The sequence below is a fragment of the Prionailurus viverrinus genome, chromosome D3, assembly GCF_022837055.1.
Source record: "Prionailurus viverrinus isolate Anna chromosome D3, UM_Priviv_1.0, whole genome shotgun sequence".
Classification (NCBI taxonomy): domain Eukaryota; kingdom Metazoa; phylum Chordata; class Mammalia; order Carnivora; family Felidae; genus Prionailurus; species Prionailurus viverrinus.
This window is the reverse complement of record NC_062572.1, coordinates 19,322,293-19,460,799: the sequence shown is the minus strand read 5'-3', so window position 1 is coordinate 19,460,799 and position 138,507 is coordinate 19,322,293. Positions and strand designations below refer to the sequence as shown.

The 138,507-nt window shown below is 49.2% G+C and overlaps 7 protein-coding genes and 1 pseudogene across 15 annotated transcripts; 5 read left to right on the top strand and 3 right to left on the bottom strand.

The window, feature by feature from the left end:
* Positions 1–514: 514 nt before the first annotated feature.
* On the bottom strand, positions 515–5,578 carry LOC125148818 (EF-hand calcium-binding domain-containing protein 10-like). Its single transcript, XM_047827122.1, has 3 exons — positions 5,544–5,578; positions 5,290–5,400; positions 515–779 (listed from the first exon to the last, which is right to left on the bottom strand). Exon 3 carries the CDS (start codon positions 769–771, stop codon positions 538–540), a length of 234 nt encoding a protein of 77 aa, XP_047683078.1. The 5' UTR covers positions 772–779; positions 5,290–5,400; positions 5,544–5,578; the 3' UTR covers positions 515–537.
* Positions 650–29,209, bottom strand: GUCD1 (guanylyl cyclase domain containing 1). Of its 7 annotated transcripts, none has more exons than XR_007145704.1 (7): positions 28,297–28,533; positions 23,229–23,313; positions 22,282–22,447; positions 21,015–21,106; positions 18,711–18,952; positions 5,544–5,700; positions 650–779 (listed from the first exon to the last, which is right to left on the bottom strand). XR_007145704.1 is itself a non-coding variant. In XM_047827119.1 (7 exons), exons 1-7 carry the CDS (start codon positions 28,337–28,339, stop codon positions 17,913–17,915), a joined length of 819 nt encoding a protein of 272 aa, XP_047683075.1. In that variant the 5' UTR covers positions 28,340–28,533; the 3' UTR covers positions 15,527–17,912. The 7 variants fall into 7 exon arrangements, 6 of the variants coding, with proteins under 6 accessions (XP_047683073.1, XP_047683071.1, XP_047683074.1 ...); XM_047827119.1 differs by lacking the exons at positions 650–779; positions 5,544–5,700 and adding exons at positions 15,527–18,007; positions 18,096–18,191; XM_047827117.1 differs by lacking the exons at positions 650–779; positions 28,297–28,533 and adding an exon at positions 29,037–29,209 and having other exon boundaries at positions 5,504–5,700.
* A 128-nt stretch (positions 29,210–29,337) lies between these two features.
* SNRPD3 (small nuclear ribonucleoprotein D3 polypeptide) lies at positions 29,338–44,565 on the top strand. 2 transcript variants are annotated; one of them, XM_047827120.1, is made up of 4 exons: positions 29,338–29,493; positions 30,887–31,030; positions 42,292–42,484; positions 44,347–44,565. In XM_047827120.1, the coding sequence occupies exons 2-4, from the start codon at positions 30,905–30,907 to the stop codon at positions 44,406–44,408; spliced, it is 381 nt and encodes a 126-aa protein (XP_047683076.1). In that variant the 5' UTR covers positions 29,338–29,493; positions 30,887–30,904; the 3' UTR covers positions 44,409–44,565. The 2 variants fall into 2 exon arrangements, with proteins under 2 accessions (XP_047683076.1, XP_047683077.1); XM_047827121.1 differs by having other exon boundaries at positions 29,372–29,469.
* Positions 44,566–51,836: 7,271 nt separating this feature from the next.
* LOC125148819 (small integral membrane protein 15-like) lies at positions 51,837–53,714 on the top strand. Its single transcript, XM_047827123.1, has one exon. The coding sequence runs from the start codon at positions 52,598–52,600 to the stop codon at positions 52,811–52,813; it is 216 nt and encodes a 71-aa protein (XP_047683079.1). The 5' UTR covers positions 51,837–52,597; the 3' UTR covers positions 52,814–53,714.
* A 7,872-nt stretch (positions 53,715–61,586) lies between these two features.
* Positions 61,587–68,351, bottom strand: LRRC75B (leucine rich repeat containing 75B). 2 transcript variants are annotated; one of them, XM_047828786.1, is made up of 4 exons: positions 68,157–68,351; positions 65,431–65,559; positions 63,870–63,985; positions 61,587–62,356 (listed from the first exon to the last, which is right to left on the bottom strand). In XM_047828786.1, the coding sequence occupies exons 1-4, from the start codon at positions 68,331–68,333 to the stop codon at positions 61,831–61,833; spliced, it is 948 nt and encodes a 315-aa protein (XP_047684742.1). In that variant the 5' UTR covers positions 68,334–68,351; the 3' UTR covers positions 61,587–61,830. The 2 variants fall into 2 exon arrangements, with proteins under 2 accessions (XP_047684742.1, XP_047684743.1); XM_047828787.1 differs by lacking the exon at positions 65,431–65,559.
* Positions 68,352–75,648: 7,297 nt separating this feature from the next.
* On the top strand, positions 75,649–93,299 carry GGT1 (gamma-glutamyltransferase 1). Its single transcript, XM_047828768.1, has 14 exons — positions 75,649–76,060; positions 81,413–81,587; positions 82,562–82,736; positions 83,338–83,468; positions 83,624–83,710; positions 86,529–86,721; positions 87,058–87,215; positions 88,235–88,384; positions 88,757–88,893; positions 91,713–91,900; positions 92,118–92,245; positions 92,342–92,454; positions 92,535–92,648; positions 92,980–93,299. The coding sequence occupies exons 3-14, from the start codon at positions 82,576–82,578 to the stop codon at positions 93,124–93,126; spliced, it is 1,707 nt and encodes a 568-aa protein (XP_047684724.1). The 5' UTR covers positions 75,649–76,060; positions 81,413–81,587; positions 82,562–82,575; the 3' UTR covers positions 93,127–93,299.
* Positions 93,300–96,027: 2,728 nt separating this feature from the next.
* GGT5 (gamma-glutamyltransferase 5) lies at positions 96,028–126,527 on the top strand. The gene is made up of 13 exons (XM_047828267.1): positions 96,028–96,134; positions 96,355–96,531; positions 117,748–117,878; positions 118,786–118,881; positions 119,397–119,592; positions 120,190–120,347; positions 120,886–121,032; positions 121,925–122,061; positions 122,442–122,632; positions 123,037–123,143; positions 123,338–123,456; positions 123,565–123,675; positions 126,065–126,527. Exons 2-13 carry the CDS (start codon positions 96,359–96,361, stop codon positions 126,209–126,211), a joined length of 1,713 nt encoding a protein of 570 aa, XP_047684223.1. The 5' UTR covers positions 96,028–96,134; positions 96,355–96,358; the 3' UTR covers positions 126,212–126,527.
* Positions 99,773–101,577, top strand: LOC125149294 (cystatin-B-like; annotated as a pseudogene).
* Positions 126,528–138,507: the final 11,980 nt, after the last annotated feature.

The window sequence follows — 138,507 nt, the reverse complement described above, 5'->3', positions numbered from 1 at the left end:
ACCCAATGGATCAAAAAAAATCACAAAGGAAATTAGGAAATGTTTTGAAACAAATGAAAACAAAACCAAAACACCAAAACTTATAGTATGCAATGAAAGCAGGGCAACAGGGAAATTTATAGCTGTAAACACTTACATTAAAAGAGAAGGGGGGTGCCTGTCTGGCTCAGTCCGTAGAGCATGTGACTCTTGATCTCAGGGTTGTGAGTTCAAGCACCACATTGGGCATAGAGTTTACTTTAAAAAAAATAAAATAGGGGCACCTGGGTGGTTCAGTTGGTTAAGTGTCTGACTCTTGATTACAGCTCAGGTCATGATCTCACAGTTTGTGAGTTTGAGCCCTCATTGAGCTCTGTGCTGATGGTGTGGAGCCTGTTTGGGATTCTCTTTCTCTCCCTCTGTCTGTCCCTCTCTCTGCTCTCTCTCTCTCTCTCTCTCTCTCTCTCTCTCTCTCTCTCTCTCAAAATAAATAAACTTAAAAAAAATTTTTTTTAAAAACTTTATGGAATCATTTATTATCTTGGACTGATGGCATTATTAAAACGCTGCCCATATTTCCTCCATCCTCTTGTTCACTTCACGTCTGAATTTATCCAGAGTTACTGCATGTCCATCATCTTTTAAAACTTCATCTGCAGTCAACAGACCCAGGGTTTTTAAGGCTGGCCAGAAAAAGAGCAGGGTGCTGGTGAGATAGTTCAGCAACTCCATAATCCGATGTTTTTCCAAATAATCCCTGGCCTCCTGCTCTCTGCTGCCGCGGGCCTGCATGGTTCTGCCTTAAAAATTTTTTTAAATAAATAAATAAAATAAAAATTAAGAAGAGGATTTCAAATCAACAACCGAATTTTATACCTTAAGGAACTAGAAAAAGAAGAGCAAACTAAACCCAAGATAACCATAGAGAAGGAATATTTAAGATTAGAGCAGAGAGAAATAAAATAGAGAATAGAAAAAACAATAGAGACTACCAATGAAGCCAAAAGTTGATTCTTGAAAAGAATCAACAAAACTGACAAAGCCTTAGATTGATTGACTAAGAAAAAAAGAGAAGACTCAACTTACTAAAATCAGAAATGAAAGTGGGGACATTACTACTGATTGTACAGAAATAAAAAGGGTTATAAGAGAGTACTATGAACAGTTTGTTAGAGGAGGTCATCAAGAGCATATGACTGCTGGTTGACTCATGGACTGGACCCAGGCAATCAGAGGCCCCTTCCCCTCCTCTGCCCACTAGAATGTACATTCTGCCCACTCTTAGCTCCACACTAGGAGCTACTTCAATGACACAGCTTGAGAGAGTAATTTTTTTTTCTAGTCAATTGGCAAATATTTATTAAGATTCTAACATTGTAAAACGAACTAATATGACCCACAGACAAAGATGAACAAGATGGGCAAGATACCTATTCTTGTGGAGCTTTCTTTCTTTTTTAATGAGTCATGCATAATTTATTTATTTGGGGGGAGGGGGTTGGAATGTTTATTTAAAAATATTTTATTTATTTATTTATTTATTTATTTACTTATTTAAATTTACATCCAAGGTAGTTAGCATATAGTGCAATAACGGTTTCAGGAGTAGAATCCAGTGATTCATCCCTTATATAGAACAGCCAGTGCTCATCCCAACAAGTGTCCTTCTTAATGCCCATCACCCATTTAGCCCATCCCCCCACCCTCCCCTCCAGCAATGCTTGGTTTGTTCTCTGTATTTAAGAGTCTTTTATGTTTTGTCCCCTCTCTGTTTTTATATTATTTTTGCTTCCCTTTATGTTCATCTGTTTTGTATCTTAAATTCCATATATGAGTGAAGTCATATGATATTTGTCTTTCTCTAATTTTGCTTAGCATAATACACTCTAGTTCCATCCACGCTGTTGCCAATGGCAAGATTTCATTCTTTTTGATTGCCGAGTATTATATATATATATATACCATCTCTTCATTGTATGTATATATATATATATATATATATATATATATATATACCATCTCTTCTTTATCCATTCATCAGTCAATGGACATTTGGGCTCTTTCCATACTTTGGCTATTGTCAATAGTGCTGCTATAAACACTGGGGTGCATGTGCCCCTTCTAAACAGCATACCTGTATTGCATCCCTTGGATAAATACCTAGTAGTGCAATTTCTGGGGCATATGGTAGTTCTATTTTTCATTTTTTGAGGAACCTCCATACTGTTTTCCAGAGTGGCTGCACCTGTTTGCATTCCCACCAGCAGTGCAAAATTGTTCCTCTTTCTCCGCACCCTTGCCAACGTCTGTTGTTGCCTGAGTTGTTAATGTTAGCCATTCTGACAGGTGTGAGGTGGTATCTCATTGTGGTTTTGATTTGTATTTCCCTGATGATGAGTGACGTTGAGCATTTTTTCATGTGTCTGTTAGCCATCTGGATGTCTTCTTTGGAAAAGTGTCTATTCATGTCTTTTGCCCATTTCTTCACTGGATTATTTGTGTTTTGGGTGTGGAGTTTGATAAGTTCTTTATAGATTTTTGAACCCTAACCCTTTATCTAATATGTCATTTGCAAATATCTTCTCCCATTCTGTCAGTTGCCTTTTAGTTTTGCTGATTGTTTCCTTCGCTGTGCAGAAACTTTTTATTTTGATGAGATCCTAATAGTTCACATTTGCTTTTGTTTCCCTTGCCTCAAGAGACGTGTTGAGTAAGAAGTTGCTGCAGCCAAGGTCAAAGAAGTTTTTACCTGCTCTCTCCTCTAGAATTTTGATGGCTTCTTGTCTTATGTTTAGGTCTTTCATCCATTTTGAGTTTATTTTTGATTATGGTGTAAGAAAGTGGTCCAGGTTCATTCTTCTGCATGTCTCTGTCTATTTTTCCCAACACCATTTGCTGAAGAGATTGTCTTTTTTCCATTGGATATTATTTCCTACTTTGTCAAATATTAGTTGGTCATACGTTTGTGGGCCCATTTCTGGGTTCTCTATTCTGTTCCATTGATCTATGTGTGTCTGTTTGTGTGCCAGTACCACACTGTCTGGATGATTACAATTTTGTAATACATCTCAAAGTCCAGAATTCTGATGCCTCAAGCTTTGTTTTTCTTTTTCAGGATTGCTCTGACTATTCAGGGTCTTTTCTGGTTCCATACAAATTTTAGGATTGTTTGTTCCAGCTCTGTGAAGAATGCTGGTGTTGTTCTGATAGGGATTGCACCGAATGTGTTGATTGGTTTGGGTAGTATCGACATTTTAACAATATTTGTTTTTCCAACCCATGAGCATGGAATATTTTTCCATTTTTTGTGTGTCTTCTTCAATTTCTTTCATAAGTTTTCTATAGTTTTCAATGTATAGATTTTTTACCTCTTTGTTTAGGTTTATTCCTAGGTATTTTATGGGTTTTGGTACAGTTGTAAATGGGATCAATTCCTTAATTTCTCTTTCTTCTGCTTCATTATTGGTGTATAGAAATGCAACTGATTTCTGTGCATTGATTTTATATCCTGTGACTTTGCTGAATTCATGGATCAGTTCTAGCAGTTTTTTGGTGGAATCTTTTAGGTTTTCCATATACAGTATTGTGTCATCTGCAAAAAGTGAAGGTTTGATTTCTTCCTTACTGATTTGGATGCCTTTTATTTCTTTGTGTTGTCTGATTGCTGAGGCTAGGACTTGCAACACTATGTTGAATAACAGTGGTGAGAGTGGACATCCTTGTTGTGTTCCTGACCTTAGGGGGAAAGCTCTCAGTTTTTCCCCATTGAGGATGATATTAGCTGTGGGTCTTTCATATACAGATTTTATGATCTTGAGATATGATCCTTCTACCCCTATTTTCTTGAAAGCATTTTGTCAATGCTTTCTCTGCATCTATTGAGAGGATAATGTGATTCTTATAATTTCTTTTATTAATGTGATGAATCACATTGATTGATTTGTGGATATTGAACCAGCCCTGCATCCCAGGTATAAATCCCACTTGATCACAGTGAATAATTCTTTTAATGTATTGTTGGATCCAGTTGGCTAGCATCTTGCTGAGAATTTTTGTATACGTGTTCATTAGGGAAATTGGTCTGTAGTTCTCCTGGTCTGTAGCCCCCTGTAGCATTCAGGTGATTATGCAGTGGCAGCAGTTCAGAGATTATGGCAAATCACAACACACAGCCTGCTCCAGGTTTCACCACACCCTGGCATCTCTTTGTTCCAACACCAGCAAATGCGGCTGTTCTCTGGGTCTGGTGGGACCTTTGCATCCTCTACCAAACACCCTCCAAGCAGGGGAACTTCTTCTCCCTGTGTGGCCCATGGACCCCTCAGACCTCTCTGCCTGCTCCTGGGGATTCGCCCTTCCTCCCCACCAGAGCACCACCAGGTATTGAGTTCTGGAATTCTGACTCTGCACTCTCCTGTTTATAGAGACCTAATAGTATTGAAACTCTCTCCTTTTTCCCTGTCAATGGTTTTGGGGAACAGTTTTCTTGTTCAGTCCCTTGTGTTTCCTCTCTTTCTCTTTCTCTCCAGCTACTTTTCCTGCACTCTTCACCCTTTCTCTGTCCTCTCTCTGCAAAAACAGCCTCCTACCCTCCGTGGCTTCTCTCTCCCCCAGTTCACCTCTCCACACTGTGTACCTGCCAAGTTCTAGGGCTCAAGTTATGCAGATTGTTGTGTTAATCCTCAGGTCAGTTTTCTAGGTGTGCAAAATGGCTTGGTGCTGATCTAGCTGCATTTCAGGGCAGAGAGAAGCCAAGAACTTCCATGCTGCTTAGCCATCTTGGCCCTCGAGAAAGTAATGTATTATTAAGGCCATCTGAGCAGCCTATGTGACTGAACCCCATTAAGGTCTCTATGTAAACCCCATTAAGGTCTCTATGTAAACCTATGTAAGGTCTCTATGTAAACCTATGTAAGGTCTCTATGTAAGGTCTCTATATGCCACTCTTAAGATTCTGGTGGGCATATGCAGAGATCTACTTGTCTTGCGACCACTTGACATGAACCTCGTATGTAAGTGGCCTTGCTTTAAAACTGCCACCTACCTCACGGCTCCTGGGTGGCTCAGTCAATTAGGAATCTGACTTCATCTCAGGTTATGATCTCATGGTTTGTGAGTTCAAGTCCTGCATCAGGAGATCTCGAGCGCTGCTTCAGGTAAACACAAGCCCCACTTTGGGTGAGCCCTGATTCTCTCTCTCTCTGCCCTTCATGGGATTCTCTCTCTCTCTCTGCCCCTCACTCACTTGTGCCCTCTCTCTCTCTCTCTCTCTCAAAAAAAGAACAAAAACAAAAAAACCCTACTACCTACCAATCTGGAGAGGTCTGCGTCTTTCTTTGTTCTCTCCTTGCCTTCCACTTATGGGGGCCAGTTTCAGATTTCACCCAGGGAGTTGCCACATTTGCAAACCAACACAATTGTCTGCCAACAAATTGGACAACCTAGATGAAATGGACAAATTCCTAGAAACACAAAACTACCAACACTAAATCATGAAGAAATAAAAAATCCAGATAGACCTGTAACTAGTAAGGAGATTTAATGAGGAATCAAAGCATTCCTACCAAAGGAAGGCACTGGTCCTGGTGGCTTCACTGGTGAATTCTACCAAACATTTAAAGAAGAACTAACATCGAGGCACCTGGCTGGCTCCATTGGAAGAATATGCAACTCTTGATCTCGGGGTCATGAGTTCCAGCCCCACATTGAGTGTAGAGATTACTAAGACAAACAAACAAACAAACTTTTAAAAAATTAAATAAATGAAAATAAAGAAGAACCAACACCAATCCTTCTCAAGTTCTTCCAAAAAACTGAAGAGGAAGCAATGCTTCCTCTTTTTTTTATTTTTTTATTTTTTTAAATTTACATCCAAGTTAGCATATAGTGCGACAATGATTTCAGGAGTAGATTCCTTAATTCCCCTTACCCATTTAGCCCATCCTCCCTCCCATGATCCCTCCAGCAACCCTCTATTTGTTCTCCATATTTAAGAGTCTCTTATGTTTTGTCCCTCTCCCTGTTTTTATATTATTTTTGCTTCCTTTCCCTTGTGTTCATCTGTTCTGTGTATTAAAGTCCTCATATGAGTGAAGTCATATGATATTTGTCTTTCTCTGACTAATTCCACTTAGCATAATACCCTCTAGTTGCATCCATAGTTGCAAATGTCAAGATTTCATTCTTTTTGATTGCTGAGTAATACTCCATTGTGTGTGTGTGTGTGTGTGTGTATATACGTATATATATATATATATATATACACATATATATATATATATAATACCACGTCTTCTTTATCTGCTTCTTTTTTTTTTAGTATTTATTTTTTTATTTTTGAGAGACGGGGGGGGGGGTGGTGGGAGGGGCAGAGAGAGAGGGAGAGAAAGAATCCCAGTCTTCATACCATTAGCACAGAGCCAACGTGGGGCTCAAACCCACAAACCACGAGATCATGACCTGAGCTGAAACCAAGAGTCAGGCGTTCAGCTGACTGAGCCACCCAGGCGCCACTGAAGGAAGCACTTCTTAACTCATTGACGCCAACATTATGTTGACATCAAAGCCAAAAAAAGACACTACAAGAAAACAAAACTACAGAGGAATATCCTCTATGCATACTGATGCAAAAATCCTCAACAAAGTACAGTTGACCCTTGAATAATGCAAGGGTTAAGGGTGCTGACCCCCTACACACTCAAAAATCCGAGGCATAACCTTTGACTCCCCAAAATTAATAGCCTACTGTTACCAGAAGCCTTACCAATAACATAAATGGACTAACACGTATATCGTATGTTACATGTGTTATATACCATATTCTTACACTAAAGTGAGCTAGGGAAAAGAAAATATTATATTTTTTAATTTTTTTATTAAAAAATTTTTTAATGTTTATTTTTGTGAGAGAGGAGAGAGAGAGAAAGAGAGAGAACATGAGTAAGGGAGGGGCAGAGAGAGGGGGAGACACAGAATCTGAAGCAGGCTCCAGGCTCTGAGCTGTCAGCACAGAGCCCGATGCAGGGCTCAAACTCACAGACTGTGACATCCTGACCTGAGCTGAAGTCCGATACTTAACCAACTGACCACCCAGGCACCCCAGGAAAAGAAGATGTCATTAAGAAAATCAGCAGGAAAATACATGCACAATACTGTACTATATCCAAAAAAAATCCAAACATAAGTGGGCCTGTGTAGTTTAAACCTGTGTTGTTCAAGGGCCAACTGTACTAGAAAATTGAATCCAACAGCATATTAATGGCTAAATTAGTCTTATTTCTATTGTTTCCTTTAGGATAGGTTAAAGAAACATGAACATCTTGTCAAGAACTGGGAAGAATCTGCGCTCTTACCCTGTTTGGAAGCTGACAACTTAGCCAACCTCAGTCTCTTGGATGCTAGCGGAAGACACAGCACTCCTCAGAGGCAAAGGAGTTTTTAGTACAGCAGTAGCAGCAGCCAGAGTACCAGCACTGTGTTATGGCAGTTCCCCGAGCCCCAGTTCCCCCAGGACGAGACAAAAGAGGGCCAAGCAATCCCTGCACATGCAGTGGGTTGCATTAAGAAGAGAAAGGGAAAGAGGGAGAAGAGCTTAAAAAATTCTAATCTTTTTTAATGGAAGGTAAAATATGCCTGCCCCTTGTTCTAAAGGCAGACACTATCTCTGTCTACCAAGGTTGCAAGAACACCTGCATTTTGCTTCAGAGGGAGACTTAGCTCTATCTGCTAAGGCTGTTGGCTCTACTAGTGTCCTTGAAAACACAGTCCAGGAAAACACAGTCCAAGACAAAGGCGTTCATGGTTTTAGCTCATGAGTCTTGCAAAAATTTGAGAAAAGTGAGAGACCTACAGCAATAACTTCTAGCAATGTCCATTTCTCATTTCTGCATCATCTTGACTTCTGGCAGTTTCCCCATGAGTGTACTACTCTATCAGTCACTCTGATTAATTTGGCCGACAGAGGCTGGACCATATCAGTTCCATTTGTCTCATAGGATTTCATTAATTTTATCCATAGAACTCCAAGGAGAATGAGCCCAACCTGCAAATTAACCTTAGTCCTACCTCCCAGGGTCCTCAACCCAACAGCCTGGACAAATCGCATGAACCATGAAGGTCTACCTTAGAAAGCCAAGTGGCTTTCTCAAATATTGACCTTTCCACTTGGCTTAGGTCATTAATCCAGGTATGGCAGGATATATTAGATACTGTCCAATCTCCACCCTGGCCCACAGGAAGAAATGTAGGCAAGATTATTATCTATACCAACCTAGCCAGTGACCTAATACTGAGCTGAAATGCCCTCCTGGGCCAAGGTGGTAACAGTGATCACTTCTTCTAAAATCAAGGATAAATGTTGCATCACTTTTTCTAATCAAATGACTACCATCATGGGGATATCTGCCCACAGAGTGCACATAAATAACGAGTCAGTTACTGGTCCAGGAAGCTCCCCTGAGTAATTGAGGCTAGCCTCATTTTAGTGAGATCTTCACAGTTGTCTGTGGGCTACCCAATCTATTCATTGTATTTGCTTAAACAATTGAACAGATCAAAGATCTAAATGTAACAGCTAACCCTATAAAATTCTTAAAAGAAAACACAGGAAGAAACCTTCATGACACTGGACTTGGCAGTGATTTCATGGATTATGGCCCATGACCAGCATGAAGATGCAAGACACCATTTTTGGGGAAGTTGGCAAGTTAATGCCTGGCTTCCATACAAGTACAGTCATCAGAGCTCCTGTGGTGTCCCTGGAAAGAAAGTGTTCTCCACAAGTTTTGAGGTCCCCCAAGCAGGACCTACATCAGTCAAGGCGCAAGTTGATACCTCTCCTTGTGGCATCCTGACCAGTTGGTAGGCCTTCGGTTTCCCAGTTAGCTTGAGTAATTGAATCTAATCCTTGTATTTGAAAGGACTGTCTGAGGGTAGTCAGTCCAATCTCTCCTGTTTGCCCATGCCACCAGCTGGGTGACACTTGTCTTCTCCATAGAATGGCTGAATGAGATCTATGGAGACAGCAGTTGGGAAGACATCTGGTGGCATTGCAGTTGTTTCCCCTGGGAGATTGCAAGAGCCAGGGCTATATCCCCTGTGTTGTGTTTCCAACGGCCTTCTGGTAAGGTTAATAGGAATGGTGATCAAACTGTGGTCAAAGCCATCTGGTTGGGAAGAAGGCAAATCCCTGCAATCGGTTATGTTTAACATGCTTGCAAAAGTTTGGGAATGTTACACCGGGGCATACATATTTCATAACGAAGTTTCTGGAGGCAATTATGAAAGACAAGGATCATTAATGATTAATGCTTCTCCCTCCCTAGCTTGTAAAATCTAAGCTCTTTCCTATCTAGGTGCCAAAGTTGCCATTCCTCCTCCAAAGTCAGTATAAATTCCAATAGCTAAAACATCACCTTTTTTTCCCCAGTGACCCCTTTCTCAAACCCCTAGCCTTTGTTTGGAAGGGTCAGGTGCAAGAGGAACAAGAACATTTTTATTAAAAGCACAGAGACCTGTTATTTTCCCAACTTCAACCCACCATAGGGGGTCTTGGCAGGCAATGTACTCACCCAAGTGGTCATTGTCCTTATGATCTCTGACCATGTCAGTCCAACAGGAGAATCCAAGCGGCTAAACCAGAATCAAGTTTGAATTCCTAGGCCTCCCTTCAACTGGGCTGTCACTTTAGAACACATGCCAAACAAGCTGGCCTGGAGTTGTTCTTAGGAAAAAGAAAGAAGCAACATGCCCAGGAATCATCAAGTTTAAATCCCCCAATCCAGGGTGCATGGGTGGCTCAGTTGGTTAAGCGTCCAGCTTCAGCTTGAGTCATGATCTTGCGGTTTGTGGGTTTGAGACCCGCATCTGGCTCTGTGCTGACAGCTCAGAGCCTGGAGCCTGCTTCAGATTCTGTGTCTCCCCCTCTCTCTGCCCATCCCCTTCTCATGCTCTCTGTCTCTCAAAAATAAATAAACATTAAAACAATTTTTTTTAAATTAATCCCCCAATCCAAACTGCTTTATGAGAGAGAGTGGACCAGGAGGGAGTGAGGGAGATAGACTCAGAAACACACACACACACACACACACACACACACACACACACATACATATATTTTGTTTAACATGTTTATTAACATATATATGTTTATTTTCGAGAGAGACAGCAAGAGTGAGAGCGAGAGTGGGGGAGTGGCAAAGAGAGAGGAAGACACAGAATCCAAACAGGTTCCAGGACCCTCACTTTGAGTGCCTAGCCCAATGTGGGGCTCGAACTCACAAACTGTGAGATCATGACGTGAGCCAAAGTTGGACGCTCAACCAACAGAGCCACCCAGGTGCCCCAAACCCCTTTTTTAAAGTTTATTTATTTATTTGGAGAGAGAGAGCTTAAGGGAGGGGCAGAGAGAGAAGGAAAGAGAGAATCCCAAGTAGGCTCAAAGCTGTCAGCATAGAACCTGACTTGGGGCTCGATCCCACAAACCGTGATATCATAACCTGATTCGAAATCAATTAAGTCAGGCACTTAACTGACTGAGCAGCCTGAGTGCCCTTACTCAGAAACCTTTCTGGGTTGATTCTTTCGGCATTCCAGCATTGGATGGGTTTATCATTCTTGTCAGCTACCTTCATCTGCATTGCAAACCCAACTGGAGGCAGTAAGAGCCCGCATACTTGGCAGTACTTCTTCTATGGCTTTCTGTAGGAATTTGTCTCATGGGACTCTCTCTGAGAGGGCCAAAGCTTTTTTTCGGCAGGCAGAACCTACTGCAAGAAAATCTCTGGGAACTTTTACCATGGTCTCCTAGTGTGGTTAAGGCTGGCATGAGAGAATGCAGGAAGGGCTGAGCGGATAGAGGGCCCAACTGTGCCACTCCTCCTTGGCAAGCACTATGTGCTCCAATCCCTCATTGCTCAAGCAAACCAGCCAAGGTTCCAATGATCCACCTGCTTTCTTCCCACAGCTGTTTTGAATTCCCTATCCTCTAGTCTCTGTGTAGATGTGCATCTCTATAACGGTTGTTTGAAAGGAATCACAACCGGGGTGCCTGGGTGGCTTAGTTGGTTGAGCGTCTAACTCTTGATTTCAGCTCAGGTCATGCATGATCTTGTGGTTCGTGAGTTTGAGCCCTACATCAGACTGTGCGCTGACAGCACGGAGCCTGCCCGGGGTTCTCTCTCTCCCTCTCTGTTCCTCCCCCAATCACATGTGCTCGCTTGCTCTTTCTCTCTCTCTTGCGCGCACAAAATAAGTAAACTTAAAAAAAAAGGAAGGGGTCACAACCATCTGCGCACCCACAAGAGGACTTACTACTAGTTGTTACAACCACCAGATAATGCAGGATGCCTCCTGCCCACGGAGAGTTAACAATGACCAGTGCACCATCCAGGTAACTGTCTTGAACTTACTTGCAGGGACTAAGCCTACAGGCCCCTCTCCAATTCTTCTTCATTAACAGGCAATAGAGTGAAGGACTATTAATCACCTGATCACCATACAAGTTGGTCAATAAGTTTTGCTACTGATTCTCATGGCTTCCCATTAATGCCCTCATTCTTTCTCTTCCAGAAAACCACGTCTTTGTGAGCATCCCCTTGTTGCCAGGACTTTTAAGAACAATGAAGGGCCTTATTTTCAAATTGGCCTGTCACAGTTTCATGGATGCTAGTAGAAGAGAACACTCCTGGATCGGAGCAAAGTTTATTACAGCAATAGCAGTGGCCAGACTACCAGCATTTTCTTGTAGATTTTCCAAGCCCCAGGGCCAGGGACTCTTGCACTTTCAGTGGGTTCTGTTACAGGAGAGGAACTCTGAGTTTGAAGAACCCAAATCTTTTATAATAGGCGATATATCTGCCTGTCTTTGGCTTGAAGGGAGATACTATCATGTCTTCCAAGGCTACTAGCTATATGAACATTCCTGAAAAGGTAGTTTAGAATGAAGGTAGCCAAGGCCTCTGCTCATGAGACATGCAAAAATGCTCCCACTCATCCTTGTAGGAGAGAGTGTCTCCTGAATTCTGCAGGACATCAAGGTTCAAATGCAACCTCTCTCTAAATGATGACCTCTGGCTCTGACAAATACAGGAAAGCCACTAAAACAGGTATTGTTAAAGATCTGCTGCTGACCATTCATTCACACACTTTGTCAAGGACATACTAGGTGTTAAGGGCTGGGAGCTACAGTAGAGGAGACAGGTAGACAGGATGATGTGGTTGGGGGGTGCAGGGAAAGGTACTCCTTTAAAAGTGGTGACACTGAGCAGAGCCTTAAGGGAAGAAAGGAGTTTGGCATGTGGGAGACACAGAGAGGAGGCCAACTTGGCCGCCTCATGGGTCTGTTGTGAGATGCAAACATTAAACCCTTGTAAATCAAGGGGCTCTGAACAGCTTGGGGAGACTAGCTTACCAGATCTCCCAGGGCTGGGGGAGATTCTCAGGAAGCAGTATTCAGGATGCATGTTGAGGCAGATGGCCAGGGAGAGACAAAGAGGAGGAAGTCCAGAGGTGGAGGGGAGAAGAGGATGGAGAAACCACTGGAGAGGCCACTGCACTGGGCCCGTGGGAGTCTCAGCCTCCATTTCCTGGCACTGAGGTTTTCCCATGAACACTTAAGTCCATGCTGGTCCCATGACTTGGCCCCTGGGACCAGCAGCACAGCAGGATGATGTCTCAGTATCTTCCTGGCTTTCTCAATTCTGTTCTGACGCTAGAGGATGGGCGCAAGTCCGTGATGTGTGTCCCTGGATACTGAGCTAGAGGCAAGTCATCAAGGAGAGCAGAATCTGCGCTCTTTCAGAGTATTGGGGCCACATGCCAGGTTTTCTAGCTGGAGGCAGAACCCCAAGGGCCTGTGGCAGCCCATCTCTAGCCCCAGAACTCAGAATTCACTTCCTGGCTCTTCTGGCATTGGCTTCCCCCCTCCCAGGGTCACCAGGGTTTGCTTCTGACTATGGTCTGGGAAAGCAGCAGTGGTGGGTTTGGGTCTAGCTCTGTCTATAGCTTGTTGAGTGATGACTTTGGACCAGTTGCTCCCTTCGCTGGGCTGCACTCTCCCCCTCAGACTGGACCAACGGTTACTCAAGTGTCAGCATGCTTCACGGGATACTAGTGTTACACAAGAACAACTGTGGCTAATTGGGGGAAAACCTAAATAAAGGGAGTCCCCTTGCTGCAGGATTATACAGAGCCTTTTCTGTACATCCTAGATCTCCCAGAGGGGACTGTAGGTAGCATGCAGTGTTTGCCAAGCTGACCTGACCAGGGTACCCTGTTATACAGAGCTTCTCACCACTGATATATTCTGAAGGGCATGCCTCAGGATGTGCTAAACCAGAGGTCTCCAGGGGTATTCCTAGCTCTGTTATGAGATTTAAAAAATGTAACCACCAGAACTCCCGTGATCCTTGCCTCCTGTATCCTAGCCCTGTGTAATCCCCAGTGTATACTGGATTTACTGGTGCACTTCTAACAAACAGAGTCCTGCAGAAATGATAGGATGTAACTTTTTTTTTACATTTATTTTTGAGAGAGAGAGAGAGAATGTGTGAGCAGGGGGAAGGGCAGAGAGAGAAGAGAGAATTTCAAGCAGTCTCTGCATGCTGTCAGCAAAAAGCCCAATGTGGGGCTTGAACCCACTAACCATGAGATCATGACCTGAGCTGAAAGCTGAAATCAAGCGTCGGACACTTAACCAACTGAGCCACCCAGGTGCCCCATTTTTAAAAATATGTAGTTATTTATTTTTGAGAGAGGGAGAGAGAAAGAGCAGGTGAGGGAGGGGCAGAGAGAGATAGGGAGACACAGAATCTGAAGCAGGTTCCAGGCTCTGAACTGTCAGTGCAGAACCCAACATGGGGCTCGAACCCACAACTGTGAGATCATGACCTGAGCTAAAGTCGGATGCTCAACCGACTGAGCCACCCAGGCGCCCCTAGGATGTCACTTTTGAGATTAGGTTATTAAAAGGCTGTGGCTTGGGGCACCTGGGTGGCTCAGTTGGTTAAGCATCCAACTTCAGCTCAGGTCATAATCTCACGGTCTGTGGGTTTGAGCCCTGTATTGGGCTCTGTGCTGACAGCTCAGAGCCTGGAGCCTGCTTCAGATTCTGTGTCTCCCTCTCTCTCAGCCCCTCCCCCACTCATGTTCTCTCTCTCTCTCTCTCTCTCTCTCTGTCAAAAATGAATAAAAGTTAAAATTTTTTTTTTAAAAAGGCTGTGGCTTCCATACTGGGTGCTCATTCTCTCTCTCTCTCTCTCTCCACCCCCTCCCCCAACTTTATGTCATTACCACTTGCCATATGATGAGGACACCCAGGCAGTCTGTGGTCAACAGCCCTATTCGTGAGCCTGGAAGCAGATGCCCCAGGATGTCAAACCTTGAGGTGACTGCAGCCCTGGCCAACAGCTTAAAAGGCCCCAGGCCAAAGGCACCAGTTCGGCTGCACCCAGCTCTCTGTTCTGTCCGGGCCCCTTGGCTCCGGTGGGGCCCCTCCCAGGAATCCTCAGCCTGTCCCCCTCTTATCCTCATCTGCATGCTCTGAGCAGCCAGCTCTACCCAGTTCTTGTTACCTTATCCACATTTGTCCTGGTTCAACACCTCCTTCATCGTCATTTTTCTCCCATAATTGTATTCAATGGTCACTCAGAGGCCCCAAGCCAGTCTTTCCCATGCCTGTCCCAACCATGATATGTGCATTCAGGATGGGGCCCCTTCCCCTAGGATGGGAAGAAGGCTCCTGCTGAAGCACAGAAAGGGGCCAGTGTTGTCGGTTACACATGCAGAATACGTGCTGTGCCGCCTGGCATACTCTAGCAGGGCACCCCGTCCTCGGCTGGTCAACTCCCTGATTGAAAGTATGTCTACAGGGCTGCTCTCCAGTTTGGAGAAGGGTCCAAGACCTCAGTCAGAACTCCTAATACATCCCCTCAATGTGGGGCTTGGGGAGGGGCAGAGCAGCAGTCAGTCAGGATGAGGTCCCAGCTGGAGACTGGGACCCTACCCAAGAGGCCTGCTCTGGCTCTTTCAGCTCTCTGTGAGACCTGGGGCAGGTCCGAGGCTGCCAGATACTGCAGGATTTACACACATGTCCTTTTTTTCAGAAATAGAATCCTTATCAAATGTAACACTAGAAGACCCCAATAGCTACCAAGTGAGGGGAGCTGCTGAGTGGGGTGGATGGTGCAGGGAACGCCGGAGTCCTGCCCACAGGACTCCCCCCATCTATTGCCTCCTATGGGCCCCACCGTCTCCCTCATTTGATTCCACCACCCCCCAGACCCTCCTCCTGCCCAAAGCTGTGTGCCCTCCATGCCCTCTTCAAGAACCACAGCCAAGCTCAGCTCTGACGCCCTTCTGTTTCTAGCATTGCCTACCTAATCCTTATATGAGCATCAGGAGGGAGGCAGAACCGAAAAGCAGTTAAACACGATTCTAGTCTGAGCTACAACCTGGTATGGCAGGCCAAGGACCTGGATTCACATGTGCTCATGCTGAGAATTTAGGAGGGAAACAAGAATTCACAAAGGTGGGCCATAAACTGCCATCATTTTGCAGTGAGAATAATGTTTATTGAGAATGGCTCATTACAAACAAAATATATATATGTAGAAAATCTCTGCAATGCAAAAGATCCCTTTTGTCCCTGTGTGGCTGGAGTGAACAAAACCAACCGTCCAGTGTGGCTTCGCTGGGCCCCTAGCAAGTGGACAGGGTTCATGGGTGCCACATGCTATGGGCAGAAGTTCCTGAAGTCTGGGCTCTCTCCAGCCTTGTTTTCATGACATGTGCAAGAACATAACGTAGTGTGGTTTGCATCCTACCCCCATGACCCTCCCCGGGCAGATGGCACCGTCTCAGGCACAGGTAGCTTTCTTGTTAATCTGCCAGATGACCTCTGGCAGGTGACCAGGTGACCTCTAACTTGTGGCCTGCCCAGGGACTGAGTGTTTCTAAATGTCACACGATGGACTGAGGTGCTGTGACCACTCTCCGTGGAGGCCGCTTTCCATGACAGCCCCACCAGTCATCCACAGCTTCGCTTCCTCATTGCCTTCCTTGATGCATCTATTCTTACCACAATTTTAGCCAGACCCTTCCTGAGGACGCCCAAACCTCAGCTGCCACACATGGTACTCCTGGGCGTGAAACCAGAGTTCCCTGGGATCTTGGGCCACCCAGCATTAAGGCAAAAGAGACGAGACCAGTCTGAAGGCAATGCTAGTCTCTGAAACCAGGGTGGCTGACCTGTTAGCTAACCAGCTAATAGCGCCTCCGTCGCGGCCAAAGGCTGCATCTGGTGCCGAGGAGCGATTTGGCTGGGTGGTCTGACAGCCCTCATAAACAGAGCCCACCTCTGCCCCTCAGAGCAGCCATGGTGGGGAGATGCCAGCCGGCTGGTGGGAGCAGATGCTGAGCATGGTTTGCGGTCCAGAAGGATGGCAGCTGCCATGTGGCTCTTGGGGTAGCCTTGCTCCCTTGCCAATGACCGCTCATGAGGGGTGGGTGTCCTCAGCCCCTTTGGGAATGATCCATTTCCCTTAGTTTTTAGGTGCAGATCTGCATTCAAGACCCAGGCCCACCACTGTCCTGGACATACTGTCCCCAGACTGATGGCCGGATTTTGTCTATAAAGTGAAGGGTCCTGGCACTCAGCCCACCAGCTGTGAGTCCCTTTCTCTTTGAAAGAGAACTTGGGCTGGCTTATCTGCCCTATGAAGAGAGGTGTCAGTGGTTCTGAAGTACCTGAATCTCACTATTATTGTCTTACTTGAGGGTGACTCTCACTCCCCACAAGTGAAAGCTTAAATCTCAACAAAACAAAACAAAACAAAACAAATAGTCCATGCTACGTGCAGTGCTATGTGATCCTGGGCAGGTACCACCTTTCTCTGTCAAGAAAAAAAGAGACCCAACTTTCTGTGCAAAATGTCCTGGCATGAACACTGGGGTGGGTGGGAGGCCACAGGCTATCCCCCGCCACTGCCTCAGCAGTGCAGGCCCTAGCACCCCAGCACCTCCAGCACTGTGAGGCTTGGGGCTCCCCATACCCAGAGAATGGGCCCCACTGTCAGGGCTTAGGCTAGTGTCAGGAGGCCTCATGGGTTGGGGGGGGGGGAATCTTTGGGACTCAAGTGGCTGTTCTTGGCCCTCAGGGTCAGGCATTCTCAGAGTACATTCAGCCAGCAAGAGCCAGGGCCCTGTCTACTCCCCTCAGGGCCCTCCACCCTACAATGCTATAGTACCTGGAGGGTGCAGGGTGAGGGGTGGGGTTCAGGGTCCTTTTGGCCTGAGGCCCAGCCCTCCTCAGGGCCCAGAGGTCTGACAACCAGCCACAGGAACTTGGGTCCACGGGGAGGCGTGAGAGAGTGGCGGCATTCACCAAAGGGCACAGGGAGGTCTATAGCACTTCTGGGGGGACAGGGGGGAGGGCAGTTCCCAGCAAGGCCTGGAGCAGTCCGCACCCCTGGGAGCTGGGGTTGGCTACATGGTCTCCAAACACACAGATGCCATCCTGACAAGCGGCATCTCCAGGGCTCAGCCCCCAGGTCTGTGGGGAGACGAGCTCAGCCTTCTCCACCTGGGTCTGGTTTGCAGGCAACAAAGGCACCCACGGGGCTGGAAGTCCCCTGGGCGTGGTTGGAGTCGGGCCTGGGGTCCCAGGGGAGGCTCTACTCAGATGCTCTGTGGAGGCCTCCAGCAACCAGCAGGTGTGCAGGGTAAGTGGCATGATGACACGCGCAACGCTGATGGACAAAGCAGGCACGCCTTCGGCTCCAAGAATTCCCTGGGGCTTTGTCACATGGGCCAAGGTTGGACGCAGTTCTGCATCCAAGCCCTAGCAGCTCGGGGCCTGTGCCAAGGCCTCCTAAGTGGGCCTGACTGGGGTGTGGCAGGGTGGGGTGTGAGGGCCTGGGCACACCAGGCTCCCGCCGTCAGCTGTCCAAGTAGACAAAGAGGATGTCCTCATCTGTGCCATAACTGGTTCTGGCCTCCTCGAAGTTACTGATGCTGGTGCTGCACATTCCTGCTGAGGGCAGGAAGGGCAGAGTGGGGTCAGCAGGTAGAGGGGGGTGTACCTGCCTCACTGGCGCCCAGGGAACTGGAGGACATCTCACCATGGCTCACTCGTCTGGCCACCCTTTGCCACTCGTCTTCCGTCCCCAGGAAGCCTTCCTTGCCTATTTCAGGCTTCATGAGCTCATTCTCTGACCCTTCCCCAGTTTCGAAGATGGAGAAGGTGAGGCCCAGAGAGGGGAAGAAACATGTTTGAGGACACATGGGGTAAGTGTGCTAGAGTGAGGACAGTCCTTCCCATTCCCCAGGACAGTGGGGAGCCCTTGCTGGATCTGGAGCAAGAGCTGGAACTGGGCAGACCTTCCTCTCTGACAAGTATGCTTGCTAGCTGTCCTGGGAGGGCTGGAATGAGGGAGATGGCAGGGACCAGGGTGGGGGGACAGCAGAGTAAGGGTGAGGCAGGGCCCTGGGCAGCGGTGTGGGAGGGAGATGGCCTGGCCTGGTGTAGCAATGACCAGGGTGTGGAGGCTGGCAGGGCCTCGGGTTTGTGGCTGCTCTGCATAGGCCAAAGAAGCAGCGCAGATGACAGGAGCTCAGGAGGAGCAAAAGTTTGGGGAGAAGGCAGTGAGGGAGGTCTTGAATGAGAAGGAATCATGGGGACTGGACTGTGAATGCAGCCTGCCCCACCCACTCTCCCCAGCCTGCCCAGCACTCACGGTCAGCATAGGCTGGGTTGTTGTAGAAGATGCAGCCAGTGGCCCGGTTGTAGCCACGCAGAACAATGAAGTGGCCCTGGTAGTCAGGGGTCCGGCAGAAGCAGCGGTGGCCGCTGGGGGCGAAGCAGCAGTACTTGACAGGACTGGAGCAGAGGTCGCAGTGCAACACCCCAGAGTTCACCAGCACAATGGCCACGTGGCCCTGTGCCAGGTGCTCCTGGATATCCTGCACACTCACTGTGCTGTGGGCGGGAGGAGAGTCAGCTGGCACCATCGGGTCCCATTCCCCATCTCTCAAGTGGACCCCTGCCTGGATCACAAAGCTTGGGGACATGGCTGACTTCCCTCCCTCCTGAGCTCTTTGCAGATAGGAACATCCTGCCTTGTCACTATGGCCCAAGCTCAGCCCAGGATTCAGCATGGGTTCAGTGCAGGATTCAGCATGGGACCAGTGCAGGGGGTGGCACATCAGCTCCAGATGAGACCCTGTCAAGGGCCACTGGATCAATACATGGGACCCCACCTCCCACCCTGGCTAGTGAAGTTTTTTTTGCTGAGCACCCTCCTTGATCATTTACCCTAAATCACATGCAGTTTACATTGGAAGCTATCGGTTCAACTTAATTCCCAAAATCTGAGCCAAGCATGGCTTCATCAGTTTTAAAACCACATGCTTCTCGGGGCGCCTGGGTGGCTCAGTAGGTTAAGTGTCTGACTCTTGGTTTTGGTTTAGGTCATGATCTCACGGTTCGTGGGTTTGAGTCACGACACTGTGCTGACATTGCGGAGCCAGCTTGGGATTCTCTCCCTCTTTCTCTGCCCCTTCCCCACTCGTGTTCTCTATCTCAAAATAAATAAATAAGAACTTAAAAAAAAAACTTAAATAAAATAAAGCCACATGCTTCTCTGAAAGGACTATTTTTCTTTTTGTTTTTTCTTTTCTCTAAGGTTCCTTGTGGCAGAAGGGGCTGCCCACGAAGGGCTGGTCAGCAGTGTTTCCAGGGGACCCCCCAGTTCAGCTGAGCCAGCTGCTCCCTGAGGCAGACTATCAGGCACTGCCCCATTCAATGCCCCACAAAAAGCAGCAAATCCAGAAGGGGAGAGGGGCTGTGGAGTGGTGGTTCCCTAGGCTATGGGGGCCTCCTTCCTCAGCAGTCTCCTCAGGAGTGGCAACGTTAGCACTACGTGGCCTGACCCAACTCCAGCCCATGGCTAAGTCACAAGGCGCTTTGCTTTGGTTGCCTCAGCCTGGAGAAAGATGCCATTTTTCCATTTGGTCTTTGAAATGAAATAGCTGGCTGAGTTCCCGATGGTACGTACAAGAATGGGATTTCAACTACAGAGAAAAAGCGGGGGCTGCGCTGGAACAAATGCATCGTGCTTCACGGAATAATTGGGTGTGGAAGAGCCAGGTTTGGATCACAGCATGGCCGAGTTGCTGAAGGTGACCATGGGCAGCTCACACTATTTTTCCCATCCTCAGTTTCCTCACCTGAGGAATGGGGACAGCACCAGCTTCCCACTCAACAAGATAGCATGTCAGGTGCCACTAAATAAACATTTGTTCTTTTCCTTCCAATGTGTGCTCACGTGGCTGAAGGATGTGTGGAGACTTTTCCCATTTTCCCAATTACCTATCATGCAGTAACATTATGTTAACAATGAAAACATAGGTCTGTAAAGAACAGGAAGACCTGAGAAGAGTGGTCTAGGGGAGCCCAACCAGGATCAAAGCTAACATGCCTGAGCTTGGAGAAGAAAGTCATTAGATTCTGAGGAAGTTACTTCCAGGATCTGCCCGAATCGTGTTCCTCACGTATAGCTGAGAAGGGGGAGACCCACATAAGGTCATAGCAGTCTGTGGAGATCTGAGAGCCAGGCCTCCCTAGAGACCCTACACACTGGGCTGTCCCGTTACTCTCCATCACCATGCCAGCATATTCCTTAGGCTGTCACCCCTTCATTAAGGGTTCCTGTGTTCTGTCTCATGCTACCATCTGTGAGCAGACTGAGGGCAGGCTGGAGTCTGTCTTGCTCACTTGTTCCTCCAGCCCCTGCTCGTGATCCATCTGAGGCCAGAGTTTTGTGTAGCCACATGTCCCCATTTTATGGATGGAAACAGTAAGGCCTAGGAGCCCAAGTCTGTGTGCCCTTAGCCTCAGAATTGGCCAAGATTCTGGGTAGGAAAGCCCAGTTCTGCCTGACTGCCAAGTCCCTAGCCTTTCCTGTACATCATCCCAAGGCCTCCCCCATAGTAAATATGTGGGTGAGTAGGTGCACAAGGAAGAGTGAGGGGAGGCTCACCATTTTTCCACCAGCACCTTGCAGGCCTTGGCTTGTGCAAACAGCTGGTTCACCCGGGTCTCCTCTGTGTCAAAGTGCTTTCTGTAGAAGGACTGAAGAGGGAAGAGCAGGCTGGAGGGGATGCCTGTCCTGGCTGTCCTCACCCCATTTGGATGAAGTAAAGAGCATGTTATGGAGTTAAAGATGGTGAAAGAGGGGACAAGCCCGGCCTGCTAGGGGAGATGCAGCACACCCGGGCAGAAAGCTGCGTCTGTCTCAAGCCGGCAGGATGGCTGGCCAGAATGCACAGGACCACACAGAGGCATGAGGAGGACGCTCAGGAGACAGGTAGGCAGTTGAGCTCAGGCAGCCTAGCTCCCCCAGCAAGGCTAGTCATCCCTGGGCTTGTGAACCCCAAGGACATCAGTGGGAGTCTGTGGTAAATGAGCAAAAGGGGTGGCTGAGCCCACCCAGATGCTCCTCCACTGCTTGGCTTAGCAAGATGAGATTCATGGGACATACTTTATTTGGCATAGGGGACTTAAGGGGGCTAAAGCCCTCAGGGCAGAGGCAGGAGAGACCCTGTTCTTGGGTTCTTTTCTCTGCCTTGCAGCCACAGTGATCAAGCCAGATCCATTAGCGTTCTTCCCCTGGCCTGGAAGGTTCAAAGGAGAGTTAGGTTGACTGGCACTGGCCACCATGTGACAACCCTCTTGCCAGCGAGGCCAGGAGAGACTGTGTTCTGCCAAGTTTTGGAGCCTGGGCCGACATGTGCCTCTGCAGCAGGCAAGACTGGCTCTAACTACACGGGTTGGGGGGTGGGGGTGCACTGGTATAATGGCGAGGCTATGTTGACATTCTATTTCAAAAAGAAAAAAATAGGAAAGGTGGCATTTTAGTTTTTCTTCCTGAATAGCAATTACCCAGATTGGAGCCGGCTGTCCCTGTGACAAGGAAGAAAATGGGCAAGTGGCAGCAGGGTGAGGTCAGAGTGACATGCTCAAAGGCCCTGGACAACAGGAAGGAGGGACACAGAAGGCGGCCTGAGATGCTCCCCTGCACATCGTCAAGTGCTCTTGAAGGTAGGCAGCTCTCACTGCTTAGATGCTTTGGGCAGGCTGGACCTCAAGGTCACCCGGTCTGACTGCTTCGAATGTCCTGCCCACTGGACATTTGCTGCTGTTCCCCAGTCTCTGTGCACCTGTGTGCCCACTTGGGTGTCCAGGCCTTGACCATACCCTTTTTCAATTATTGGGCCTGGGTGATGGCCTGGCAGTTGAGTGCTCACCTGATTCTTATAGCCCTTGTCAACGCCCAGGGTCTGTGTGCAGAAACGGTGCCTCACGCCAAAGTGGCGCATTAGGTAAGCCAGGTCAATGGTCCAGATGCTCCTGGTTAGTCGCAGCTCCTGCAGGGCACTCTCAAACTCATTGTCGTCCAGCTGGCCCAGGTACCTGTGGGCAGACAGGCTGCTGAGGTTGGCTTGCCAAGCTGGCTGGGGTCATCCTCCTCCCAAGGGCCCACCAGCCACTATCAGAAGACTCCATCCTTTGTCATGATCCTACATCTTGTCTACTTCTTGGGCACAGCGTGAGGCTGCCTGGGGCACTGTGTTGGCCCCAGAGTCGAGGATTCTGCTTCTTGAGTCTCTTGCAGGTTGTGTGACTTTGGGTAAGTTGCCAACCACTCTGGCCTCATCTCTAGGATGAGATGCTTGGACCACATCAGTGGTTTTCTAAGTTTCAGACACAGAACCCTTTTGTTGAACACTGTCTTTCCTGGAATTCCAAGATATAAAACAGGTATGGGAGAGGTTGCTCTGAGGTTCCTGGCAGCTGCCTGAAAAATCTCCTACAAGGAGATCACTATGGTCCCTCTATGTTCTGATGCCTAAGGTTCCTGTGATATTCATTCACATAGCCTTAGTTCAACAGTCGGCTCCCTAGTGACACAGTTACTAGGGAGCCTGAGGTTGGAAGGTCCCATGTCCCTGTCATGGGGTCACTCTGTGGGCCAGGACTGGGCACCTGGGTCTTCCTTGGCTATCCCCCGAGCCTAGTCCACCCTTTGCTTGCTTTTGCAGATGGAACCAAGCCTGGATGGAAGCTGGGCCTCCTGTAAACCCTAACCATGAATAGCCATATGGATGATGAATCCCACCCAGGTCTCGCCCTGTTTCTCCTTCCAGCCAGAGCAGATGGTGTGGATGGGGAGAGTCTAGGCCTGAGCACTCACCGCAGCACCATTTTGGAGCAGGCCAGGCCGCAGTCCCAGTGGTAGAGCTGCTGGATGATGGGCACGGGCAGCTGCACAAAGTCTCCTGTGTGGAAACACAAGGGAGTCACAGACCTTTGGCATTGTGCCTGTCACTGCCACCCCCATTGGAGCCACCATCATTGGCTTCTGCCCAGATCCGGTAAGGGCTGTTCAGAAGCTGGTAAACAGCCTTTCAGGTGCCCCAATCCATTCTCCTTACAACAGCAGTAATCTCCCCAAAACAATCAGTCAGAGTAGGCCAGCCCTGCACAAAACCCTGCAATGGGTTGGTTCCTGCATCTCTTAGGACAATGCCTTCATGGCTGCTGCCCCAGCAGCCTTCTTGCCTCTGCCTTCTTGCCTCCCTCATCCTCATTGGGCCTACCTCTAGGCAGAACATTCACCTGCTGTGATCCCTTATGCTCCAGGGCCTTTGCACACCTCTTCCCCCTGCCTGAACTCTCCTGGCCTCCCAGGTGCCTGACCTAACTCCTGCCTTTGGGTATCACTTCTCCACGATGTTGCCTCCATCATGCATAGCCCCCCGCTACATGCACTCACAGACCCACAGGCCTCTCTTTTAGAGCACTCTTTTTGGTGGGACCTCTGAGGAGGCTGGGACAGGGCAGGCACATGGGAGATGCTCAGCAGATATTCAAGTCTGAATTCATGAGGCCCCTCGTGGTCTACCTAACTCCAAAGCCCCCCAGGGCCACCAAAGTGTGAAGTCCATGGGTAGAAGGAAGGGATAGTGTCATGTAATCTGTGTATGTGCAACGCTACCCTAGGTGACCTCTCAGTCTATTCTTGCCATACAGTGTGGAACAGCAGAAAGTACCCAACCTAAGCATTTTAGCCCCAGCTCTGTCACAGGCTGGCTGTGGGCTGAGCAACTGACTTCCTCTTGCTGGACTGAGTTTGGCTATCTCTAAAGTGGGGGACTTTGGTCTGATTCTGTCATTCAATCAACAAATATTTCCCAAGAGCCTAGCACCTGGATGTGAACAGGAGATGTGGTGGTAAGTGACATAAACAGATCCCTGTCCTGGTGGTCAGCAACAACAAGCAAGTGTAAGAGAAAATCAGAGGGCTAGTCTGGGGAAATGGTGGGGGTATGTCTTAGAGAGTGACAGTGAGGAAAAGGAAGACAGGGGGGAACAACATGCACTGAAGTGCTAAGGCAGGGGCCAGCTGGCATGTGGCCTATTGGAACCTCCTACTCTGGGATCCCACAATCTGGACAAAGTTCAGAGTCTAGAGAAATGGGAGGGACTTCACTTCAGCCATCACTACTCACTGTTCATTCATGACACCCACTCAGCATGTGAAAACCCAGCCCATGTTGTTTCCTCATCTTGGGAGTCTCTGGGGTCTCTTCTGAACCCATGACCTGTCTGTGCAGAGCTGCGCCAGAAGCTGGCTTGCTATGCCAGCCCTGGCTCCCGCATGTAGCAACCAGAAGGGCCCTGATGTCTCTCCTGGCTTTTCAACCTGCTGGCCTTGTCTGGGCAGTGTCTTGCCTGGAGTGAGTCCCAAGCTCCTATGCTCCTATGTCTAAACTCTCCCCAGCCTGCAAGGTCTGGCGCAGATGCCAGGTGCCTTCTCTGATCCTAAGCTGGCCATGCCTTTTCCCTCATCTGCACTCTGTTAGGCCAGAGTTCACGCTTTGGCTCACAGGACCCTTGCATTGAACTTGTTTGTGCCCTGCTGAGCTGTTGTACATTCCCAGGAGGCAGGGACCTGTGACTGCTCCTTCACTGCCTTATACTTGGCCTTTCTCCCCCCATTCCTCACCTCCAAGGGCAAGCAGCAGGGTGTACAGATGGCAGGATGGTGTGGGCGAGTACAGGCCTCTTGTTGGCTGAGTCACTTGAGAAGAGGCATTTGGCCTCTCTGTGCCTACTTCTTCCTCTATGAAATGGACCGCCACAGATGCCAGTCTGCAGAGTGCTACGAGCACTCAGGGCAAGAGCATGTGTAAAGCTCTTTGCAGGTGCTGACGTGAATGCTGCCCTCCATCCAGGGTGGGCCTGGTACACTGAGCCCAACTGGGCTGAGGTTTTTGTTCCCTCCTTCCCCTGACCCCTGATGCCTCTAAAAGGAACCCAGGCCATCATTGAAGGCCTCCCACATTTGCCTCTTCCCACTGCCACAGATTTAGTTCTGAGGGCTCAGTGCAGCCTGACTTCTGCCTATCCTCTGTTCCAAATTCTACCTCCAGCTCCTCCTCCATCTGTACACAGTAGCCAGAGGGATCCCATCCACAGGCTCCCATTACTCTTAGAATAAAGTTGTCACCCCATTCCATGGCCCGCAGGGCCCAGCCCAATCTGGGCCCCACCAGCCTCACCTTGGCCCTGACACCTCATGAACCCAGTTCCACCCAGTGACCCTGGGAACCCATCAAGCTTCATTCCACCCCTCTGCAAATGCAGCAGTCTCTGTCTGGGACTTTCCTCTGCAGTTCTCGAGGCTGCCCCTTTTTGTCATTCAGGTCCCAGCTCAAATGCTCCTCCTCTGAGAGGATTTTTCTGACCATGCCTTCAGGGGAGAAGGACCCCCTTCCCAGCATCCTGTTTGTTTCCTTCATAGTACTTAGCAAAATTAATAAGAAAAATAAAAATAAAATAGAGCTACTCCATCTCCCCACAAGACTGTAAGCTTCCTGATGACAGAGTTTGCTAATCTTGTTGACTGTTATTCCCAATGCCTAGTGTCTGATGCTTAGCAGTAACTCAACAAACATTTGTTGGAAGAAATGAACTTACTAAGCAATCAATGTGTGCTATGATTTGAGAACACTAACTAAATCCCAAGTCCTGCTCTCCAGATCATATTCTTAAAAATTCCCTGCAATGGGGGATGCCTGGGTGGCTTAGTTGGTTGAGCGTCCGACTTTGGCTCTGGTCATGATCTCATGGTTTGTGGGTACGAGCCCCATGTCAGGCTCTGTGCTGACAGCTCGGGAGCCTGGAGCCTGCTTCGGATTCTGTGTCTCCCACTCTCTTTCTCTCTCTCTCTCTGCCCCTGCTTCGGATTCTGTGTCTCCCTCTCTCTCTCTCTCTGTCTCTCCTCCACTTGTGCTCTGTCTCTCTCTCAAAAATAAATAAAATGTAAAAAAAAAAAAAAAAAAATCCCTGCAACGGGTTGAGTGGAGAGAGAGCAGGGTGCTGTTCTCTCGTGGTGGAATGTGTCGCTTTTCAAGAATCCTTCACTGTGGCAATAACCCACCTTTTTGTTTCTCTCTACATAGGCTGTTTACTCCCCAGCCTTTGCTCTTGCAAATCCCTTGTCTGGAATGTTGTCTCCCATCTCTGAACATCCAAATGCTCTGGTCTCTTTCCCTCTCTGAGCCCTTCAATATGGAGTATTTGATGTGATCATGCCTGCCTTCCCCACTGGACAGACTGAGAATACCTCAGTGGCAGGCAGGGACAGGGTTGCATTTGCCTCTTCCCAGCCCTTCGACACTCATACATGCTTGATGAATGGAAGGTGTTTTTCCAAAAAGGCCTTATCTCTTGAGATGCCTAGGCCTACTTGTCATGGCAATGCCCCAACCCCCTCTTTAACCCCCACCCTGGCTTCCAGACTACGGCCCTCTGTTCACGGCTCCCTCCTCACTCTGTGGCCCAGGCTCTGGCACTGGCTAGCTGGGTCATCTCTGGCCAGGCTTTGACTCTGTCTGTGCCTTCCCCTATTCTCAGCTATAAATGTGGCACAGGACAGCTGCTCCCTAGGGCCCTTGTGTGCTCTTCCTCTTCTTGCCCTGGTCCCTAGACCCCTTGATTCTGAGGCCTCACAAGGCTAAACACTTCCACATGGCCATCTCCAGTCTTGGCATGGGCAAGTTAGCCCACAGGGATCCAGAGCTACTGCTCTGGGAGAGATAAGGGGAGGCAAGGCCTTCTAAGTCCAGAACTGCTGCCAGATGTTGATGCTTGGAGCCAAGGCTTTGTCTCACCTGAAAATAAGGTTTGCCTGTTAGGCCCTGGCCTGGCTTCAGTTGGCAGCTGTTGCCAAAGAAGGTAGGTAGCTCATTGGTCCTGAATACTTACCTCCTTTCAGCTCTATCTGTTTGTGTGCAAAAGTGCAAGTAACAATGGTAACCTACTTTACAGGGTCCTTATGAGGATTAATAAGGCACTGCATGTAAACAACTTAGCACAGTGCCTGCTCAGAGAAAGCTCCCTATGAATGTGAGCTATTACTTCACTGAGACTCAGGAAACCAAGTGTCTGATCCAAGATCACAGAGTTAGATAACTGCAAGAGTAGGGATGCAAAAATCAGGACGGCATCAGACCCTATGCTCTGCTGCATTCACAAAAGAGACCCCTCTCTGGTTGTGACACCAAGCTCCCTGATGTCTTAGGGTTGGGTCACACATGCTCTTGACCTCTCCCTTGAGTTCGCACCTCACCTCAGAGTTTACTAGCACTTTCTCTTTCTAATCAACCCTGAGAACAGGAATCTTTGCCTTTCCCCTCCCCCACTCAGGAAAGCAAACTGAAGCCCAAGGCACTAAATTTCAGTCTTGGTTTCTGCCCCAAAGGAACTCAGGCCACCTGAGGGCAGAAGGAACCAGAGAGTCAAGAACTACTGCAAGACAAAACGCTGACCCTGGGAGGCCAGGGTAAGGGGCACACCCATTGCTCTGTGCTCTGGGCCAGGTCCCTGCCCTTCTAGGCCTCAGTTACCCCAGAGTTCCGGGAGGGGACGGGATCTCCTAAGGCGGCTCCAGCAGGACTTTTCGCTTCTGGGCAAGGTGCCGCCCTTGCCTCGAAACCAGGACCCTCCCACCATGACCGCTTTCAGAGCTGACTGGGGTCCCAGCCCTAAGAGTATTAGGAAATCCCAAGTGACCCGGGCTGGGGATAAGCGGCCAAGGCGGGAGTGTACACACCTGGCCAGGTGTCGCTCAAAGCCCTACAGCCCGGCCCGTGGCGGCGGTCGGCCCAAGGTCGCGCGGCCGGACCCTGCCCGCTCTAGGGCGGAGTCCCCCTCGTTCCCCGGGGTGAGGGCTGGGCCCTCGGGGAGGCACTGACCGGGCTCGAGCGGCGGCCCCGCTGCCTCCGCCTCCGTCCTCATGACCCGGGCCGCGCGGGGCGCCCATGGCCCCCGCCCGGCGCCGGCTGCAGCTTCGGCTTCGACTGGGGCGGGAGTGGGGCCGGTGCGTGTCAGGTTCCTCAGCCGCCGCTGCCGCCGCCACTGCCACCGCCACCGCGGTGGGGAGAAGAGGAGGCGGTGGCAGGGCCGCCCCAAGCCCCGCCCCGCCCCTTCCAGGCTTCGGGTCAGGCCCCGCCCCTTTCCTAAACCCCACCCCTTCCCTGCCTCAAGGAGGCCCCTCTCCTTCTTTTCCCCTCCCCCGACTTCTATTCCTAGAGGCCCCCGGCCTCAGGATCTAAGCGGGTCCTGGCTAATGACAATGTCAGCTCCCTGTGACCCCGCCCCTTTCCCCTCCACCACGCACAGGCGCGCAGGCCCTTCCCTGCCTCCGTTCCCCGGAAGGTCCGCCCTTTTTCTTGAGCACGGCCCCGAAGCCCTATCTTTCCACGAGCCTTGGTTCCCCAGAGACTCTTCATCTTCGCAAACTCTGTCTCTTCTCAGAGGCAGTTTCTTTGCTAGCCTAAGGCCAGGTCTTACCCGTACACCGCGGGGTTCAAGAAGACCTAACACTACTGCGACTCGCTGAGGGCCGGCTCTGGGTCGGCCCCAGCTGTACTCTCTATACCTGTTTCTCTACTCGTACGGTGAGATACCTCGCCTTACTGAGGGCTCCCCTTACCTGGCAGTGCCGGTTCCAAAGGTTAAATTGTGAGGGGAGGTCCTGGCCCTCGGCCCCTCCACCTGTTGCCCCCGATCCGAGAGCCCAGGTCCCGGATCCCCGTCTCACAGTCCATCCTGTCCCTGGTGTGAGGTGTTTGGAAACGCGAGTTCCCCACCCCCCCTTGCCGCCCCAGGATCAGTGTTTCCGGCGACACCTGGGCGCCGTCACCAGCCCTCTCTTCCGGGGCCGGAACTATCGTACCAGAGTCCACGTTTCCCGGTCGGTAGGGTGAGGAGGAAGCAGAGGCAGGACCGCGCTCACCACTACGAAAAGGAAGGGGGCGGGCTCTGCGCGCAGCATTTTGGGAACGCGTGGTATTCTGGGAGCGCGGGACCCGCCATTCCTTGGCTCACACCTTCGCAGTTGCTCGAGTTGCTGCCGCACGGGAAAGGAAGAGTAGGCCGGAGCCGGTGAGGTGAGGCTTGGGGCAGGCGAGGGTAGACCGAAGCACTTGTGAGGGTTCTGGGGCTGGAGAAGCACGCGCCGCCGAGGAGCTCTGGGAGGCTCGGGTAGAGAGAAGAGCGGGAAGCCCGGGTCACTCAAACATCAGCGTTGCCTCGCTAGCGCCTGGAAGTTCGTTCGCTTTTCCCCAAAGTACATGCCCTTCGCGTTCTGTACTTCTCCAGGCCATGTTTTTTCCCGAACATACAAGCAGTAGTGTTGAAATCATTTCTGGCAGACTTCCTTCGCCCAAGTCCCATCTGGGTAATATTTTTCAAAGTTGTTTGCATCTCTGCCTCCATCCCCTTTTCAGGCACTTATCCTCTCAATATTTTCCATATTGTTACAGAAGTTTTATCAAGTTTCCTTGCTCCTAAACTGTGTTTGAAAAAAATAAGCTGTGTTTGATCCATTTTGTAAGTGCTTCTGCCTTTATATTGGGTCATTCCTTACCTATAATCCTGCAGTAGTTCCCCACTGTTTCAGCATAAACTCAGACTCCTGAGGCTCCTCACCAAGGGTGACTGTCTTTCCTACCCTCATGTTCCCTCTCCTCTCTTGAACACACATGATGTATTTTAACCTTCGGTACTTGCTCATCTGGGAATACGAAATCTGCTTCTCTCTGAGTTGTATCAAGTCAGGTGATTGCCCTGATTATGTTTCTCCTCCAAGCATTTCCTGCTTATGGCTGTTGTCTCTTTGTGAACACTTTTGCTTTTAACCTTGATGACGTAAGTGGAGGGTCAAAGAGTACTTAATGGGTTGAATTAAATGCACAGCCCCTTCTAGATTTGCCTGGGTCCTTTTGTCTTTACTGCGCTGCCCAGTACTGTAAGCACTAGCCACATGTGACCATTGACCACTTGAAATGTGGCTAATGTGACTGAGGGAGTAAATGTTTCGTTTTCATTTTATTTCACTTTAAGTTTAGTTTAAATAGCTACATGTGGACCGTGGCTACTGTATTGGCTAGGTCTACATCATGGGTTCTCAAAGTGGTGTCATCCACATCTCTGGGTTGCCAAAAACATTGTATGGCATTTACATCTCAGCTCCCTGATGTACTGTGTACACACACAGTATTGGTTACTGATTATCTGATAAAGGGGCATATGGTAGCATGGAGGGAGATGGAAGGTACTGTCTTCTCATCCCATTAGCCTTCCCTCTCTCCAGCCCCCCATCCTTCCCCATCCCACATAAGTTCTTCAAGCTAGGAGTTAAGCATTTTTTCTGTACAAAATGGCAGCTTTGGCATTCTTACTAAGTTTGATGGAGTGTCAGGCCTTAAGGGAGGCATGATATGTGCCACATGACTTCTCAGGCTCTGAAAGATGAACTAACTGGTGTCTCTCTCACTGTAGAACTCTTTTCCTGCCAAGATGTCTATTGGTGTGCCAATTAAAGTCCTACACGAGGCTGAGGGTCACATCGTGACATGTGAGACAAACACCGGCGAGGTGTATCGTGGGAAGCTCATTGAGGCGGAGGACAACATGAACTGCCAGGTATCCTGCTTTCCACATGAGGTTATGGGGGAAGCTTGGGCCTCTCTATTGGAGCACAGAAAGATAGTGGTTGGAGGTCTTTTTGAAGTCCTTCTTGTCGAACAGTTATTTATGGAGTGCCTGGTGTGTGCCAGGCACTGTTCTAGGTGTAGTGACATGAGCATAAATAAGAGCCATTTGGAATATTTAACTTTGCCCTTTGTTTTCTCCATCCTATAATCATTTCCCATATTTTGAGGACTTGTTTAAGAGAAGTAGCACTACTTCCTTTGGTAGAATTCATCAGATTCAGGGCCATTTTCCTTTTGCCCCCACATGCTTGCATAATGCTTTGCAGTTAGCAGAAGCTTCCACTCTTTCTTGGAGGAGGAGTCTCATTTGATTATAGTAACTATCTTGTGAGGTAAGCAAGTTCAGTGATAGTTTTGTCATCCATAAAATAGGATAATATTAAAAGACTCATCTATTGAATGTCCTTCTGCTAATAAATGTTGGAGCAGCTTCCTGATACCATGCTCTTCCCGTGGCACCACTTTGCATTTTGCTAATAATCACATGAATTTCTATAGCATTACTTTTGCAAGGTATATCAGCACACTTTCTCCTTCATTCTTTAAACCATCAGTTCAGAACTTTGGTTTTGGAATCAGAGGTGTAGGGTTGGATCCTAAATATCTGACTTTAATCATGCTAATTGCCTCAGTTTCCTCATCTGTGAAATGGGACATAGATACCAAGACAGAATTAGTTGTGTGAGAGATTTATTGGGGGAAATGACAATGAAGGATAAAGGAGAGGGAGTAGGAGTAGGCAGGAGAGCTTTCAATCTATACTGGTCTGGTGCTGGGGAAAGGGAGAGGGAAAAGATAAGATTGAGTGGGAAGAGGCTTAGACGGTAGCATATCTCTGAAGAAGTCTCAGCCAACAAAGTTTGCTCATTAGAAGAAGTCTAAGCCTAAGAATTCTAGCATGGGGTAGAAACGGCCTGGCTCTAGGATGCCCACCGTGACCAGTCATTGGCTGGCAGTCTGGGGAGACTGACTTCAGGGCGAAAGCTGTGATTGATCCTACAGGTGGAAGCTGGAGGCTTTCAGCTCCCTCCATGCCTCATAGCCTGACAACCCTTGAGGGGAGATCTGAGCAGTCCATTCTGAAGACTGCCACAGGGATAACACACCCTGGGGCCATTCTAGAAATCAAATGAGTTGTGTGTGTGCAGCAGCTAGTTCTTTGCCATGCACATTATACATATCCACGTATGGTTCCTGTTAATGTTTTTGATGTGAGAAAACTGAAGGTCGGAAAGAGAAAGTGACTTACCCAAGGTCACTGCAGATCAGGCCTACTAACTGTCATTGCTTCACAGGGTTCATTCATTTATTTGTGATCTCATCGTAGCTTTGAGCATCATCTTCCTGCCACCTTGACCAGCAAGTGGGGCCATTTCCCTGGTATTCAGGGAGATAGACACCTAGTGATTGCAGGTTTCTCTATTCAATGTTTTTGTTTGTTTTAATGTTTATTTTTTGAGGGAGAGAGTGGTGGAGGAGAGGGGCAGAGAGAGAATCCCAGGCAGGCTCCGTGCTGTCATGCCCATGCAGGGTTCAATTTTATGAACAATGAGATCATGACCTGAGCCAAAATCAAGAGTTGGATGCTTAACTTAACCACCTGAGCCACCCAGGCGCCCCTCTCTCTTCAGTGTTGATGCCATATGGGTAGATGATGTCGACTCTCTAAAGGTCCTGTGGGGCCTTGCCTACCTTGTCTTTGTGAGATACCCCTGGTTTAGTCCTCTGGTGAGATAGTCCTCTGGTTTAAGCCATTCCCATCCATTTTAAGATACTTTATTTTGGTGAGTTAGAATGCAAGACCGGGGGTAGGGAATCTTAATGTGTTTATCCAGCTGCTTATTTGGACAACTCCTGAGCTTCCAGGGCCTCAGACTTCCCATTTGTAACATGAGGATGTCTGACCAGATCACCTTGGTGATCTCTCACATGTGGACAGTGTGATATAAAACATAGAGCCAGGTGATAGATCTCAAAATCAGGTTGCAGCTTGCTATCTTATGTGACTTGGGGCGAGCTGTGCACCTCTCACCCTCTATTCCCTCCTTTCGAAATCAGGGATAAAAATAGCACCTCAGCCTCAGCATTATAGTGCAGAATAAATGAGTGAATGCATGTCAGATGGTGGGAGCCAGCCACTTGCTTCCCACCTATGTTAATCTGCTAGGGCTGTCATAACAAAGTTTCACACTGGGTGGCTTAAACCAGCACATTTATTCCCTTAGGGTTCTGGAAGCTAGAAGTTAGAGACCATGATGTCACATGGTTGGTTCTTCTGAGGGCCATGAAGGAAGGCTCTGTTCCAGGCCTCTCTCTCCTTGGCTTATAGATGCTTCTCTTCTTCATGTATCTTCACGTGGTTTTCCTTTTGTGTCTGTTTCCTGTGTTGCATCTTATGAGGACACAAGTCACATTGAATTAGGGCCCAGTTACCTCTGTAAGGATCCAGTCTCTAAATATGGTCACATTCTAAGATCCTGGGGGGTTAAGACTTTAACATATGAATCAGGCGTGGCTAGGATTCAGCCCATAACACCACCCGTGCCCAGATGCCGAGGCTTCACTGAGTTTACCTAAGCCTGGCTCACTGAATAAAACCAGTAGGCTATGGCATAGCTAAATATACCATAGTAAACAGCACAGTTCATTCACACATTCCCGGGATGTGTAAGCCAGTGGCTCCTGCAGTACCCGCTGCTTTCCTTCCTTCCTGGCCCCAGTTAGTCTGCCCTTTGAGGGTGAGAGCATCCCCTTAGCACTTGCTACCCTTTGCTAGAGGGCAACTGGAGTTTAGTGTTTGCCATTTGATGTTGGGTTTTAATAGCATTTTTTATTGTAAAAGTGTGGTGGGTCACACACTACAAAGATTTGGAAACCAAATGAGAGAATCTCCCCACAACCACAATTGGCATGGACTTTTTTCACCCTAGGGATGTGTCTTGGGTTTCTAGTATGTATTTTTTACTCTGCTTTCAAAAGAAATTAGAGGTGGTTCACAAAAAAACTATATGGTAACGTAAAAATGGACAGATAGGTCAAGGTGCAGGTAACCTGGGGTAGACTGTAAAATGAAGCCAGCCAGGCAGTTAGTACCCAGAAATGTAAATGTGAGTCCCTGTACATTTAATAAAGGTACATTCTGTTCTAAGCTACTTAAGAGTCCTGACAGAGGGAAATCAGCAGTTCTGAAATGCATGGTGTCCTTAAGATAAAATACCAGTTGTGCGGTTTTCCCTGGCGCTTTTCCCTGTGCGGTTTCCCCCTGGGCCTTAATGAAAGAGATATGGTCTTATACCATTATATAATGTTGTCAACAACGTCTCCAGACAAAATACACCTTGGGGCGCCTGGGTGGCTTAGTCAATTAGGCATCTGACTCTTGATTTCGGCTCAGGCCATGATCTTACAGTTCATGAGATAGAGCCCTGTATTGGGCTCTGTGCTGATAGCACGGAGCCTGCTTGGGATTCATTCTCTCTCTCTCTCTCTCTCTCTCTCTCTCTCAAAATAAATAAATAAACATTAAAAAACAAAATAAAATGGGGCGCCTTGGTGGCTCAGTCAGTTGAGTGTCCGACTTCAGCTCAGGTCATGATCTCACGGCTCGTCAGTTCGAGCCCCACGTCGAGCTCTGTACTGGGCTCTGTACTGACGATTCGGAGCCTGGAGCCTGCTTTGGATTCTGTGTCTCCCTCTCTCTCTGCTCTCCTCCACTCACTCTGTCTCTCTCTCTCTCAAAAATAAATAAGCATTTAAGACAAAACAAAATAAAATACACCTTCTTTTTGGGTTCCTTGTGTATTTTTAATGTAGCCTGTTACCACAGCCCTTATTTGACATTGAAAATGTAACGTATGCAAGCATTAATCCTATGATGAGCTCCCTGAGATGGTGCTCATAGGGTCAGAGGGTGTAGATGCTTCTTGGCATTTGAGGTTTGGCTGGAAAGGCTGGGAGCCTTGTCCTTCTCTTCTGTACCCCACAGCTGCAGGGCAGGCATGATCGTCTAGCCAGTGCTGTAGAATGTGGCATCATTATGGGTGACAGAGCCCTGCACGTGCTGCTGCGAGCATCTTCTATTGGCCCTGTGTGTATGGGGTGAGAAAGGCCTCTGTGGCTCTCCATGTAGTCTTGAGCTGATTTTTGTTTGTAGCAGAGATGGGACCTGATCCTGTCTCTTGCTCAGCCTGGTGATTTAATGCCAGAGGCCCCCAAATGGGAAAGTTTCTGTTTTTGGTTATGTGTACTTAACCGTGGTTTTGAAGCATCCTGTCTTTATTAAATGTTAAGGAGGGAACAAGGGGATTTTTCTTCAAAGTAAAAAAATATATATTTCTTAAGAAATAACCTTTCTAGTTAGATACTTGGTAAAATATTAAAAACAAAAAATGAGTTTAAGGTGAGGAATTATGAGTTGAAATAAGCACATCATTTTGATTTTATAGACTATATTTATGTAACTTTTGGGGGGCAAGTTTTATGGCTGGATTTTGTTAGGTATCCAGTGTGAGGCGTCCCTAGAGGTTCTTTTGTAGAGTCTTAGTGAATGCTAGACAGGTTCTCCCAGCTCGGCAACAGTCCGTATTCAGACATTTAGTGCATCTCATAATTTTTTTATGATGGAAGTTTATATTTAAACATACAAATAGCTTTTACAGTAGAAATGTTAATTTTCCAATTAAAAGTGGATGACCCAAGTCAAAAAACGGCTAATTAACAGAAGAAAATATGTGAAGTGGACATTTGACATCTAAAAATAATGGTCTTATTATCAGACACGCAAATTGGGGAACAATAAGAATTTCTAAACTTAAAAGATGGCAAAATAAAATGAATAATTCTACCAAGGGTTCCTTACTAGTTTGCCAGTAGAAGTATAGATATGTTAAATGTTTAACATACGTCAATATAGAAGCAATAAGCACCTTTGGTGCTTTAATTCTGCTTCTAAAAATGAATCAAAAATTGTGGACAGGGGTTTATATTGCAGTGCTGTTTTTGATGATGGAAACCTGAAAACAGACATTTCCTTTTTTTTTTTTTTTAATGTGTTACTTATTTTTGAGAGAGAGACAGAGCACGAGTTGGGGAGGGGGGCAGAGAGAGAGGGAGACACAGAATCCGAAGCAGGTTCCAGGCTTTCAGCTGTCAGCACAGAGCCCCATGTGGGGCTTGAACCCACGAAGTATGAGATCATGACCTGAGCTGAAGTTCACGCTTAACCACCTGAGCCACCCAGACTCCCCAGCAACAGACATTTCTAATGAGTTAAATAATTTATGGTAAACAAATTAGGGGATGTTACAAAGAATATTATGCATCCAGTCAAAGAACATAGAAGAATATTTAACATCATGGGAAAATGCTGTTGACATAAGCGGGGAAAACAAATCTCCACAATGTGTTCCCAGTTTTATGAATATAAAAGCCAGATTATAAGTGATACATAAAAATGCATTAAGTTTTTGAGGAAAACCAAAGTGAGTAGTTCTCTTTTGGTGGGAATTAAATGTGATTAAAAAATTTTTTTTAGCGGCTCAGTCTGTTGAGCATCTGACTCTTAATTTCGGCTCAGGTCATGATCTCAGGGTCGTGGAATGGAGCCCTGTCCCATGTTGGGCTCCAGCAGAGCCTGCTTAAGATTCTCTCTCCCACTTCCCCTCTTCCCAGTTTGTGTGCACATGTGTACGTTCTCTCTCTCTAATGTGAAAATTTTTTTGAAAGTTAAAAAAAAATGTTTTTGGTGTTTGGAGTGTTTGGGTGGCTCAGTTAAGCGCCTCTTGATTTTGGCTCAGGTCATGATCTTAGGGTTGTGAGATTGAGGCCCGCGTCCATACTGCACTGGGCTGCTTCAGATTCTCTCCCTCTGCCCCTCCCTGCCTCACTTGGTTGTGCTTGCTCGCTCTCTAAACACAAAATTTTAAAGGTCTTATTTATTTTTTAGTAATCTCTGTACCAACAAAGGGCTTGAACTTATGACCCCCAGATCAAGAGTCACATGCTCTTCGAACTGAACCAGCCCTATATGGGATTAAAATTTTTTTAAAAATTTCTTTTCATTTAAAAAAATGACAAGTATGAGTTAAGTTTATGATCATAAAGCACAGTAAATATTATTTAAAAAGAAGAATGTAGGGACACTTCGGTGGCTCAGTCAGTTTAACATCAGACTCTTGATTTCGGCTCAGATCATGATCTCGTGGTTCATGAGTTTGAACCCCTCATCAGGCTCTGTGCTCTCCCCTTCCTGTCTTCTCTACCCCTCCCCTGCTCACTCTTTCTCAGTAAATAAATAAAAAAATAATATTAAATAAAAATAAGAGGGTATGCAGTTAGTAGATAAATAAATCCTGGCATTCTAATATACAGTATAATGATTATAGGCAGCAAAACTGTAGTATAAACATTAAATTTGCTAAGGTACTAGATCTTACTTGTTTTCATCTGTAGAAGAAATGATAATTATGTGACATGATAGAGATGTTAGTTAATGCTACCATAGCAGGCATACTGCAATATAAATGTTATCAAATCAGTGTACTGTGTATCTTAAACTTTGGTAATGCTATATATAAATTATATCTTGATAAAATAAAAGGACCAAAACCAAAAATAGGAGGGTAACGGTCAAACCCAAAATTTCACTCTTCTTTTTTTTTTTTTTTTAATGTTTATTTTTGACAGAGAGAGAGAGAGAGAGAGAGAGAGAGAGAGAGAGAGAGAGAGACAGAGCATGAGTGGGGGAGGGGCAGAGAGAGAGGGAGACACAGAATCTGAAACAGGCTCCAGGTTCTGGGCTGTCAGCACAGAGCCCGATGCAGGGCTTGAATTCACGGACTGCGAGATTATGACCTGAGCCAAAGTTGGTCGCTTAACCAACTGAGCCACCCAGGAGCTTCTTCACTGTTCTTAAAGTAACATAATTCCTGGAAATCTTGGTGAGAGAAGGTGATAGAGTTCAGAGACTGCAGGAGCTGAAATAATGCTTTGGGGACTTTGGCATGACCACCCCATCACTGACTGGACTGTTCAACTCCCCCCTCCCCCACCCTCCCCACACTATGGCATAATGGTCTGTAGGATAATGGTCTGTGCATGAGTTCTTCGTGTAAAAATGATAACCTGAAAGAAGCCCTCACATGATTGTCATTAGCCAACTGCCTAGAGTTAATATCAGGAAGTTCTTGAAATTTCTGAATGCAGTGTGTTTGGGAATTTCTTCAGATACCTAGTTGTCTAACTAGAAGGAAAAACTATTTATCTAGATGTAATCTGTACATACAGTATTTTCCTCTGTGTACTGTTAAGTTCAGGATTACATACTGCGCTTAGTTATCAGCTTGCTTTGTGCTTCTTTTGTCTGGGACAGTTCCTCTGCTTTTGCTTTTCACAGCATTGATGTTTTTGAAGAATAGGGCCAGTTACTTGTTTTAGAATGTCTTTTAATTGGAGTTTCTCTGGTGTTTTCTCATGATTACATTTGGGGGTTTTTTTGTTTGTTTGTTTGTTTTGGCTGTTACTGTGTAAGTGATTTCTCCTTCTCAGGGTGTCACTTGGAGGCCCAAACACCTGTTTGCCCTTTATTGGTGATGTTAACCTTGATCATTTGGGTGAGGTGTCTTGTGGTCTCTCCACTGTATATTCTTTTTTCGTTTTGCAACTAATGAGAATTTTGTGGGGGAGATTCTTTAAATAAATATCATGTGTATTCGGTTTCTCATTGCCACCTCCACCACCCCCCATTTAGCACTCAGTGAGGATTCTTGAATGAAGATGCTTGAATCTTTTTACTATGATGGTTGCAAAAGAATGGTTTTTGTTTTTAACTCCATCATTCTTTATTTACTAGGTCTACTGTATGGAAGAGCCTTTCCTTATCCCCCGTTTATCCATTTATTATCAGTTTCTGTTTATGGGTTTCTGTTTCATTAAATGGATTATAATCTGTTACTGTCATTGCTTTGCTTGAATTATCCCAAATTGGTCCAGAAGCTGGCTCCTTTTAGTGTGTCCTGGCCATTTTGGGAGAGCATGTACTTAACCTTCCAGAACAAGATGTATGTTACAGGCTCATCTTTTACTTCCCTATCCCAACTCTTAATCATCCAGTTCTTCAGGTAGCTTTGGTTTCTTTTTGGTTGGGAGTAAAATTTAAAAACCAAGATCTGGGTACTATTAAATATTTTAAAAGTCAGTTTAACTTGTCAAGCTCGGACCTGTCTCCAGAAGGCTGTGTGCTTAATAGTACCAGAAGCTTCCATTCATTTATTCTATACCAGGTGCTATGGTAGTGTTTTTATGTGCAATAGATCTTTCGCAGGACTTCTCTGAGGACAAGCTTCCAGATGCCCAGGGTGACCAAACATGGAAGAAGCAGATCTAAACCTGTACCTCTGAGCCCCAGATCTCTGGTCTTAACCACAGTTTCTGAAGATGAGGAGTAGAGTAAACCTGCTAGAGCCTGTTGCCTCTAGGAGTGTCAGATTTCAGGCAGGAAGTTGAGTAGAAGGGATCAGAACAAAAGAGGGAGGCTCTGCTATTAATGGTAGGGGAGGGGAGAGTGGAGGAGGGGACCAGACACTTGTTGAGTGCTTGCTATGTGTCCCACAACAGGGATATTGTGATCGATGACCCCGAGGTACCCCAACATTGCTTTCCTCTTGGACCTGGATGTGTGAGGAAATTCCCACAATTTTGACTGTACTAAGATCTCTCTCCCAAGATGTCATTTCAGTTAGGCACCTGGTTTATGCTACCTGTGTTTCATTGTGGCTGTTTGGGAAAGTTGAGTAAGGTAGGTGTTTCTGCCTGACTTTCACTGAAACCTAGTTCACTCAAGTTGTTGCCTTTGGCTTGTGATGCCAACATAGCTCAGGCTTATTAACAAGCTGTGTGGGTGGGCGAGACTGTGGGGCTTTATAACAGTGCAGCCATTTCTTTGTGGGTGCTGCAGGGGGGTGCATGAGAGCAGTAGCCGACCTGGTCATTATTAGGGTTGTCATAGGAGTCAGTTGATGCTGGACCCTTTCCTGCTTCAGCCAGGACAGTTTGTCTTGTTGGTCTTACAGAACACCCTCTGTCGGGGATTTTCAAAGTGGGTTGAGGAGGTTTTGACAAAGGAATGGGTGAGATGTACTGGGATGTGCTGGAGAAGTAGCTTAGCAATAGCACAGCCTCCAAAATAGATGTCTTAACTGTCATTTAGATTCATTATTTACTGAGTTTCTAATATATACTAGGTAATAGGGACATCATTTAGACATATTTGTCTCATTTGACTTGTTCCTTAATTATTGGAGGAAGTAAGTGGTGATCTGATGTATCGTTGAAGAGTGTGAGTTTAGAGTTAGATAGACCTGAATTCAGGTCCTGTCCAGGCCACACAGGGGCAGTGTGACCTTAGGCAGGAGAATAGAGTGGGTAAAGGTGTGGCCTCTGGGGACAGACCTGCCTCTGGTAGCTGTGCTGCTTCATCTCTCTAGTGGAGATGATGATGGTATCCATCTTGTAGAATTGTGTGATTTATTTGAGTTATGATGTGAAATTGCCTGGGACACTAATAAGTGCTCCATAAAAGTTGGCTTTGTTATGTTGTATTTCCCTCCCTTTGTGGATGAGGGAACTGAACCTGGAGACTTACCCAGAGTAACATTTTTAACAAACGGTAGGGCCAGTTCTCAAATATAGGTTCTCAGTCCTATTCTGTCTGCTCCAGAGTCATGGGCGTGTCTGGTATTTGTGAGCCTGGGTCAGACCCAGGTTTCTCAAGTAGTTTAACCATCCCTGGTGTTCATTTGTGACATCAGAGGTTATGGTATTCTTCAAGGCAAGAACAGGATGGCAAGGATTTAGAACCTGTGTGGGAATTTGTTAAGAAACTGGGGATGTTGAGCCTGGAAAAGAAGATTTATGGGAAACTTGAGACCTGTTACCCCTGAGGATGGAACAGGGGCAGTGGGTTGAAGTTCTGTAAACTGTTCCACTGCACAGATTTAGCAGGATGGCCCTAGAGTGTTGTTACTCTTTTTTCATCCTGGATGTTCTTGCAGAGCTGGGTGGCCAGTTAGCACTTGAAAAGGAATGTAAAGGTGGCAACAAACCAGTCAGAAATCTGGGAGACAGCATCTCTCTTTACACTGTGGGCTTTGACCTATACTGAATAAATTATAATACTCTTCGATCCAAAAGATTCAAAATAAGCTACTTTTTGTGGGAAACATTGTATCTGTTAAGGTTGGCACTGGCAGGTTTGTGGCACCCTTCTATGCCAAGCCAGTCTGCCATGTGGTTTCCCCTCTAGGGTCCCTGTCTCTCCATCCCATAGCTTATGCATGTTGGCATATTGATCTTTCCAATGTGCTGCCTTAACCCTGTCCACCCTCCCTCTTTCCACAAACTTGAGTGACCCCCATAGTCTCCATGGTGATGACTCTGTCTCCTGTCCCCTTGCTCTGCTCCAGTTCTTGTGTCCTATGGGTTGGTGCCCAAGTGTTGTGTCTCTCAGTGCAGACTCTTGCCTCACACCTTCCCCATTATTCTGGACCCTTCATACAGGCATCGCCACCTATACTTCTCCATTCCTAGTCACTGAAGCTAAAGAGGCTCTATTTTGCCTTCTTGAATATGCAGTCTGGGAGGGTAAGAGCTGCCTCTGGTGCACACTCATGACCTTCATGGTCCCTTTGCAATCTGTGTGCCGGACAGATGCAAGAGAGGACACAGTTTGGACAGGCAGTTCAGAGCTGTTTAAATTATAGTTTTTTTTTTTACCATTGAGAGCCCTTCACATGCTGGCAGGGGAGGCAGTATAGCAGAGTTAGGGCTCTGGAGTCAGGCCAACTGGGTTTGAGTCTGGATCCTTTCATTCTGGCTATTGGACTTTAGACAAGTGCTTTAAGTTTTGTGTGTGTTTTTGGGTTTTTTTTGTTTTGTTTTGTTTTTTTAATCTGTAAAATTGGGAATACTCCTACCTATCCTGGAGGTGCCATGAGGATCATATATGTGAAGTTCTTTGCACAGTCCCTCGCACACGTCATAGGTCCTCCTATTTCCCTGGCTTTGCCTGGCTCCTTCATTTCATGATGTTAGTTTGTGCATTTCTGGACTTGCCCTCCCACCACCCAAGGCTCCCCCTCTTTGTGTGTCCTTGTTCTCTGCTCATGCTGTTGGCCCTTACTGATTCCCTTCCAGATGTCCAACATCACAGTCACATACAGAGACGGCCGAGTGGCACAGCTGGAGCAGGTGTACATCCGTGGCAGCAAGATCCGCTTTCTCATTTTGCCTGACATGCTGAAAAATGCGCCCATGTTAAAGAGCATGAAAAATAAAAACCAAGGCTCAGGGGCTGGCCGGGGAAAAGCTGCTATTCTGAAGGCCCAAGGTATGTGCTCCTCATGCACTGGTTTTAACCTATGTGTTTGTCATGTATCTTTTAGGAAAGGGCCCTGTTAATTGCCTGGGCATAGGGTGGACTTCGACTTCAGCCATGTCTACATCTGTCACCCTGCAGGCTTGGGGCCCACACCTGTGAAAATCTGGGGACCTTATCTCGCCTTCTCTGTCTTGCCTCACCTGATCACATTCTTAAGGCTTATTCAAAATCCAAAGTGCCTCCTTAGAAAAAGGAAGGGGACTCCTATCTTAAATGAGAGAGTAGATAAGTCTCCTATAATGAATTTCTGGGAGGCCCTTTGTTTCCAGAAATTCTGTCCAAAGAGTTTGGGGGAAGCTTGCTCTTACCTAGTTTGCTGAGCAGGGGCACTAAAGTTTGGATTAGCTGGCTCCTGAAGCAGTGGGGCAACAGTTCCCAGAGAAGCTGGGGGTGTTTGTTGACACCCAGTATGCATGGGGGGGAATGCTGATGATAGGGATCCATTTTCATATAAGAAATAAGCAGTTTTAAGCCATCTTTACCTATTAAAGGGACTGAACTTCTGTTTTCGAATATTCTTGTATTTGAAAATAAATCCTTCCTTTCAGCATGTCCTCAGTGACCCAGTGACCTTCCTTAGTCTGGCCTTTCTTTTAGGTCAGCCTAGTCAGAGGTTTTATGTTTGGGTCCATGAAAAGCTCTGCCATGATGATTATCTAGAAAGCAAGTGTATTCGTTAGAAAATGTATGTCAGTAGAAAGATATATAGTGCAGGAAAGTCACTGGATTCTCCATCAGTGCTTTTGTTGCTTTGCATATTTTATATATGAGGTAGCTTTTGAGTTTAAAGATGTAAGAGTAATCCTTTAAAATGTCCTTCAAAGAAGCTGATCAGAGAATCTCCTTGCCCTTCCTAGATAAGGGCATTTGTGGGCAGGTAGAACCAGAAGCCCTGAACCTTTGTCCTGGTGAAGGAATGGTTTTGAGGAATACTGGCTTTCTTACTAGAACTGCTTTTCTCTCTGCTTTCTCAGGGAGGGCTGCCCTCATTGTCACTGTATAACTACACCACCTTCTCTAACAAAAGGTTCAGCCCAGTAGTTGTGCACTAGAAGGCACGTGGCAGTGAATTTACCCAGGCCCATTGGCCTCTGCCTGGGTCATCTGTGCTGCCAGTCCCTTGCTGTAGTCCCATCAGCTTGTCGCTGGGTTCTTGGGTGACTTCCTTCCCTCTTCAGGTCGGCTCCAGGCTCTATAAATGGGAAGAGGGGTGAGACTCCGATTAGCAGCCATCAGAATATTTTCACTTGTCCTTCAAAGCCACTGGTTCTCTCCTAGAACTCTTGGGGTCATAGACAACAGGAGCTTATTATGTCTATGTCCGTCGTGTGGCGTGTGGTTTTGCTTTGCTATTATGAAACATTTTATATTTCAGGGTAGCTCAAAAAAAAAGAAACCTGCCACCCAGATTTAACAGATGTTTAGCATTTGTTTCAGAATTTTAAGTGTGAATTAAATTCATCTGTCATGTGTTATTACCTCACCCTAGGCCAGCTCTGGGAATTCATCTTTTCTTTGGTTCTCACACTTGCTTCCCAAACCACCTTAGCTTTCAACACACTGACTCCTGGCCTCTTGTTGAGAGCAGGACTGGATTGGAAGGCAGGAGTTTGGTGCCCCCTCCAGCTCTGATGCCAGGCGTCAGTCCCCAGGCAATGGGGAAATGACATGTGGTGGGCATGGTATTGGACTAGGTGGCCTTCCAGGCCCTTTCCTGTGCCAGTGTCCAAGGAAGGGCTCTGGCTGTTCTGTGGCATGAGCACTCACTGACTTCACTGACCTGGCCTTTTCCTTTCTTTCCTACCTTTCAGTGGCTGCAAGAGGAAGAGGACGTGGAATGGGGCGTGGAAACATCTTCCAGAAGCGAAGATAAATTTATCTGTTGAACTGAACTTTGTCGTTATTTTTTCCCTTAGGTTGTCTGGGTTCAGGGGGGTATATGCTTATGTATATGTTCTAGGTTTTCTTTTGACATCTTTCTCTTTAGAGCAGAGGAAATGTTAAACTAAATAAATATGGTGGTGATTGTTTGTTTTGTTTTCTTTTTGAAAAAATAAGGACTGTGTGTTCATTTTGGAGTTTGTATTCTGTTTGCTTTGGCAGCAAGTTAAATTTTGACACCCTGGAAGGTGTCCTGGGAGAATGCTAGTACTTTGAAATCACATAGTTGTTGATAAGAGTTTAAGCTGCTGTTCCAGGCCAGTTGCCGGTTAAACCCATGGAAAAACTCCAAGAACACACAGACGGTCTTGTTGGTGTTTAGGCACAGGCACTTGTACGGTGCTTTGTTCAGGTAACCTTTGTGGAGATGTCATCAGCTCAGCTTGAACAACACAGCATGGGTGGTCCTGGGCAAAGAAAAAGTCCACCATTCTGATCTTTGTAGGCTGGAAACCCTAGTGGTTCAGCATTTGTCAAATGTAATCTCAACTTAAAAGATAATTCGGGGAGTCCTAGTGGCCAACATTGATGACTACTACACTGGCTTCATAACCAGTTTTGTGATGATTTGCGGGGACAGATTCTTATGCATTTATCAGAGCATCTTAGCATGCATTAGCACAGCCATAGTTTTTAATGTAGCAGAGGTAGAAAGGACAAGGTATGCAAAGCAAATAACTGACAAAAACACAGAAATTGGAAGTCAAATGCTGAAAAGAGGTCTTGTCAGGGGTTCAGTATAGGATGAGCTTCAGCAAAAGCTACTAAGAGGAAAAGGGACTGATTGCCCTTGCAGTGCACATTGCTCATGGACACATCGTTTGGGTAATAAAAGAGGAAGAAGAAAATCCAGCACATCTGTTGACCAGGCATCAAGTAAGGATTTCCTTTTTCTTCTTTTTTTTTAAAGTTTGTGAGAGAGAGAGCGAGGGAGGAGCAGAGAGGGAGAATCCCAAGCAGGCTTCACACTGTCAGCACAGAGCCTGATGGCGGGGCTCAATCCCATGAATCGTGAGATCACAACGTGAGTTGAAATCAAGAGTCGGTTGCTTAACCGAGTCACCCAGGCACCCCTCAAGTAGGGATTTTCTAACAAGCCTTGTCTTATAATTGTGGCACTACCATGATGTAACAGACCTTGTGTTATTCCTGTAATAAAAGAACTCCTAAGGAACAAGATTCAGATTGTCGGTTAAATACTGCAGGTGCATAAATAAGGTTTCAGAGACCCATCCCCCAGAGCAGCCCCTGTGCCTCTTGCTTCAGCACCCCCAGCTCTTGTGACACATTTGGATGAAGTGTGCTGGTGGCCCTGTAGGCTGTGCTGCCTCAGCAGAGGGGCTCCTAGACTGGGGGCCATTTCAAATGAACTTAATGTGAATAGAGTTTAGAGTTCATTTGTTTTAGATTTGACCAAAAGTTAATGTGTCGTTTCTGGTAAGGAAAGAAACTCATATGTGGAGTTGCATGTGGATAGAGCAGAATTTCTCTGAAGTGTTTGTAAGTGGAATTCTAGACATTGTGATATCTACTACCCTGTATAAATTCCCTCTTCCCTGCTCGTGACCTTGGTTTGCAGGCATTGATTTATTGGCTTATTATTAATGACCCTATTGAATTATTAATATAGTGAGTAAGAGCTATAGATTTCATTATCAGTTTAGGGATCTTGTTAGGAAGATTCCAAGGCCCCACCCTTAGAGATTGCTGGCGAATTAGTCTGGAATAGGGCCCAGGAATCTGCATATTAAGCAATGCCCTTGCCAGGTAAATATGTTTCAGTAGATCTGAGACCACATTTTGATACCCTCGACTGGAATAGGTCAGTACGGTCACTATTTAAATTATACTTTTATAGGAAGACTTCAGTAACACATTATACTTAATTAATTAACACTAATGAATTGCATCCTGGATCTGAAAAGCTGAGTGGATGTGGTTTACATTGGAAACCATGGAGGAATACCAGTGTTGCATGATTCTACATAGTAAAAACTAGCTGAAGTTCTGTCTAGATCCTGAAAAAGTAAGGCAGTTCCATTTGTGGCTTTTTTTTTTTTTTTTTTTTTTTTTTTGAGAGAGAGTGAGCATCCCAAGCAGGCTCTGTACTGTCAGCATGGAGCGCCATGCAGGGCTTAAACCCACGAACTGCAAGATCATGACCTGAGCCAAAATCTAGTCAGACAACCCAACTGAGCTACCCAGGTTCCCCTGTGGTTTTGTTTTCACAATAAATCTGAAAAAAATACGTTAACAAAATATGTTTGTAAAACAGCTTTGTATTCCTGCATTTTAGGAAGAATATCAATTGTTTTGCATTGAAAGAGCAAAAAGTTTTGTGAGGTTTATTATGAAAAACAGCAGCCCTCTTATCCTATCTGCTCTTCCCCATTTTCCCTGCTTCACAGTATCTCCTTCAGCTGTTGGCTGATAAGTTTGTATTTGCCTCCATATCTCAAATATAAACATGTGCTTGGCTATTTACTGATGTTTCCATTTTAGGCATTATCTTTTGACTTCTTTCTCCCTCTTGCCCGCCATGCATGTACTCCCCATCATCCATCTCCCTGATAGAATTCTAGTTCAATCATATTAATTATTTGCATTATGACTGGGTATTTAAATTTTTTTTTTTTAACGTTTTATTTATTTTTGAGACAGAGACAGAGCATGAATGGGGGAGGGGCAGAGAGAGAGGGAGACACAGAATCGGAAACAGGCTCCAGGCTCTGAGCCATCAGCCCAGAGCCCAACACGGGGCTTGAACTCACGGACCGCGAGATCGTGACCTGAGTCAAAGTCGGACGCTTAACCGACTGAGTCACCCAGGCGCCCCGCGACTGGGTATTTAAATCACAGCTGAGCTACATAGTGAACTAGGTTACCTTCCTGCAGAACTTTCTTTTCCCTAGAATTAATAATCCTCTTGGATTTTTATTAGTTATTAGCTTAGTTTTCTGTCCACTTGTCACTAATTCAACCCCAGAGTTCTCTAAAGGCGTAACACATCATCTATTTTATCAATTTCTTGACCTGGTCCAATCTGAACTGGTTCTCCCTTGTGCCTAATATATTGCTGTCATTGTGAGCTCTCTCCTGCTGAATCCCGTTTTCTGTGTAACCTCTTCCCCTTGGTTTAATAACCCATTTTGACAGAGTGCTTGCAGTAAAAGGGGTGCATGGGAAGTAGTTTGAAAGAATTGCATGTCTGAAAATGTCTCGTTCTCATACTTGATCAGGTGTGAAGTTCTAGTTTGGAATATATTTTCGTTTAGAATTTTGAAGGCATTATTACTTTTCACCTAGTGTTGCTGTTAGAAGAATCTGAAGCCATTCTGAGTTCTGAGAGTCTTTGTATATGACTCCTTCTCCCTTTTGTCGCCAGGGTTCTGAAATTTCATTGACAGGCCTTGGCAGAGGTCTGTTTTCATGCACTTGCCAGGCTGTTGTTGAGCCTTTCAGAATGGACTCTTAACCCTCACTCCTGGCATTACTAGGAAACTTTCTTGAATTATTTGTTAATGATTTCCTTTCCTTATTCTTTTGGTTTTTCTTTCTGGAATTCCTGTTCTTCAGGTATTGGATCTGGACCTATCTCTGTTTTTCTTATTTTTTCTGTCCTTACCACCCTCATTTTCTTGTCTTTTGATCTCCCCTAATGGAAGATTTCCAAGTTGATTCTCTGTTCCTTTTTTTTTTTTTTAATTAAGACCACATTCCATGGTTGCAGTATCTTATCTCTAAGGATTTTAATATACTTTGTTGAAGCTTTCATCGCCCTGCATGATGTTTTCTTCCCCCTTTTATTTTAAAATGTTTTATTTTTTGAGAAATAGAGCAAGCAGGGGAGTGGCAGAGAGAGGGCACAGAGGATCTGAAGCAGGCTCTGCGCTGATAGGACGACAGCAGCAAGCCCGATGTGGGTTCAGATGTGGGGCTCAAATCCACGAACTGCAAGATCATGACCTGAGCTGAAGTCAAGACGCTCAACTCACTGAAACACCCAGGTGCCCCCTTTTTAAAACTTTTTGTCCTCTTTTTGTTTTGCTTTTAGTCTTTCGTGTTACAGACTTTCATTAGCTTCCTGGCAATCATTGGTAGTCTGCTTATATTTACAGGTGGGATAGTAAGAAGATGTGCTTGTAAGGTGAGCTGATGGAATTTTTGGTAAATCCCCAGCCAGTGTCCGTCTTTAGGACTTTCCTCTTGGGCTCTGGTCAGGTTCCCCGGAGGAAACTTCCAGTCTCTTGTCAGGAGGCTTTACCTTGAACTGCTGACCTTGTGGGAGCTCAGTGAAGAGGGCTGGGGAGCTTCCGCATTCTAGTATGCCCAGAATTGGCATCCAGGTCAAGACTATTGTCTTCCAGATCTCTGGACAGGCTTCCTAGTCCAGAAATTTACACCCTCTAGAGAAAAAACTTCCAACTTTTTGCCAAGCTTGGGGAGGGACAGTCTCAAGATTGTGTGATGTCTGGATATTTAAGCACATTCTCTCTTAAAAAACATGTTTTGTTTTGTTTTTTTTTTTTTTGAAAATATGTTACTCTAAAAGGGGAAACTTGGCAAGAGAAAGAAGATGCAGAACAAAAAATGATGTCAGAAAACTAGATCAAGATTTAAGGAATGGATTCTGGTTCTGACTACCTCCACTACCACTTCTCTCCAAGCCTCTGGTTTGTTATCTGTGCGAGGGGGAGGGTTTAAGATTCACTTGGTGCATTGATAGTATCTCAGCTTCTGTGTTCACCTGCTGGGTATTCCATAAGCTTAAAAAAATAAATAAACATGCAGTAATTTTTTTTTCTGTCTCTGGCCAAATGGAGGTTAGTACCTGGATTTAGTCTTATGCCTGAAAATTAAACAAAACTCAAATACCAAAGGAAAGCAATCCCTAAGAGAGGAAAAAAAGATGGGCTTACAGCCTTGTGGGAGTTTCTGGGCACTGGAATAGAGAAGGGGAACTGAAGTGGACCCTGCTACCTGGGTTGAGGAATCTGAGCTAAGAGTTCAGAGAGGTTGAGGCAACTCACGTTCATGAGACAGAACACCAGAGAGAAGAAAGCTGTACAGAGAACCCAGGAGATCTGTAGAAGGGCTCTTTAGAGTACTCAGAATACTGATCAGCATGAGAATAGGAGGAAAGTAACCAAGGCCAGGGAAAGAACCATCAAAAAGGATTATAACAGTGCCAGGCATTACACAAGGCTGAGAATTGTTCCTGTTCCCATCGACCAGATAAAAAATTCACAGAATATTGGGTAGACCATTGTTTGAAAATGTACCAAGGATTTTGTTTTAATCAGGTACAGTAAAGTGACAGACATGGAGATAACTGCCTTCAAAGAAGTTGATTACAATTCCCAAGAGAAGGGAGAGTGCCATGCCATTCAGGATCACATGAAGAAACCTCAGGGTGGGTCAGAGGGGCAGTAGGAGTGAGGGGAGAGCATGCCTCAGACCATTTATTGTGGTTTCCATGGGGCAAGGCAAGGTAGACAAGTTTGAGTAAGCTTAGAATCTGTTAATTCAAATAAAGTCAGAGGGTTCTTGGCTATAGGAACGGTCTCTAGTTGTCCATAACCTGGCCCTGGTGTGATTTAGGATGGGAAATACTGGTTTGGTGTGTGATAATTAGGTAAAAGGTGTTTGGAGTTGATTAGTAAATTTGTATACGAAAGGCATGCTCTGCAGGTAAATTGTTTACTGTCTAGGACCTAACCGACTCTGGGAGGGCAGTCTCTAGGATTAGTAAGGCCCCAAGAGTCAAAGGATCATAAAAACAAACTTAAAAGCATTAAAAAAAAATGTTTAAACAAAATTAGAGGCACCTGGGTGGCTCAGTTGGCTAAGCGTCCAACTCTTGGTTTTGGCTCAGGTCATGATCTCACAGCTTGTGAGTTTGAGGCCCGCATCTGGCTCTGCACTGACCACCCAGAGCCTGGAGCCTACTTCAAATACTGTGTCTCCCACTTTCTCTGCCCCTCACCTGCTCCTGCTCTGTCTCTCTCAAAAATAAATAATTAAAAAAAAAAAAAAAGATGTTTTCAGACCTACAAAGGCTGGGAACAAAATTCATCACGAGGAGACCTACTATACAAAATGTTAAAGGACATCCTTTGGGCATTAGGAAAATTATACCAGATGGAAATCTGTATCTACACAAAGGAGTAAAGATTGTGTTAATGGGGTTTGTAACATATGTAAAAGTAAAATTCATGACAATATTGGCAAAAAGGCCAAGAGGGGAGAAAGGAAAGCATACTATTGTAAGATTTTGTATATTAGAAGTGGTTTATTACTTGAAGGTACACTGATAATTTAAAGATATATAAACTTCAAGCAACTCTGAAAACAAAACAACACTCAAATGTCCATCAGCTGATGAACAGATAAACAAAATGGTACATCCATACAATGGAATATTATTTAACCATAAAAAGAAATGAATTACTCATACATGCTACAACATGGATGCATTTTGCAAACATGCAGAGTGAAAGAAGCCAGGCAAAAAAGGCCATGTATGATTTCATACATATGAAATTCAGTCCGGAATAGGCAAATTCATAGAGACAAAGCAGATCAGTGGTGCCAGAGACTGGGGAAGGGAGAATAGGGAGTGCCTGCTTAATGGCTATGGGGTTTCTTTTGGGGGGTAATGAAAACATTCTGCAATTAGTGACGATGGTTTCACAACATGGAGAATGTACTAAAAGCCACTGAATTGTACATTTTAAAATGGTGCGGCACCTGACTGGCTCAGTTGGTAGAGCATGCAACTCTTTATCTTGGGGTTGTGAGTTTGAGCCCCATGTTGGGTGTAGAGATTACTTAAAAATAAAATTTAAAAAAAAAAATGGTTAAAATGGTTAATTTTATTTTATGTGAATGTTACCTCAATAAAAAAAAAAAAAAAGGGATGCCTGGGTGGCTCAGTCCGTTAAGCATTCTGACTCTTGATTTTGGCTCATGTCATCTCATGGTTTGTGAGCTCAAGCCCCAGTCTCAGCCCAGAGCCTGCTGGGGATTCTCTCTCCCTCTCTCTCTACCCCCCCCCCCCCCCCATTCACGTGCATGTGTGCTCGATCTCAAAAAAATAAACTTAAAAAATAAAAGAGTTAATCCAGTAGAGATGATGGATTCATAAGTATTCTTTAAAAAAAGCCAGAAAGGGGTGCCTGGGTGGCGCAGTCGGTTAAGCATCCGACTTCAGCCAGGTCACGATCTCGCGGTCCGTGAGTTCAAGCCCCGCGTCAGGCTCTGGGCTGATGGCTCAGAGCCTGGAGCCTGTTTCCGATTCTGTGTCTCCCTCTCTCTCTGCCCCTCCCCCGTTCATGCTCTGTCTCTCTCTGTCTCAAAAATAAATAAACGTTAAAAAAAAAAAAAAAAGCCAGAAAAAGAGGAAGTGAGGAAAAAAGAACAGATGGGACAAATAGAAAATAAATAGCAAGATGATAGGCCATCAGTAATGGCCTACTGAGGGTTCCGAGCCCATGGTCCCGGCTGTGATGTAGGGGAGAGGCTGGTGGCAGCCACCACGGTGGTTTTGCCCTGTCCCCTGAAGAGGCAGCCATGGTTTGGGTGGACCAAGGTGTGGTGGAGGCTGGGGGGCAGGTGAACTTGGCCCCCGAGGCTGGTGGGGCCGGTAGGGAAGGATGAATGAGCAAGGGGAAAAACAAGGATGGAGGAGACATGCTGATGGTGGTGAAATACCATTTGGAGCTGCGTGCATTTGGAGATTAAGGCTGGTGGACCCTTTACAGAAGGAAGAAGATACAGAATTTTTAAACCTTGTCTCACAAGTGTATGGTAGAGCTAAAGAAGACAAACAAGCAAGGGTCATCTGAAATTGAAATCAGCTCACTAATAATCTCAGAGTTGGAGATCACTACTCAAGCACAAGACCTTTACAAAGATGGTTGGGGCACCTGGGTGTCTCAGTAGGTTAAACATCTGACTTTTGATTTCAGCTCAGGTCATGATCTCAAGGTTCATGGGTTGGAAATCTAAGCATGGAAGCTGCTTGAGATTCTCTCTCCCTCTCTCCCTGCTCCTCCCCTGCTTGTGCACATTCTCTCTCTCTCTCAACATAAAGAAATAAACTTCAAACAAACAAAAACTATGAAGATGGTTGATATAAAGTCCTGGGCTGAGTATGTTGTGGATTGGGCTGCAAAGGACCCATATGGCTTCCTTACAACAGTTATTTTGGCCGTTACACCATTGTTTCTAGTAAATGCCATAGTGTCCCGGAAATTGGTCAAGATGATTGAGGCCAGGGAAAAGGACCAAAAGAAGAAACAAAAATGTCAAGAAAATATTGCAAAAGCTAAATAACTGAATAAGCACTTAAGGAATGAACAGGCTGTACAACCAGAGGTAAATCGTTTGGAAAATTATGCAGTTTTGGAAGGACCCACTAAGGTTTCTTTTCTGTTTTTCATGACAGTAATTTGTAGTAAAGTCTGAGCACATGGAAGAATCATGTTAGTTATGACTTCTACTGCAGCAACTTTTAGGCTTTGGTGTAGAAGTCTGTTGGTGGTTATTGTAAATTGGCATTTATTATGCTATAAATTCTTTATAACTGACTTAGTCATTTGCCATTTTGCAGTTTATGTACTGTAATGAAAGCATCCTGTGGAAAATGACCCTACATTATGAACTCTATTCAAATAATGGCTTAGAACAGGGTCCTGTTGTGGACGAAGGAAATTAAGAACTTAAAAATCAGAATTATACTGATGTAGAAAGTGTGCTTTGGCTTTTAAGCCTTTTAAGACACATAGTATATTAATTATTATATCCTTTATCATTATCGCTTATTTCTTGGAATAGAATCATTTCTGGCTTTTTCAAAGCCAAATATTAACCAATGACTATTTCTGTGTTCTGCATTTTTCTCATTTTAGCCTTAGAGATAATTATCAGATATTCTGCATTTCTTAAAATCTAATTTTATAAAGAATTCTCATATTGACTATGAAGAAAACCACCTACCAGATATAACCATGTTTGTACTTATGAACACTGCCATTTTCTTAGAGATGTCTTGTTGAGTAGAATAACACTATGACTTAAACGCTTGCAGTAAAAATGCCAAACCTTGTGGTACCTTGGAACCAGTTTATTCTTTCTTGTGCTAAGTAGAAATGTGAAGTAGTTAAAATGTCTTATCAGATAATTTGCTGATTAAATAAATGCCACATTTGTGTTTTTTCTATTCTTTGTATTACCTTATTTAGTAGTGATGTTCTATACTTTTTGATCCAATAGATTCATGGTAAAAATTAAAATTTCAAATTTCTTGTATGGAAGTCTTAAAAAGTAATAAGTCATATTTCATAAGTGGTAAAGAAAGGTTTAACATTTGGAAAAACTTTGTTCATCATACTAGTAATTGGGTGAAAAAGGTAAATTACATCAAAATGAGAATGTGTTAAAATTAGCAATAAAGAGCTAAAGAATATTTCCTTCAGGTAACTGGAACTTTTACTATTACACGTGGCTTTTATAAGTGCATAATCTAAGAATTTTATTTGCTGTCAGTATATAATAGCTTATTCACATTTTCCTCACCTCTGATAATGAATTATAAGTTACAAAAAAATTGTCCAACAGCTTTAATTTAAAAATAAAACTAGGGGCGCCTGGGTGGCGCAGTCGGTTAAGCGTCCGACTTCAGCCAGGTCACGATCTCACGGTCCGTGAGTTCGAGCCCCGCGTCGGGCTCTGGCCTGATGGCTCAGAGCCTGGAGCCTGTTTCTGATTCTGTGTCTCCCTCTCTCTCTGCCCCTCTCCCGTTCATGCTCTGTCTCTCTCTGTCCCAAAAATAAATAAACGTTGAAAAAAAAATTAAAAAAAATAAAACTAGATATTGAAATAAATTTGATACTTTTTCATAAAGAGAAAAAAATAATGGCCTATCAATAACCACACTAACCATATCAATAATCACATTAATGTAATTAGTAATCACATTTAGTAATCACATTAAATGTAAATGGTATAAACATTCCCATTTAAAAGCAGAGATTGTCAGATTTGATTTAAAATAGCAGTACCCAGGATGCCTGTGTGGCTCAGTTGGTTGAGCGTCTGACTCTTGATTTCAGCTCAGGTCATGATTCCCAGGGTCATGGGATCAAGCCCTGGGTCAGACTCTGCACTGAGCATGCAGCCTGCTTAAGATTCTCTCTCTTTATCTCTCTCTCTTTCTCTCTCTCCCCAGCTCATGCTCTCTCTAAAAAATAAAAATAAAATAAAAATCTATGTATATAAAAAAATAAACAAATTTTAAAAAGCAAGACCCAACTGCGTGTACCTGTAAGAAACACACTTTATTTTTTTTTTTTTGAAACACACTTTAAATATAAAGACACAAATGGTTAAAAGTAAAAGGATGGGAAAAGATAATACCCTTTCATACCCTAATAACTAATCAAAGGAAAGCTGGAGTAGCTATATCTATACTAATATTAGACAAATCGGTTTCAAAGCAAGAAATATGGGGGATAATGGTTATTTCACAATGATAATAAGGTCAGTTAGTCAAGGAACCATAATAATCTTAAACATTTATGCACCTAATAAAGCTTCAAAATACATGATGCAAAAAATTCAACAAGAAATAGACACATACAATTACAGTCAGGGGTTTTAATTCCCCTCTCAATAGTTGATAGCTGAAGTAGACAGAAAACCAGCAAGGATATAGTAGTCAACTTGATTTTGATTAATGTTTATTTTTTAATTTTTTAAATGTTTTTTTTATTTATTTTGAGGAGAGAGTATGAATGAGGGAGGGGCGAGAGAGAGGGAGAGATAATCCCACACTCAGCTCAGAGCTTGATTTGGGGCTCAATCCCACGACTGCAAGACCATGACCCCAGCCAATATCAAGAGTCGGATGCTTGGGGCGCCTGGGTGGCTCAGTTGGTTAAGCGGCCGACTTCAGCTCAGGTACGATCTCACGGTCCATGAGTTCGAGCCCCGCGTCGGGCTCTGGGCTGATGGCTCAGAGCCTGGAGCCTGCTTCCGATTCTGTGTCTCCCTCTCTCTCTGCCCCCTCCCCCGTTCATGCTCTGTCTCTCTCTGTCTCAAAAAAAAAAAAAAAAAAAAAAAAAAAAAGTCGGATGCTTAACCCACTGAGCCACCCAACACCACTGTTGGGTTAATCACCCCCTGATTAACACTTAACAGAACCACCCAACAAAAGTAGAATTCTCAAGTGCGCATTCTTCTCAAGTGCACACAGAACATTTACCAGAATTCAAAAGTCTTCAAAACCATGCTAACTACATTGTTTGACCACAACGAAATTAAATTAGAAATTATTAACAGAAAGATCCTTGGAAAAATCTCTAAATATTTGAAAACAAAATAACACACAACCATGGATCAAAGAAGAAACCAAAAGAGAAATTAGTATTTTGAACTGACTTTTAAATGGAAACACTGAACATATCAAAAATTGTGGGATGCCACAAAAACAGAACTTGGTGGCAGGGGGAGGGGTGTGATTTATAGCATTAAACATCTATAGTAGAAAAAAAGAGGGCATCTGGGTGGCTTGGTTGAATGTCTGATTTCAGTTTGGGTCACGATCTCATGGTTCACGGGTTCAAGCCCACATCGGGCTTGCTGATGTCATGCAGAGCCTGCTTTGGATCTTCTGTCCCCTCTCTATGCCCCTCTCCACTTGCTCTCTCTCTCTCTCAGAAAAATAAATAAATAAAACATTTTTAAAAAAGGTCTCAGGTCAATTATCTTAGCTATATTAATACCAGACAAGAAGATTCATTTAAGAATCTAGAAAAGGAAGAGCCAATAAAACCTAAAGGAAGCATAAGAAAGGAAATAAAGATCAAAATGGATGTCAGTGAAACAGAAAACAGAAAAAAACCATAGAGAAAAATCAATATAACCAAAAGATGATTCTTTAACAAGATCAATAAAATTGATAAACCTGTAGCCAGACTGATTAGGAAAGAAAAACAATAACAACAAAAAGACATGGGGGCGCCTGGGTGGCTCAGTCGGTTAAGCGTCTGACTTCAGCTCAGGTCATGATCTCGTGGTTCGTGAGTTCGAGTCCTGCATCGGGCTCTGTGCTGACAGCTCAGAGTCTGGAGCCTGCTTCAGATTCTGTGCCTCTCTCTCTGCCCCCCTCCCCTGCTTGTGCTCTGTCTCTCTCTGTCTCTCAAAAATAAACATTTACCAATCTCAGGAATGAGAGAGGTGACTACTGCAGATTCCACAGATATTGAAAGGAAATATTATGAAAACTTTTATGCCAACAAATTTAACAACTTGGATGAAATGGACAAATTCCTTAAAAGACCCAACATACTAATGCTTACTCAAGATGTAACTAATTTGAATAGTCCTATTTCGGTTAAGGAAACTGGTATTGTAACTGGAAACCTTCTACAAAAAAACCTCAGGCCCATGTCCCTTCACTGAGGAATTCTACCAAATATGTAAGAAAGAAATAATATCAATTCTCCACAAACTCTTCCTAAAAAAGTAGAGAAGGGAATAGTTTCTCAATTCATTCTATGAGCAGGGTACCAACATTACCCTAATAAGGAAAACCAGGCAGGCAATCATATTACAAGAAAAGAAAACCACACTGAGATACCACTACACAAGAGAAAAGGAAATATATGTTCATGCAAAACCTTGTACATGAATATTCATAGCAGCTTCATTTGTTAGAGCTAAAAACTGGAAGCCCAAATATCCATCGACAGGGAAATGAATGGTGGTACGTGCATCCAGTAAAATACTACTCAACAATTAGGAGGAACTACTGATGTAGGCAACATCATGGAAGTCTCAAAATAATTATGCTTAGTGAAAGAAGTCATATAAAAAAGAATACACCCCATATTCTTCCATATATCTAAAACTGTAGGGGTACCTGGCTCAGTTGGAAGAGCAGTTGACTTTTGATCTCACGGTCATGAGTTCGAGCCCCATGTTGGGTGTAGAGATTACTAAAAGAATACATAAACTTAAAAAAAAAAAAAACTCTAGAAAATGCAAACTAATGTGAAAGGACAGCAAGCAGGTCAAGGCCCCCCCTGCTTAGGGAAGGGGGTGGACAAGGAGGGGCAGGAGGGATACATTACCAAGGGGCAAGGAAACTTTTGGAAATGACAGATATCTTTACTGTCTTGATTGTGGTGGTGGTTTCATGAAGTCAAAATATACTATAGTGTACACTATAAATTGTAACATTTGTTATGTCTATTATATTTCAATGGTACTACAATGAAGAATTATTTTTAGGGACGCCTGGGTGGCGCAGTCGGTTAAGCGTCCGACTTCAGCCAGGTCACGATCTCGCGGTCCGTGAGTTCGAGCCCCGCGTCGGGCTCTGGCCTGATGGCTCAGAGCCTGGAGCCTGTTTCCGATTCTGTGTCTCCCTCTCTCTCTGCCCCTCCCCCGTTCATGCTCTGTGTCTCTCTGTCCGAAAAATAAATAAACGTTGAAAAAAAAAATAAAAAAAAAAAAGAATTATTTTTAAAAATGATACAATTTATTTTTTATTTTTAATTTTTTTTAAAGTTTATTCATTTTGAGAGAGGGAGAGTGGGGAAGGGGCAGAGAGAGAGGGAAAGAGAGAATCCCAAGCAAGCTCCTCACTGTTAGTGCCTTGCCCGATGCAGGGCTTGAACTCACAAACAATGAGATCATGACCCGAGCCGACATCAAGAGCCGGACACTTAACTGACTGAGCCACCCAGGTGCTCCAAAAATCATACAATTTTTAAAAATTAAGGGGCGCCTGGGTGGCTCAGTCGGTTGGACGTCCAACTTCAGCTCAGGTCCTGATCTCGTGGTCCGTGTGTTCGAGCCCTATGTCGGGCTCTGTGCTGACAGCTCAGAGCTTGGAGCCTGCTTCAGGTTCTGTGTTTCCCTTTCTCTCTGCCCTTCCCCACTTGCACTCTGTCTCTTTCAAAAATAAACATTTAAAAAAATTGAAGGTGTGCCTGGTGGCTCAGTCAGTTAAGCGTCCAACTCTTGATTTCAGCTCAGGTCATGATCTCATAGTTTTTGAGTTCAAGCCCTGCACAGGTATCTTTTCTACATGTTTCCTTTTGATTTTCTTAACATCCTAGCAAGGCAGGTTTAGGTTTGAGGAGGCTGATGCCCAGAGAGGTGAAGGCAGCTGGAGTTGTCCCAGACTGTCTGATGTGGGCATGGATCCCGCACCCCTGAATATGAGGCTGGGCTTCACTTGGTCTGATGAGTACTTCTGAACCCACTCCCCATTTGTCCCTTTCAGTCCTGGAAGAGGGCAAAGCCTAGATCCTCACTGTTCCCCTCCCCCCTCCTCAATTTTGTATACGAGGCAACAGGCCCAGAGAGGTCCTGATTGGTCCTGCTTTAGGGGCAATGTGGCTGAGGGTCCCTCCCGCAGCAGGACGTCTGCCATCAGAGCGCTGTGATGGTCTCCTGTATCGAATGGTGTCTTTGGCAGAGGCTTGCTCAAGAGTTCCAGTGAATCCTCAGCCCCCAGGCTGGCTGTGGGATAGGCAGCATCAGGCAGGGGGTAGCATCACAGACAATGTGGGCCTCCCCCTCACATCCCGGCTCCTCCAGTTTCTAGCTCTTTGACTTTGGACAGATCACTTAACCTGTCCCTGTATCAGTTTACTCACTCATAAGTATGAAGAGCATTAACGAAACATAAAGCCATCAGAACAATACTTTGCCAACAGAAAGGCTACAGAAGTGCCCTCCAAATAAATGCATGGCTTTGGCTTTAGTCCCAAAGGTTTGGGCTCCTGCCATTTCCATTCTGAGAGCCCTGGGTGGAGGCCCCACTGACGCTGAAGAGTGCCTGCCCTGTGCCCCCCACGTAGCAGGCACTTTCCAAACCTTATATCATGCTCTCTCCAACAGGGCAAGGGGAGACTTGATATACCTGGTTCCCAAGATGAAGGAACGGACCCTGAGAGGATACCACCAGTGGGTGACAGAGCCAGAACCAGGCTGAGTCTGTCTGCCTCCAAGACTGGGGCTGGGCAAGGCCTACCTGCTTCCTCTTGGGTCTGGAACTCGGGCTGGAGCCCACCTGGCACGTCCTCTCTGCCCACCAAGCTTTGAGAGACACAAGCCCCCTCCTCTTGGAGTGTACCTGCCTGTAGAGTAGCCTCAATGGTGGCCGTGAGGCCCTGACATGAGGGCACGTGAAGGGGTTGTGGACACCTGCCTGGCAACAAAGCCAACCCTCTTCTCTTGAGCTGTTTTGTGCTCTAGCTCAGCTATTGCATTGCATGCCTCCGTCTGAGAGGCGGGGAGATTGAGACCAGCTGCTGCTGCCTGAATTCTCTCAGAGCTCGCCTAGTGACACCCGGCTCAGGTCCTCACACCATCCCGGTAGGAGTCTCTCCCAGCGGCAACGTTCAAGGTTTGTGGGCTGGATTTGGGCCAGTGGTGGGCAGGGAGTGAGGGGGGCAGGAGGGCCAGAGAGCTTGGCATTTCTCCAGCAAGGAGTCACAGGAGAACACTGCTGCCTGCCTGTGACGGACTTACAAGCCTGCCCAGTGCAAGGCTGGCTTCCCTATCCTTCTCCAAGCTGGCCCCTTTCATCTCCCACCCCACTTTGCCTTGCTCTGGGGAGCCTGAGCCCCCTGTTCCAGAGTAAGAGCACAATGGGCAAGCCCATGTCTTTAAAACAAGGAGGACTGACAGGGCCAGGACCCCAGGCTGGAGGGTTGAGAGCTGGAAGGTACTATGGACAGGCAGTCCTATTTACTCAAGGCAGGGAGAGAGGAGGCCCTGGCCAGGTCCCAACAGTAAGTCAGGAGCAGAGCTGGGCTGAACCTGGTGTTCTCCACACCCTTCTCACCACCTCCGGATAAAGGTTTCTCCAAAAGCAGCCAGACTGGCAGGGGCCTGCCCTTGGGGTGGGCAGGCAGCAGTAGAGAGGGAGCTCCTTTTCCTCCCCACCTCCTTCCTGGTCCTGGAACTCAGCACCTCCCTGTCCTCGCCCTTCTTGGTCATCTCCTTTCTCACTCAAGGGGCTGTTGCGCATCTAGCCAGCCTGGAATCCGTGCTGACTCATGGTACCCTGTGGGCCCCACTGTGGAGGAGGGTTAGCTGGTGGGCCCGGGAGAGTCCTACCTTCTCTTTGGCCCAGAGGGCTTTTCTCTGCCTCCAGGTCTCTCCTCATCTGTGAGGATCCCCACTGCCCCAGACCTGACCTGGCTCTGCATGGGAGACTTAGGCTGCTGTCTTCCCCACTCTGGGCCTCAGTTTTCCCCCCCAAACATGTTCAAATTCCTTCCTTGTCTTTGCCCTGTCCAACTCCTAGTTGGGCTGTACTCCAGCTCTCCGCACAAGGCTGTGAGGCTGACCATAGCTTTAGGCTTCTGATCCAGAGCCTGCCCTGATGGTGCTTGTGGGGAGGGAAGATAGCCCCTTTCTGGGAGCAGACTACCCCTGGGAAGCCCTCAGAATGCTCCACCCCAAGTCCCCTGCTGCTGGATGTACCCACCCCCACGTTCTGCATGCTTTCTTGGAGTCCCCCAGAGGGGAGGACTGTGCACACGGGCCTCCAGGGCCTGGAGGGAACACACAAGCCCTTTGTCTCTGGTCTAAGGTATCTCCTAACCCCATGGAGTTCCCCACTGACTCAGTACAGGGAGCCTAGGGGGGGTGGGTCCTAGGGGTGGTGGGCAGCACTTGTCCATCTGTGGGAGATGAACCTTGCCTCCTGTCAGCACAGTCTTGTCCTCAGCCCAAGGGGCCCTCCCTGGTGGAGAGGTCAGCATCCTGGGCTCAGGCCCAAGATTGCTGTGGGGCTCCATTCTGAGCTTTGCCCCTCTGTGCCCTCCCAACTGCTCCTCTCCAAGCCCCACCCAGATGTGAAGGCGAGGTCCCTGGAGGCCTCCCCTAACTCCCCAGTTCACAGATGGACCTGACCCCTACACCTTGGTGTCTTCCCAGGGAGTAATACTGGGGTAAGTCAGTGAGAGCTTGGTCCCTCCCTTTCAGGTGTGCAGTGTCCCTGAGTCTTTGGCCACCCCTTTCCCCACCCCAGAAGCAAGCTGGCACTCAGTGGCCCTGAGGTCCATGGTGCAGAAAGGCTGAGGCAGAGGGGGGCATCTCTGTTTACTGTGGGATCGGCACAGCAGGTTCTGGGCCCTCCTGCTGAGGGAAGTCTGAGACTCCATCCTGGGCTGACCATCTAGCCTCTAGTGAACCCATTCTCCTTCCATCCCCTTAATCCCAGGCTGAGTATTTACACTGGATTTCTGGGGACCTAGAAGGCCTCCATCATCCCCCATCCCATGTGCCACTGGCAGTCAGGTAGCAGCAGCCAGGGTGGTGGCAGGTCACCTCGTGCAGCAGGCCTGGGGCTCCGACCCTGGCTCGGCAGCTGCAGAGCCCCAGGTGGAGGCAGCAGAGGTGGCCCTGGCTTCACTACCCTCAGGCTTGAGGTCCAGGCCCTCATAGATGGTGGGGAGTGAGGTGCGCTGGCTCAGCCGCCGGCGTAGGCCGACCACCAGGGGCTGGGGCAAGGAGGCCACGTCCACATTGTTGCCCAGGTCTACCCAGGCCAGCGCAGGGAACTTGGTGGAGTCCTTGACGGCCTCAGTGAGCTCACGGGCAGTGGCCCTCGTCAGCCTGTTGCCGTTGAGCAGGAGCTGGGTGAGGCGGGGCAGCGTCCAGATGCTGGGTAGCAGCAGGCGCAGAAGCTCATCGCTGAGCCCCGTGAAGCTCAGGTCCAGCACCGTGAGCCCGGCTCCCTGGTTTCCCAGGTAGCGCACAATGTGCTGCACATCCCGCGCCGACAGTGGAATCCCCGACAGGTTCACGGTCTCCCCAGCCAGCTGAGTCACCTGGAGGCTGCTCTTGAGGCTGTGGAAAGGTTGCAGGCAAAGATGGACTGAGCAAGGGTCCATGGCCAAGGCAGGTCCCTACTGGCTGTAGACAATGACCCATTGGGGCAGCCCTCAGTGGTGGCAGGGCCTGGGCCCTACAATCAGGCCAAGCTGGGATCAAACTGCTACTTTCTACGTGGGTGGCCATGGGCAATTCTTGGAACCTCTCTGAGCCTCAGTTTCTCCTTTGGTGACAAGAGGGCCTGGCTGTTGTGAGGAATAAATATACATGTTAAGGTTCCATGAGCTATTATTATTATAAAAACCTCCTGTGTGCCTGCATCACCACACCTGTTGTACCTATTGTCTCACTTATTTTTATGCCAACCTAATTGAGTAAGAATGATTATCCCATTCTGCAGAGGAGCAAATGATGCTCATAGAGGTGATAGGACTCTTTTATGCTCGCACACCACTAAGAGGGTACTGGGTCTTCAAATTAAGGTGCTCTGACTCATGCCCTCACCTTTTTTCCCATGCCTGCTCTAAGGTCAATCCTTAGAGGGGTAAAGATAGACATTCCTATGAGGGTGATAGGGTATCCGGCTGTCCCCCCAGTCTTGAGGGCTAGAGAGGGGACAGGCCCAGGGTAGAAAAAGGGGAGGTGTTGGGAGGTGTGGGGGTGGGCAGGTGGAAGGTGAAGGGCGGTGAAGGGTTCCCTGTGTTCTAAGCTAGAAAAGAAATTTAGAGACTGAGGAGGGTCCTCCACCGCCCCTCGAACCTCCCTCTAGGTCTCTCCTGTCATTTGAACATGGACCACTAGGCAGATGGGTAGTGGGACCACCTTCAGGGCCCTTAACCACCACGGCAGGAAACAATCTCATGGGCCCCGGGCTCATCATGGACCACCAGGCTCAAGGAGGGGAAGGGTGGCAGAGGTGCGGCAGGGAGCAAGCAGGGGAGAGCACCAGCGCTGTGGTTCTAGGTCCCTCAACCTGGATGTCCGCAGCAGGTAACTAGGCTGAGTCTGGCCACAAAATGGTGATGGAGTGACTGGGAAGGGGACCCCATGGCAGAGCAGGCTACTAGGCTCGCCGCGGAGGCCTCGGCTTCAGGCTGCCTGGCAAAGGCTTTTCAAAGAGCTGTAGGAACATGAGGGCAGAGTGTGGCCTCAGGCAAGCCATTTTGCCTCTCCCAACCTCAGTTTCCTTCCCTATAAAATGGGAATCATGACCCAGAATCTGCCTCCCTCACAGCCTGTGTGAGGATTCAGCTGACGCCTGCTACGCCTGCTGGGGTTATCTTGGTCCGGGTATGGTCCAGGCCCTGTGATAGGCCAGGGATTGAGAGGTGAGCGAAAAGCAGGAGGCAGGTCACACAGAGGGTGCAGTTTGGCTTGGGGGCATTCCACAGCTGTGATGCAGACAAGGGTGAGGGGGTCACATGGTGGGGTTTCAGGCACCAGCCTCTTGCTGAGCTGCTTCTCCATGTCAGCCTAGGAAGGGACCCTAAGGGGCCACGAGGCAGGGCTGTGGCTGGGTTCCCCTTACCAGCTCTGGGTCTTCCTCTGGAGCAGGCTGGATCCTCGCTGCCGCTTGGAGTGAGGGGTGAGGTGGTAGATGAGCTGTCGGCAGATCTTGTCCGAGGACTTCCAGAGCTCATAGTCCTGTAAGGAGGCAGTGTTGTCAGGATGAGGCTGAGCCCCTCCCATGCCCCTCTGGGCCTTTGGGATCCAAGTGTGTGCTCCGGCACATGATTCATCATGGATCACTGAGCTGCCCACTAGCCTCCCCCTCCCACCCCCCACCCTGGCTGTGGCCTGGCACAGAGCCAGGGGAGGCTGCCCATTGGGAGCTGGACAGGCTGGTCTGAGGCCCGCAGTGCCCGGCGGGAGGATGCCTAGACAATGGGGCCTTGTTCCCTGTCCTCAGGCCCAAGGCCAGTGTCTCGGGCTATCAGCCGGCTCCCTGCCCACCCTCAGCGCTCCGGGGGGACTCGCCACAGGGGGAGGCAGGACCAGACCCCTCCAGGGAGCCCTGCTCCACTGACGCCACCCCCAGGGAATAGGAACAAGCCAGGTCAGCATGCTCTTCTTCCTCTCACTCTCCAAAACTAGACCGTGCCCGTGGGGCCTGGGTCTGGCTGCCAGGGCTGGGAGGGTCAATGTGTTACATCACCACCACCTGGCTCTCTTCTGGTCCTGAGTGGGCCCTCGTAGAGACCTAGCTTGGGGTGGAAAAACAGGGATGCTCTGCTTTCCACAAAGCTGGCACTGAGCACGCTCCACTACCCAGCACATTCTTTATCCTGTCCCTCTGTTAACAGAGCGTACACATAGTGGCAGCAAGCCCTGGCAGTCACTATGATAGCCCTAGGCTAGCCTCAGAATCCTTGGTGATGCCTGCATATAGATGTAGGAGTTCAGAGCTGGCAGGGCCCATAGTGGGCACTCCTGTTTTGCACAGGGATTCACTGGGCCTAAGGGATGGGGGGTGGTGGCTGTGTCAGGAGTGCAGGACCTTCAGTGCTTGTGGCAGGATGTAGAGTGGGGTTGGGAGCAGATGTGGTGGCATGGGAGGAGGGGTGATGGAGGCTGCCGGTGGCAGACGCCAATTCAACATGAGGAAGGATTTGCTTATGGTTCACACTGCTATGGGAAGCAGTGAGCATTCATCCCCAAGTGTATCCATACAGGATGGGGACATGTGGACAGGGGTTCCAGCCTATGGTGGCTCTCTTCTGGCCCCAGGAATGCAGAGGCTTGGAGTTTGATTCCATCGGTGGATTGGTCAGAACATTCTATGTCCCACAGCATCCCTGTAAGACTTCCTGCCTGGGTCCCTGGTCCTGGCACACAGTGCTGCCACTCAGGAAGCAGGCCTACACAACACACAGCTTTTCAGGTGTAGGAAAGCATAGCTCACCTGTGTTCCAGGTGCTTGCCAGCCTAATACACTGAAACTGCCATCAGGTCCCAGAGAGGGACATTGACCTGGTTAAGGCCTCAAAGCAAGCCAGTTGAGGACCGAGGCTCCTAGCCCCCAGCCCTGGGCATTCCTGGCCCCTGTCAGCCACACGGCCCAGCCTGAGGTCCATGCCTACTGGCCTCACCGTCTTGGGGCACTGCAGGTCACGGGCCAGGTTCACGAGCAGGTCATGGGAGATAGGGTCCACCAGATTGAGGAAGGCCACATTCCTATAGAGGATGTCGGTGAGGTGGGTCCCCTCGAGGCCCAGATCCTGTGAGTGGTGAGGAGAATTGAGTGAGCCAGAAGTTGGGCTCTCCTTTTCCAGGCCCCCATCCAAGCTAGCCTCTCACATCCATTCCCCTCTGTCTGTCTCCTTCCCTGAGGCTTGCTGGAGTCTCTTCCCAAGTAGTGATGACCCAACTGTTCAGGAACACGTGGACCCTTTGGATGGGGAGAGTGCCAGTACATCCAGGGCTTCAGGGAGGTGATAAGTAGGTTCCAAAACCCTTAGACTGGTTCCCTGGAGGCGAAACATGGTACTGTGACACCTACCTCCTCTGGGGTTGGGCTTGTCTGGAGGGTTCTTTGGGGGATCCTCTGATGACCCCCAAATGCTGCTGTCCTCCAGCATTCTCTTTGAGCCCTTTGCCTCTTCTACCTATTTCCAAGCTCTCCTGAGTTGTGGCCACAACAAATGTTTGCTGACAGGTCCAGATCCCTTTTGTGGGGATGGACCTCTCTTTCAGCTCAGATGTCCCAAAGGCAGCTTAGATTGGGTGTGTTCATCTCCTGCCCTGAAACTGGCCTTGCCTCATATGACCCAGCTCAGCAAAGGGCGTCACCATCCCCATCTCCCCAGCGCTTGGGCAGGAGCCCAGAACCACCCCACCCTCTCCCCTTACCCCTCTCTGCCTAGCTCTCCCTCCCCACTGCTCAAAGAGGTGCAGGCCTCTCTCCCTAACAGCCTCCTCCTGGGCCCCTTGGCCTCCCAACACCTGTCTAGTCCCACCCTTGAGCTGCCAGAGCCAGATCCATGAACACACACCTAAGCTTGACCCTTAACCCCTTTGGTGGAGACCAAATTCTCTTGACGTTGTATGACATTAGAGACTCATGCACAGCCTGGCATTCCCACCCTCCCCAACCCACCAGCCTCCTTGTCCAGGTTCCACATCTCCCATCTCTCATAGAGACCTGACCATTGGGCCCCTCGTCTACCCATGCATTCCTGCCTTTAGTCCTTGGGCTTCTCTTCTTGTTATTCCCATAGGCCTGGTGAGTCCCTGAACATCTTTTCAGAGCATCCATACTGACAAGCCGATGGGGCAGGCATAGCCAGGAGGGGCCTTCAGACCCTGGGCCCTCCTCAAGCCAGAGGGACAGGTTCTGTGCACAAGCCCCCTGTGCACAGGATTCTAGGCCACGTGGGAATGCCATGACTGCAGAGTCCCTGTGGATTATGGGGCAGACCCCTGGGCCAGGAATCCTGACCTGAGACACAAGGGGGCAATTTAGCTGGTTTCCCAGGTTAAAAAAAAAAAAAATGTCCTGCTGGTGCTTTAGGGGTCCAGATGCCATCCCAAAGATCTGTGCCTCTGGATGGTCTAGCTGATTTGGTGCTGCTTTGCTGTTTGCATTTTAAACATCATTCAAGTCACAAATGCCAGCTAGGGAGGACCTAGAAGAGAGGGCTAGCTGGTAAGCCTGGGCTGACCCAGACAGGGCCCCAGACTACAGCCACAGCCCGCCTTCTGCTGGTCTGGACAGCTCCTCTTAAAGGGCCAGCCCCACCTTTCCAGCCCACTGGGCCCAGAGAAAGGAAACCCAGTGCAGCAGGAGTGAGGCTGGGAGACTAGAAGCTTCTGTCTTGACTGTCCCCTAATTTGCTCTGTGGCTCTAGGCTCACCACTGTTCTCCAAGCCTCAGTTTCCCATCTCTAATCATCCACCTGCTGGCCAAACACCTGCATGGCTAATTTCAGATTGCAGTACAGGGCAGCTGCGGTGGCAGTTGCTGCGGGAAATGGGGATGTGGCCAGAGAGGGAAGTGGTTTGCCCAGTGGTGATGCTGGGACCAGAACCCACTTCTCCTAGGGCACCCCAGGCTGGCTCAGGTACCCGGTGTGTGTGGGACCAGGGGTGCCCACGCCCAGCTCTCACCCTGTCCAGATGTGGTGTTGTGATGCACAGATGCCAGGTGTATGTACTCAATGAGTGTGAGCTGCCTGTTAGGATGGGTGATGTGAGTTGTAACTCTGTCTGGGCTGCCATAGTGTCATGGTGAGGTTGCACGGCTGACCAGCTGGGCTATCAGTTCCCGGGTCCTCTCTCCAGGGTCCTATGCAGTGCCTTCCCTCCGCCCCTGCCCCCACCATGGAGGAGCCGGGAGCTGCCCTCTTCCCATTCATTGCCCCTCAGTACAAGATGTCGTCCCCCTCCCACCATCCCCTTGCCACTCCTTTCCTGCCAAGGCATGAATCTGTGTTCTTAGCTCCGGGCTTGGGGGCACCCTCAACACACACACAACTGAACTCTCAAACCCCAGAAAGGTGGACACCGTCGCGGCCCTCTCTTCCACGCTCACACCACCCCACTCCACCCCACCCCACCCCCGGAGCCTCACTCGTCCTCACTCTAGCCGATTGCTTTCCCTCCCTCGCCCTCTCGCCCAGACAGGACTCCCAGCCTCCTCAGCCAGTCGTATGCTCCCCTCGGAACCCTCCCGGCCCGTGCGCCCGTCCGGGGCCAGCCCTGCCTCACGTGCCCGGGGCCAACTCCGCAGCACCTCCCGGCCCCTTCCAGGCCCGCAGCCTGCAGCTCTGGCCCCTCCCCGGCCTCCAGCCCCGGGCCGACCCGCTCCTTCTCTCGCCTGGCGCAGGAGGCGCAGCAGCTGCCGCGCGCGCTCGGGCCGCCGCTCGCGGAGCGTGGACTGGATCTCGCGGAGCCAGCGCACCCGGCGCTCATAGGGCGCGGGCCCGCACCCCGCCGCCGCCCCGGCTTCCGAGGCCGCCTCGGGTCCGGTCCGCCGGCCCAGCCGCGCCCCCATGGCCGCTGCGCTGCCGGCGCGGAGCTGGAGGCAGTCCGGTCGTCGGCGCCCCGCCCCCGGCCCCAACCCCCCGCCCCGCCCCGCCCCGCCCGGCCCGGGCTGCATTGGGTGGGGAGCGCAGGGTCCGAGGTTGCGCGCCCGGGCGGGGCCGCAGCGGAGGAGGAGGGCGGGGTTGCTGCTGGGGCCCCCAGAGCTCCCAAACCCTCGGTTTGGGAGGTCTGGCCAGTGGAGTCCCGGGCCCGCGCTAGACCGGGCTCTGGCGCTCTGTCGTCTGGGCCTGGAGTCGTTTGGGGAGGCACTGAGCAGGGGCCGGGCGAGGTGGCGCTTGGCTAGTGGCCTCCATGCTGACTGTGGAGCAGTTGCTTTGGTGGTGCAGAGCACTGGACTCCGAGTCGGGGAGGGGTGTGTGTGGGTCGGGGAGGGGTGTGTGTGGGTCGGGGAGGGGGTGGGGTGGGGTGGGGAATTCCCTTGCCAGCCTTAGGCAGTGCCATCACCTGCCTCCTGGAATTTTCCAGTCATTGGACAATCGTAGTATCTGACCTGTCCACCTGTGTAGACATTCCTGCATTGACAAATATTTACTGCCCCTCCCTGCCTAACTGGGGGAGGCCTGGGCAGGCTGGGTGGTGCAGGCTGGGCTCCCTCTGGCCCAGGCCTGGGAGACAAACAGGATGAAGAGTCCTGGTTAAACCCCTAAACCTAGCTCTGGGCAGGCTGGAAGCAGGCCAGCTGTATCTGCCCCAGGCTTCAGTCTTCCAGCTTGACAGGGGCGGGGAGGCAGTGTGAGGAGGGGAAGCCCTGGCTCCTGCATGGATCAGGTTTGGGCTAGGGACCCACCCAGCTCTAGGGGCCTACTTGGGGGCCTGCTGCCTCCTGGAGGCTCCCCTCCCAGCTCTGGGCCCTCACACTCCCTGGGTAGGGGACATTTGGAGCAGGAGGGCTCTAGACACCCAATTCCCACAGCAGAGTGTGTGTCCAGCCTGTGAGGACAGTGGGCCTGGGCACAGGTTCAGGAGGGGTGAGCACAGACGGGGTGTGTGTGGGGTGAGGGGTGGCCATCTGAGGGCACATGGTAAGTAAGGGTAGAGTCAGAGTTCTCTTTTGTGTTAACTATTGCCCCCCAGGAGTGTGTTTGGGGACAGGGTGCTGGGATCTGTGGTCCCCTGAAGCTGAACCCCTGATACAGGACAGAGGACAACTTAGTATCCTTGTCACTTGATCATTCACTGAACCCCAACCCCTGTTGCTGCCTGCTTGGGCTCCCCCATTGGGACTGGTCCTGGGGCTTTTCTATCCTGGGCTCCCTTCTCCTCTGCCGTCTGCCAGCTGGACCCAGCAGCCTCCACTACTACCCCTCTGTAGCCAGTATTGTCCTGGGGCCACCTTGGCACCACAGGTTTCCTCCCTGGCAAACCTGCATGACCATTTGGCCTGCCTCCCTCCAGAGCCCAGGCGCTTTCGCTGACCTGACGTGGTGGTGTTGGGGCCAGAGATTTAAGCAGCAGCCTCATTGCTCCAGGGACCTCTCAGACCCCTTGTCCAGACTGGCAGCCTGGTAAGAACCCCCTCGCTCTCCTCTTATACGCTCGGGGCTGGAGCCAGAGCTGGGATGTCTCCCAAATCCTGACCTTATCCTTCCAGAGGCTGAGCCAGGCCTGGACATTGTCCCCTCAAACATGAGAAGGCCGAGCCAGGGCAGGGGTATGGGGCAGGGGAGAGAGAGGGCTGAGTTTGGTTGTCACAGAGGGGGCAACCCAGGCAGTGGCACAGGAGGGTGCCCAGAGTTAGAGTCCTGTGGAAAGTAGAGAACTGCCCCTCAGCCCCACCCCTCATGTCCCACCCCACCCTCTGTGTTCTTGGCTGAGAGATTCCTGGAGGACATTTTCCCAGAAAAAGAGGGAGGTGGTGACTGTGCCTGGATCCCTAGATGGGCCTCCCTCTGCCTCCTGTGGGGGTGGTTAGGTTGAGTTGGCTCTTAGGGAGTGTTTCTGGCCTAACCTGATTCGGGCAGGAGGCCCCAGAGACAGAGTTCTGCCCTCAGGAGAGGGGGGCATCATTCCCCCTTACTGGCCTCCATGTATATTTAAGTAAAGGCTGCTGGCCTCTCTCCGTGGAGTTGCCTTAGGCAGTAGGCCTGTATTTGTGGAGACCCCATTGAGTGGGTGGGTAGGGGGGTGCTATGATGTTGCCCTCTCAGCACCTAGGGCTGATATGGAACTTCAGTGACTTGTATGGGCTCCCTGGACAGCCAGTGAGGTGGGAAGTTGGGGAGCCAGAGAATCAGGTGGGAGGGACACAGCCGAATCCCAGGCCCTGCTGGCGGCATCCTGGGCCCTAAGTGGGGCTTGCCAAGAGACAAGTAGCGGTGACAGTCACACCTTTGGCTTCCCAAGCTCTTGGCCACCCCATGTGGTGGCCCAGCTGGAGTGACAAGGAACCAAGGTCCAGTGACCCAGTGGGAGGGGAGAAGGGCTGTGGCTGGAACTGAACCTGCCCCACCTTTAGGGCTCTTCTGTATCCACCCAGTGGGGTAGTCCAAGACCAGATACTGGCAAGGTTCATGGACCTCAGCAGGTAGCCAGGTGACAGTGAGCCTCTTGGCAGCCGCTCCAAAGAAGGATGCAGGATGGTTTTGGAACTCACTAGGAGGAAAGAAGCAGACACTCAATGGAAACAATGTCTTCTGGAGCTGGCTCTACAGGGCTGTGTTGTAAGCTTGTGTCAGGGCCAGGGATCCCTATGGGGGGGGGCATGGGTATAGGCTCAGGACCAATGAAAGATTGATTGATTGATTGATATGTAGAGAGAGTGGGGGAGGGGCAGAGAGAGAGAGAGAGAGAGAGAGAGAGAGAGAGAGAGAGGGAGAGAGAGAATCCCAAGCAGGCTCTGCACTGTCAGCACAGAGCCTAGTGTGGGGCTGGAACTCACGAACCGAGAGATCATGACCTGAGCTGAAATCAAGCATTGGACCCTCAACTGGCTGAGCCACCAGGTGCCCCTCATCTCAGAACTGATTAGAATCCCCTGGACCTGTCCCTTTTTGGGTGTACAAACTAGGTAAAGTAGGTAGCTGTATTCGTTTTCTGTGGCTGTTATAACAAATTATTGTAAACTTGGTGACTTAAAACAACAAATTTAATTCTCTCACAGTTCTGGAGACTGAAAGCTGGAAATCAAGGCATTGGCAGGGCTCTCTGAAGGCTCTAATGATGGCGGTTGCTGGCATCCAAGGCATTCCTTGCCTTCTAGCTATAGCCCTCCAACCTGGGTCTCCATTGTCACCTGGCCTTCTTACCTGTGTCTGTGTGTCTCTCTTCACATGGCCTTCTTATGAGAACACTGGTTATTGGATTTGAGGCCCACGCTAATGACATCTATAAAGACTCTATTCCCAGATAAGGTCACATTCAGAGGTCCCGGTGGATATGAATTGGGGGGGGTTGCTATTCAACTCACTACAGTAGGTTCTACAACCGTATTTCCTCATCTGTAACAAGGGGAAAATAGGGTGCCCGTCCGGCATCTTATTGTAGGATTAGACACAACAAAGCAAAAGTCCAGCATATAGCAGTGTTTTTACAAATTGATTTTCCGTGGCTTTATACGGAATCCACTCAGCCACCCACAGCCTTCATTGGTCAATTCAGTGCTGACTTTTGGGCCCTGTGGATACTGCAGAGACTAAGACACAGGAAGTCAATCTAACAGCTACTCCACAGATGTGGGGAACCTTGATGGGGGCTGCAGGGCACTACAGGAGCTGACCAGGAGGAGGGGGAGGGCTTCCGGAAGAGGTTGCTTTGAGGTTGGGGTCTGAAGGAAGAGTGCCAGCTTGAAGTCTCAGCAGAGAGCATAGGGTGAACTTTACAGAGGAAGGGGTGGGGCCCTAGCAAGACTGGAATTTATCTGGAGGGCAAAGGGGGTCTTTAAAGGGTTTCTAGTGAGAGAGGATGTGCTCAGATTTGTATGCTCAGCACTGGGGCTACCTTAGGGAAACAGTGGAGGGGCTGCGGACCCTGAGGAGGAGTTGCCCAGGAGCAGCCAGGAGAGGATGTGGAGGTGAGGCCGCTACACTGGGGGACCAGTGAGTTTGGGAAGGAGGCTCTGGGGCTAGGCAGGCTAAGCTAATGTGGTTGGTGGAGGTATGGGGACGGTTGTTACTTAGTTCAGGTTTAGGCAGGCATGTTGACCTGAGGCATCTAAAACATCAGCCCATAAAATGTTGCAAGCAGGACTCTGAGAGCAAAGGAGTTCAGCTTGAAGTGGTGCAGGAGGCCCAGAAATGAGATGGCAGGGGGTGGGGGCTCTGAGAAGCCAGGATGGAGGGCTAGCAGAGCATGCAGGGCTGGGGGGGGGGGGGGGGGAAGCACTGGGTGTTTTTTGGCATTAGGGGAACCACAAGTCCACTCACCCCCCATGGAGGGTTGGGAGTAGGGGGTGGGGGTGGAGAGGCGTGTGGACAGGCAGGTTCCAGCCAGCGACTCCCCTCAGAGGGAGACAAGACCAGGCCATACCCTGAGGTGGGGGCTGGGACGTGGATGGCTCAGCCTTTCTCCTCCACCCCTTGGAGCTCCCAGACACTGCAGATAATTACGAGGTGATATGGTAAATGCTACCTGCTCAGGGTGCCATGGGCAGAGAGGGTAGGGCAAGCAGGAGGGGGGCATTTATGACCTCTTAGCCCTGAGCTGCTCATCAGGCAAGGACAGAGGCTGCTGCTGGCCTGGGCGTGGGAACCATGGAGATAGCGGGCGCTGACAATAGCCTGTGCACAGCCATTTCAGTGAATCCACCCAACAATTATTTTAATGATTCCTGCTTTCCAGATAGAAAGCTGAGGGCAGGAAGAGGAGACCCTGGGCCATGAGTGGCAGGGGTCAAATTTGAACCTAGGAACTCTTGAGCCCATGCTTTTGGCTGTGCTGCTACCCTGCTTCTGGGTTTGGGAGTTGGACTTGGTCCACCAGGTGCCAGACTAGCCCTGCAGCCAGACATTCTCAGGCGTTAAGGAGCTGACATCTCTGAAGGCCCACACGCTGGCAGTGCTCCAGCCTTCTTCCACACATCAAAGGTAGGTGCTGCAACGGCAAACGCCTCAGATGGTGCTGGGGGCTGGCAGCCAGGCTCTGGGAGCACAGGGGCTCTGCCTCTCTGCTACCCCTGGACAGCACCAGTCTCTTCACCGAGCTAGAGTCTTCCTTCCATCCTGGCAGTGTGGTCTGTGTGGCTCAGGGAGGCTGTGGCCAGGTAGCCACAGGGTCTGAGGTGGCCCCTGCTCCTCTGCTTGTGGCCTCAGACGGTGGGCAGGAAGTGAGGCAAGCCCACCTTAAAGCATGCCAACTCTCACAACTGCAGAAGGCATTCCAAGAAGGCAAATTGGGCTTGACATTGGGAAGAACTTGCCAACCAACCACAGTCTTGCTGTCTTTAAAGGTAGTGAGGTCCCTGTCAAGACAAGTATGCAAGCCAACCTTTTTGGGGTGTTGGAGACAGGAGATCAGAGACCAAACATTTGAGATTCTGTGATCCTAAAGTTGATTAAGATGCTGTGATGTTTGGCATCAAAGTCACATGTATTTAGCCAGTTTACCAAATGTGTCCTTGGTGCAGATACCAGGGGACACAAAATGCCTGTTGTAATATCAGGTTTCCTGGCTCCCAGTGGGCCCTGAGATCCTGTCCCAGCAGTTCTGGAGGACAGGTCAGGCACTGCTGCATCTGGACCTTCCTTCCTGGCTCACTCAGTGTGAGGCTCCTGACTGCATTTTGGGATGTTGTGTCTCTACCAGCTGTGGCCCACCCGGGGCAGGAGGTTCACCTGGCACTTCCTGAGGCTCAGGCAGAGCCTCTTCCAGGATGTGACAGCAGGGTGGGGCATGATGGAGGCTGCAATGAGGTACTACTTGCAGGAAGTGGTTTGCAAGGCTTTCCTCATGTCATGCGTCACTGTCCTACCTAATGGCTTTGGGCAAGTCCCTTCCTCTCTCACGTCGTGGTTTCCTTTGACTACCCTTCTTCCTCCACCAATGCCTTGTTTTCCCAGACACAGAGCTGGGGCAAACCAGAGTCTGTCAGAACAGGAAGGACCTTGGAGGCCACTGTGGTTCCTCATTTTTCAGAGGAGGAGATGGGCCAGGTGCCCAGCCCCCCTATTCCCTCCTGTCTGACCAAGACCCCTGGGGTACCCTAGGTTGCTGGTGCCTACATAGTATGTGTGGTTAGGAGATAAAAGGCATCAGGATGGTGGGGTGGCACCGCTCACCCCCCCCCCCCCCCATGATGCCTTGGCAGCAATCCCTGGCTGGAGGCCAGCCTCGCCCAGGAAACTCCTCAAGGAACAAGGACACAGAGCACAGAGAAACCATCTCGGCCAGTCCCCAGCCATTAACACTCCTTTCTTCCCACGGCCCTTACCCTCTGGTCACCCACCAGGGTCTTAATGAGTGAGCTGCAGTTAATGGGTTACCCAGCCAGGTGACACATTCACCAGCTTCCTGGGGCTCTCAAAGTCCAGATGCACTGGCTTGGCCTTCAGGGTCTGATCTGAGCTCAGCCACTTCCCTTCTTAGCCTTGACACCTCAGGGCTCAGGAAGGGCCCAGGGAGGTCAAGAGGCTCCCTTAGGCCCTTACTACTCCCAGACATGCCTCCAGTGCCAGCTTCCAGGCTCAAGTGGTTCCCTCTACCTGGCATGTCCTACCCAATCCAAGCCCAGCTCTGCCCTGATTCTTAAGGCCCCTGTCACTGTGTCTGCCTCTCCTCCAGGGCCCTGGGCTCCTCCTCTTTCTTGGCTGGCCATACTAAGCCCATCTAGAATCCTGCTGGGGGCTCCTTGAGAAGAGAATCTGGACAGGCCAGGCTTAGAGGCAGGAATGAATGAATGAATGAATGAATGAATGAATGTGTTGAAGCCAGGGCCGTGCTAGTGGTGGCAGTTCTGGCAGACAGCAGGCCACAAGTGGATCTCAGACACAGGGAGTATTGGGGCTGCCAGCCCTGTGAGGCACCCACCCTGTCTCATTTGATGGGCCAGAGTAGGCAGGGGCATAAGCAAACAACTCTATCTCCTGCCCTCACTGCTGTGTGTCCTCCATCAACCCTCTCGCTCATGACCCCAGAAATGTCGGGGATGAAGAGAGGCTCCCCTGGGTCGTGTAACTCCCTTCAGTCCAGGTGGCCAGGGCCTTTGGAGTGACAGTCCCTACACAATCCCCCTGTAGCCCCAAGGGTCAGGGAGAGGACATGGTTGGAGGAGCATCTCCTACTCTAGAGTTCTGGAGTAGGTAGGATTCCTCAGGCCTGATGGGGATTCAGAGGTTACACTCCCAACCCCAGTGGGTGGGCATCTGGCTGCACCCCAGCACCACGTGAACCTGCTCTAGACATTGTAAGTTGAGGGGTCCCACCTCCTCCCAGGGGCCCCTGGCCTGACCTACCTCTGCCTGAAACCTAGCCTCATTCAGCACCACGGAGGCTTCAAAGCTCAGGTCTCTCATTCAGGATTGGGGATCTTACGGGACTCAAAGAGGCCAGCAGCTGTCCCAGGTCACACAGCCCCAGAGACAGGGCTAGGAGCCAGCCCTCTTCCCACCTGGAAAGGTTCCTGTGCCTTTAAAGCCTCCCTCCACTCAGGCTGCAGGGGGAGGGAGGGGAGGAGCTGGGTCAGAGTGGGGCACTGGGGACTCAGCTCTGTGCTGGAGAGCAGCAGGAGGACCAGCGTAGAGCCAGGTGAGCCAAGGAGGGGCATCAGGCTGTGCCTCAGTGCTGTGTGACCCCAAAGTACAGCTCATTCTTTCTGAGCTGCTGGACATTGTAGGTTGGGGTCGCTCAGGCTAGGTCCTCCCAGAAGCATCTGTCTGGAAGCCTGGGTTCCAGTCCCAGCTCTGCCATGTGCTGGCCTCTTCTTCTGGAGAGGCTGGAGCCTTAGTTTATATACCTGCATAATGGGAGTGAGCGGACCTTCAGGGTGATGGGGACAGGGCTTGTGTGAATGGACCCTGAAGAGGGGCTGCACAGACTGGGTCCAGGCTGGAGAGGCCTCTGATTTTTTATTGTCTGGTTAGGGGGGTTGAAACTACCTGTCCAAGCTGTCTGGCTCACTGTGTCACAGGTGTGGGGTGGGTGGAGGAGGGCCGGGTGGAACTGCTGGACTGCTCTAAAGAAGGGGACATTTTGGAATTAAGTGGGAGGGGTGCAGCATGGGGAAACTGAGGCCCAGGAGGATCTGGCAGCATGGGGGTAGGGGACCCATGATGGGGGCTGAGGCGCTGGGTCCTCTGGCCATGCTTGCCCCTCTCCGGGATCTGGTTTGTGGCTATGGTGGGGCCTGAAACCGGCTCAGTTGTGCAAGGGTCCTTGCACAACTCTAGGGGGTGCCCACCACCTTGTGGTCATTGCAGGCATGCCTAGCTATTTCAACAGGTATCTGGCATGGCGGTTATCAAGTACTGGGGAAGGTGACTTTTTCTAATTCTCAACCTTATGCCACCAGGGTGGGCAGCAAGGGAGACAGATCCCAAATCCAGGCCTGGGTAATGGTAAGCTTCCAGTCCAGTGGCAGGCAGGGCTCAGGAAGCTGCTGAGAGCTATGTTCTCATGCCTGGGGTCAGCGATGGGGACGATTCCTTGATGCTGGTGGTGTTAGGGCCAGGGGCATGGGTTCTGGGCCCACCTGCTTGTCCACATGTCTCCCTCGGGGGCCAGCTGAACTTGCGCAAGTTGCTTCAACCTAAGCCTTGGTTTCCTGTCTGTGAATGGGTCTAGGACCGTGCACCAGGACTGTGGCTCTGAGGTGGTGGTGACACAGCCAGGTGACAACTGGGTTGGAGGATTAACAGAGAATCCTTAGGCTTCCTCATGCTCCGCTCTCTGATGCATCCTGGGAACCTGTTCCACTCAGCCTAGGTTCAGCTTGTGTGTGTGTGTGTGTGTGTGTGTGTGTGTGTGTGTATTGGGAGGGGGTGGTGCTGATGGCAAAGTCAGTATCTCTGGTGGGTGAGGCTTGCACATTCCTGGGGACAGGGAGCTTACCATCTTCTGTGCCTAGGACAGGAGCCATGGGGTCTGGAGGAGACTCTTCAGCCCAGCCCCTGCAGCCTTTTCTAGGGTGGCATGGTTTCCCCAGACTGACTCCCCTCAGGTCGCTTTTCAGCATGTAGGGGTTGGGGGGCTGACCAGAATAAAACGTGACACGCTCACCACGTAAGGAAGGTTCTTGGTTCTGTACCTCGGGCGTTTGTTGACACAGCCTTTAATGAGATACCTTTCCTCCGGACTCTCCTCTCTGGGGCCTGCAGCTGCTGCTAGGCTTCATCTGTGCTCCGTCACAGACAGTGTTTGGTCCCTCACCTTGCCCCAGGATGCGGTTTTCCTGTTGGGACCCTACTGGGATCACCTGTTGGGTGGGGCCATCCTCTGCCCGCTCAGACATTCTTCCTGCTGCTGCTGACACTGCCATGTCTTATGCCTTCCCAGGCGAGGAGGAAGTGGCTAAGCAGGCTTAGGCTAGGGACAGAGCCCTGTGTCTCTCCACTCTAGACCCCTGCCAGCTGACTGGCCTGCAACACAAATCCCCTGACATCCTGGCTGGTGGCTAGCCCTCAGGGACAGGTTATGGGCCTTGGTCCCTGGAGCCTGCCCTGTCCATCTTCTCAGTCACCCTGGTCTGCAGGTGATGTCCAGGGGAAAAGAGCTGAGTCATGGCACCCCGTCCCGGGGCCGTGGAAGATTTCATGGGAGTGCATTTGTCCGGTGGATTCCATCCCAAGCCTGTTCAAGGGCAGTGGGTAACAAGACAAGGCCTGTTTTGACTGTGCGATCCAGAGTGTGCAGCAATACTCCGTAGGGGCAATGAGACCTCTATAGCTCTTCCTGTCTGTCAGCTGCCACAGCCTTGCAGGGTGGTCATAGCTGAGGTGTTACAGATAGGGACCGTGGGGGCTCCTGGGCAGCCTAGATACAGCTAGCAAGGAAGCCAGGGATGGAGCAATGACTCAGGGAGTGGCTGATCCTTATTCTTGGTACATGGAGGCCAAAGGGGGATGGAAAGCAGCGTCCAAGGTCCCTGGGCTGGGCATGCACCTACTCCTGGCTTGAGATCTCCTTGTTGGCCCAGTCAGGGACATGCAGGAACTTGGGTGCGGGTATCAAGTGGCCAGGTGTGCACTGTTGGGCTGCGTGGCTTGAACCAGCTCTGGCGCGGTCCGGGCCCTGGCTTTCCAGGCTGCTCAGGGGGGTTCTTGGGCCCGAGGTGCTGACATTCCCGGATAGGCTGTGGAACCGGTCTGGACGCGAGGCCCCAGGCTGTGTTCCAGGAAGGCACCCTTGGCATCTGCTTGAGGGCTGTGGTGAGGGCTCTCAGGTCCTGGTTCTGGTCTGGTGCTGGCGGCACCTCTGCTGCGTTGCCTCAGGAACCATCTCTGGGACATTGTGTTTGGTCCTGGAGTTCAGACACTTTGACAGGGGTGGGGTGTACCCAGCCTGGGGCTTGCTGGAGGGGTGTTCACCAGGAGACCCTGCCCTTTGGAGAGAACTGTGTCCAAGAGAGGGGGACTCCTTGCCCCTGGCACCACACCTCTCTTTCCCTGTTGGGATCACACCCCTCACCTGCTGCCACTGCCTTGGGAACCCCAGAAGTCATGCTGTCATAACACCTCCCATCTCCTACCCAGGGCCCTCCCAGAGCTGTGTGAACTTTAGTCATCTGCTGACAGGCCAAGTCACTGTGTCTCCTTGCTTCCTCAACGTCAGCCCCTGGGGCTGTCCTCCCTGTCAGACTGGACCTTTTAGAGGACAGCCTGCTCTCCACCCTGCTTAGACACTTTCAACGGTCCCATGGGGTTGCTGAGTGACTCCCAGCCAGCTTCTTGCCTGCTCTGGGACTAGGTGAGCATGAGAGTTCTGAGCATGAGAGTTCTGCCTTCTCCTGCCCCTTTCTTGTCTCTGCTCCTCCTTGGAGGTGCCCTCCCCCAGATCCCAATCCCAGTTCAGAGGCACCCTGAGGAGCTCTGCAGGGGCTGCAGGCGTGGCTCTGGGCCACTCCTAGGAATGGGGGGGTTCGGCTGAAGCTGTGGCCCAGATTTTCCCAGGCAGACAAATCTGGCCGTGTCCCAGCCTAGAGCTTCTTCCGAGGACCAGGAGCTTTCCTGGGCCCCTGCCAGCTCCGGGCCTCAGGTAAGCCCACAAGGGTCATGAGGAGTGGTGTGGGAGTTTGAGGCCAAGTGCTGTGCCCCACCTACTCTCTGGCCTCAGTTTCCCTTCCTGACACTGATTTGGGTGAGAGCCAGACCTCTGGGCTTGGACATTCTTTTAGTGAGTCTTTGGGAAAAATGTGGGGTGTGGGGTGGGGGGGTTGGGAAACGGAAGCCTGGTCCCCAGCAGGGTGTCTTCCTCAGGGCTGGTGATGTCTGCTTGCAGGGTCTGGGCTGGTGTCTTTGCTGCCCTGGCCAGGGAGGAGGGATGGGGGTCAGTATTGCCCACCCCTCCCCATACTCCCTGGCAGTCTGAACCTTGCTGGGTGCCCCCTGTCCCTCTGGAAGCCCACTTGGGTCCTTGGGTAGACGGATGGATGGACGAACAGATGGATGGACAGGGGAGGCTGGAGTACAGACTTTAGGAAGTCATGTCTGGATCACCACAGGGGCCTGAGGGGAGAAAGGAGGGCCGTGAGGGGGGCGGCCTCACTTCACAGCCGCAAGCCCAGGAGAAATGAGACAATGTCCCCAAGGTGTCCCATGGGCAAGGACTGGGGGGCCTCCTTGGCAAGTGTGCCTGTGCCCATGCTGGGAAGAGAGTCACTGGTTTCTGTCCTGCCCCACCCACCCCCACCACATGTGGTGGGAAAGTTCTGTGTCTGGAAACAGACCTCACATGTTCCTGGCCCAGCTCCCAAGGCCCCTCACACCTCCCAGCATAGCTATCTCTGTTGGGAATCTTTAAACCTGACCCAGCCTCTAGGGTGTGCTCCGGGGCATAGACTATCCCCTGGAGCAGTGGTTGGGAGAAAGTCCTGGTTGGCACTTTGGAGAGAGCCTTCTGCTGCTTTTTGGAGGACTGAGGAGCAGGTGATACTGACAGGAGGGAGTGCAGGGAGGAGGCTCTATAGTCCAGCCTTCAAAGGGTGGTGCCTGGATTCAGTCAACATGGAGAAGAAAGGCTGGCTTGAATCCCACTGGGGACGTAGGGTGGTGGTCTGCTGTGTGGCTGCCCACTGAGCCTGGGAGGGGAAAGCCCTTCCATGCTGGCTTCTGGAGGCCCGCCATGTGGGAGGGCTATCCCCTCCCAGGCTCCGTGCAAGCGAGACTCCACTCCTAGACCATCTCTGGGACACTGTGTCTGGCCCTGGAGCTCAGACCCCTGAACAGAGACAAGGTGAACCAGAGGCATCCCAGCCTGGGGCTTATTGGCCGACACTCACCTTTCGGAGGTAACGGAGATTGCCACTGTCCTCACACCTCTCCTTCCTTGTGGGGGTCACACCCCTTGTCCGTTGTCACCGCCACAGGAGCCCAAAGGCTCACTGCTGTCCCTCCCTGCATGGCCTGGAAAGGAGTCAACAGGGAAACAGGTGGAGCAGGAAACACAGGGAGCAGGTGGCTGACCAGCTTCCTTCTGCACCGCCGGCCTCCAGGACGTCATCCTACTAGCTGATGGCAATTATAGCCAACACTCACCTAGCACTTCATGCTTTCCAATCCACTTCATTTCTACAACATCCCCAAACAGGATGCCTCTGTCATTCCCACTGGACAGGTAGTCAGTGACTTGCCCAAGGCCCCACATCGGACAAGGGGCAAGACTCAGATGGGACGAGCTGGCTTGAGAGCCTGCATACCCCGTCTCCTTGGCCTGGCCCACGTGGGCTTCACCACTTTGTCATATGACACTCACACCACCGAACTCGGGCCTTGCTCTGGGCAAACCCCCTCTCGGCTGTGCCTGGAGATTTCACACAAATGTGGGAGAGTCGGACAGCCTCCTCTTCGACTCCAGAGTTCATCTGGATCAGAGGAACCTCACAGAGCTCCCTGGGGAGGACCTCCCTGGGGAGGCCTGTTTCAGGTACACTATCTTGATTTTCAGGAGAGCAAAGAGGCTGCCTGATCGAGGTGTCTGTCTGGAGCAGATTCTGTGGACACCAGCTCCTACTGTCTGTGAGGGAGACCCCAGTTATTTCCTTAGCTGTTTCAGCCAAGCCCTCCCGGCTTTTGTGGCCACCTCCCCAGGCAAGGTGTGGGGCTTCCATCCGCTGAGAAAGGTAGGCCCCTGCCCCATGGCAGCTTGTCTGACAATTTTACAAGGAGATTGTGGGTGTCCTTTTTGAGGGTACATTGGAAGCCGAACCCCACGGTCTGTGGCAGGCCACTCTGGGGGCCCATGGATGGTGTCTGGCTCTGGGCTGAGGTGGGGGGTCACAGAAGGGATCAGGCCAAGCTTGTTCCCGGTGGAGTTCCCTGCTTGGCAGTGGCTCTGACTGTGGGACACATGGAATCTGGGGGCTCCCAGGAGAGATTTCTTTTGGACATGGGGTCTTTACTGGGATGGGGCCTTGAGGATAAGCAGGGCAATTTAGGAAGGGAGAGATGGGACTGGGAGTTTCTGGCAGAGTAAGTGGCCGGGGGCTGGAAGGAAACAAAGGGACATATTTTTTTCTTTAAAAAAATTTTTTGGGGCGCCTGGGTGGCGCAGTCGGTTAAGCGTCCGACTTCAGCCAGGTCACGATCTCGCGGTCTGTGAGTTCGAGCCCCGTGTCAGGCTCTGGGCTGATGGCTCAGAGCCTGGAGCCTGTTTCTGATTCTGTGTCTCCCTCTCTCTCTGCCCCTCCCCCGTTCATGCTCTGTCTCTCTCTGTCCCAAAAAAAAATAAACGTTGAAAAAAAAATTTTTTTTAATGTTTATTTATTTTTGAGAGAGAGACACACACACACAGAGTATGAGCGGGGGAGGGGCAGAGAGAGAGGGAGACACAGAATCTGAAGCAGGCTCCAGGCTCTGAGCTGTCAGCACAGAGCCCCACGCGGGGCTAGAACTCATGAATGGTGAGATCATGACCCAAGCCGAAGTTGGAAGCCTAACCGACTGAGCCACCCAGGTGCCCCCAGGGACATGTTTCTGAGGCTTGACTATTGGCTGTGCCCTGTGTGGTGAGGGTCAGGATGTGCCCAAGGCCAGGCCAGTGGCAGTCCCCTGACCCTGTTAACCACCAGCCCTCCCCCCTGACCCCAAACAACAGGTACTTGCAGAGCCATGAAGAAGCGGTATGTGGTGCTAGCCCTGCTGGCCGTGGTCCTAGTGATCTTCATCATCATCCTGTGCCTTTGCCTGCTCTTGACCTCCAAGCCACAGAGCCACGTCTACCCCAAGGCAGCTGTGGCCACAGATGCCAAGTATTGCTCAGAGATCGGGAGGTGAGCAGGCAGGGCGTGGGAATACAGGAGGACCACTGGAAGTGGATCTGGGCAAGATCCTCATCCCTCTGAGACTCAGTTTCCCCGTCTGTACACGAGCTACCCGGACAAGGGGTGTCTGATGCACATGGAGCTGCCTGTCCTTTCCTTGGACCTTCACAGCAGCCTCTGGTCAGGGCAGAAGGGGACACTGACTCCAAGAGCAGGATGTGGATTTCCTGGTGCCCAGCTGGGTCCCTTTCCTCAGACCTCTGTGCCTTTGGATAAACTGCTGTTTTATGCTATTTTAGACCCCTATCTCACATTATGTACAAAGGTCAGTTCCCAAAAGACATAAACAGACAAAAAAGGTTGCTAATAAAAAGTAACATTTTTCTGTTTTCTTTCTATTATAAACGTCATGCACATCTGTTTGCTTGAAAGGAAGAACATATAAGCCCATTGGTCTTAGAGTGACATGTAAAAACCAAAACTACAGTTTCCTCTTCCATCCTCCTTTGGGCAGTGTGGCCAGAAAGGGTGGAGTTGGGTGGCAGTGTGCATGTGTCGGGGGCGTTGGGGAGCCCGCAGGTGCTCACTCCCCACCACCTGCTGCCGGTAGGGACATGCTGAGGGACGGTGGCTCGGCGGTGGATGCTGCCATTGCGGCCCTGCTGTGTGTGGGGCTCATGAACGCCCACAGCATGGGCATCGGGGGCGGTCTGTTCCTCACCATCTACAACAGCACCACACGTGAGTGCCCACGGGGAGTAGGGGAGGTAATTGGCAGGGGCTGTCCATCTCAGGCTGGATGTGGGCTGGGGGCAAGCAGAGCCAGGTGGCCCCTGGGCTCACACGGGGTGAGGGGTTGGTGTTGGTCTGGACTGCCCACCTTCTTCTCCTTCTAGGAAAAGTTGAGATCATCAACGCCCGTGAGGTGGCCCCTGGGCTGGCCTCCGAAGGCATGTTCAACAGCCCGGAGCAGTCACAGAAAGGTGAGGTGCAAGTTCAGGTGTGGGTGCAGAGCTGGGGTAAGCTGCCAGGAAGGCATGGGCATGCCCCTGTCTGATGCTGAGGAGAGTTCTGGCAGTGCTGATGTGCACCCTTCCCATCCAACCTTTCCTGGACTGACAACACCCTCCCGAGGGTGAAGACATGGAGCTTCTGTTATTTCCACTCAGGCCTCTCCAGGGTGCTAGGGCATGGAGAGAATAATTATTATTTCAACAGCTTGCACATATCGGGGGGCACTGGGGCCAGCATGCTGCTTAGCTGTTTTCACCAATGGGCCCCTTGAATCCTCCCTGTATGCTTGGGAGTCAGGGGAAGTGCTGTGTTGATTCTTATTTTATAGGTCCAGAGAGGTCATGCAAACCAACTGAGGTCACACAGCTGGATGGTGCTGAGGCCCAAATTGAACCTGGGCTGTCAAAGTCCTGAATTTTTCAAAGGCATCCAAGACTTTCATTTATTCGTTCATTTTGTGGAGATAGCTCCAAAAACGCAGTCGAGTCTATCTTTTTTAACAAGGCCTTCATGCAGAGAAGAGGCCCCCAACCTCCCCATGCAGCTGAGGGGAAGCCAGTGGCCAACAGGGGTTGCTGCTCCAAGGACCCAAAAGGAGGATAGGAGGAAAGCAGGATAGGAGATTAGAGGCAGGACGAGGGGGCTGTTGGCCATAGCAGGTCTGATCCCCAGTTGCAGGCTCTGCCCCTCGGGCTGGGGCCCTGGGTGAGGCCCTGTGAGCAGCCCCGCTGGAGTCTCCTCCAACATACAGCCTCTTTGAATTTTTATATCCCCTGGGAGACTCAGAATGTGTAGAAATGAAATCATTCAGTGTGATTGCTGGAATCTTACAGACTTAGCACCTTGTGGATGCTCGGAATTCACTTATTTAACGAGGACTTATTGGGAATCTCTTAAAATGTCAGGGGTTGTTCCCCAAGCCTGGGGACAAAACAAAGGCAACAGATAAAATCCGTGAACAGCAGAGGTGGGAAGGGCTGGAAGGCGTGCAGTTCACCAAGTGTAGCCTGGTCACGGGGGAGGTGTCTGGGCAAAGACCCAGGGTCTGGAGTGGGTGAGGATAGCTGTGCAGGTGTCTGGGGGAAGAGCAAGTGACCCACATGGGAAGATGGGACAGAGAACTGCGGGAACTAGCAAGGCTGCAATGGGCGATCCCAGGGTCAGAATGGCTCAGGTGGTGTCAGACCTTATGGGTCATTGTAAAGACCCTGTCTCTTGTCCAAGAGAGGTAGCAGTGGCCCCTGGGGTGTTTGTGGGGGTAGATCTGGCCTATGTCTGGCTGAACCCCTTGGGCAGCTGCAGAAGGGTCAGGGAGCAAGCCGCCTGCCCATCAGGTGACCCGTCAGGAGGTCACCACGATGACCACGGGGAGATGAGGGTGTTGGGAGGTGGTTGGTATTCAACATACCTAGAAGGTGGAGCCTGTGCATTTGCTGAGAGGTCGGGTGTGACACCAACTCCTATACCAAGAGTCCTGGATGACCCCTGGTCTTTGATCTGCACCTGGAAGCATGGGGTGCCCCTAATAGAGGCCAGCAAGGCTGTGGGGGAGTGGGTTTGGGTGACAGTCCGGAGTTGGGTTTTGAGTGTGTTAAGTTTGAGATGCCTTTCTCATGGGCAGGTGCATCCTCAGATCAGGCCATCGGGGGAGCAGGCCAGGCCAGAGAGTAAATTTAGAACTGGCAGCACATACATGAAATTTGAAGCCCTGATCTGGGGGAGGTCACCAATATGGTGAGTGTAGACAGAGGAGACCCTAACAGAGCCTCGCATGTGGGATGCAGAGGTGACCCTGGAGGAGTGATGGGCTAAGTAAGGTAAAGTTGAGAGAGGACCCTGGTCTGGCAGTGTGGGGTCACTGGTGACCTTGGTTAGCAGGGTGGTCTGAGACCTATTAGCCCAAGATCAGGGCAGCATTTTTTTTTAAGGTGGCAGGAATCATGGGCCGGGTGTCAGACCTTCTGAAATGTGCAGACATGCAGACCATAACAACCTGGCTCTCAGAACCTTGTGCCCAACCTCAGGATGGGAGAGGTAGTTTCAGAGCTGCAGTCACCTAGCCTGAGTGTAGCTGAAATGGCCCTGGTCATCCAGGGGTGAAAGCAAGAAGGTGTCTGGGAGCAAGGGCCTTTCTGTATCAGTGCCCAGCTTAGGGCATAGTGGGCCGTGGGGGTGGGTGGGGAGCAGGGTCCAGGAGTCTGTTTCCAGTGGAATTGTGGGCTCCTCTAAGGTCAGCTGCAAGAGACAAAACTCTTTATGGTCAGATGGGGAAACTGAAACCCAGTGAGGGTACATATAGGGCAGGGGGTCGGGCTCAGGTCCTGGGTCTGGGACAGTAGAAGGGAGGAAGGTAGAGGCCTTGCCTTGGAACTGGCTCAGTGTCGAGGGTGGCCTGGGCTTGCCCTGGGGACTTTGGTGGGTTCCGGTGGACCCCTTGAGTCTTATGGGATGAGAGGCCTTGTGGCCTAGGAGGCTCAGACTAAGAGATGGTAGGGGTCTGGCTTCCCCACAGTCTTGTTGTGCAACTGTGGGCCTGGCACAGGATTTCAAACCTGGTAGCACCTGCAGAGGCAGACATCTAGTCCTGGGACAGCAGGACTGTGGCCTTGTCACATATCCCTGGCCAATCTACACTCTTGCCAGCGGAGTCCACATATTACAATTCCATTTCCTTCCTAAACCTCACTGATCCCATCTGGAGACTGTGCCTAGGTTGCTGCTGAGGGGGAACACCCCTCCTGATGTCCCCTGACTGGAGCCACTAACTGTCTTCCTGTCCCTCTGCAGGGGGGCTGTCGGTGGCAGTTCCCGGTGAGATCCGAGGCTATGAGTTGGCCCACCAGCGGCATGGGCGGCTGCCCTGGGCTCACCTCTTTCAACCCAGCATCCAGCTGGCCCGCCAGGGCTTCCCTGTGGGGAAGGGCTTGGCAGCAGCCCTGGAGAAAAACAGGGCTGTCATCGAGGAACAGCCTGCACTGTGGTATGTCTGTGGGTGCTGGCCTGCCCTGGGGCACAGGCTGGGCAGATGTGGCCCAAGGTCCCTGCATGCCATGAATGACTGGCAGAGGGATGAGGTCTAGGATATAAAAGCCTTTCTCAATGTGTGTGGGATCACATTCTGAGCCTGGTGCCTGGGGTCCCGGCTTGTGAGTCCTGAGTGGCAAGGGACTCTAGGAAGCATTGGCTGGACACCAGAGGATGACTCACCTGTGGACAGGTGCTCACTGCCCTTCCTTTGATCTCCTGTGTGGTTGGGTGGGAATGGCTGGCCGAATCCACCCTGCCTGCCTGCCTCACGGGAACCCCTCTGCCCCAGTGAGGTGTTCTGCCAGGATGGGAAGGTGCTGCGGGAGGGGGACAGACTGACCATGCCGCAGCTGGCCAACACATACGAGACGCTGGCCTTGGAGGGAGCCCAGGCCTTCTACAACGGGAGCCTCACAGCCCAGATTGTCAAGGACATCCAGGATGCTGGTAAGTGGGCAACCTCAGGGACCCTAGGCAAGGAACTCAGCAGCAGGAGCTCTGAGCCAGAGCTCAGAGGACTTAGGTCCTCTGGTCCTGCCCGACCTGGGCACTGGGCCCTCAGGCAGTGCCTGGAGGGGACGGGGGGGGGGGTCACAGATATGTCTGCAGTCAGTGACAGGCCACATAGATCCATAGATCTTGGTTAGGTCAAAACTGAGAGACCAGTGCAGTTCAGGAGGGAAAGTCCTCTGTAAGTTAAATGAAGGTCTAGGCTGGAACTGGAGCTGAGGAAGCATTGAAATGCAGATCTGAGGGGACTTCCCCAAGCAGGAGGTGGTACCTGAGCTACAGATGAGCTTGGAGAGAGGAAGAGCCTTCCTGGCAGAGGGAATAGGCTAAGGCCCAGAGAGGATGAGCTTTAGTTATCCCTGAGGGTCACAGTGGATGAGGGTGGGCTTGGTGAGAGAGGCACTGGAGGGGCTGCAAGCAGAGACAAGTTCTCATGACTTTCAGCCAAGAAGCCTGGTGCTGCCTCTCCCTCCCCAGCTGTGGATTTCTTCCTGCTGTTATTTTTGTCAGAGACACAGAAGAGAGTGATTAGCATGTTGACCTTTACCACTGAGGCAGGAAATTAGCCTATCAATACTTGGTCTTTCTGGAGCCAGTTCCCTGTAGAATTAAAGAGCCTCCTTTCACCCATTAGTAGTCACTGGAGGATGGGACTGAGCAGGGGAGAGATGGGAGCAGATACTTTCCACGTAGAGAAGACTCTCTGGCCGCCAAGAGGAGAGAAGGCAGATCTGGAGGCCAGTGGGGCAAACAGACAGAGGGCAGATGGCCTGAGCCTGGCAGTGGAGAGGTGGTATCATCAGGGAGCACAGAGGGACTGGCGGATGGGGCAGCGGGGAGGGGGAGGAGGGGGGCCCTCAAGAGTGGGCAGGGCTTTCAGCGTGATGGTCCTGTGCTCCCCTCAGATTGGGGGCCCCATCCCTGTGTCCACCCATTGAGCTGCTGTCTCATTGCAGGGGGCATTATGACCACCGAGGACCTGAACAACTACCGTGCTGAGCTGATAGAGCAGCCACTGAACATCAGCCTCGGGGATGCCCAGCTCTACGTGCCCAGTGCCCCACTCAGTGGGCCGGTGCTGGCTCTCATCCTCAACATCCTCAAGGGTGAGCCCTCCCACCGTGGCTCCGCAAGAGGCGGTGCAGAGTGACCAGGGCTGTGAGGGGCGATGATCAGGGGCTGGAGGAGGAGGAGGGATGGTTGGGAGCTAAAAAGGTACAGAGCAGTGTCCTGGGGTGGGAATAGCCATGCTGGTCCAGAGGACGCATCTGGTAAATCTAAGTGGTCATCCCAGGCCCAGGGGTCCCTTACTTATGCCATTCTTACATTCCTCCAAAGTGTCCACTGGTTTTTATTAAGCATTCCCCTTCTCAAGGGGGCCAAGTGATTCAGGGAGGTGTGAGCCTACCCTGGGGCACCCAGCTGTCTCGGCAGAGGGCCCCGGGACTGCTAACATGCCCCCATCTCTGCTCAACCAGGGTACAACTTCTCCCCAGCGAGTGTGGAGACACCCGAACAGAAGGGTCTCACCTACCACCGCATCGTGGAGGCCTTCCGGTTTGCCTATGCCAAGAGGACCCTGCTTGGGGACCCCAAGTTTGTCAATATGATGGAGGTAAGAGGCAGGGGGTGGCCCGTGATGGGTGCGGGAGGGCCTGCCATGGATGTGCGAGGAGGGCTTCCTGGGACCACCCCAGCCTCACACATGCTTTCACCACCAACTTTGGTGGTGGACCTACCATGTGCTGGGATGGCCTGGTGACCCCCGAGTTTGGCCCTCTGCCACACGGAGCTCACAGTATGACAGACTTGACAATGAGTAATTAGTGTCCCCTACCTGTGTCTGTGCTCCCACCTTGGGAGCTGTACCCTTGTCCTGGAAGGGTTTGGAGTGTTCGGTGCTGAGGTGGGGAATGCATGGGGACGTTGCAACCCTCAAGGGTAATGGGGAGGATGGCTGAGGGGGAGAGGAGCAATGCTCTGGGCCTCGGCCACTGGTTCTGTGGTCACACCCAGGAGCTAATGTGTCCTAGGCCCTACCTGGATCCTGCACAGCCCAACCCACTCACTGCCAGATCCAGGCTGGGCCTCCATCAAGACTCCCATCACCACCCTCCTTACCTACTCGGATCACCCATTCCGCGGTAGACCTGCAGATTCCCTCACACTGGCCTGTGCCTCTCAGCTGCCCAGCAGCCTCTCTGCTTTCCCGGATCTCTTTTTTTTCCCCAATGAGCATTTTGTACTACTCCCGACTGCAGCCGGTGACCCGGTGTCTCATATCCCTGAGGCTGCTGCATCGCACCCCTATCTGCCATTTGGCCTGGCTAAGGCCAGCTCCTCTGCTCATGCACTTGCTGACTCGGCAAGTCTCTCCTGCAACACTGCTCTGCCTCTGGTGTTCCCAGTCTGTCCTTTCAGACAGATCATTCTGGAGTGAGAATCATACTCTTGTTGCTTCAGAACCTTCAGCTGCTGACCCCATTCCTTGGCTTCTGCTCAGAGCAAACTTGGCCCCTCTGTCCCTTTCTCAAGTCCTCTCCCATCAGGCTGTGCCCTTCTTGCTCCACCCCCCCCCACCATGGCCCCTCACCCTGCCCCCTAAGTCCAGCCTCAGTTTCCCCTTTGGGCACCCTACTGCAGCATCTCACACAGTTTACCACCTCCTTTGCTCAGCTTTTCATTCTGCAAAGTTGTAGGCTTTTGCCACATTTCCTTCCTCTCTCTCTGCCTCCATCTACCCCTTTATCAATATACATGTGTTTTTTGGGGTATCAGATGGCCAGTCACTGATATCACACTTTGGGTTGTCGCTCCTAAAACTGAGGACTCCTATTCCCTGACATTGAGAGGACTTGACCTGTTAGATACCTGTATTCCCAACAGTCCCAGGGTTGTTAGGTCCAGAGCCCGTCCAACTCATACCTTACAGTTGCTGTTTATGTCCCTCTGGTCTCTGAGCCTACACTAGGCCTCTTGGCTCTTTTGCTGATTTTTAAAGCCCAAGGCAGTCATCTTGCAGAATCACTCCACATCCTGGATTTGACTTTGTGTTTTCTTAGGAGTAGATTCAGGCTGAACATTTTCCCTGTGGGATATTGCTGGAAAATTCTGGAGGCATTTCCTTTGCTTAGTCCCCAGGTGCCTTCCTTGTTGGCTCCTGTCTCATCTACTCTCCTCTTTCTCTGTCCTCACCACTGTGGGGACCCTATTCAGGGTCATGGCTTTTTTTTTTAAGTTTTTGTTTGTTTGTTTTGTTTTTGTTTTTGTTTTTTTGCTTGTGTTTTTTTAGAGCACACAAGCTGGGGAGAGGGACAGAGAGAGAGAGAGAGAGAGAGAGAGAATCTTAAGCAAACTCCATGCTCAGCACAGAACCCGATGCAGGGCTCAATCCCATGACCCTGGAATCATGACCTGAGCCACAGATGAAGAGTCAGATGCTCAACCAACTGAGCCACCCAGGTGCCCCAGACTCATGGCTTTAAGCAGCCACCAGAAGCTAATGGCTCCATGTTTATCCCTCAGCCTGATCTTGCCCACATGTAGGTCTACCACCCACCTGAGACAGGCTCTTCAGGGTCCCAAGGGCATCTGTTCAAAATCAAGCTCTTGACTGTCTCCTACACTGGCCATCTGCAGTGTTCATCTCCTCAGCTAATGGGCACTCTGGATTGAAGACACTGGGGCCATTGATTCTCTCCCAGCTGGGCCAACTACCATCTCTCACATGGTTGATGTCTGATGTCATAGCCTCCCAGTTGGGTTCTACCCTTATCCCTTCACATAGCTGCCAGAGGGGTCCTGTGACTCACCAGTGTGGCCACTCTTCTGTCCCAGGACCAGGTGGCTCAGAGCAAAAGCCAAAGTCCTTATAGGGCTTATGAAGACTTATAGGATCAGCCCCTGTTGACATTTTCTACCACTTTGACCCTATTCACCCTCTATCACTCCAGGCCTGCCTCAGGGCCTTTGCATTTTATCACTCAGGCCACATTCACAGCTCTTTTCAGATACCACCTCTTCTGAGAAGCCCTCCCTGACCACTTGGTCCCCACCTCATCCCTCCCTATCCCCTTTACCTGGCTTGTTCTTTCCAACATGTCCCTGCCTGCCTTGGTCTTCCCTGCCAGGAGGGCTGGGATCTGTACGTCTGTTCCCTGTTGATCCAAGCACACAGCACAAGCTCCATGAATGAATGAATGATTGAATGCTGCAAGAGTGGGGTGTTGTGGGTGGACAGATAAATACTGAATTTCTGGACTGCAGTACAGACAAAGGCTGGAAAGAGGGGATCAGAGGGCCATGTGATGTTGAGGGTGCAGGAGGGTTGTGGTCAGGGCCATGTTGGGGGCTTCCCAAGAGCTGCTCGCACAAGCCTGTGCCCCCTCCCCACCCCCCCCCCACCTCCTCAGGCCAGCTCTGGGGTCTCGGCAGGTGGTCCGCAACATGAGCTCCGAGTTCTTTGCCGCCCAGCTCCGGGCCCGGATCTCTGATGATACCACTCACCCGTTCCCCTACTATGAGCCTGAGTTCTACACGCCTGATGATGGTGGCACTGCCCACCTGTCCGTGGTCGCAGAGGACGGCAGCGCTGTGTCGGCCACCAGCACCATCAACCTCTAGTAGGGGCTGCCGGGTGACCTGGGTGGTCTGGGGGCTGCTTGCATGTCCTAGAAGGGGGCTCTATCGACCTCTTTCATGGTGGGAACTGAGGCCCCACCTTGGTAGAACATGTACCCTCAGCCTCACCGGGAGAGAGCTGGAGCTTTGGGGGGTGGGTAGGGGCTGGGCAGGGTGGGGCTGGGTTCGCCATAGCTGGCTGACTCAGCTGGTCTTCAGCTTCGGTTCTAAGGTACGATCACGGGTCAGTGGGATCCTCTTCAATGATGAAATGGATGACTTCAGCTCCCCCAACATCACCAACCAGTTCGGGGTGCGCCCCTCACCAGCCAACTTCATCAAACCAGGTGTGGGGCAGGGGGCTCAGGTGGGGAGAGGGCTGGTGTCCTGGGCAGGCAGCTGACCAGCATCTCTGTCCCCACCCATCCACCTGGTGATCACAGGGAAGCAGCCAGTCTCATCCATGTGTCCAGCGATCATCGTGGGCCGGGATGGCCAGGTCCGCATGGTGGTGGGTGCCTCCGGGGGCACGAAAATCACCACAGCCACTGCGCTGGTAGGTATCACCCATTTATCCCCCCAGCCCCTGTCCCTGGACCACACTGACCCCCTCACCGCACCCCCTGCCACCCCCAGGCCATCATCCATAGCCTGTGGTTTGGCTACGATGTGAAGCGGGCAGTAGAGGAGCCCCGACTGCACAACCAGCTTCTGCCTAACACCACGACCCTGGAGAAAGACACTGACCAGGTGGGTAAAGAGCCAAAGAAATAGTCACAAGGTGGGGGTCACAAGGTGTCCTGGGAGGGAGGCCTGGATCTCCTGAGTCATCATGGAGTAGACTGCCCCTCTGCCTGGGGCAGATACCTTCACACCTACTGCCTGGGCCATCTTGAACCCATGTGGGATGTGAGTCAGTCTACCTGCTCCGGTGAGACCCAATAGGACCGTCTGCCCCCAACTTGCTCTTCCTGGCCACTGGGGCAGAAATGGCACTACCTGTGTGTTTCAGTGTGGGTCTGTGTGGTTCGCATGGCATCTTGGGCCCTGCTGAGGCCTCTCTATCCCCTCCCACCTCCAGGCGGTGGTTGCAGCCCTGAAGACCCGGCACCACCACGCTGAGGTCACTTCCAACTTCATCGCTGTGGTACAGGCCATTGTCCACACGACTGGTGGCTGGGCAGCTGCCTCAGATTCCAGGAAAGGCGGGGAGCCTGCTGGCTACTGAGTACTCAGGGCGGGCAAGGCTGACTGGCGACCTAAGGATGAGATGTCTGCTGGGACCAAAGTGGGACTTTGAGGGGATTTGCTTCCCCTGTGAGTGACAAAGCAGTGCAATAAATGGGGGCCACACCATCAGGCTCTGGGCAGCCTTGCCAGCCAGGCTCCCATATCCCTGGACCTCAGCATCCTGTGTGTGTGAAATGGAGCTGTCAGGTGGGGAAGGGTGAAGAGGTGGGATTCAGAGGTCTTTACCCCTCAGGTGCCAGAGCTAGCCTCAGAATTTTCATGAGAGCCCAGTGGGAGGGTGGGTGAAGGGCGGGGCAGACCCATACCAAACATTATCCTTCGGTACCCTGAGCTTCAGGGGCCAGGTCGCCGCTTTTCTGGCCCGGACAGTGGCACTTCCCAGCATTAACCACCAGGGGGTGTCACAGCCCCGGAGTTTACTCGGCCAGAGTGCACCCAGCAGAAAAAGCTTGTCAACTCTGCTACCTCTTCAGCCTGGTGGGTGCCCCCGCTCACACTGTGGAGGACACATGGAAGTGAACCTGAGGTCTGAAGAGTGGGATTGGGCAAGAGGCTGGAGCAAAACTTCTTAGTCAGAGTCAGATTCCGGGGGATTTTCCAAGCACAAACCTAGAATAGAATGAAATTCAAGCTGTGATCAGCTCCAGAAAGAGGCCCAGTTCTCAGGGAACAGTGAGCTGGAAAAGGTCCCCAGATCCTGAGGGTCAGAGCTGGACTGGCAGGCAGCCAGAGAATGCAGCCCAGGAGCGGGGCCTGGAGGGGCAGTGGGCCACAGCACCCTGCCCCCTCCACCACAGGCCAGCCAGCCCCTCCTGCCCTCCCTTGGGGTCTGCTAACTTGTCTCCTACACTCGGTTGTGATGCCTGATGTGAGGAGCTGTGAAAGGCTAGAGGGGGTGAGCAGGGGAGGGGGTGTCACAACCTGATGGCCAGATGTCCCCCTGACCAGTGAACATGAGTGGGAACCCCTGAGACCAGGGGCACAGAGGCCAGGGGAGACCAGGTCTGGGCTCTCCTTCACAAGGCAGGAAAACCCGGTTTTTCCAAAGTGCTCACAAGGAAATGGGGTTTATATCTGCAGCCTGGGCCCTGAGCCCCAGAGGGTAGTACTGCTGGGGTCCCCCGGAGACAGGATGGAGGCTGGGCTGCTGGGGTGTGCAAACCTCCTTAGCCTTCATTTTGGTGCCAGAGGAAAGGCCATAGCCCTGTTTGCAGAAGAGAAGACTGAGGCCTGAAGGGCTGGTCTTGTTCCTGCTGGAGGTGAAGCTCCTTGGGCTCCCACATGTGGGCAGAGTGCATCCAGTTCCCCAGACCCCACGGGCTCAGCTGAAACCTCCCTCGGGTGCTGAGGGACTTGCTTTCCTCTCTCTTTCCTTCCCATCATCTCCTACCCCTCCCCTCCGGACATGGATACTCAGGACCCTTCTCAGCTAAGCCTCCCCAGCCGCATCTCTAGCCAGGCCTACCTTGATGCTCCTTCCTTTCCTGGGCCTTTGTTCCTCCAGCCCTCGCACTCTGGCCTCAGCCTGACCAGGATGGCTGGGGAGAGGAGGGGGGGATGTCCCACTCCTGATGGCTCAGACCTGCTGTCTCTGCCGCCCCTGCCTCCTAGCGGGTGGGCTGGCACTGGCCCAGGAATGCACTTTGTTTCCTGGTTGAGCAATGTCACTGTGCTGTGGGGGATAGTGGGGGCAGGAAAAGGCGCTCACAGCCCTCCCCATCCCACAAGGCAGCTGTGGGAACGGGCCTACTAGAGAGCCTGTCCAGGCTGACCAGAAGCTTGGGACAGAGCCCAGCAGTCTGTGTCGCTGAATGGGCATGGTTTCTCTGCTATACCAGGAGGTGTAGAGAGGCCTGGGGAGGGCAGTTGCTCAGCTGGGAAGGAAGACAGAGGACATACGGGGTGGGGGGGCATGGGGGCTTTGTGAGTGGGAGTCCAGCCTGTGGCCCCTGCACCCTGTGCCCCTGTGAGCCTGGTCAAGAGGGGACTCAAAGGGTCCCCTCTCCCCCAGCAGCCTCCCTGTTGGACACCCTGAGGTCTGGGCAAGGGAGGGCCTAGGCCAGTGTCCCCAGGAGAGGAGGCACTGTCACCACAGACACAGGGAAGCAGACACATTGCCAGGGAAGGGCAGAGAGGCAGATGGGAGGGCAGCCTTACTCTCTGGAGGCCCATGGTGGCATTTCTAGGACAGCGGGCCCCAGGGGTAGTGGGTGCCAAGGGTTGGATGCAGGCCCTGTCTGCATTCCTCACATAGATGTCTTGTAGTCCTGGGTGTTTGATGCAGATTGGGAAGCTGAACCCCTTCCTAGCACCCTTGTTCCCTGGCTAGGCTGTGGCTGAGCTGGGACTTGAACCTGGGTCCTGAGTGACATCGCCTTAGGTCCTCCCTCCCTCTGTCTCTGGCCCCCTTCAGCCCTACGTCTGTGTCCCAAACATCTCCACTGTCCTCTGACTCTGAGGATACTAGGGCAAGCTGTTGCTGGGCAGGGTCACACCAAGAAGACAGGAGTCGGGGTGCCACTCTGGCCCCCTTGTCTCTCTGAGCCTGATCCAGGGGAGGGGACTGGGCAGGCAGGCCTGAACCCTGCTGTCCTGGCTTTGCTGGGAACTGGAGAATGGCCGTGGGGGCTCTGGGCATCCTGCACCCCAGCTGTCTTGTGGGCAGTAGGCGCCAAGTCCTCAAGCACGTGGGTTGGGATAGCCCTGGGGAGGAGGGGTGTTGGTATCATCAAGGCTTGCAGGGGGCAGGCTGCGGGAATGAGGGAGTTAACGGCGGTTGCTTTCTCCTTTCTGGAAGGAAAACTCCCCACAAACGCCCTGGTCCCTGGCCTCCAGCCAGGGCCAAGAACAGGGACTGAAAACTGGAAGTTCAGGCGTGTGGCCAGCTCTGCCTCTCATAGCAAGCGTTAGAGTCGGGCAGCAGCCCTGCCATCGCCAGCTGTCCGTCCATACACCCACCTGTCCTCTGGGTGCCTCTGTTCGTTGGTAAACCTGTCTGTCCACCGTCTGTAATCCCGTCTCTGTCCAACCTTCTCTTACTATCTTTTGTCCAGCTATCTGGACTGTCAATCCATTTGTTTGTCTGTCTCTGGCCTCCATCTATTTGTTCATCTGTCCAATCACTTGTGAGTCTATCTGCCCATCTTGTTCATTCATCTACCCATCTGTCTGTCTATCTGCCTTCTCTCTCCACCCTGGACCTCAGAGCCATGGGCCAGGGACGCAGGGCCACGGTCAGCATGGTCCTTCTGGGATTGGGGCTGGCCCTAGCCATCATCGTGCCCGCCGTGGTCCTCTCTCGCCACCATGCCCACTGCGGCTCCCAGGCCTTTGCCCACGCTGCAGTCGCTGCTGACTCCAAGGTCTGCTCGGAGATTGGACGGTAAGAGGTGGGTGGGAGCTGGGTGGCTCTCAGTGGCTGGCTCCTCCTGGACACTTTGTGACCCGTGGTGAAAGTGTGGAGAAGGTGCATGTGTGTGTGCACTGGTGGTGGGGGTCACGTGAGTTTGGAGTCCAGCAAGGAGGCAGCCCCAGGACCCTTGCATAGAGCAGGAGAAAAGTGTGCGCAGAGGACAGAAGGGGGCTTGGGGATATTGACAGAGGTGGTGTGTGAGTCTATTCTAGCTCCAGGCCTCGGGAAGCCCCGAGAGGGGACTGCCACAGTGTCCCTGGTCTGGCCCGGGCTGACCCTGATGACTGGCACTGGCCCTTCAGAGAAGCCACACAATTGTCTAAGGCTGGGGTTTTCTCCCAGAAGTATGGGTGAGTCCTGGCTTGCCAGGGTGCACTCAGTGCTGCCCGGGGCCAGTCTCTCACCCTGACCCAGGATCTAGGAAATCTGCCCTTGCTGGCACCATGTCCCCCACAGCCTCCTCTTCTGATGTCAGGGCTTGGACCCAGCCAGTGACTGTTTGATGTCTGGGGCTGGGGCAAGGTGGGTGGTGGAGAGGGGGCCTGCATTTCCTATTCTTTTCCAGGAAGCCTAGCCCATGAGAGGCTTCCACTGCCCACCGGAGCGGAACATAGCAGGACGCCCCTCCTGGCCCTTGGCCCCCAGCCCAGGCCTGTGAGAAAGAAGCCTGAGAAATCATTCTCTCCCTGCTGGCCGGGTCTGCTTCCCGGAATATCTGCCTCATGGATCACTGTCAGGATCAGAAATGCATTATAAACCGAGGGGACAGTCCCAGCACAAGGGGGAGCACGGCCGAGTCCTGGCCCAGCCACTGCTGGGCAGGTGGTGTTCTGGGCTGTCTTTGTTCTGGCTTCACCTTTCCTGTATGCTTTATCCTTCTGTTGCATTAATTTGCCTTTTCCTTCCTTCCTTCCTTCTTTTGTCTGTCTGTCTGTGCATCTGTTCATCTGTCTCTGGTCCTCTGACCTGGTCCTCTGGGCTCTTCTCAGGGCTTTCTGTCTCCTCCTTCAGGGCTCCTTCTATGACGACAGTGGCTGAAGGTGGCAGCTCAGTGACAAGTGGGGGACAGGCTGTTTGGTCTCCCCAGGGGCCTTCCAGGTGATGGGAGAGGAGTGAACCTCCCCTCCCCCATGCTCTGGAGAACATACAGAGGTGTTGTGCCCACCTGAACCATAGCTGTAGTTGCAAACCAGGCAGGGGCTTCAGGCCCCAGAGACCAGTGCTGGGGACATGGTCCCCAGGAGTGAGAGCCGCTGCCACATTTCTTTGAGGGGGTTTGGGCCCACTGTGTCTCCCCTTGGAGAGGTTCTTGTCTTGTGGTTCTCTGTGGAATGTCCTGCTGTGCATGTGTGAGGGTCTGCGGTTGGGGTCTCTGCTCTTGAGCCCAAGATCTTCCCTGCAAGTCTCCTTAGTGAGGAGGGCGGATGTGGTTTCTCCCCGGTGTTTTGTGTACTTGTCAAACAGCACTCTCAACTTCCTGTTCTTGTTTTAAGAAGCCAGGAGTGGGAGGGAGCCTGGAGCTGGCCCCAGCTGCTGTGGAACAGGGGGTCAAGAGACCCTGGCTGGGCTGGGGTCCTCCTGGCCAAGATTCCCCTTTGAGGGCTCCTGGGCCATGTTGCTGCAGGCTCTGAAGGGAGCTGCCTGACTGAAGCCCACTCTCCTTCCTCCCTGCTGTCTCCAGCTTCCCTACCGCCATCTCCTTTTAGCAGCAGGCCTCCCAGACCCGAACTCCTCCTAGCCTACCGTGCCAGGTCTGTTCCTTTGGGGCCATGATTTCTGCAGCCAGGGCCCCTGGGGGAGGGGTCTTAAAGTTGGCATGAGTAGAGACCCAGCACCATGAGTAATGGGTAAATAGACACATGGTGACAGTGAGGTTCCTTTCTCTCTAGTCTGTCATCTTCCAGCCTTATGGCCCAATGTGTTAGGCTTGCATGCAAACTGGGTGTTCTGAGGCTCTGAGCAAGTGCTTGTCTTCTAGGGAGACTGCATGAACTTCAGGGTAGTGTTGGCTTTTCGGCTTTGTGACATATACCTGCCACTCAGAAATACCTGCCCTCCCACAGGATCCTCGGTGGGAAGATTCATTGCTTTTCCCAGAATCCAGTGGGATTCATTGCTGCACTTGATTTATAAAGAAACTAGGCCTGCACAGGAGGGAGCTGCCTGGTGTCACAGAGGGAGGAGGCCTCTGCAGGGGTGGAAACTGTCCTGGGCTGCTGGAAGGGTGGGGTCTTCTCAGAATCCTCCACCCCCTGCCCTGGATTCCAACGGCTGCCTAGCTCCTAGCCAGCCTGTAAAGGTCAGAGCTTTACTGATAAAGGGAGTAGTCATAGAAGAGGATGGTAGGGTCCAGAGCACTCACCTTTTAGGGCACTGGAGTCTGGGCTAGCCCTGGGCTGTGGAGGTGGGGACGGGGATGGGCCCCTGAGAGCTGGGTCTTACCAGCTGCTCCGACCCATCCAAGGATCTGTGGGTTTCACTCTCGGCACAGGGGTGAGCAGAAACTCTGGCAGGCTCTTGCGGTCTTTGAGCCTCTGTGAAATGAGACTCATGCTGGCACTTGCCCCCTTAAGGGCAGGCATGAAGCTTGCCTGGCCCATAGGAGATGCTCCCTTGATGGCAGCAGTCTGACCACTGTTACAGTAGATTGGATTGGATGTGGGTTGACATCTCAGGGTTAGGAGTAGGACCCAGGGTCCGAGCAGGGGACCCCACTGTGGAGTAGGCTCATAGCTCCTTCCCCTCCCAGCCCCTGTGGCCCTAGTGGTTCTCTGGACTCCTGGCCAGCTCACCAGGAAATTACTGCATTTCCTTCTCTCAGGGCTGTGGCTGTGGAAAGAACTTGTTTGCCTGGGCAGTGTGCACCTGCATGTGTGAATGTGCACATCTAGGGGTTTGTGATAGCAGTGATGGTGACAGCAGCCTCTCAGTTCCTCGAAGCCAAACATGTTCAAAATGCATGATCGTTCTGCACTCTAGCTCTCTACTGGTGAGAACTGCTCCCACTCACAGGCTCCGGGAGCCGGGCTGGCTCAATTGGTAGAGCATGGGAATCTTGCTCTCAGAGTTGTGAGTTGGAGACCCACGTTGGGTGTAGAATATACTTAAAAAAAAAAAAAAAAGCCAGGCTCAGGGAGGTTGAGTTATGTGTCCAGTATCATGTAACTGGTAAGTGGGAACTCCAGCCCAGGTGGCCTGAGCCCCGGCCATTATGCCTGTGGACATGGATGTGTACAGAGTACAACTCAGTGGGCCTTGTGGGTGCAAGAATGCTTCTCTTCCCAAAAGGTGCTTCATCAAATAGGAATGAGCAGCACCTACTATCTGCCAGCCATTGTGCTGGGGTCACAGTGGTAACCCAGATGTTCAAAGTCCTTGCCTTTGTGGTGGGTGAGACAGACAATGAACAAACCCATGCCTAATGCTGAGGGTTGGAAGTAATTCTTGGTCATCTGAACATCCTCTTTTATGAAGTTTCTGTTAAAATCTTCTGCCCATTTTCCTATCAGGTTGTTCTTCAAATGTATTTTCTGTGTTATCAAGACAAATAATTTTTCTGTCTTTTAAGATATGCAATGACTGTTAAGCCACCCTTGCATCCCTGGAAGAACCCCATTTGTTCATGATTTTAATATCATTTTTATTTGATTTGCTAACTGTTTTTAAAAGTTAAAAGTCCCACCCAACATGGGCTTAAACTGACGACCCAGAGATTAGGAGTGGCATACTCTACCAACTGAGTCAGCCAGTCACCTCTGATTTAACATTTTGTTTAGGATATTTGTCTTTATGTTTATGAGAGATGCTGGTCTGTATTTTTCCTTTCTTATAATGTCCTTGTCAGGTTTTGGTATCAAAGTTATAGTGGCCTCATAAAAAGAGCTGGGAAGTGTTCTCTTTTTTCTACGCTCTAGGAGAGGAAGTGTTCTCTTTTTTCTACGCTCTAGGAGACAAGGTTTTGTTGTTTTTTGCTTTTTTTGTTAATTTTTTTAATGTTTATTTTTGAGAGAGGGAGACAGAACACAAGCAGGGGAGGGGCAAAGAGAGAGGGAGACACAGAATCTGAAGCAGGCTCCAGGCTCCAAAGTGTCAGCACAGAGCCCGATGTGGGGCTTTCGAACTCACAGTCTGCGAGATCATGACCTGAGCCAAAGTCAGACGCTTAACCAACTGAGCCACCCAGGCGCCCCTGTTGTTTTTTAAGATTGATGTTATTTTCTCTGTCTTTTTTAATGTTTCTTTATTTTGAGAGAGAGAGAGAGGAGAGAGAATGAGAACCAATGGGGGAGGGGAAGAGAGAGGGAAACAGAGGATCTGAAGTGGTCTCTGTGCTGACAGCAGAGAGCCCAATGCGGAGCTAGAACTCACGAAACCCGAGATCATGACCTGAGCCAAAGTCGGACGCTCAGCTGACTGAGACACCCAGGCGCCCAAGTTATTTTCTCTTTAAATGCTTGGAAAAATGTACTGGTTAAGGCTTTTGAGCTGGAGTTATTTGTGTATGTGTGTAAAGGTGTTAAACAATGGATTCTAAGGCCACCTGCCTTAAGCAGAGCAGGGACCTCAGGTCTGGGTTCCGCTCGGCCCATCTCCTGATAGCTGCCAGCAAGATTTGTGGGGGCACCTTCAGCCATGCAGTCTGCCACGGCTGAGACCCAGACCATCACCAACCATATGAAACCACTACTGGAAGAGCAGGAAAAGAACAAGTTTGCTACTTTTAAGGCTGTGGAGTTCAGGAGCCAGGTGGTCATGGGGAGGAAATACTTCATCAAGGTTCAAGTTGATGATGATGAGTTTGTGCATATTTGAGTATTTGAAAGTCTTCCACAGGAAAACAAGCCCTTGGCCTGGTCCAACTATCAGACCCACAAAGCCAGACATGACGAGCTGGCGTATTTCTAGTTCCCATTTTGAATAGGGCCTGTCTGTGTGGTTCTGTCCTCTGTGAATGTGTCTGGGATCATGAACAATGTGATTTCTACACTGGGCCACTTGAGGGTAGAGGGAGATGTCATGCACCTCTCCTAAGTTTCATTAGGAGAGACAAAGTCAACACAATTAATGATCTTAACTACTTTCAAAGAGGACTTGTATTCTCTTTAAATATGTATTTTTAAATCTTTACAAACTTAAAAATAAATAAATACATAAACAAATAAATAAATAATGGATTCTATTACTTTCTTTTAGAGATTTTATTTTTAAGTAATCTGTACATCCAACTTGGGGTTCAAACTCATGACCCTGAGATCAAGAGTTCCATGCTCTGCGGACTGAGCTACTCAGGCACCCCAATAATGGATTCTATTTCTTTAATAAATATAAGACTATCACATTTTTATTTCTTCTTTTTATTTTTTATTTCTTCTTGTATCCATTTTAGTTAATTCTTTGCAAGGGATTTGTTCAGTTTATGCAAATTGTCACCTTTATTGACAGACAGTTGGTCAATACCATTTTCTTACTACCTTTTTAATGTCTGGGTCTGTAGTGAGTCCTCTTTCATTCCTGGTATTGGTGATTAGTGTTTTCTCTCTTTGTTCTTGACCAATCTTGATAGGGGTTTTATCAATTTTAGTGTCTTTTTGAAGAATCAACTTTAGTGTTGTTGATTTTCTTTATTATACATTTATAACCTTTTACACTAGTTTCTATTTTTATCTTGATTCTTCTACTTCTGTTGAGTTTGAGTTGCTTTTCAAAAAAAACTCATCTTGGGGCGCCTGGGTGGCGCAGTCGGTTAAGCGTCCGACTTCAGCCAGGTCACGATCTCGCGGTCCGTGAGTTCGAGCCCCGCGTCGGGCTCTGGGCTGATGGCTCAGAGCCTGGAGCCTGTTTCCGATTCTGTGTCTCCCTCTCTCTCTGCCCCTCCCCCGTTCATGCTCTGTCTCTCTCTGTCCCAAAAATAAATAAACGTTGGAAAAAAAAAACAACTCATCTTGAGATACACAAATTATAAGATGGGTACGTAGGTTATTGATTTTTAAACTCTTTTCTGATACATCAAAGCTATCATTTTCCCTCAAAGTTTGGCTTAGATGCATTTCACAAGTTTTTTGCTGTTGTTGTGGCTATTTTCCCCCTAAATGTTTATATTTTTATTTTGAAAAAATTTTAAATCCACAGAAAAATGGAAAGAATGCCCATTTACCCTTCACTTAGGTTCACCAATTGTTAATATTTCACCTTGTTTTCTTTTTCTCACTCCATATATTATCTATTTATCTATTTTTATTAATTTTTAAAATATTTATTAATTTTTGAGAGAGAGAGAGAAACAGAGTGCGAGCAGGGGAGGGGCAGAGAGAGAGGGAGACACAGAATCTGAAGCAGGCTCCAGACACTGAGCTGTCAGCACAGAGCCCGATGTGGGTCTTGAACTCACGAACCGCAAGATTGTGACCTGCGCCAAAGTAGGATGCCTAAATGACTGAACCATCCAGGTGCCCCAATCTATCTATATGTTTTTAAAAGTAAGTTGCTTTAATCATGGCACTTTATCCCTAACTACTTAAGTATATATCTACTAAGAATAAGATATTCTCCTATATAACACTGATACCATTATCACGCTCAAGAAAATTTGATACCTCATCCAGTTCAAAATTTCCCAATTGATCCAGTAATTCTATCATCTATTTTCTTCCTTCCCTCCTGTCTATCATCTATCATCTATCTTCTACTTATCTCTTTACATCCAGTATCCAATCAGTGATTATCATGTTTCTTTAGTCTTATTTAATCTAGAACTTCCCCCTGCTTCTTTATTTTTATTTAATTTATTTATTTATTTTAGAGGACAGAGTGTGTGAGCAGGGGAGAGGGGTTGGGGTGGGGGGAGAGAGAGAGAGAGAGACAGGAGGGGGGAGAAAAATCTTAGCAGGTTCCACACTTATGGAGCCTGATGCGGGGCTTTATCTCACAACCTGGGATCACGATCTGAGCCAAAATCAAGAGTTGGTCACTCAACCAAATGAGCCACCCAGGTGCCCCTTCTCTGCCTCTTTAAAAGAAATGAACAAACAATTGATCTTCTATGATATTAACGTTTTTAAGGAAGCCAGTCCAGTTGTATCACAGTCTTGTTTCACAATCTTGGTTTGTCTAGTATTGTCTATTGTCTATTATTTCTTTCTTTTAATCTTTAAAAATTTTTTGATATTTGTTTTTGAGGGGGGAGGGGCAGAGAGAGAGAAGAGGATACAGAAGATCCGAAGTGGGTTCTGTGCTGACAGCAGAGACCCCCGATGCAGGCCTCGAGCTCATGAGTCATGAGATCATGATCTGAGCTGAAGTCGGACGCTTAACCAATTGAGCCACCCAGGCGCTCCTCTAATTATTTCTTCATGATCAGATCCAGGTTAAACACAAAGGATCTCCTATCATTGGTGATGCTAAGTTGGATCACATCGTAAAAGTGGTATCTTCCAGATCCCTCCACTCTAAGGGGTAGTTCCCTGTTAAATAAGTAGCATATGGTTTGATACTTTGAGACCAGGCGAGTATCCTTTTATTAAACAACACTTGACCCCATGTTTTAGCATCTGTTTTGGTCCTTGTCTGAATAAATAAATTTGTGTTGCAAAAAGGTGATTTCTAAACCTGTCATTTCTTCAACATTCATTAGCTGGCATATCCCCTCTTACCCAACCTAGATGTTCTTGAGTATCACTATTGACTCAAGGATTGTCTTTTTAATGTATTTTTTAATTAAAAACTTTTTTTCCAATGTTTATTTATTTTTGGAAGAGAGAGAGAGAGAGCAAGTGGGGGAGGGGCAGAGAGAAGGAGACACAGAATCCAAAGCAGGCTGATGGCTCTGAGCTGTCAGCACAGAGCCCGATGTGGGGCTTGAACCAGGAGCCATGAGATCATGACCTGAGCCAAAATCGGACGCCTACTTGACTGAGCCACCCAGGCACCCCTCAAGGATTGTCTTAATTCAATATGTTATAATCCAACATTGTTATTGTTTTTGATGCCCAAACTGTTACAGATTTGACCAAAGAGAGCCCCTCTAAGCCAGCAACTATGTTCTTTTACACAAATCCATTAGTCTTAGAAAATTTTCTTGACTTCTAGCCCAAAATGTTCCAGGATCTGCTTGTATATCCCCTCAGCCAGATCTGAAATCAGGAATTAGTAGATTATGGTATTTCAGAAACCAAGATTTAAGTGCTAGGAGTGTTCACTGATATGGAGAAGCCATTGCTTCTATGATGTGTCAATGCATAGAACCAGAAGAAACATACAAATGCCATGAGTCTGTACTGAGACCTCCAGTTCAGATCCACCATGATAGGCTTCTTCTCATTTTCCTCTCATTTTCCTCTCATCTGTGTGTCTCCTCTACCATGGTAAGAGAAGTTCCCATCAAATATATTTACTTACTCATTCTATCCCCAAGTACTCACAAAATTGTCTCCAAGTTAATTCAATAGTATCACTCAATGAATCTAAGTAAAGTTTGAGATCTCTTTGCATGGTTTTGTTGTTGTTGTGTTTGTCTTTAGCCTATATCCCACAAAAGATGTATGGTACAATTAAATTTTTTTCCTATGTGGTTATCAGTTCAATATATGTTAGCTTAATTTTTTTTCAGTTCATATTCAATGTTAGGGTTTCCTTTTTCATCCTTTTTGTTTTAATTTTATTTTTGAATACAAGTCAAAACTATGTAAAAAGATATCCTCAAAGATCTCATTCACCTTACCTTCATTCTGTTCCTATTCAGTCTTTTAGAGGGAATCATTTTCATTTGTCTCTGATTTATTTTTCCTGTTTTTTTTAAATTTATATATCTCCTTTTCATTTTCTTTTTCTTTTTTTGCTATTATGTCTGTTTTTTGTTTGTTTTTTTTTTGCAAAACAAGAAAATATATCACTTACTTTCTCTTTTTGGCATAGCTTTTAATATCAAGAGGCTTGTATTTTTGCTCTAATGATTATCATATTTCTGTTGGTATCTTTATTGTATGTTATATATTATATGTAATTACAATATTAGATATATAAATATGATACTTGTAGTTCTCCTACTTTTTTTGGGATATTCTCTATTTGCTCCTCTGATGGTTAAACTAGGCTATGGTGCCCAGTAATTTGGTCAAATACTAGTCTAGATGTTGCTCTCAAGGTATTTTATAGATGTGATTAACATTTCATTCAGTTGACTTTAAAACAGATCATCCCGAAACCTGGGTGGGCCATGGCCAATCAGTTGAAGACCGAAACTACAAAAACAGGTTTCTGGGAAAAGAATCTGTAACATAAAAATCCTGAGTTTCCATCCTTCTGACCTGCCCTACAGATTTTGAACTTGCCAGCCTCTGCAATAACATGAACCAATTCCTCAAAATAAAAATCTTTATGTCTATCCTATTGGACTGATAGAATTCCCTACCATGGGTAATACTGAAATTACCTGGAAACCTCTTCTTCCCCTTGTTTTTTCTCTCTCCCAAGATAGGATCTGAAGAGATATGGGATATCTTCTTACTCTTAGTTAATACCTATCATTCTATCAAACCTTATTCTATTTCTTATACAGCCTCTTTCTTCTCACTCCCATCTTCCTTTTTGTATCCACACAATAGGCCTCACCATCCATAACAGCTTTAGCTGTTTTTACCACTTTTTTAGTTAATTTTCTCTCTTCCCACCAAATGAGTTTTCTTTCCACAGAATCATTAAAAGGAAATTTTTCATTGGTTCATTTAACCCATCTACACATCCAATTTCATGTGTAAGAACACAGGCACATTTACTTTTATCAATACCGGGGGGTCTGTAAACCAAAGAGTATTTTTTTAATGTTTATTTATTTTTGAGAGAGAGAGAAAGGGAGAGAGAGAGAGAGAGAGGGGAGGAGGAGAGGGGCAGAGAGAGAGGGGGACAGAAGATTCCAAGTGGGCTTTGTGCTGACAGCCAAGAGCCTGATGCGGGGCTTGAACTCACCAACTATGAGATCATGGCCTGAGCTATAAAGTGAGGCGCTTAACCAACTGAGCCATCCAGATGCCTCCAAAGAGTTTTTTCTTTTAAATTGTCATTTGACTGGCCCATAAGTAAAAGACAACAGTCATGTCCTCAAAACCATATCTCCAATCCATTTTTTATGGTTGTGCTATACCTACATCTTCAGAACAAGAGCCATTAAGTTGCTGTACTAATTCCATTACAACCATCATTTTTAGTTTTAGGTCTACATGTAAATATATATTTAATTCTTACTCCCACTCATGTCCAAGTCTTTCCAGTTATTTTGGTTCTGAAGTTTGCTTTTTATTAGATTCTTCAGGAAGCGTTCTTGGGGAAAATATTCACTGAGTTCTTGCATGTTTATTTTTTTTTTCTTCCAAGTCTTTATTTAGATTCAAGTCAGTTAACATATGGTATAATGCTGGTCTCAAGAGTAGAATTTAAGGATTCATAACTTACATATACCGCCTAGTGCTCACTACAAGTGCCCTCCTTAACGTCTATCACTCATTTAGCTCCCCCCACCCCACCTTTCCTCCAGCAATGCTCAGTTTGTTCTCTATAATTGAGTCTCATGGTCTGCCTCCCTCTCTGTTTTTATCTTATTTTATTTTTCCTTCCCCTCTCCTATGTTCATCTGTTTTGCTTCTTAAATTCCACATATGAGTGAAATCATATGATCTTTGTCTTTTTCTTTTTTTTTTAATTTTTTTAATGTTTATTTATTTTTGAGAGACAGAGAGAGAGACAACATGAGCAGGGGAGGGGCAGAGAAATAGGGAGACACAGAATCTGAAGCAGGTTCCAGGCTCTGAGCTGTCAGCACAGAGCCCGACGCAGGACTCGAACTCACGAACCACGAGATCATGACCTGAGCCGAAGTGGACGCTTAACTGACTAAGCCACCCAAGCACCTGGTTTTTGTCTTTTTCTGACTGACTTATTTCGCTTAGCATAATACACTCTAGTTCCACCTATGTCGTTGCAAATGACAAGATTTCATTCTTTTTGATCACCAAGTAATATTTCCATTGTGTATATATATACACCACATCTTCTTTATCCATTCATCAGGGCTTTATTCATTCATTGGGCTCTTTCCATAATTTGGCTATTGTTGCGCTGCTATAAACATTTTTGTTGTCTGATTGCTGAGGCTAGGACTTCCAGTACTATCTTGAACAGTGGTGACAGTGGACATCCGTGTTGTAGTCCTGACCTTGGGGAAAAAGCTCTCAGTTTTTCCCCCTTGAGGACGATATTAGCTGTGGGTCTTTCATATATGGCCTTTATGATGTTGAGGTATGTGCCATCTATTCCTACTTTTTTGAGGGTTTTTATCAAGATTAGATGCTGTATTTTGTCAAAAGCTTTTTCTTCATCTATTGAGGGGATAATGTGGTTCTTATACTTTCTTGTACTAATGTGGTGTGTCACATTGGTTGATCTGTGAATATTGAACTACCACTACAGCCCAGGAATAAACCCCACTTGATCATGGTGAATAATTCTTTTAATGTACTGTTGGAGTCAATTTGCTAGTATCTTGCTGAGAATTTTTGCATTCGTGTTCATCGGGGATATTGGTCTATAATTCTCCTTGTCTGGTCCTTGTCATTATAATTGGTCCTTGTCTGGTTTTGGAATCAAGCTAATGAAGTTTTCCTTCCATTTATATTTTTTAGAACAGTTTCAGAAGAATAGGTATTAATTCTTCTTTAAATGTCTGATAGAATTCCCCTGGGAAGTCATCTGGCCCTGGACACTTGTTTGTTGGGAGATTTTTGATTACTGATTCAGTTTCTTTGCTGATTATGGATCGGTTCAAATTTCTCTTTCTTCCTGTTTTGGTTTTGGTTGTTTATATGTTTCTAGGAATGTATCCACTTCTTCTCAGATTGCCCAATTTGTTTAAAAATAATTGCTCATAATATTCTAATTGTACTTCTGTGGTATTGATTGTGATCTCTCTTCTTAAATTTTGTGATTTTATTTATTTGGGTCCTTTCTCTTCATCTTAAGTCTGGCTAGGAGTTTACCAATTTTGCTAATTCTTTCTTTCTTTCTTTCTTTCTTTCTTTCTTTCATTTTATTTTTTTATGTTTATTTAGTTTTTGAGAGAGACAGAGCACGAGTGGTGGAGGGGCAGAGAGAGAGGGAGACACAGAATTGGAAGCAGGCTCCAGGCTCTGAGCTGCCAGCACAGAGCCCGACACAGGGCTCAAACCCATAAACCGTGAGATCATGACCTGAGCTGAAGCTGGACACTCAACTGACTGAGCCACCCAGGCACCCCACTAATTCTTTCAAAGAATCAGCTCCTAGTTTCAATCTGTTCTGTTTCTTTTTATTTCTATATCATTTATTTCTGCTCTAATCTTTATTATTTCTTTCTTCTGCTGGTTTTAGGCTTGATTTGCTGTTCTTTTTCCAGTTCCTTAGATGTAAGACTAGGTTGTGTATTTTAGACATTTCTTGCTTCTTTTTTTTTTTTAATTTTTTTTCAACGTTTATTTATTTTTGGGACAGAGAGAGACAGAGCATGAACGGGGGAGGGGCAGAGAGAGGGAGACACAGAATCGGAAACAGGCTCCAGGCTCTGAGCCATCAGCCCAGAGCCTGACGCGGGGCTCGAACTCACGGACCGCGAGATCGTGACCTGGCTGAAGTCGGACGCTTAACCGACTGCGCCACCCAGGCGCCCCAACATTTCTTGCTTCTTGACGAAGACCTGTATTGCTGCACACTTCCCTCTTATGACCACCTTTGCTGTGTCCCAAGGTTTTAGAATGTTTTATTTTCATTTTCATTTTCTTCTATGTATTTTCAAATTTCTTTTTTAATTTCCTGGTTAACCCATTCATTCTTTAGTAGGATGCTCTTTAACCTCCATGTATTTGTGGTCTTTCCAAATTTTTTCTTGTGGTTGACTTCAAGTTTCATAGCATTGTGGTCTGAAAATATGCATGGTATGCACTGGTTGAGACTTGATTTGTAACCCAGTATGTGATCTATTTTGGAGAATGTTTCGTGTGCACTCAAAAAGAATGTGTATTCTGCTGCTTTAGGATGAAATTCTCTAAATATATCTGCTAAGTCCATCTGGTCCAGTGTGTCATTCAAAGCCATTGTTTCCTTGTTGAACTTCTGCTTAGATACATCTATTGCTATAAGTGGGGTTTTAAAGTCCCCTACTATTATTGCATTATTATCAATGAGTTTCTTTAAGTTTCTTATTAATTGATTTATATACTTGGCTTCTTCCAAATTGGGGGCATAAATATTCATGATTGTTAGCTCTTCTTACTGGATAGACCCCTTTACTGTGATATAATCTCTTTTTGCAGTCTTTGTTTTAAAATCTAGTTTGTCTGATATAAGTAGGCGACTCTAGCTTTCTTTTGATGTCCACTAGCATAATAAATGGTTCTCCATTCCCTCCCTTTCTATCTGGAGGTGACTTTAGGTCTAAAATGAGTCTTTTGTAAGCAACATATCAACGGGGCTTGTTTTTTTAATACATTCTGATACCCTATGTCTTTTTTTTTTAATTTTTTTTTCAACGTTTATTTATTTTGGGGACAGAAAGAGACAGAGCACGAACGGGGGAGGGGCAGAGAGAGAGGGAGACACAGAATCGGAAACAGGCTCCAGGCTCTGAGCCATCAGCCCAGAACCTGACGCGGGGCTCGAACTCACGGACCGCGGTGACCTGGCTGAAGTCGGACGCTTAACCGACTGCACCACCCAGGCGCCCCTGATACCCTATGTCTTGATTGGAGCATTTAGTCTATTTACATTTAGAGTAATTGTTGATATATATTAATTTAGTGCCATTGTATTACCTATAAAGTAATAGTTCCTGTAGATTGTCTCTGTTCCCTTCTAGTCTTTGTTGATTTGGTCTCTCTTTCCCACTGAAAGAGTCCCCTTTAATATTTCTTGCAGGGCTGGTTTAGCGGTCATGAACTCCTTTAGGTTTTGCTTGTCTTGGAAACTCCTTACTCTCCTTCTATTCTGAGTAACAACCTTGCTGGATAAAGTATTCTTGGCTGCCTATTTTTCCCACTTAGCACATTTAATATGTAACGCCACTCCCTTCTGGCCTGTCAAGTCTGTGGACAGGTCTGCTGCAAACCTTATGTATCTGCCCTTTTAAGTTAAGGACCTTTTGTCCTTAGCTTTCAGAATTCTCTTTGTCAACTTTCACTGTGATATGTCTTGGTGTTGGCATGCTTTGGTGATTTTGAGGGGAGTTTTCTGTGCCTCTTGGACTTGAATGCCTGTTTCTTTCCCCAGACTAGGGAAGTTCTCAGCTATAATTTGTTCAAATAAACCTTCTGTCACTTTTTCCTGCTCTTCTGGGATTCTTATGATAGGGATATTATTGTGCTTTATAGAATCACTGAATTCCCTAAGTCTATATTTGTGATCTAATAGTTTTTTTTCCCTCTTCTTTTCAGGTTCATTATTTCCCATAATTTAATCTTTTATATCACCTATCCATTCCTCTGCTTCTTCCATCCTCATTGTGAGGATCCAGTCAATTTTGCATCTCAGTTAAAGCATTTTTTAATTGGGCCTGACTAGTTTTTAGGTCTTTTGTCTCTGCAGCAAGAGTTTCTCTGGTGTCTTCTATGCTTTCAAGCCCAGATAGTACTCTTATGATTGTAGCTCTAAATTCTTGTTCAGGTATATTGCTTATGTCTGTTTTGAGCACGTCCCTGGCTGTGGTTTCTTTTTTCTTTATTTTGGGGAGAATTTCTCCTTCTTGTCATTTTGTCTAGCTTTTTGCCTTTTGTGTGTTATGAAAACTTGTTATTTTTCCTGTTCCTGAGAGTAATGCTCTATAAGAAGAGGTCATACACTGTCCAGGAACTGCCAGGTCAGGAAGTGTTTCTGGTGTATGCTGTGTGCACTCTGCTGTTGTGATTTGTCTGCTCTTTTCTTCACATCAGCCCTCTGCAGAGCTCTTCCTTGGTTGCAGTGGGGAGTGTTTGGACCTTTGACTAGGTGTGCTTTGAGTTGTTAAAATAAACCTTTTTTTTTTAAAGACTGTTCCAAAAAAAGAGAAAAGAAAAGGAACAAAAAACCCAAACAAGCAAACAAACAGACCAAAAACTGTATGCCTGATTCCAAAGAAAAAAAAAGAAAGAAAGAAAGAAAGAAAGGAAGGAAGGAAGGAAAAAGCCTGGTCCTATTTCCATCAGAACTGAAGCTGATGCTTTGGAGCACTCTATGATCAGTAGACTTGGTGCATGTGTGGGGCTTGTGTTGGTCCTCTTGAGGAGAGGCCCACTGTGCTGGCTCAGTCAGACCTGCCCTAGTGAAGGTGCACCTGCAGGGCACAGCAGGGTGGGTTTTGGTGTAAGCAGCTCCAGCCTCCACTGGGAGTGTTCTGTTGCTTGCTGAAGTCCAACAGTGCTGGTGGGTGAGGGAAGATGGCATCACTCTGCTCTCTTATTGCAGGGTAGAGAAGCTGGTGTCCATGCTGTTCAGGTAGCCCTCACAGATAAGTGAACAATCTCCCCTCCTGTGTTCCAGGCTTCCTTCAGATCTCCCAGTGAAACCCAGGGGATCCCTACACCATGCTGTCCATTCCTGGGCTTCTGCCTTCCTTCTCCACAGGAGCACCACTGCCTGCCCAGATCTACTCCACTGAATGGCGCAGACTTCTAAATGCTCAGATTTTGAGCTCCACTGTTTGCAAAAACTTCCGATAATCAGTTCCTCTTGATTCTCCAGTCAATGGTTTCAGGGAAGAAGTATTTTTCTTGTGTGGGCCTGATGTGCAGTTCTCTCTTCCCTTCTCTCCTCTCCACGAAAGGGGCTCCCTTCTCACCTCGGCGCCATGGCTTTTCTCTCCCCCAGTTCACATCTCAGCATCTTGTACCCGTCACGTTCTCTCCCTCTAATTGGGCAGGTTGTTCTCTTAATCCTCAGATTGATTTCATAGGTGTTCAAAATGATTTGATGTTCATATAGCTGTGTTTGAGGGATGAGGCAAGCCTGGGGTCCCCTTACTACTCTGCCATCTTAACTCTCTCCCTCTTGCACGTTTACAACAGTTTGTGGCCTTTGTAGGTGATGGTCAGTTGAGATGGATATAAAATCTTTGGTTCACGTTTTCTTTCCTTGAATGTGTTGATTATAACACTTCACCATCCCTGGAACAAAGCATTGGTGTTGAAAAGTCTGATGACAATCTTATTTTCTTTCTCTTCTAGAAGAGTCTTTTTATCTATATTCCCAAATAATTATTAATTGTTATTGAAGTCCAAAAGGTTTATTAGAATATATCTCAGTGTTGGCTATTCTGAATTGATTTTCCCACATAGTGGAGTGCCTTTTTCAATACAGAGTAAATTTTGTGGGTTTTTTTTCCTTTTAAATTATGAAAGTTATCTTGAATTATAGTATTTATTACTTATTCTGTCCCATAGATTTGGCTTTCTGCTTTGGGACTCCTATTATGTTTGTGTTTGATCTTCTTTGCCTGTCTTTTGTATTTTAAAATCTCTTTTTCATTTATTTTTGATTTAAAAATTCTCCCCTTTTTATCTTCTCTTTCTTTTTAAAAAATGTTTATTTTTGAAATAGAGAGAGAGAGAACACAAGAAGGGGAGGGGCAGAGAGAGAGGGAGAGAGAGAATCTCAAGCAGGCTCCATGCTGCCAGAACAGAGCCTGACATGGGGCTCGAACCCATGAACTGTGAGATCATGACCTGAGCTGAAATCAAGTGTCAGACACTCAACCAACTGAGCCACCCAGGTGCCCCATCTTTTAAAAAAAACTTTTAATGTTTATTTACTTTGAGAGAGAGAGGGAGAAAGAGAGAGAGAGAGAGAGAGAGAGAGAGAGAGAGAATGAGCAAGTGGGGAGAGGCAGAGAGGGGAGAGAAAAATCTCAAGCAGGTTCCACACTGTCATTGCAGAGCCTGATGCGAGGCTCCATCCCACAAACCGTGAGATCATGATCTGAGCTGAAATTGAGTCAGATGCTTAACCAAATGAGCCACCCAGGTGACCCTCATGTTCTCTTTCTTTTAAGGAACCTCTGTAGGCATTTGCCCTGTGTTTGTGCTTAGCCTTCATTTCAGGGAATTTTTTCTTTTATGTTTTATTCTTTCTTGAGTTCTATAATTTTGTTTTTTTAAGTCATCTTTTCTAGTCTCTTCATTTGCAGTTTTTCTAATTCTGATGTATGCTGTCCCTTCATTGCTTCTATACCTCTTTTAATTTATTTTGGCACATTTTGAAATATTAAGTTGCCATTTACATCTGCTTTGTAGGCTCGTCTTTTTAGCATGCCTCCATGGATCATTATGCTGCTCCTTATTATCTTTTTTTCTTATAACAGTTCTGTATGGGGTATGACTTCAACATGTTTTATTATCCATGGTAAAGCAAGATGAATTTTCCTGTACTTTTAGGCTGGAAGGCAGGTCAAAATAGCTTTTATTACTTCATAGCTCTTGAATTCCTTCTGCTGTTTTCACAAAATGATTGGAAAAATATATGTGGTCTCCAACTTATTGACAATTGTGTTCTCTTTCTTTTGCCTCTGTGGTTCCTGTCCTGTTCAATTTGCTTCTACTACAGTAGCCTCTCATCAGGGCAGGGCTCTCTGCCCTGGAGGAGGGTGTTGGTTTATTCATTTTGAGAGTTCTAGGACCCAGAACTCTTTAGCACCATGTCTTCTCTTGGTTACCTTTCACTCACCCATAAGCTGGAGACTGCCTAACACAATCTGTAACACTCATCTGAGTGAAGGTTTTCACATTGATCTCTTCCCTCTGAGACCCTGTGGGGGATGTGGAAGTTCTTCAGACCCATTGCCTCCCCTTTCCTTCCTCCCATATGATGGCTGATAACTCAAGTTCTGATGTATAGTATTTTCACTGCACTTGGTTTGAAACACTTTCTAATCTCTGTTGTAATGTCTTCTTTGCTCTGTGAGCTGTTTAATAGTGTTTTTCTTGGTTTCCAAATATGTGGGGATTTTCTAAGTCATTTGTATGATTTCAGTTCTTTGAAACTTGTGAGGCTTGCTTTAAGGTCCAGAATATGATCTGTTTATATAAATATTCTATGTGTTCTTGAACGTGTATTCAACTGCATGATTTCTGAGTACATCACTTTGTATGTGTCAGTTCAGTCATTTTATTACAGTGGTGTCATTCAAATCGTCTACAGCCTTACAGATTTTTATCCTACTTATTCTATAAGTTTCTGACCTGCCTCCCAGCCTAAAAGTTTCTACCATGTATATTTGTCTCTTTCTTTTTGTTCTGCCAATTTTTGCTTTGCATTTTTAAACTAAGTGTACATGCATTCAGATTCTTATGTCTTCATGTTGAATTGAGCTTTTATAATAATAATGTATCCCTATTATCTCAAATAATATCTGTCTTCTTAAAATCTACTTTGTCTGAAATGAATATAGTTATAAATGTTAGTTAGCATTTGCATGATTTTTTTATTGTTTTATCCCAATGTCTTTTAATCTATTTTCTATATGTTCTATAGTTTTCCCCCTCTGTACTTAGATTTGGATATTTTGGTTTTTTTAAATATTTTTTTAACGTTTATTTATTTTTGAGACAGAGAGAGACAGAGCATGAATGGGGGAGGGTCAGAGAGAGGGAGACAAAGAATCTGAAACAGGCTCCAGGCTCTGAGCTGTCAGCACAGAGCCCGACGCGGGGCTCGAACTCACGGACCACGAGATCATGACCTGAGCCAAAGTTGGCCGCTTAACCGACTGAGCCACCTAGGCGCCCCAGATTTGGATATTTTGTATTGAATTAATCTTTTTTAAAAATTTGTGTCCAACCTGTTGCTAATTTACTATTAGCATTGAGCTCCTAATTCCATGTATTATAGTTGCCAGTTCTCTGGTGAAATTCTTAATCTTGTTTTTTATACCCTTCAATGTACTGTGGTCTGACAGTTTCATAATCTGGAGATCCCATGGGTCTTTCTTCATTGTTTATGCTTTCTCTTGGGCTTTGTTTATGCTGTCTTACTGCCTTGTTTGCTTGGCTATTTTAAATTTAGCATTTGGGGAATGTGTTAAAAATTATTAAAAATAATTTTTAGAAATAATCTGAGGCCCAGGATATCATCTTAATCCAGTTTGATTAACAGTAAGGACTTGAAGCTTGGGCCACTGGGCTCATCAAGGCTGACCCATTTCTCGTTTTACTTCCAGAGCAAGGACCCATCTCCAAGTGTGATTCACCAGCATACCCAACCCCCAGCCACACTAGGGTGTCAAAAGCATTGTGTGGCTTCTTGGCCACTTCTTCCAGGACCAGCAAACATCTTTCTCTCTCTAGGCTCCTCTTTCTCTAGGCCTGTATTTCTTCCCAGCTTGTGATGTCTTTAAGCAGATGTTTTCTATTTGTCTGGATTTTCTAGTGGTCTGTAGGAAGTTTGGTCTGAATTATTTAGTTTCCTGTTGTGGGGATGTCTGAGTTACATTTTTACAGGTAATTTTGTTAAATATGTAAGGGTGGGGGGGAGGCAGAGGCAGGGGACCAAGAGATGTTGCAATAGCCCAGGTGAGAGATGCTGGTAGCTTGGATCTGGGGATGAAAGAAAGTGAACAATCATGAAGGACTCTAGCATTCATGGCCAGCACAAAGGTGTGAATGGTTGTGTCCTTTCGAAGATAGTGAAGGTAGGAAGGGAGCCATTTGGCGGGACAAGAGGTGGTAGGAAAATGCAGTTTAGGTCATGTTAAGAGTGAAATGCCTCAAATAAAAACTTAAGAAACAAACAAAACAAACAAAAAAGTGTGAAATGCCTCTTAGACACCCAGAGGAGGTATCTTGTGGATGACTGTGGATGTGACTGGAGTTTAGGGGAGAGGACTGAGCTGGAGATAAAATTTAAGGATCATCAGGGTGGAGGTTGCGATTTAAGCTCTGAGCCTAGATCAGCTCGTCTGGGAGGAGATATAGCGCACAAGGATGGAGGACTGAGCCTGATGCCTTCAGCAATGTGAGGTCAGGGAGGTGGGGGGAAAACCAGAGCATGGTGGTGATGGTGGTGGTGGTGGGAAGGTGTCTTCTGGAAGGTGAGTATAGAAAGCACTTCCAGAGTCAGGAAGCAATGAGTCAGGTGAGATGAGGCTTTTATAATGGGAATTTAAAAAAAAAAAAAAAAGGTTTTACAGTTTGTCTTTTGTTTTTGCTTATGGTGTTTTCATCTTACTAAGAGTTTGTGTTTCTCTGTGTCTGGATGTGACTGTATTTTATGTGTCCCTTTCCCATTCCAAGATTGCAGATGTCCATGTGGTAGCCATGTGTGCCCATGTGTGAGCCCAGAGAAAGGACTCAGAGAAGGGTGTGAGCCCAGAGTGGAGTGGTCAGGCTGAGATGCCTGAGCTGAGGGAGGGTGCTGGGGTCAGAGGTCCAATGTGGTGGAGGGGAACCAGGTCCACTCCCTCTTTGGGCCTTGGTTTCCCCATCTGTAACTGGTTTAAATGCTTGCTTCCTTGAAGTACTGGAGAGGATTCCTGGGTGTTCAGAATGAGGCAGCCCCCAGTGAACTATACAGGGCTGTACCCTAAGGACAGGGTCATTTCCTTGACACAGGCCAGTCTGACCAGCACCTTGGAGCTTAAGGGCCCACCCCTGGGTGGCCATGGACAGATGTGGAGACTAAGGCCAGAGAGCATTCCCATAGACACTGGGGCCCTAGGAGGGAACCCTAGGCTGGGGAACCCAAGCCCCTGGTGGCAGGGCAAGAACCTGGGGTCACCTGAAAAAGTTCAGTCTTAAAGGAGTTGGGGCCCGTGTGCCCCCAGCGAGATGGGGAGGGGGAGCTGCCCAGGCTGGGCTCCTGGATTGCTGGGAGGGACTGGAGGTCTGGCTCAGGCAAATGAGCCAGGGCTGCTGGAAGGGCCTAGGGAATCATGACAGCAAAATCTTCTTACAAACTGAGAAGTTCCTTATATATGTCAAGGGGCATTGTAAATGGTATGACAATTTGCCATCTGTAGAGGGCTGTGGATCTGTGAGCAGCTGGACTTGAGGGGGCAGCCCAGTGTGGTCTCTGACCTAACCCAGGGTTTGGTGGCAGCAGAAGGTCACCTACCTGTCACCATTCCCTAGTAAATGCCAATCGAGTAAGCCCATGTTGGGAGGCTGGGGCAGGGGAGCCAGGCCTCTTACTGTATGCCGTGTCCCCCAGAACCATCCTCCAGCAACATGGCTCACCTGTGGATGCCGCCATTGCGGCTCTGGTCTGCACCGGAGTCGTCAACCCTCAGAGCATGGGGTTGGGTGGAGGGGTCATCTTCACCATCTATAACGCCACCACAGGTGAGTCCGCATGGGGAACCCCGTGGGGAGGATGGGCTTGTCCACAAGTGCTAACAGTGAGGTGCTTATAAACATCCCCAGCGTTTGCTGAGCTGTCCTGCCCACCCATGCCACTTCTTGGGTCCTCTTGGTGCCCCTGCCCTTCCCCCCAGCTTGTCTTTGTGAAGACTTCACGGCCATCTCAAATCTTAGCACTGTCAGGGAGGAGGAATTTCCTTTGCCCTTCAAGGTCCTTCTGGCTGGATTAAGAATTAAATTGACCTGAGAGAAATTAATAGGACAAAATCAAATTTAATTTCTGGGGAATCCACACAGACACGGAAATTCCAAAGACAGGCAAAAAGAGCTAAGGAGAAGGGGTAAGGGTCCAGGACTTCAAAAGGAAGGAGTGCAATTCACAGGAAGATAAAGAAGCGTAAATATTTGCTAAACAAATGTGTGTGGGGAGGGGGGAGGTCCTGGGAAACAATGAGACACAGAAGACTTTGACCAAACAGGCCTTGCAAGGTCCAGTCTACCTACCCTACCTCATTCATATCCTAATATAGTTGTCTGTGGTGATAGCTGTCCTCCTGGAGCTGGTCCTCTGTGTAAATTCTTTCAGGCAGTAGTGGAGGGGGTGGGGGAGGTAAAAAGCTTTTCTGGATTCTGCTGGGTTTTAATTTGCTTTTAACTCACAAATAATCTTCATGCCAAAGTGGCCCATCTTTGGGAAGCCTGCTCTTGGCCCCTACAGCACAGAGGCTAGTTCATGGTACAAAGAGAGAAAGTGAGGCCTAGAGTAGGGCCAGGGCTGTGGCGGGGCAGGGGGGCCGGGGGGGGGGGGGTGGGCGGTGGTTTGTGTGGGATGAGGCCTGGCAGCTACAGGAGTGCCCCTGAGCACTCACATGCTCTGCCCCAACTCCAGGGAAGGTGGAAGTCATCAATGCCAGGGAGACGGTGCCTGCCAGCTATGTCCCCCATCTGCTGGACCAGTGTGAGCAGGCCCAGCCACTGGGCACAGGTGAAGCCCTTGGAGGGACCACAGGCTCCCACCCCATCAGGCCACTGGGGCTGACCAAAACACTCCCCTGAAGGGGCGTCTTGGACAGGCTCTGACACCCTGGTACCAGGAGATAGCAGCTAGCTATGGAGGTCCTGACCTGCCCCCATGGAGGTCCTGACCTGCTGGAGTTGGGGGAGGGGCTCTCTGAGTAGGGGGTGGTGATCTAAGCATAGGAACCAGCCTAGCAAAGGCTTGGAGGGTTCAGTGGAGATGGGGTGGTGGGTGGGGTGGGGGTTCCTGGAGCCACTTTGTGCTGGGCCCTGAGGGAAGGCAGTGGGGAGCCATCGGGGTTTGAGCAGAGAGGATCATGGTCAGGTGTGGGCTCCAGAAAGCTCATTCTGGCTGCCACACCAAGAGGGCCAAGCTGGAGGGGCAAGGGTGGAGGTGGTGGAGAACCCCTGGGGCAGGCTACAGGGCTGAGGCCAAGGTGGGGGCAGCCTGGGGGCAGGGACACGATGCCACTTGCCTCGTAGGGGCCCAGTGGATTGGAGTGCCCGGGGAACTCCGTGGCTATGCTGAGGCCCACCGTCGCCACGGCCACCTGCCGTGGGCACAGCTGTTCTGGCCCACCATCTCCCTGCTCCGAGGGGACTACCGCATGCCCTTTACCCTCAGTCAGTTCCTGCAGAGTGACTTCCTACGGCCTTCCCTGTACATGACTTCTCTGAGGTGAGCACTTCCCCAGGGAGCCCCAGGGCTCCTGCTCATCTCCTGGGTTCAGGCTCTGGCCTGTCTTTGCCTGGCTCCTACCCCGGTTCTACCTCAGAGCCTCCTCAAACTGGAGGGTTGACCCTATGGTGGTATCGGGGGCCTGAAGGCCAGGAAGGCCAGTACTTTGCGGTTTCAGACTTTCAGGCTCCATGTGGCAGAACCTAATCCGAGTGGCTCAGGCCATATCCACGTGATGGGACTCCGGGGTGTGGATTTGGGCTCTGCCACAGTCCTCTGGCCCCTCTGGGCTTGCAGGAGGGCTTTGGCCACCTCCTTTGCCCACCCTGCCAGTCCACTGACCATGTCTTCCCAGAGGTGTCCCAGGCCCGACTAGGGCGCATACACTCCTTAGGCCAGGGTGACGGGTGAGGTGAGAGGCTTCAGCCCCACCCAGTCTTAGAGAAACCATCTCCCCTGATGTCTACACCAGGCCCTCAGGACCCCAGACCAGGACTGCCTCCCTTTAGGGTCTCAAAGAACCCACAAGAGCCCCCACAGGAGTGTGGCTGCCTTCCAGGACCCGGCCCCACCCTGAGTCTGCCCCCAATTCCCCAGGCAGCTCTTTTTCAATGGGACAGAACCTCTGAAGGCTCAGGACCCATTCCCATGGCCCGCGTTGGCTGCCACCCTGGAAACCGTGGCCACAGAAGGTGCAGAGGTCTTCTACACAGGGACGCTGGGCCGGACGCTGCTGGAGGACATTGCCAATCAAGGTCAGCTGTGCTGAGTTCCCAGAGCCCACAGCTCTGCCTGAGAAGGAGCTGGCTCTGGATGCTAGGAGTGAAGGCAGGCCCTTCCCTAATCCTTGCCGGAGTGTGGACCGCTCCCAGGACTTGGAGAGGCCATGTATCCAGGCCTGCCCACTGCTGGCCTCCAGGACCCCGTGGTCAGAGTCCTTGAGGAGCAGAGCTCCCAGAAATTAGGGCCAACAGAGGGGAGTTAGTGGTGGCCACAGTGGGCTCCTGGGCCTGGAGCTGTCCACCACCTTCACAGTCTGTCAGAGGCCACCTTGCCTCTCTCACCTTCCCCTCTTCTCCCCACCAACCTGCCTGCCTTCGGCCTCTGTCCACCCATCTCTTGCCTGGCTCTAGGGCCCAGCCCTGACGCCACTGCCCACAGACCTTCCATCACCCCTAGGGCTCTAGAAGCCTAGGGGATGGAGGAAGCCCCACCATGTGACCTGGGATCCGTGGCTGTCTCTCTGCCTCAGTTTTTCCATCTGCACATGGAGTCTTTTCTGTCTCATCTCAGGTAGCCAGCTGACCCTGCAGGACCTGGCAGAGTTCCAGCCGGAGGTAGTGGATGCCCTGGCAGTGCCCCTGGAGGACTACACCCTATACTCACCGCCACCACCCGCAGGGGGTGCGATTCTCAGCTTCATCCTCAACGTGCTCAAAGGTAAGAAAGACTCTCAGCCCTCCCACCCAGAGTCCTGCCCCCATTGGGAACTCCAAGCCCAGCGGTAGCTCGGGGCAGCCTTCCTTTTCCAGCTCAGCCTCCTCCTCAGACACCAAAGATGGGGCTGTGGAAACAGGCAAGATGCTGTGCTCTAGAGCCTCTGGAGCAGTCCACACTCGGGGCTTTGCTGAAGGGTCTGACACCATCCACCCAGTGAGTCCTCCCCTGCAGGCGATCCGGTCCCGGGGCACAGGAGCAGGTGGGCGGTGCAGGTGGTGAGCTGCCCGGCCCGTGTGTGCATCCAGGGCTGAGGCCTGGACTGTGAGATGGTGAAAGGGGGTCCTCGCAGTGTCCAGGGTTGGAGCTGCCCGAGGCTGACTATCTCAGTTCCCTTGGCTGCCATAACAGGTTACCGCAAATTTGTGGCTTAAAGCAACAGAAATCCACTCTCTCATAGTTCTGGAGGCCAGACGTCCAAAATCAAGGTGTCAGCTGAGCCATGGCTCCTCTGAGGACTCTGAGAGACAATCTGTTCTTTGTCTCCTCCAGCTTTTGGTGGCTGCCAGCACTCCCAGGCTGCGGCGACATCTTCCCAGTCTCTGCCTCCCGCTCACAGGGTCTCCTCCTCTTCTCTGTGTCTGTTTTATAAGATTACATTTAATTGTGTGATTACATTTAAAGCTCACCCGGATAATCCAGGATAATCTGCTCTTTTCAAGATCCTTAACTTAATCACACATTTTGCCATATAAGGTAAAATTCACTCTTTTGCCATATAAGGTACTATTCACAGGTTCTGGGGATCAGGACATGGACAAATCTTTTTTGAGGGGGGCCAACATTCCACCCGCTACACGGGGTCATCCATATCTGCACCCCCTCCCCTTCCCAGGGTTCAACTTCTCCTCTGAGTCAGTGGCCAGGCCCGAGGGGAGCGTGAACTTGTACCATCACCTTGTGGAGACGCTCAAGTTTGCCGGGGGACAGAGGTGGCGACTGTGGGACCCTCGGAGCCACCCGGATATCCAGGTGAGATGGCCTGTGGCTGGTGGAGAGCCCCCGTCCCAGCCCCAGGGCTCAGCGTGAAGGGAAGGCCAGGCTGTTCCTGGACCCCAAGAGTCTGGCTGGGTGAGATTGGAGGGAGATGTATGAGGTTTTAGGACAGGACAGCCTGGCAGTGGCCCAGGGCAGGGAGGGTGAGGAGGTCTGCGGACTAGAAGGGGACCAGAGTGGCAGGTGTGAGAGAGGCAGTGATGGCTCCATATCTCAGAGGGCCCGGAGGATGAGCAGCGTCTGGTGGTAGCCTGGGCTCAAGGGGGGTGCACGGGAGAAGGCCTCCAAAGGAGACCCTCTTCTCTGTGGGCCTACCTGGCACCTTACTGTTCCTACCATCTGCCCGGCCACCCCAGAACGCCTCCCAGGACCTGCTGGGAGAGGCTTTGGCCCAGCACATCCAGCAGCAGATCGACGCTCGGGGTGACCATCATCTCAGCCACTACAGCCTGGCCGGGGCCTGGGGCCACGGGATGGGCACAGCGCACGTTTCTGTGCTGGGGGAGGATGGCAGTGCTGTGGCAGCCACGAGCACCATCAACACGCCGTATGTTCCTGCCTGTTCCCAGGCCCTGCTCCTTTGCTCCCTCAGCTTGTTTTACGGGCCCCCTAGTCTCCCCTTGCTTGCGCCCATGGGGCAGTACCTTGATTTTCCCTTTGCTTCTTCTCTGTCAGAGGGGCCACACACCTCTGCCATTTCTGGCTGAAAGGCTGCAGATGGGTGGCCCTGAACCACGACCCGCTTGGGAATGAGCTTTACCCAGAAGGATGCCCTAACTGGGGGGCACAGGTGGATCCTTGGGGGGCAGTGCCAGGGAGAGAATGGCAGCTCCAGCATGCTAGAAGGCTGCCACTAAAATGAGGGACTCCTGGAAAGCGGTGCTCGACAGCTTTGCTGGTGTGGGAGACTGGCGCCCACAGCCCGAGCCCAGGCTCTGCCTCTGTCTGCAGCTTTGGAGCAATGCTGTACTCGCCACGCACGGGCATCCTCCTCAACAATGAGCTTCTGGACCTATGCTGGAGGCGCTCACCGGACTCCAGAGTCACCCCACTACCTGGTGAGACTGAGGACCCCACTGGCAAGAAAAGGGAAGGCAGACAAGGCTGGGCGATGCAGTTTGGCCCCTGGGCCAGCCCCGCTGCCTCGCCCAGCCCCTGTTTGCATAGCGGTGAATGGAGACAGAAATGGAGGGGTGGTCTGGAGGGTGCTGGCTGGAAGTGTGGCTGCGGGTGACACCCATCTGGCCTCTAGTTCCAGGCGAGCGACCTCCATCATCCATGGTCCCCTCCATCTTGATCAATGCAGCTCAGGGGTCAAAGCTGGTGATCGGTGGGGCTGGTGGGGAGCTCATCATCCCTGCTGTGGCTCAGGTGAGTCAGGGAACTCCTGGCTGGAACATCCCCCCTCCCAGGGACAGGGAGGGGCTGGTGTAGGGTGGCTGGTGTCCTCCCTTCCTGTGTTCTTCTTCCCTCCCCCAGGCCATCATAAACAAGCTATGGCTTGGCTTTGACCTGAGGACTGCCATTGAAGCCCCTATCCTGCATGTCAACAGCAAGGGCCATGTGGAATATGAGCCCAACTTCAGCCGGGTAAGGCCACTGTCCCTGACACTGCTAGGACAGATGCCTCAGTGCATGCTGCTCAAAGCCCCTGGTAGGATCTCAGTCGCTGAGTGTCTTAGGATGGGTACACTTCCACTTCCGGGGCCATCGCGGGTTCAGAAGCTCAGTCGGGGAGGCACCAGGCCAGTCTTGTGGCCCCCAAGTCAGAAAATAGAGTTTTGTCCATACTTCTCCCAGGCCAAGTACCTCTGCACCTTGGTTCCTGCTCTATTCTGTTCTCTCCAGAAGCTAGTTTTCCTGGCTGTGGTCTCTCAGACTCCCTCATGGTGATCTGTTTCCTTGTGTGATTTATAGCTTTCATGTGTGAGTTTATTTGTAAGGGTATCATTCCTGTGACAGTCTGCATAGGGATTTCTTTCTGGGGCATGGGGGTCGCACTGGTGCTGGTTCTTATGGACGTTTCTTGGTTTCCCCCACAAAAGCAGGTGCTCAGAGCTAAATTCTGTTGTCCAACTCCCTGCCCCCACTCCTCTGCCCCAAACTTCCTCAGAGTTTTGCTGGGCTGGCAGAAGCCTTCCCTTCACTAAGATCTCATTTAAAAGTCTGGCAGCTTTTCAAGTCTCCAAGCTTCATGCCTGGGGTCAGTTCAGCCAGCTGGGGTTAAAAGTCCTCAAAGCTGCCATTTCTGCTGTGAGCTGCCTCCCATGGCCCTTAGAACACTGAGGACCAAAGACAGAGGAACATTTACTCCAAGGGAATATATAGTCCCTGAGAACCTTGGTCTTGGGGGCTGGAGACTAAGGACTCTCAGAGTCCGAGGAGCTCCCTCCCTGTATAGGGTCCTCCCCATGGCAGAAGGACAGTGAGTATGCCCTCAGGGCTCATCTTCTTGGGCCCTCCTCTTTGACCCTTAACTGAGGTTTTCACTCTGTGAACATCAACTCCCTGAGGACCTTGTGTTCTGAGATCTCAGAGAATCCAGCAACCCATAAGGCCAAGATCCTCAGCTCTCTTGGAGAGTTAGAGTGTTGGCTATACATCCAGGGCCTTCTATGGAGAAAATCCTAGACCCTAAGTGGAAACCTTGAGTCTCCAAGGGTTATCATAGCCAAGGCCAGGGACTAAAGGCCAGAAGGGTCCTCCTTCCTGAGGGCCTTGGAGTTTGGCCACTAGATGCTAAGGAACAGAGTCCCTGATGACCACACGTCCTGTTGTGGCCTCAGCTATGAGGACCTCAGCCTTCAAATCTAAGGATCTTGGGCAATTGGTGCATCAGGCAGAGAAACATAACCCAAGGACATGGTGCTCTGGAGACCTCGCCCTACCACTGTGACATCAGGTTGGAGGCCCCGGTCTTGGGGACTGTAGAACATCAACGTCTTTGTAAATAGAAGTGACTGGCACCTAGGGTCAGTGGGCTAAGGTCCTTAGTCTGTTGGTCCAAAATGCTAAGTGGAAATGTGGGGCTTGAGTAGCACAGGCCTCTACACTCCAGGATCTGTGTAAAAGTTACAGACTGGTAAATGTGTAAGCGCCATAATCCTAAGGCAAGGTACTCAGTTCTTAGAAACCTACACCTGCCTGGATTTCTGACACCCTCAAATTCCATAGTCTCACTGTCTCAGACCTGAGCCACATGCTCTGAGCACCTTACCCTCAGGACCACTGGTGCCTTTAGCCTGGGGGTCAGTGTCCTTGGGCTCATGGATCTTCAGAGAAAACAGTATCTGAAAATTTGAGTCCTTCCTCCAGCTGATTCCTCAACCATTGGGGCCCTAAGCTTTCAGGGCCCGAGGTCCTAAGAAATTTACCATGTTCTTGGCAACCAGGATCTCTGGTCTTCTCATGTCAGTGTTGAGATAGGAGGTCCTATGTAGCCTGACTGTTGGTGCCAAGATCTTTCCTCTTCCATGCCCCAGGGCCCCTGGGCACTCCCCACCCCTCAGTTGGGCAGTTCCTATGTATGGAGGAGCTGGGACTCTGAGAAAGGTCCCAAGCTCTGCCTTAAGAAGGCTTTGCTCTCAAAGTCCTCAAAATTAGAGGTCTCGCAGTGTAAGTCCCCATAAGCCATTTCTCTGCCAAAGCCGCTGGATTCCTCATATGTTGCAGCTAGGCCCCTGGTATCCTCAGATCCAGGACAGAAGTGATCTTGCAGCTCTAGCTCCTTCTGGCCTGGGTGACATCCTCCCCACCATGCTCCCTGGAGCCTGGCTTCTCCACTGGGACCTTTGGTGGGAGGTCACAGGCTCTTCGCCCTATAGATGAGGCTGCATTAGCACCCTCCCATCCTCACCACCACTGGTGCCCAGTCCTGCCTTCCCCGTTGGGGCTGTCAGACCTCTACCCGGGGCCCTGCCCCCTCTGCAGGTGTTGCGAAGCTGCCTTCACCTGTGCACTGGCCTTCTCTCCTCTCCAGGAGGTGCAGAAGGGGCTCCAGGACAGGGGCCACAACCAGACCATGAGGCCCTTTTTCCTGAACGTGGTCCAGGCTGTGTCCCAGGAGGGGGCCTGTGTGTATGCCGCAACGGACCCAAGGAAAGGTGGGGAGGCCTCGGGCTACTGAGGAGACTGCTTCTGGCAGCTGCAATCCGGCCCACCGTCAGTGTGTGCTCAGGCTGGCCTTGGCTGTGGGACCCAGCACCCAAGCAAGATCTGGACCCTTCGGCGGAGGGTCAGCCTGGGCTGCAAGAGGTGGGGACAGGCTGGAAGATGGGCAACTGTGGGGACTGAGCCCTCTCCCAGAGTCCCATGTGGCCCTGCCCTGGCCCCCCCAAGCTTCCCCTAGACCTCTTACTCAGGACCGTGGCCCACTCTCCCTCCCCACCTGCCCCACTCCCCATCTGTATACCCTCTAGTCCAAGATTAAAGAGGAGGGTGGACCTCGGCATGATTTGGGGTGTAGGTATGGGAAGGGACCCTTAGCACACACACAGCTCTTACAGTCCTTCACCACACACCACAGTGAAGGTGTGGAAACCGAGGCCTAGAGACTGGCTGGCCCTGCCCAGGCCACCGCTGCTGGGCCTCTGCAGTGTGCCTGCCTGGGGCCTATCAGTGGGAAGGCAGGGCTGTGGCCTGGGGGTGTCTGCCCCCCAGGCTTGCCAGGCCTTAGGACCATCTCTGGATCTTGTCCTGTGTGCCAGGAAAAGGCTGGATGAAGTAGAACCTGGGACCCCACCTCAGCCCCCAGCCCCATCCATTGGCCCCATTCTCACCCTCGGCACTGTTGACATTTTTGGTGAAATAGTCTTTGTCGGGGGGCTGTCCCCACATTGTGGGATGTTCAGCAGCATCTCTGGCTTTTGCTCGCTAAACGCAGCAGCACCCGCTACCACCACCACTGGCCAAATCATCCCCAGTTAAGAACTGCTGTTCTGGACCCATTAGCCCCCCACTGCTGAGAAGGGCTTTGCCAGCTGCTGGGTGGGCTGCCTGTCCTGGAGGGGCCTCGCTGGACTGACCTGGGGGGTCTTACCCCACACCGGTTCCTGGGAGCACTTGAGTGTCGCCCAAATGTCCCTCAGGGGCATACCTCCACCTGGCAGGTTCTGGGGATCAGCTCTACCGCTGAGCCACGGACTCCCACCCTGCTCTGGAGTTTGGCCAAGCAGGGCAGGAGTAGGTACTGTTTCCATGGCTGCTGAGATAAAATACCACGAAGTGCTTTCCAACTACAGAAATCTATGCTCCCATAGGCTAGGAGTCTGAAATCAGATGATGGGGCCGAAAGCAAGGGGAAGCCAGGGACGAGTTCCCTCAGGGGACTCTCAGGAGAACCCTTCCTGCCTCTGCCCACTTCTGGTAGCTGCTGGTGTCCCTTGGTGGCCACATCACTCTAGGTGCTCTGTCTGTGGGGAGGTCATGTGGCCTTCTCCTCTGTATGTGTGGAAGTCTCCCTCTGCTTTGGGCAGGGCTGGGTGGAGAAGGCACCCTCGGGAAGTGTGTAAAGACACTTGTGGGCATATAGGGCCCATCCAGATACTCCAGAATGCTCTCTTGTCTCAAGATCCTTAACTCAGTCACAAAGGCTCTTTTGCCATATAACGTGCTAGGGATCGGGATGGGGACTGTTAGCTGACCACAAACGGGGAGAGAGGGCTGGATGGGGCAAGTCTCTGATCTGAGCCTGACTGGGAGGACAGAGGGAAGTATTCTGGCAGACTCTAAGAGAAAGGACCTCGGGGCCGTTCACTGCTGCACCCAGGCAGCCTGGGGGGCCGCAACTCCTCCTAGAGTCTGACTTTGGGAGGGAGTGGGAAGAAGGCTTTAGGGAAGGGCGGCTATGGCTCAGGAGTCAGGGGTGCAGAAAAAGTGGGCTCAGACAAGCAGGAGTGAGGCCGTTTCTGACCTAGTGGGATCCAGAGGCTGGCCTTGGCCACCATCCCGGTGGCTCTAGCACATCATTCACTGAACTTCACAGCCAGAAAGGATGACAGAACTTCTCTTCTCTACACTGCTTTTGAGGCTTAACAAAAGCCCCAGGCCCGGCTCTCATGGGCCCAATGGGTCTCTCCCTGAGGCTCAGTTACCACACATGAGTGATGGGTCCCCATCCCAGCTCTGTCTCAGGTTTCTGGGTCATCAGACCCCATACCCACACACCAGCCAGGGCCACAGGCACCTCGAACTCAACACACCAAACTGGAAGCCAGCTCTGAGGCAACCGGAAGCTCTCTGATGTCTACCTCTCCCCCTCCAGTCACCCGGTTTCCTCTCTCCGACTGCGTGGCTCAGCCCTGCCTCCATTTCCTTATCCTTCTCCACCTCCTTGTTGCTGCCACTGCCTCGATCTGCTCCCCACTCAGACAATGATGGGCCTTGGAAGATGCATACCTGATCTTGCCACGAGGCAGCATGGATTCCTCCTTGTTCCTGCTGCTCCTGGAGGAAGCCTGCTCTTCTCCCTCCCTGCTCCTCCCACCCTCAGGGACTCGCCCAGCCCCTGCTCACATCCCACCCACCAGTAATGCCAGGTAGCCACCCCCTTCCCAGCCCAGCAAGGGACTCTTACTGCTGGCTCTTTACACATCTTGTTACACAGGGGAAATCGAAACCAGGGTTGGGGTCCCTGGGTGGCTCAGTCGGCTAAGCGTCCGACTTGATTTCGGCTCAGGTCGTGATCTCACAGTTTCGTGAGTTCAACCCTACGGGGGCTCTGCTCTGCCAGCACAGAGTCTGCTTGGGATTCTCCCTCTCTCTCTACCCCTCCCCTGCTCACGCTTTCTCGGTCTCTCTCAAAATAAATAAATAAACATTAAAAAAAAAACAAAAACCAGGGCTGCAGTATCTTCAAAATAACATTGGCAGAGTACAGATGAGCCCCTAGAGCCTATAGCTAATGCAGGATCAAAGGAAAATTCATTGCCTTAAATAGTTGCATTAATAATAAGAATCAGGGGCGCCTGGGTGGCGCAGTCGGTTAAGCGTCCGACTTCAGCCAGGTCACAATCTCGCGGTCCGTGAGTTCGAGCCCCACATTGGGCTCTGGGCTGATGGCTCAGAGCCTGGAGCCTGTTTCCGATTCTGTGTCTCCCTCTCTCTCTGCCCCTCCCCTGTTCATGCTCTGTCTCTCTCTGTCCCAAAAATAAATAAACGCTGAAAAAAAAATTTTTTTTTAAATAAAAAATTAAAAAAATAAAAAAAAAATAAGAAGAATCAAAATGAATAAAGCATTTAAGTGAAATTTAGTGCAGGAACAATCAGAACAATCAGGAAAGCAAGAGGAGAGGTTCAGTAACAACTGAAGGAGAGACTGATAAATTTGAAATCAGAAAAACAGGTCAGAAAATGTTATTCAACTGCCTACAGTATAAATGAAAGAAGTGTGAATACACAAAAGAAGAAATGACAATGGGGAAATTAGCTAAGATACAGAGACAGTTAAAAGTATAAAAAACCTGGGGCGCCTGGGTGGGCCAGTCAGTTAAGCATCTGCCTTTGGCTCAGATCATGATCTTGTGGTTTGTGAGTTCAAGCCCTGAGTCAGGCTCTATGCTGACAGCTCAGAGCCTGGAGCCTGTTTCAGATTCTTGTCTCCCTCTCTCTGCCCCTCCTCAGCTCGTGCTCTGTCTCTCTCTAAAAAATAAATAAACAGTAAGACATTTTTTAAAAAAAGTATAAAAGATCACTCACCTTCGTCCAAATAAAGCTGGTAACTTTGATAAAATAATGTCCTTACTTTCTAGGACAACGTAAGTAGGGTTGCCATATGTGGGACATATACTGAAAATATTGTTGCTTATTCGAAATTCAGATTTAATTGAACCTCCTATACTTTTATCTGCTAAATCTGGCAACCTTAAACATAAATGACAAACAGATCCAAGAAGGGGCAAAGATCTAGATGTGTCAATGATCATTGAAAAAATTAAGAACATTGCAGGAACACTAGCCTACCTCAAACACCCTTCTAGAAAGTTCCTCAGGTGAAGTGTGTCCTGCCACTAAGGCCAGAGACCTGTCCTGCCAGTTAAGCTTCCACAATGAGGAGCAAGAAGGAAAATGTCCACATTCACTTTATGATGCTAGCAAAGCACTGACCCCAAACCTGCCAAAGCAAGCCACAGGCCAATTGTGTTTATGAAACTCAATCCCAAGTTCCTAAAGAATTAGCAGGGAGAATCTAGCAACACATTAAAGCAATAACGTGTCCTGCCTATCTCAGTGGTGTCGACACCAGCACAGCCAGGAAGGTCTTCTCTTGGTGTGAGTGTTACTCTTACCTCTTATCTTTCACCCAGGGAGAAAAGTCACAGGCTTATTTATCTCCATAGAGACTGAAGGAGCATTGGACAAAATTCAACACCCATTCTTGATTAAAAAAAGACACAGTGCTCCTGGGTGGCTCAGTGGTTAAGTGTCCAACTTCAGTCAGGTCATGATCTTGTGGTTTGTGAGTTCAAACCCCATGTTGGGCTCTATGCTGACAGCTCAGAGCCTGCTTTGGTTTCTGTGTCTCCCTCTCGGCCCCTCCCCTGCTTGTGCTCTGTCTCTCTCTCTCTCAAAAATAAACATTAGAAATCAATTTTAAAAATTAAGTAAACAAATCCACCAAATTTTAAAACAAATTATAAGCATACAGCTGTTAAACATGCAGCTGTTAAGCATATGCTGTTAAAGCAGCATGTGAATAAAGCTAAGAAATCAACCACAATACAAACTCCACAGAGAGATGTAAATAAATACGGAAATCTTGTCTCTAGCAGACAAGGAGCATTTCAAAGCAGTAAGAAAAAGATTATTAGCCATACCTATCTGACCAAATGGGTAGCCATCTAGGCAAATAATGAAGGGGGATCCCTGCCTTTTTATTTACATCAAAATAAATTCCAGTCAGATCAAGATTTAAGAGTAAAACCATATCAATATAAAACAAAATACAAAAACAAAACCAAAGAAAACCACAGGGGCGCCTGAGTGACTCAGTCGGCCAGGTGTCTGACTTTGGCCCGGGTCATGATCTCGCAGTTTGTGGGTTCGAGGCCCACGTTGGGCTCTGTGCTGACAGCTCAGAGCTTGGAGCCTGCTTCCGATTCTGTGTTTCCCTCTCTCTCTCTCTCTGCCCCTCCCCTGGTATTCTCTGTCTCTATCTCTCAAGAATAAATAAACATTAAAAAAAAAATTTTTTTAACACAAAGAATAAAGGGAAATTTATTTATACTCTTAGAGTAGGGAAAGCCTTTTCAGGCATGGCATAAAATCAAGAAGTTGTGAAAGAAAAAAAAAAAAACACCAAAAAAAAGATACATTTGAACACAGAAAAAGTAAAAATTTTGAGTGGAAAACATCTTAAAAGACCAACGGACAGTTGCAACACACAAATGGATCTAAAGAGTATAGTGCCAAACAAAATAAGTCAGAGAAAGACAAATGCCATATGATTTCTCCCATGTGAGGAATTTAAGAAGCAAAACAAATGAACAAAGGGGAAAAAAAGAGACAAACCAAAAAACAGACTCTTAACTCTAGAGAACAAAAGAGTGGTTAGCAGAGGGGAGGTAGGTGGAGGGGTGGAGGAACTAGGTGATGGCAGGAAGGAACGTGCTTATCGTGATGAGCACAGGGTGATGTATAGAATTATTGCATCACTATATTGTACACCTGAAACTAATATAACACTGTATGTTAAATACCCTGGAATTAAAGAAACATCTTAAAAATAAAAAATAAAAATAAATTAGAAAAGACCAGGGAAAAACTTGGGAAAAATCGTTTCTACAAAAAATATAAGGGGCTGGTTTCTTTAATATTTAAATACTTAAATACTTAATATCAAAGAGCAAGTATCCAGTAGAGAGATGCACATTAGACCACAGAAAGAGAGCTACAAATGGCCGCTTCAACATAGAAAAAGTTGCTTAACCTCACTCATGAGTAAGCGTGGCCAATAAAAACAGTGAGACCCCCACAGGGACAAAGTAAATAACTCAGCTCAGAAGGCTTCCTCTGTGAATTCTTCCCACCACTGATGGAGGGAAACACATCAGTCTTACACAAACTTCCAGAGAACAGAAAAGAGGAAACATTGCCCAAGGCTTTAAATGAGGCCAGCGTCATCTTGAGAACAAAATCTGACAAAGACATTTCGAGCAGTGAAAAGTAGAGGGTGATTTCATTCATGAACGGAAATGCAAAAGTTCCTAAATGAAAGACAAGCAAACCAAATCACTCCCAATTTGGGTTTATTCTGGGAGTGCAAGATTGGTTGAATATGAGAAAATCAAGCAATGCAATTCATTGCACTAATAGCCTAACAGAATAAAGGAAAAAAAAAAAAAAAAGGATTGACCATCTCAATACATGCAGAAGAGAGTTTGATAAAATTTCCCAACTTGCGGGGCGCCTGGGTGGCGCAGTCGGTTGAGCGTCCGACTTCAGCCAGGTCACGATCTCGCGGTCCGTGAGTTCGAGCCCCACGTCGGGCTCTGGGCTGATGGCTCAGAGCCTGGAGCCTGTTTCCGATTCTGTGTCTCCCTCTCTCTCTGCCCCTCCCCCGTTCATGCTCTGTCTCTCTCCCAAAAATAAATAAACGTTGAAAAAAAAAATTTAAAAAAAAATTTCCCAACTTGCACTCACAATAAGAACCCTTGGTAACTGTAAATTGAAAAAAAAAAACCTCCTTAACCTGATAAGTCACAGCTGCAGAACCTTACAGTAAACATCATACTTCATGGTAAAACACAAAAAGCCTTTTTTTTTGAGATGGAAGGCTCAATCCCTTTGAGACCAAGATAAGCATGGCCAGCTTTCATCATTTCCTTTCATCTGTGTAAGTTTTCACCAGTGTAATAAGGTGAGGGAAGAAAAAATAAGGCATAAAAATTGGAAAGGAGAGCATAACGCTATATAGCTGCTCTACAGATAAACCATTAGAAATAGGCGAATTTAACACAATTGCTGGAATCAAGGAAAATACACAAAAAACCAATGGTATTTCTACATACCAGCCACAAATTATTTTTTTTAATAATTTTTTTAAATGTTTACTTATTTTTGAGAGAGAGAAAGACAGAGTGCAAGCGGCAGAGAGGCACAGAGAGTGCGACATAGAAACCGAAGCAAGGCTCCAGGCTCTGAGCTGTGAGCACAGAGCCCATCACGGGGCTCCAACTCATGAACCATGAGATCACGACCTGAGCCAAAGTCAGACGTTTGACTACTTAACTGACTGAGCCACCCAGGTGCCCCAAAAAACATCTTTTGGAACAGAAATCATAAAAGCATAAACAAAATCAAAGCCTAAAAATGAAACTAACATTAGTATGCAAGGCCTCTACAATGAACATTATAAAATAGAATCGAGAGAATATAAAAAAACCTAAATAGGGGCCACCTGGGTGACTCAGTTTGTTGAGAGTTCGACTTCGGCTCAGATCATGAGTTTGAGCCCACATTGCATTTGTGCCAGCCTGTCAGCACAGAGCCTGCCTCAGATCCTTGGCACCTCCCGCCCTCCCTCCCCCCCCATCTCACTCTCTCTCTCTCAAAAAATAAATAAAGCATTTAAAAAGACCTAAATAAATGGAGAATTATACTATGTTCATGGACTAGAAGGCTTAATGTTGTGAAGATGCCCATTCTCCCCATATTCATCTATAGAGTCGGTGCAACCCTAATAAAAATCCTGGAAGACTTTTTTGTGGAAATTGGTAAGCTGATTCTAAAATTCGTACGGAAACACCAAGAACCAAGACTAGCCCAGGCAATTTTGAAGAATAACCTAGGGGCGCCTGGGTGGCACAGTCGGTTAAGCGTCCGACTTCAGCCAGGTCACGATCTCGCGCTCTGTGAGTTCGAGCCCCGCGTCAGGCTCTGGGCTGATGGCTCAGAGCCTGGAGCCTGTTTCTGATTCTGTGTCTCCCTCTCTCTCTGCCCCTCCCCCGTTCATGCTCTGTCTCACTCTATCCCAAAAATAAATAAACGTTGAAAAAAAAAAAAAAAAAAGAATAACCTAAATGGAGAACTCACATTACCAGATATCAAGAATGAGCTACGCAATTAAGTAATTATATAACTGGTAAGTAAGGCAATTTGGTATTGGTGAGAAGATAAACTGGGCAATAGGACAGAACAGAGAGTTACCGTATCTCTGATAGAAGGTTCACAGCAGTGCAGAGGGGAAAGGATGCTCTTTCAACACATGGTACTGAGTCAACTGGATATCCACGTGAAGAATGTGTATCCTGACCCCTCCTACCTCACACCGTGCACAATCTATTCCAGATGGTTTGCGGATCTAATTATGAAGTATGAAGCAATCATGCTTTCATAGGAAAACATAGGACAGCTTTGTGACTTTGGAGTAGTCAAGTGTTCTTAAACAGCACGTAGAACTGACTATAAAAGAAAAACCTTGATAAACTGGACTATATTAAAGTGAAGAATTTCTGTTCAACAACAGACATCCTCAAAACAGATAAAGGCATTAAAACAGCAACTCACATAGTGGGAGAATATTTACAGTGTTTACATCTGACAGCAAACTCTTATCCAGAAAAAAGAATTTCTATGAATCAATTTGAGAAATTCAGGTAACCCAACAGAAAACGGGCAAAGGACTCGAATAGGCACCTCACAGAAGAGGTGCTCCAGATGGCCAATGAACATATGAAACGTGTATTGCTTCACTAGTGTCAGAAAAACGCAAAATCAGTTCACAGTGTGCTGCCAGAACATACCTCTCAGAGTCACCAAAATGAAAAGGACTGAAAATACCGAGTGTTGGCACAGATATGGCAAGATGGAACTATCATACGCTGCCAGTGAGAATGTCAATTGGTAAAATCACTTTGGAAAGTGGGTATTATCTGCTGAAGCTACCACACACATAGTTCATGCCCAGCAATGCTGCTCCTGGGAACATGCCCAACATAAATTTATATATGTACGCATCAAAAGACACATACAAGAATGTTCACAGCACTAGCCCTTATAGCTCCAAATTGGAAACCAACCCAGTGTGCCTCAGCAGGAAAATGGATAAACAAATTCATTTGATGGACTAATACTCAGGAAAAAAAAGTCAAGTGCAGCCTCATACCTCAACATGATTGAATCTTTTAAACATGCAAAAAAGCCAGACATAAGAGAGGATCTGCTCTATGATTCCATCTATGTAAATTACAAAAACGCTCAAAACTATTTTATGGTGTGAGAAATCCGTGGCTAACCTGGGAAGGAGGGGGAGGGCAGTGACTGACAGAGAATGGTGGCAGGCCAAGGGTTGGTACTGTGCAATTTCTTGACCTGAGTGGTAGTTAACTGGGCATGTTCACTTTGGATTAATTCATTGGGCTGTACCCTGAGCTTTCTTGCCTACAACTTAAACTTTATTTATCAGGGTTCCATCAGAGAACCTGCAACTATGGGAGCTGGCCAAGGAGTCTCTGTAAGGCTGTTGTTTTCCACCTGATGTTGGAGCTGGAGGTCCATGTGGCCGAGCGTCTGGAAAAAAAGGTGGCGTTAAGTGGAGGAGAGGATCCAGAACTAGCTGGTAACCCAGGAGTTGACTGGAACCCACACGGACTGGCTGAAACCCAAGACCCTTCTTGTTGCCAAGGGCGATGAAGATTTCCTGCAGAAGCTGGACCCCTTTGTCAGACATCTGGCCCAGGAGTCGGGGAAGCTCAAGGTGGCCTGAGGACAAGTGGAACAGCTGTACCCATGACCTCTGCTGGAGCCGACAAGCTGAGTCAGCAGATAAGCCCTGATGAGTCTGAGTTGTGAACAACGTTGCTGATTCATTTCCCCACTGTAAATCTTTCATGGAAATCTCTCTTGTGGTCCACCCTGCCTGGAAACACACATGGAAGGGAATTCTGGGAATGTCGTTCAGGGAAAGAAAGCTCAGTGGGCCTCGCAACACGTCTCGTCCATCTGGCAAAGAGCGAAAAATGCAAAGGCTCCTTATGCTGTTGAGGGTGTAGAGGACTAGGCTCCGTCAGTAGGTTGGTGGTGTCAACGAGCACAACTCGAGGCACAACTCAAGGAGGAAAATGCACGCACTGCTGAGCCAGTCAATTCATCCTCTGGTGTGAATTTCTCCTCTGAGTCAACCTGAACTTATTTACAAGGCGCAACAATGTTTGTGGAAGCAAAAGACTGAGCACAGCTTAATGCCCACAAACTGGGGACTCGTTAAGTAAACTGTTCTGTTTGAATTTTTTATTTTTAATTGTAAAATACAGAAATACATAAAGTTAATCACCTTGACCATTTACAAGTGGCCGGTCCAGTGGCATTAAGCACGTTCACACTGCTATACAGCCATCCCCCTCTCCCATCTCTAGAACTTTGTCGTCTTCCCAAACTGAAACTCTGTCCCCGTTAAACACTAACTCCACGCTCCCCCTTCCCAGTCCCTAGTCCCTAGTAACTTCTGTTCTACTGTCTGTCTCTGTGAATTTGATGACTCTGGGAACTTCATATGAGTGGAATTGTACAGTATTGTCCCTTTGTGCCTGGCTTATTTCACCAAGTATTAGGTCTTAAAGCTCATCCATGTTACAGCATGTGAATAACATGCCACTATATGGATGGACCATATTTTCTCTACCCATTCACCCATCAATGGACACGTGGTTGCTTCCACTTTTTGGCTATAGTGAATAACGCTGCTATGAACATTGGTGTATCTGAGGTGGGTTTTTTTCTTAATTTGTTTTTAGTTTTTGTTAAGTTTATTTATTTATTTTGGGAGAGAGAGAGTGCACAAGCAGGGGAAGGGCAGAGATGGAGAGAGAGAGAAGCCCAAGCAGGCTCCACATCGTCAGCGCAGAGCCTGATGTGGGGCTCGAATTCATGATCTGTGAGATTGTGACCAGAGCCAAAACCAACAGTCAAATGCCTAACTGATTGAGCCACCCAGGTGCCCCTTCGTGTCTATAGTATTTATTTTCAACAGTAATGAAAAGTGTAAGGCCATCTTTTCGCACCTCTGCCTCTGGTGTATAGAGAAACCAACGGCTGGAACAAATGGACCCCAAAAATGTATTAAGGTTTAATTACAAGTTTATTCCTTGTTCCGGTAGCAGTATTGGATGGTAGCAGTTCCGGTGAGCAGGTCAGTGACAGAGGGAGAGGGTTCCCTGCCACATGCTGGGGACCCACTTTGTCCCAGGGCCAGGGCCACCTTTGCATCAGAGGGAGCAGCAGAGAGATCCTGGAAGGGTACCAGTGGGGAGTGTTATGGTTCAGGCCTGGAAGTGTCCTGCCCTTTTCTGCTGGCTTTGCACAAGCTAGAACTCAGTCACGTGACCACCCCCAATTGCAAAGGAGGCTGGGAAATGTAGTGCAGCATGCGGCCCTGACGAGGCACCTGGGGGGTTGTGGACTCCTCTGCTGCTAGTAGGCACCTACTCAACTTCACTCCCCTAATGGCTTTTGTCCTTTTAAGTTCGGCTGAAATGGGACTCCTCCAGGAAGCACCTCTTGATCTCCCACTCCGGAGATGTGCTGCACTGAGCACCCCTTCCCCTCTGAGCAGCCACTGGACTGTGAGCTCTGAGGACAGAAGTGGTGCAGAGTAGGCCCTCAGTCACCCCAGGGCTTGTGGGAGGAACCAGCCTGGCCAAGGAAGGGGTCCTGCTCCCCACTGTGCTGTATCTGTTCCTTGGCCCTGAGTTAATGGAAGGGCAGGAGGAGAAGCAGACACTTCCCCCATCTTAGTCCTGTGGCCCCTGCTAGGGCCCGTGGGCTTATGTAGTTCCCACTCTTGTGAACACCTAGGCCTGGCTCTGGCACCCTTTGCTCTGTCCCTCAGCCCAGGGGTGTTACTGCCTCACCAGCTACTTGATTTCCTGACTCTCCCATCACTTGTTTCTAGGTCCCTGGATTACTGCCCCTGCCCCCCTCTGCTCCAGAGCCCGACTAGTACAAAAGGTAGGGGACTGGCCATTGGGTTCTGATGCCCTGGGACTGTGGTTTGGGGAGACCACTTCTCTGAGGCAATGGTTCCCTGACTTTAATGTCTCTAAAGGAAGTCTGTGGGGGCTATGGAATCTTCCCCCTCACACAGGCCCAATAGTACCCGACTCCCTACAGGCCCCCGGGAAAACCCATCAGGTGTTGGGGCTTCCCAGCCTGGCCTGTCCCTGGCACTGGGAATTCCTGATGTCTGGGGCCAGGGCCACAGACAGGGCACCCCTTCTCCTGCTGGGGAAGGGTGGAAGCGGCTCCAGGGCCCAACCTGGAGGGATGAATGAAGGGTACAGGAATGTAGGAATGTAGAAACATTGGGAAGCCCAAGGGAGTTCATGTTTTACTCTTAGGATAATGTCCAACCACCATTGCCTGGTGGGAGAAGCGTCACTATTCTTCAGACCAGACTCCACTTCTCTTCCTCTGAGCCTCTGCCCAGGC

Coding starts and splice junctions, on each gene's coding strand:
- SNRPD3 (XM_047827120.1), top strand. CDS start 30,905: ATGTCTATTGGTGTGCCAATTAAAGTCCTACACGAGGCTGAGGGTCAC. Junction 31,031..42,291: donor AGGACAACATGAACTGCCAG/GTATCCTGCTTT, acceptor ATTCCCTTCCAG/ATGTCCAACATCACAGTCAC. Junction 42,485..44,346: donor TGCTATTCTGAAGGCCCAAG/GTATGTGCTCCT, acceptor CCTACCTTTCAG/TGGCTGCAAGAGGAAGAGGA.
- LRRC75B (XM_047828786.1), bottom strand. CDS start 68,333: ATGGGGGCGCGGCTGGGCCGGCGGACCGGACCCGAGGCGGCCTCGGAA. Junction 65,560..68,156: donor TGCTGCGCCTCCTGCGCCAG/GCGAGAGAAGGA, acceptor CACCACTCACAG/GATCTGGGCCTCGAGGGGAC. Junction 62,357..63,869: donor CAGAGGAAGACCCAGAGCTG/GTAAGGGGAACC, acceptor ACCTTTCCACAG/CCTCAAGAGCAGCCTCCAGG.
- LOC125148819 (XM_047827123.1), top strand. CDS start 52,598: ATGAAGATGGTTGATATAAAGTCCTGGGCTGAGTATGTTGTGGATTGG.
- GGT1 (XM_047828768.1), top strand. CDS start 82,576: ATGAAGAAGCGGTATGTGGTGCTAGCCCTGCTGGCCGTGGTCCTAGTG. Junction 86,722..87,057: donor GAGGAACAGCCTGCACTGTG/GTATGTCTGTGG, acceptor CCTCTGCCCCAG/TGAGGTGTTCTGCCAGGATG. Junction 91,901..92,117: donor ACCAGCACCATCAACCTCTA/GTAGGGGCTGCC, acceptor GCTGGTCTTCAG/CTTCGGTTCTAAGGTACGAT.
- LOC125148818 (XM_047827122.1), bottom strand. CDS start 771: ATGCAGGCCCGCGGCAGCAGAGAGCAGGAGGCCAGGGATTATTTGGAA.
- GUCD1 (XM_047827119.1), bottom strand. CDS start 28,339: ATGAGGACGGAGGCGGAGGCAGCGGGGCCGCCGCTCGAGCCCG. Junction 23,314..28,296: donor GGGGCCGCCGCTCGAGCCCG/GTCAGTGCCTCC, acceptor GTTTCCACACAG/GAGACTTTGTGCAGCTGCCC. Junction 22,448..23,228: donor TGCTCCAAAATGGTGCTGCG/GTGAGTGCTCAG, acceptor GTCTGCCCACAG/GTACCTGGGCCAGCTGGACG.
- GGT5 (XM_047828267.1), top strand. CDS start 96,359: ATGGGCCAGGGACGCAGGGCCACGGTCAGCATGGTCCTTCTGGGATTG. Junction 122,633..123,036: donor ACGAGCACCATCAACACGCC/GTATGTTCCTGC, acceptor CTCTGTCTGCAG/CTTTGGAGCAATGCTGTACT. Junction 123,144..123,337: donor CAGAGTCACCCCACTACCTG/GTGAGACTGAGG, acceptor TCTGGCCTCTAG/TTCCAGGCGAGCGACCTCCA.